Raw genomic sequence first — 126,049 nt, forward strand, 5'->3', positions numbered from 1 at the left:
TTGGCGATTTGGCATGATCTTGGATTGTTTGGTTCTTCGAAGCTCATCCTGGACTTGCTGTCATAGCAACAGGTGCGCAAGCTTAAACCTGCTCGGGAGCTTATTTCATGTTAACAGGATAGACTGCGGCTCATAAGCGGAGCTGATACGGGAAGTCCAGCGCAGCGCGATAGTGCACTTTCTGAGATATATATTTTTTCTCGTGACTCGTGAGATTGTCGTTTACATTATTAAATTGTTGGAAACGCACATTTATTTTCGACTTGTCGGAGTCAGGCTTTAACTACAGCACAAACTGTTTGCATTGCCCTAAGATTATTTGCGAGTGGCTCTTTCCTTTACACTATTGGAGATGCGGAGAACTTGATGGAAAGTGCTGTCTGTCGTGTCATTCGGAGTTTACCTGGCGCTTTTAGGTTTAAAAAACAGTTTTAGGTTTTTTTGTGGCATTTCCAAGCCACTGAAGACCCAATGTTGTAAAGCAGTTTTTTAAAGCATTTTTTTTTTTTTTTTTTTTTTTTGGCTATCATAATTTTTTATGAAGATCATGCAATCATGACCATGCCGATTACAGTATATGTCACTCAGGCTTATAGGCTAGACCATAGACTGCCATCAAGGCCTCAATGAAAGGGATTATGTGAACAGAAAGGGGGTTCACAATGTAAATGTGCAGCCCAGTTATTGTGATTCTTAATATTCCAGATTAGTAATATTATATCAAATAAAAAAAAGCCAGCTGACTAAAATCTTCCATATCACAAATGTGAAAGCAAAATGGCCAGGATCTTTGCATGACTTGAGCATTTTCAGAGATTCACATTTATGCACATTATTTGAAAGTGGTAAGGAAAGTTCCACAATTAAATATCAAGCTCACTGTATTACATACACTTAAGCTGATCCTAACAGAACTGCATTTTTTCATACACTGCATGAAAATTGGGATTTCCGACCCCGTAAACGGCCGTAAATCTCCCTAATTTTCGGCAGTTAACGACAATTTACAGCCTGTGAACGTCGCGTTCGTCTGTGCCGAATATTGTCGGAAACGAACCATGACGTATGCAGAGCGCTCGCGCCGGAGGTGTGAATGGCTCTAATTACCATATGAATAGCAGCTCCCGCCAGAGAAAGGCTTGAATTTCCTCACTCACTATTGGTTGAACCCACGTGGTTTAAACCAGAGCCATATAGAGAAAAGAGTTGCGACACTTCCATAGACCTTCGTTGTAATCAATGGCGGCGCTCGTAACCGCCTACTTCCGGGATTTGAAGATCGGAATAGTTCTAAACACTGTCATTTGGCCGTTGGACCCCATTCACTTACATTGCTCCGCGTCGAGTTGTTCCAGAGGTAAAGTTGCTGAAATATCGACCTCTTTTGAATTGTCAACTGTCTAAATTGTATCAGAGGCCCTTTGTGATGCTTATACTGGTCTTTATTTGTATATGCACAGCGTAATTATTTATATTTTATCTTGGTTGTTTCAACCAATTTTCAAGCACTGCATGCTAACTAGTTAGCTAGCGCAACTTCGTCAGCTGTGACAGTAACAGTTAAGAGTTCGGTAATGAATCGCTACCACCTTTATACCACCTTTATACCACCTTTATAGCAACTTTGATTTTATTTTTTTATTTTTTTAGGATTTAACTTTTCATTATGTGACGTGATGTTGACTGAGTTTGAGTGGTGAATGCTGCAGGTCGACTTGTTCCAGAGGTAACGTTTCTGAAATATCTCTTTTGAATTGTCAACTGCCTAACGTTATGTATCACATGCTCTTTGTGATGCTTATACTGGTCTTCATTTGTAGTTTGTAGCGTAGTTTATTTATATTTTATGTTGGTTGTTTCAACCAATTTTCAAGCACTTCCTGCTAGCAAGTTAGCTAGCTTGACTTCGTCAGCTGTGACAGTAACAGTTCGGTAATGAATCGCTACCACCTTTATAGCAACTTTGATTTGGTTGAATTTTTGGGATATAACGTTACTAACTTTTCATTATTTATGTGACCTGTTGACTGTACATAATTTGTATCAGAGCCCGTCTCAGATAACGTTACTCATTTACTGTGAGGAAACTTTTTATTGTAATATCCAATAGTTTAATGATTGTTCTTTAAAATTATTAGTAGTCTTATAACAAACAGTAGACTACTAGACAGCCTACTCTACAGCAGTGAATATAGAATGAGCCTAAAACATGGTCATGCATTCAAAATATAAAAAAAAAAAATTAAAACAAGAATTTTTTTAACAAAATAAACACTTTTTTTCAGCCTCATGTTAACAAAGGCTGCTGTGGTGGTGGTAGCTGACGATGGTGACAGCGGCTCCTGTTGGAGGTGAACGGCAGCTGGCGATGGTGGCTAATTATGTCTGCTGCTAGCAGTTGGTGCTGGTTGCTGCTGCTGCTGCTTGTCGGAGTGACAGCTGGCGGCAGCTGTTGAAATAAGTGGAGGCTGCTGCTGCTGGTGACTGGTACTGGCAACGGCTGCAGGTGATGACTGCTGAAAGAATAGGAGGTTGGAGGCTGCTGATGGTGGACTGGGAATGGACATGCCAATTACATCCATGGCAACGAGTAAGGTACTTGGCAGTTGCCTAGTTGTTATGACCTTCGGTGAAGAAATCTGTTTGGTCTTCTTTGCTTTCTTACTCTGACTCTTGCTGCCAAGATAACCTTTATATTTTTCCTTCCTCTCAGCCCTGATCCACTTTGATGCAATCCTTAACCTCAGCCTGATGTATGTGGAGATGATTTTTTTCTTCAGGTCATGGCATGAGGGAAGGTTGCTGTCCAGTAACATGGCCTCCTGTTCCAGTTGTGCCACTGCATTTGAAGACTCCATGAGGGAGTCACTCGTCTTCACTCGGAACAGCTGCTCCACGTTCTGAATGAGAGTAAAAACTTCCTCAGATGGACGGTAAAGTGCACCCCTTTTAAATTCTTTCAATTCCAGCAGAACAGCGCTTTCATTTTCACCACTGATGACATTTTGTACTAGTGTACACTGACATTTGTCACAAAGTGAGAAGCTGATGACTCTTTTCACAATGTATCCAGCCAGGTGGTATAGCACACAGGACTCTGTTTTGGTGATGTCAGGTGGTGTTGTCAGGTCCACCAGCTGCTCCACTCTTAGAACATCAGGAGGACAGCAGCTGCTATTCTGCGTGTCCAGGAAGTCGGCCAAGTGGTCCGAACCATCCTCCAGATAACTGCCAGTATGTACTGGTGATAGGAACTGGCCCACGGTGACAGCGCGCAGTGCATATTGGAACTCTACAGGTGTTGGGACAGAGTTCCTCACACGAATGGATGAAAACGTGTTTTCCAGGCAATCCTGGGTGAAGCGGCTTGTGAGCACAAATTTGTGCCCTTTACTCAACATGTCATGTTGGACCTCCAGGATTGTGGTTGTGGCCATCACCAGTCCTGTCTGAACTGGTTTCCAGCTGCCCTTGGGACCGATCTTCAGGCCCCGAAACAGATGAATGGAGTCGCGGAGGAAGCTGATGGCCTTATTATACTCCTCCATCTTAAAATGACTTAGGGCAGTAACAGCATTGCGTGATGACATGAGGTCAAACCAGTGGTCCACCTTCTCCAAAAACCATGAAGTGGTAAGGTAGGATTTTGGTCTATGCTCCTCTGCCACCATATACCTTAGAGCAGCACTAGTTGACTTGCTAAACACATGCATTGCTGAACTGACCTTCATCTTTTCAAAATGGCTAGGCTCCAGGATACCTCTAGACAACTTGGGTGCCAGCTTTAGGGCCATGCCCTCTTGGTACGATACCAGATCTTTCAGAGGGCCAACAGACACCTGACTGGACGGCAGCTTCTCCTTGTCCACCACATCTTGTGGTATGGTGATGACGTGACCATTGACTAAGGCACTCTTCAAGTTCTTTACCACGTGTGGCACGTCAGGCATGAAGTAGAGGCGCTGGTGTGGCTCCACAGGATGTACTATCCACGGCTTGGTATAGGTCACCCCAAAAGACTTCCACATTGCCCTATTGGGGCTCCCCATGTCAGTGGTGATGTTTACCACATGAAGCCCTATTGACGCCGCTGCTTCCAAGATGCTGAGTATTATGGGCTTGTACACTGCGCCATCAGTAGAATTACCGCTGTAATGGTAAGCCACAACCTGTTTCCACCGTGTGGTTGCACCAGCCAGCATGAACACTAAGGCATGAGTGGCCTGGCCTTTGTGGCCAGGTAATGTTGTGTTCCCAAACAGCCTCCCTGTTCCCAGATGCAGCTCAACGCTAGGGGTGATGGTCATTTCATCCAGGGTGAGCACACATTTCTTCTCCATTTCGTTCATGCCGTCTGCCTTCAGCCTCAGCATATCAAACACCTCCCGCAACACTCCTGGCTCCAGTTTAACATGCTGCATCCTCCTCTGAATGGTCCTGATGTCAGGCAGAGGCATATTCATGCCTTGGAGGGTTTTATATCCTGTAGTGCCACAGCAGAACCTAATTCTGATTGCTTTTTTCACAGTTTCTTTCCCCCACCTTATTCCCTGTTTTTTTGAATGCCCAAGTGCTCTAATTTGGTCTGTGTTGAAGATCGTTTTAAACTTTTGATTGATCAAATTTTGTTTTGTTTTTAATGCCAAATTAATCCGTTTCTGTTTTACCAGAGCCCTCTCTGCTCTCCTTCTGAGTAATCTCTCCATTCTCAGTTGCCTCATTAGATCCTCCATGTGAGCCCGATCATAACTGACCCTTGGCAGTCTGGACCCTGGAGCACCTGACCCTGGCAAACTGGCCTCTTCAATGCTGACCTCTGACTGACTGGCCCCTGTAAGTATGTTGACATTGGTTTCTCTCTCTCTGTCTGTTATGTCCCTTTCATTCCCTTGGATCTCCACCTCAATTTCTCCCTCAATCTCTGTAACAATAATAAGGTATTCTTGCTGTTATATGTATATGCTGCCTTCAGATTTGCACCTAGGGATGGGACAATTACCAGTTTCACTATTAACCATGATAAAACCATCACCCATTGTTGAATAGGGGTGTCGAAATGAATAGTTTTTATGATGCATTGCGATGCAGATGACTTTTCTGACGTCATTTGACACGTACGTGCTTTCTTGCAGTAGCATACAATGGCAGAGGGAAGGGAGACGCGAGTGAGAGTGATAAAAATGCTCCAACTACTTTAAAAGCCTACATCTGGGCACATTTTGGCTTTGATGAACAACCTGGTAAGCTAAGCATGAACTGTACTCTCATGTCACGCACAAATAAAGTATGCATTAACTTGATAAGCCACGTTAGCAGTTTTCGCCACGTTAGCCGTTAAAGCCTGGCAGAGTCTGACTGCTTTAAGCGGATGAGCTCCAACGTCACCCGATCCGCAAATCATTCACCCGACCCACCCTAATAATTTTCTCTGATTTAAGTATCCGCACCCGATGGTCAAATTACAATTATTCTGTGTTGTTACACGTGATTATAAATGGATGATAGTCACCTTCCAGAGCGGACTGGATTAATCTTTAATGGTTACATAATACACTGATTAATGAGTTCTGTTTTTAAATGAAAATTTCTTTAAATTTTTTTTTATATTTGACAGATTTTCCTTTTCTTAATGGCATAAACAAGATTTACTCCCTTGAAACTTAAACTGGAATGTCACTGTTTCTGTCCCTGCAACTTCCTGAACTGGCACGCACACATCACTGTTGAAGTACAATTTATCCATTTTGTACAGCGTACAAAACAATCATCCAGACAAGAATAATTGCAGCAATATTATCAAACTATAATGCGTTGCTATTGACGACGGTCATAAGGAAGGAAATGCCACAGAATTTAATATTTCTTTAAATTAAGTGCATATTTGCTTGTTTTATTAGTTGTTTGTTGATTTTTAAATAAAAAAAACTTGCTGAAATGTTTTCAGTGTGAGCATGAACTCTTTTTACACTTTCATGTCGTTACAACAAAACCGTGATATTGATAATCATGATATTTTTGGTCACAATAATCATGATATTGATATTTTTGGTCACAATAATTATGATATTAAATTTTCATACTGTCCCATCCCTATTTGCACCTATTGTCATTTAAGGGTACACTACACTCCTATAGTGACATCATTTAAGTTAATCTATTGCCACTGGTAAAGTTTGAAAAGATCTGTAGATCATCTACTGTTTTGAAGCTGTATGTAATCTGAAGGTTGCATTATCAGTGTAGTCTATCCTTAAATTATATAACATGGGAAACATTGTTAGCTGCGTATATCATACCGATGTTTAATGTGCCATAGGTGTGGTCATTATTTCTGCCATTAACAGCTTGAGGAATACTCCTTGCTGTGGCTTTCCTCCTTTTCCCTGGAGCACCTGACCCTGGCAAACTGGCCTCTTCAATGCTGACCTCTGACTGACTGGCCCCTGTAAGTATGTTGACATTGGTTTCTCTCTCTCTGTCTGTTATGTCCCTTTCATTCCCTTGGATCTCTGCTTCAATTTCTCCCTCAATCTCTGTAACAATAACAAGGTATTATTGATGTTATATGTATATGCTGCCTTCAGATTTGCACCTATTGTCATTTAAGGGTACACTACACTCCTATAGTGACATTAATCTAAATGAATATATTGCCAATGGTAAAGTATGAAGAAATCTGTAGATTATCTATATGTGGTGTATGAATCTTCTGGAAAATCCCTGAACTGTTTTGAAGCTGTATGTACTAATCTGAAGGGTGCATTATGAGTGTAGTCTATTCTTGAATTATATAACATGGGAAACATTGTTAGCTGCATATTTCATACCAATGTTTGATGTATCATAATAGGTGTGGTCATTATTCCTGACATTAACAGCTGGAGGCATTCTTCTTGACATGGCTTTCCTCCTTTTCGGCTTAGGCCGATGTATAAATACTGTTGGCACAGCATCTGGCCTCAACCTCAAATTTCCTCCTGATTTGTTGGCAATAAATTGGTCATCTTCAAAGTGTACCTGTAGGTAGGCTTAAAAAATCAGTTTCAACTGCACACTTTAAATGTTATTGAAGAGTAATAATTTTCTGCACTCGGAAATATGATGCCCTTTAAATTGTCATGTCACCTCTGTGAACATTACTTACATGACACAGTTTTCTGCTGTTGTTGTTGTCTTGTGTCACACACAGGTTTTGTCTTTTAACCATTGCCATCCACCTCTTCCTTCGCTCTATGTCCTTAGGGAAGCCATACATATGGAATCCCTTATTGGATTGATTAGAGCATCCAAATGCTGCACATCCAACCATGGTATGACCACTGATCTATTAAAATGTCAGGTGTTACCAATAGCCATCAGAACTCAGACATCATTGAAAATCACAGAGAGCGGGTGACAACTTCTCCCCAACCACTAATGTCCCTCTGACTTGGATTAGGTAAGAGGTCAGAGTATATGATCAAACCAGGATCCTCCTCTCTTGCTCTTCATGATGTTTTGAGGTCGCTTAGCCTGTTATAATGATTGCTGTTGTAGTAATGACACATGGTACAGTATGTTTGTGATGTTTCGAATATGTTGTTGACTGGGTTGTCCCAGGTATATAGCGCTACTTACTAAGTCCTCTTTTGAGTCTGCTTTTAACTGTATTCTCTCCCCTTATTGACCATTGTCCCCATTCTTACTGCTGTATAGGGCCCAGGAAAGCAGATGAGACAGAGGATGTCCCTTTCACAAAGGAACCCTTGTTGTTGTTTTTTTGTATTGATTTTTAAATGGTTAGGTTCTGGGATGCTCTAGAGTTCTGTAAATAGTAATTTTTATTTTTTGTAAATAGTTGTACAACTTAAAATGTTTGATAAATAAATGTCTTTCTCCTGACATAAGGGGACTATTTTTATTTTATTTCATGTATTGTTTTGTTGTGTAACACCCTCACTTCACCCTATTTTCTCTCCTTTTCTGTTCTGAGTTGCTCTATTAGATCCATATGGCCCCTGGCAGTCTGATCGCTGGATCACTCACCTCCCCCTGGCAAAGTGGGCTCTTCATTTTTATTTTTGAAAAATCTGTTTTTGTTGCCCTTGTTTTCAACAGCTGTTTCTTTAAATAGTTTTAATATTCATCATTTCAGACTCCCTCTCAGAAAGTTAAATACTTTTAATAATTTGAAACTCCATGTTTGCATCTGCCTTCAGCCTCAGCATATCAAACACCTCCCGCAACACTCCTGGCTCCAGTTTAACATGCTGCATCCTCCTCTGAATGGTCCTGATGTCAGGCAGAGGCATATTCATGGCTTGGAGGGTTTTATATCATGTAGTGCCACAATAGAACTATATTTGCATTTTTCTTGTTCACTCACACAAGCACGCATTTTTGTTGTTTGTCATTGTTTAATAAAAAAAAAAAATTATTTGAAAACCTTCATTTGTATCAGCCATGCTTAATTTATGTCACAAGTGCTGTATTGTAACAGACGTTTAAATGATTTATTAGTTAATTGCTTAAGTTACTTTGAGTTACAGCTATACCCTTACTCTTAGAAAAATCTTCACTCTACACTTAGCCTACTTATAAATCCAAACATAAAGCGTAAATTTGTTTTTAATCTGTTAAAGTTTTGATAATGTGTATGGCTTAATCATAAAATTATATTCTTAGTCTTAACATGGTCATGTTTTACATTTGTGGTTCTGGGGTGGTCTCTTTCATCAGAAGAAATGAGCTAGCTTCTGTGACTTCAGAACGGACCGTCACGGCAAACCTCTGCGTGATCACGAAGGTAGGCTAATGGCTGGATCGGAATTTATATCAAAATCATGAGAATCAATAGCCTAATACAGGCCAGTTGTGCTAAATCATGAGACGTTTATTATCAGATTAATGATATGCCAAAGTTAAGTTGGAGCCGCTACAGCCAGTGCTATTACCCATGCGAACATGGACACTAAGCTTTTCCCTCCAAAAATATAACCTAAAACTTCTAAATAATGCAGTATTTTCGTTGTCACCCTGCCTCTCCAAATGCAAAACTGGCATTAAAAAAATGCAATACCAGCTGAAAAAGTACTTGGGTGTGTGTTTTATTTCATATTACCGTTCAATAATGCAGTCGCTGCTGTCTGTCCCATAGAAGAACATGACAGCCAGCGTATGTTTTAGAACTATTGGGGCTTACATGAACCACGTGACAGCCATAGCGGCGACATCAAAGAGTGTCGCAACTCTTTCTCTATATGGCTCTGGTTTAAACAAGAAAAATCACACGTGATTGGTTGGCAGATCTGTTACTATTGGTCACCCTCGCTCATTATAAATTCAAAAAATTATAATATTCATATAAATAATAATATATTAAAAAAAAAACTATATTCATAATATGCTATTCTGTGGTATATTCATGTCATTGTTAACCTATGGACTACACTATTATTACCATCAAGGACATGAATTTATAAAGGAAAGGAAATTTTGCCAGGGACATGCTGTTTATTCAAAGAAAGAGCTTTATTAGCACAAACACAAAACAATATACACCTATGTACAAAGCATAGATCATCTGCACACACAACAAATTGGAAGCTCAGTGTCTGTTTTCATCTTCGGAGCTGTAGGTGACTAGCGGCGTTCTCTCTGAATTCGATCCACTTTGAAAACGTCTGTGGTGCGTCGCCCTGTATTTAGGAGTCGCCTCTAATCTCGACTGCAGCGTAGCACAGAGCTCTGTGAGCTCCTGGCTGGTGGTTGAACTTCATCGGACATCAGATCTATGGTGGCGCACTTCCAAATGCCCACGTCATCCTCACCTAGCACACCGTCTCGCTTCTAGCAGCTGTAAAATCAACCAATACAGACAATCAGTACTGTGATGCACTGTGTATGGACACAAAACATCTATTAATGCACGTGAAAAATAGTCACATTGACTAAAAATCGTACCCTCTTTCTTCTCGCTCGACTCCGAGCTGAACTCTTCACAGCTTCGGCCTGCAATGCCAGATCTGGTTGTTTGTACCTGAAGCTCCTGCGTACTGTCTCGTAGTACGTCTTACAGGCAGCTGGAAAACAATTAAATGAGAGTGATATGAATAAAAACAACGCAAGTCACAGTAAAATGAAACAAGGAGAAAATAGAAAAAGTTACTTACAATGTCGTCATGATCAGCGTCATGAAAATCTGGACTTGCAGACATAGCTCTGAGTAAATGTGAGGTTACGCCCTCGTTATGAGGCGAGGTTACTCTATGGAAACAAAATGTATGATTAAGATCGTAAACTATAACGGATCTATTTTCTTATACAAGAGAATGAAAGCATATTCTTTGAATCTTACCTTTAAAATGTTTGTAAGTTTTTATGAAAGTAAAAAAATAAAAGTAAGTAAGATTCTTTTTTACCTTGATCCAGTTCGTAGCGCCCACAATTTGTCTCAGAGTTGTGAAGATGGCATACTGCTTCCTGTTTCCTGTAAATTACAGGATTATTTACAATTATTAAACAAATAATAGCCATCACTCCCATGACCTCTTGCTTTATGATGAAATCATGAAAAACAGAATATTCTTACATTTCACAAGGCCTGACAAAATACAAAAGTGACCGATGAGATGAATACTTACTGGGTGTCAACATCTGGTTGTTTGTACCTGAAGTTCCTGCGTACTGTCTCGTAGTACGTCTTACAGGCAGCTGGAAAAACAAATAAATGAGAGTGATATGAATAAAAACAACGCAAGTCACAGTAAAATGAAACAAGAAGAAAATAGTAAAAGTTACTTACACACAATGTTGTCATGATCAGCGTCATGAAAATCTGAACTTGCAGACATAGCTCTGAGTAAATGTGAGGTTACGCCCTCGTTATGAGGCGAGGTTACTCTGTGAAAACAAAATGTATGATTAAGATCTATAACGGATCTATTTTCTTATACAAGAGAATGAAAGCATATTCTTTGAATCTTACCTTTAAAATGTTTGTAAGTTTTTATGAAAGTAAAAAAATAAAAGAATGTAAGATTCTTTTATTTATTTTTTTTACCTTGCTCCAGTTCGTAGCGCCCACAATTTGTCTCAGAGTTGTGAAGATGGCATACTGCTTCCTGTAAATTACAGGATTATTTACAATTATTAAACAAATAATAGCCATCAATCCCATGACCTCTTGCTTTATGATGAAATCATGAAAAACTGAATATTCTTACATTTCACAAGGCCTGACAAAATACAAAAGTGACCGATGAGATGAATACTTACTGGGTGTCAACAGGTCTTTGCTCAGAGGTGCGCTAGCATCTTAAGGGCGAAAAAAACAAAGAATATTCAAAAATGTACAATTATTGAAATCAAACAAAAAGGTAAGAATTGCCACACTCTGCTCCTCTAAGCAAGACTGTTTGAAACATGTCATTAAGCCAATAAAATAAACTGTTACCAAACTTGATTCTCAAGCAGTAAGTAAAGACCAATTTATAGTTATGCGTCGACCTCCCGCTGTAGCTACAGAGTAGGCTGTGTACATAGCGTACCCTTTAGCACACCCTGACGTGCACCTCTCCCAAAATGTAACAATGCGTCAATTTTACGTGGACGGAAGCGCTGTGATTGGTCTAGAACGCCTCCCTCGGGTTTCACAGGCTTCTTTCTGCATGTGCAATTGTGCGTCAACAGGGACAACAATGCAGAAGTATAAATGAAACAGTGTAGCCTATAGCGTAGAGGCTCGGGCTTCGGTCTGACGCAAAAGTATAAATCAGCCTTAAAGGATTAGTTCACCTCAAAATGAACATTTCCTGATAATTTACTCACACTGAGTGACAAGATATCCATGTCTGTCTTTCCTCAGTGGAAAAGAAATTAAGTTTAAGGAAAACATTTCCATATTTTTAATGGCATATACTTTAATGGCAACCAAAGATCTCAATGTTCCAAGACGGTTCAAATGTCCGTCTCAATGCAGCTTCAGAGTCTCTACACAATCCCAGTCGAGAAATCAGGTTCTTATCTAGCAAAACCATCTGTCATTTTCTAAAATTATATATACACATTTATGTATTTTTTAAACAATTGTTTGTCTTGTGCTAGTCTGCTGGCATTACAGACATTTGAACCTTCTTTGAACATTGGGATTGTTGGTTGCCATTAAAGTCCAATCTCTGTAGAAAAATATTGAAATGTTATTCCTCAAACTAAATTTATTTTCCACTGAAAAAAGAAATAAAGGTTGGGGCAACAGATAAAGTGAATACTCACTGGAAATTTCCTTGCGCTGAAATCTGGCTGCACATTTCTCCGGGTCAGAGAAGGCTTCCACAAGACATTCAAAGTTTGACTTAATGTCTGAAACACATGAGTCAGCCAGTAAGTACGGTCATGTTGCCTATACTAAATTAATAATGAAATACTGGAGTCATTACTACGCTTAATTAAGAGTGAGAACCTACTCATCTTGAATGGACCAAAAAAAGCGAATGTTTTAGTTTCATCTTTCCATAGAACGTTTGAAAAGTAACTGACCCTACTGGAACTTCAAACGGGCAGAGGGACGACCAGACTCTGACCATAGAACGCTGCCCGTTTGAAGGTCCAGTAGTGTCCGTTACTTTTCAAACGTTCTATGGAAAGATGAAACTAAAACATTCGCTTTTTTTGGTCCATTCAAGATGAGTAGGTTCTTCTCACTCTTAATCTTAATTAAGCGGCTTAAATAACTCTGACCAGCACTGTATATATTTAAAATAGATTATTCACAAGCAGTAAAAAACTACTTGTCTTGAATGGAGTGTGACTTTGTGCAGAGCAATGTTTTGTGCAGGGGGAAAAGTACTTACCAGGAGTGGACATTTCACAGCCAGGACGCTCCACTTGGCTAGACATGGCACAATCTTTATTAGATAAAACACATGAATAAGCCTGTGACTTATGTTGTACACAACACAATATTATGTTTAAGTTGTCATCAGTACTCACCAGTATTGTGCAACATGCTGGTGTCCTCATGGGCTGCAGCTTCCTTCGTACATTATTGAAGGGGGTAACGTTATATCTTGACGCTTATACAGAGGTAATGTAAAATAAAATATATAAAGTTAAAGAATTTAATTTTTAAACTGCAATTATAAATTAAGAGAAAACGATTACCCCTGATATTCTCATCCGAATCCAATAATACTGCAAAATAAAAATCATTTGTATAAAATTTCAGGCCCAATTTGTATCAACCGATTTTATATTTCAAATGTATAAAATATCTGAAAATGAGAATACCATTTCTAACAGAACCCTCCGATTTTTTTTTTTTTTTTTTTGTGCTTCCTCGTAACGTTAAGTTAACGTTAGATCTAATCACCTCATCGTCCTTCTCCTCTGCCTGGTAACGTTGTTACGTTAGGTGTCACATTCACGACGCACATTTATAAATTAGACAATTCACCTTTAAACCCACCTTGCATCATCTGTGAACCCCGTAGCAAGCTGCTATATGGACAAGCTAACTTAGTTAGCAAAGAGCTAAGTTAGCCAGTCAGACTCAGAAATCTATGCCATGCTGCTATCGGTTTACGTGCAGTTTAGTATCCCAAATTTACATATTCTCTCGTGTACAGCTAAAATAACATGGAAACTGAACATGAACCATGAGCAGCAAGCTAACTTAAAAAAAAAAAAAAAGCGCCAAAAGCTAACGAGAAGTTGTTTACACAGAGAGTGCGCGCGCGCGACCGGCTCTCTCTCTCTCTGGTCGTTCTTTTAGTTAAAACATGCGCCCTGTCACAAACGCAGCCGTTCATCTACATTACTCACCGATCAAATAAGACTTTGGCAGGCGCTAAAACAAGTTCAATGCAGGAAAATTCATGCGTGAGTTTCGATAGGCTCTATGCAGCGGGGATTGTGACGTGTTTCCGACTACACTCTCTACTAGGCTAACAGTTTCCGGTTCCGTATTTACATCTGACGGTTAGCGCGATAACCTTGTGTATGGCGCGAAACTTACCAGCGACAAACATTTCTGGTTGTTCTTATATCTAGTTTTTGGCAGCTTAACCATGGAGAAAAAGGTTTTCCGATACCAAAAGCTAATGCGACCTAGATCGGAACATTGTTGTGTGCCGTTGTGCGTTGTGTCGGCAAGATACAACTCGACTGTGAGTTTCCATTCATTTCCAGTGGAAGAGGATCTCAGAAAAAAGTGGATCGCGCAGATCAGGAGAGATGACTTCCAAGTCAACAAAAACACAAAGGTGTGTAGCGTTCATTTCAGACATGATGACTTTATGGAAGGGGCTCGTCTGAAACGTCTGAAAAAAGGTGTTTTCCCTACACTGTTTGAGTGGAACCGTCAGGAGCAGCCGCCGAGGTTGAGTGTTTGGGAACGTCGAGAGAGACCGCTGACCCCTGATCCTGACTCGGACGTAGACCAAGAAGATATGGACTTTGATGTGGAGAGGACTGGACATGATTATTGTTCAGTTCCCGAAGCTGCAGCTGTGGACATGGTTCTACATGAAAACGAGGAGTTAAAAAGGGAGATAGAAGATGTACGGAAGCAGTTGGAGCAAACAAAGATCACACACCGCTTTGGTCTCAGGAGATTTGCTGGGTCCGATGAGGACATACGCTTTTATACAAGGTAAGATTATATTGCCTGTGGTAAGCATTTGTAATAGCGTTGCCACTGTCCTGAAAACACTAGTCCACGTTTCTGATAAATATGATTGGAGTTATATACGCTAGCTACACGTAGCCTAGGCAGCTTAAAAGTAGGCTACACTGACCAAAATAATAACAACAACAACGTAGACTAACATAATTATAAGTATGAACACCAGCTGGTGAAACGATTCATCGTGATTAATCACATCAAAAAAAAAAAAAGTTTGTGTGTACATACACATGCATGTATATATTTAAGAAATAATTGCTTAAATATACTGTATATATATATATATATATATATATATATATATATATATATCATTTGAATTATATATAAATATTTTATATATAAATAACACATTTTTCTTAAAAATAAACATACATGTGTGTTTTTATATATACTAAATAATTATACACAATACACACACATATATTATGTGTACACAAACATTTATTTTGGATGCGATTAATCGTTTCACAGCCCTAAACAGCAACCAGAGTTAGTTTAATCATATATACCAAATTCCATAATTGTCATGATTCAATATTGCAAGATTGTAGTTCAGCATTCCTATTTTCTAAACTTTAAACTTACTACAAAGCTATGTATAAGTATTTTATGCCATGTGAGAACCAATGCACGTTTCTTTCTTGACAGATTTGCAACATACAACCACCTGATGGCCTTCTGGGAACTGATTGAACCGGCAACTCACAGGATGATTCGTGTCACCAATTCCAAAGTCTTCAAGGAGCCTGGAAACACTCGGGCACTTCCTGCAATAGATGAGTTCTTCCTGTTCTTGATGCATCTTGCTTTGGGCCTCAAGCAAAGGGACCTTGGTCATCGGTTTCAAGTACATCAGACCACTGTAAGCCGCATCGTAACAACCTGGGCCAACTTCCTGTACTTTGTCCTGGGGTCAGTGTGCATTTGGATGCCAAAAGAGAAAGTACGAGCCCATCTGCCAGAAGAATTCCATCAATTTCGAGACACACAGGTTATCCTGGATTGTACAGAGATCCGCTGCCAAACACCTTCCTCTTTGCTACTACAAAGTGAGGTCTTTTCAAATTACAAGTCTCACTGCACCTTCAAAGCTTTAGTAGGAATGGCACCTCATGGTGCAATAACATTTGTTTCTGCACTGTATGCAGGGTCTATTAGTGACCGGGAGCTGTTCAAACAGTCAGGGATCATTAACCTTCTTACCCCTGACATGGCCATCATGGTGGATAAGGGCTTCTTAATTGATAGCCTAGTGCCATGTAAAATCCACCGGCCTGTTTTCCTGACCAATGGAAAACAAATGTCAGCTGATGAAGTGACGCACACTCAGTCTGTGGCTAGGCTCAGGGTACATGTTGAACGTCTTATCCGTCGTGTTAAAGAGCATAAGTTGTTTGACACCGTCATCCCCTTGTCCATTTCTGGTAGCATAAACCAACTGTTCACAGTGGCATGTTTGCTTGTGAACTACCAATGTGGACCACTTGTCAAGGCATGGAGCCATTGAGTCTAAAAACTCTCATCCTTTGTGATATGCTAAGGTTTGTATAAATATTGTACATATACTTTTGTAAATACTATGGATTTCACACTGTTCTGTATTCATACCTCTGATCAACAGACAAAACTAAGACAGTGTTTCCTTATACATATTTTATTATAATTTCATAATACAGAACACAAAAATAACCATAAGAATCGAGAGATATATGTATATACATGTGTAATGTAATATAATAGATAGGTATATATTGTATAAAAATAATAATATATATATATATATATATATATATAATGCTGTACAAAGATAATGTATATATACTGTAATATAATAGATAGGTATATTATATTGTATACATATAGTGTATGTGTATGTAAATATTGTTTAGTGTAAATAACTATGAATAATACAATAAATATAATGCTGTATAAAGATATGTATATATACATGTGTATTGTAATATAATAGATATAGATTGTTATATGTATTATATTGTATAAATATATGTACATGAGTGTATATATGTAAATATCATTTAAATAAGAATAATACAATAAATATAGAATACCATAAATATAATACTGTATAATAATTTCAGAGTAATTGAATGGACCACCAGTGGTATGTGGCCACACTCACACTTAACACAGTCATTAAATGAAGCAACATCTGAAATCTGAAATGACTTAAACACGCAAACACTTCAGTAGGTAGTGGTAAAAAAAAAAAAGATCTCCTCGGTCTCTAATGGTACGCATTACATCTACATTTTTGTGTATGCGTTCAACAAACATGTCCTCCTGCGCACATACCACGAAATCACACCACTCCAAACCTGTTAGGAGGATCTGACCTTGTACTTGCCAATAGTACTTGTGCTGCCTCCTAAGCTGCAGAGAGCCACCAGACATTTTCAGGTAGGGACAGTCAACATAACTCTTGATGTTGGGGCACTTAATTTCCAGCAGGCCGAATGGTGGGTTTTCAGAAGGATCAAACACGACTCCATCGGGGGAGCACCCCAGCCATGGAGCATCAGGGTGTATAATGAACCCGCAGGGTGAATAGTTGACATTTTTTAAACGGCAGTACTCTGTCACGGCAACTGGCTCCATATCGATTCCCCTCCTCATGTCCTTCGTCATGACAGTCCCCCTCAGAATTCTGTGTGCCAGATTTTCAGATGATGTATGACAGCGAACATGGCATGCCTCGTGAAAGCGTGTAGATGTAACTCGCATCTTTCTCAGCCGATGCCATTCCTGGCATGAGCTCTGCTCCCGTGTTGCAGCTTCAATCCTGTGGGCCATGTGGAATGACACCTGTAGCGATTTTATATATACATGTTCCTCCTCTGATAACACATGGGCGCATGTGGTTGGCTCAAGCCTATAGCCTTGGATGGGAAGGGAAGGTTGGGCAGGGGCATCTGGGATGTTGACGATTTCCCGCATTTCTGGTGGTTTTTGCTGAAATGACAGCACACTCCCGGCCTGGACAGCCCCAAAAGCTGACTGAACTAATGGGACTTCTGCTGACATGCCCATGGTGGTCACCAGAGGTGCAAGCAAAGGGGGAAAGTCCCTATATACTTCTGCCACTCTCAATGTGGCAAGATCTGGCATTTCCCCATCCAGTGCTTTGTAGAGAGAACTTCTGAAAATGTTGAAGTGAAAAGATGTAAAAAAACAAACAAAAAAAACTGCAGCATATTAACTGCATACATATTAACCACATCAACACAGCTTAAACTAAAGGTAATATAGTCTCACCTCACACAAACAGAGGTAGAATTTTGGGGTTTGCGGACCTCCATGTCTCCCACCGGACCTGGCCTAACACCCTGACAGCAATGACACATTTTGACATGGCATCACAATAGTTACATGGTACAATTCACATGACAGACAGATGACTTACCAAGGTCCTTGGCTTATGCCAGGTCTGCTCAGTTTCTGTGCAACTGTGCACTGGGGGTACAGCAGGGATGCCTAATTGTGAAAAGTGTGCTGTTTGATATAGTAGTGCAACCAAATGGTTGCATAAGGCACACCCCGCCACACAGGAGCAGTGGGTGCTCACCAAAATGACAGGTTTCAAGTCTTTTAACACCATCTAGGGAGAAATAGAAGCTTAGATGAGAAATACCTCTTAAGAGATAAACTGTTAACAAGAAAAATATAACTAATAAAAGCATACGGTTGTATTGACTTGGTAAAGTTGTTTTTATATTCGCACTTAAAATGTTTACCCCGCTTGGCAATTTTTTACTTTTTAGGAAAACTTGACTATGTGACATGGCGCTGTCCATGTATGTGGTACTGAAGGTCCTACCTGTAATGATCCTCCGAATGTACAAAATACATTGATCTCTATATGCGCAGGCGGCTGAGAGACGGATCCGAAGGGACCAATCAGTAAATCAAAAATACACACTATAGTGTCACTAAATTCAGTTCACACATCACTACTGTCCTGATGATTATACTACAACACTTATTTTGGGTAAAAAAAAAAATTCATTATTTTTATGATTTTTTATTATGAAAAATATTCAAAAACTTCACTGTAATTATCTGTATTGTTGCCAAATTCAGATCACACATTGTAATGCAATTATACAATTGTATTGCATTTATCCAAAACAAAGTCTTGTTATATAACCAGCAGGACAGCAGTGATGTGTCATGTGTGATCTGAATTTGGCAACAATACAGATAATTACAGTGAAGTTTTTGAATATTTTGTAGTAACACTTTTCGGGGTTTGCACTTTGCAGACGGTCCCTTCTCAGCAGCCTGCGCATAGAGATCAATGTATTTTTTCCACTGCGAAGGAAAGCTCGTTTTGAGGAAAATTAGGCTCTATGCACTTTCGGTTGTCTGCAGGTGTTATATGTATAGTTATGTGTTAGGTGTTATTTGTGTAGTAACAACTTTTAGTTCACGAGCTAATGAACGCGAAAGTCCGCGAATATGCGACTGTGCGAATATAAAACCAACTTTACCAATGTTGTATTGTAGATGAGAGCTACATAGGCCTACCCATTCACATCCATAAACAGTAGACTGAGCCATGTACATTTAGATAATGTTACTTATCAGCTGGGCAACTTATCAGCCTAACCATTACCCTAACATTGACCCTAGTCACCCTACTTTCAATTCGTGTGGCTTTTCATTTTTCCTCATGGATCTATGACAGACTGCCCTCACGCTGACCTCTCCTGTCACCTTGTTTTTCATTGACACTGTTACGGAAAAAGATGAACATACATTTCGAAACTGGATTACACGTTCTTACACTGTGCTAGTTTGTCTGTTTTAATATAGTAGAGTAGTGTGAAACAAAATAGCTAACGTTAACAAGTTCAGTCACGTCAGTTTCTTGATTAAAATATAACTGTTAGCATTATAACGTTAGCTACTTACCCTCATAGTTGTCGATATAGCTGCCGATATACATTTTAAATCCCTTTTCCCGCTTGCTGTTGGGAGCAGCACATGATGTTGTTACGAGTCGGTCTATGTCATTTACCGTGAGACGAGGTAAATCCTGAAGACAGCGACTATAAAAGAGAGCCATATCTGTCCGTGTATAAACAGGAAGTTGAACAGGAAGTTGATAGCCTAGTACACGCGAACCCGGAACTGTTACGTGCATAGAGCCTATTAGACTCGCACGGTAGCCAGGCAAATGGCGAGCTCAGCTGTTGTTGACGGTGTGTGTGCTTCAAGATTATGACGCAAGTGCTAAGATTCCGATTGGCCAAGAGAAAAAGTGCTAAGATTCCGATTGGCCCAGAGAAATGTAAATTATAAGATTTATCCAATAATGTTTCGCAATTCTAGCCTGCATGGCAGTTTACTGTGAGAAACAATACAGAAAATACAGGAATATATAATTGTTTGTGTTTTGTTAGCTTAAGTTTCAGTGTGGATTGTTTGTGTAACCTTTAGACATTAAATGAAGATAATTTAATATTTTGTCTAAATCATGCAGAAAACCATCTATCTTTGGATAAAAGCGTCTGACAAATGGATACATGTAAAATAATATATATTGCCACTGTACACTGTAAGTCCAGATGTTCCTTCATGAACAACAGCCTTTTAAAGTGGATTTTAATGTGGTTATTCAATTTGTCCCATTTTGTCTGTTTAATAATACTGCTATCACAAAAAGGGCAGTGAAAATTTCTGCAACATGTTGTGCATTGCTCCAAAAGTGGTAGCGCTATTCAAACTCCACTGGCTACCTGTCACATTCAGGATTGATTTTAAAATTTTACTATTTGTGTATAAAGCTCTTAACAAACCGGCCCCCCAATATCTGACCAATACACTCCACCACGTACTTTGAGATCCAGTGATCACTGTCTTCTTATCGTGCCCAGATCCAGACTTAAAAAACGAGGCGACTGCAGGCCCAAAACTTTGGAACAGTCTACCCCTCTATATCAGACTAGCTCCCTCAATTTCCATCTTCAAAACATCCTTGAAAACTTATTTATTTTCTCTTGCTTTTAATACCCCTTGACTATGATACAACTATTGCCTTTTTTAAATTTTTTTTTATTGTCCTGTTTCTGCCCTGCATTTTATCTATTGCCCTGTACAGCACTTTGGTCAGCCTTGGCTGTTTTTAATTGTGCGTTATAAATAAATATTGTATTGTATTGTATTTTTTTTTAGAATTAAGTTAATACCTTTTTCACCTGGGATAAAACTCCCCCTGCTACCCTCATTTGCATTTGTAAAGCTCACAGCAGTCTCATTTACATGTTAAAGCATTAGAGGGAGGGGGGTCACGGGGCAAGCAAGTCCCACGTCAATTTCCGACAATTTCCGACAGTTTGCAGTGTTGCCTGTAAATTGCCGTTTGCAGTCGTAAACCTGAACTTCCACGGCAATCTACAGCGCCGGTAACTGTCGAAAATCCCACTTTTCATGCAGTGATAGGTGATTATGACATGTTCCTGCCTGCAGACAGGTGTTTATGACCCCATTCCCTGACCCAAACCAGTTACTATGCAGCTCTAGCCAGGACAAGGGCACACAATGAAATGAACTTTGGCTAACTAAAGGGAAGATTTCAGTGTCTGATAAGTCTGAGGGTTGCACACCTGACAGGGCCTGTGACATTGTTGCATGTGCCATATTACACAACACTTTTCATTAAATGTTTAATAAAAGACAAATATGCTTAGTTCCTTGAGTTTTATTTCAATTGTTCTTTGTAAAGAAAAGCCAGTGTTCAAATGCCTGCAACAAGAGATATTAGACACATGCCTCATGCAACAAATAAAAAGGAAAAGTTGGCGATAAACATGCCCACCTGTAGGCCTATGTCTCCTCTGTCTGTGCAGACTCTTCTGTAGGCCTTTCTGTAGATGTGGAATCCTGACACTTATATTGCAGCCATAAAGCATACAAGTATAAATTAAGTAAAGTTCTTTATGCACTTGCAGGTAGGCTAGTTCCTCCATATGACCGTTATCTGAGAGGGTTTATTCACTGTCCAGTGCAATGGAAACAAATGGACATTACAAAGTCTTATACTTTCTTTCCTTTGGAAAGTTAGAAAATGTCCACTTACTGCACATATTTCAGCCACCACTTTCTTGGGAACAGATACAAGTGTTGTTGTATTATGTAAAAGTGCACAAAAGAGGAAAACACAATGTCATTACAATGAACTACACTCGGGAAAAATATTTTTACATTAACATAAGTTTATCAGTTTTCACTTTCACAAGTCAAAGCAATTCATCATTACTCAAGATTTAACAGTTGAAATGACTATACGGCCTTAATTTAATGCAGCAAAAATTATTTTACAGTGTAGGCTACTAAGATCTTTTCTTCTTTTTTTCTCAGCCTTTTTCTTGGTTGCTTTTATAAACAGACATCCATTTATTTAACAGTGCCCATAGAATCACCCCCAGGGGCTCGTTCTTCGTACGTTGCTTATTACATCCGAGATCAAATGACACATCCAAGATGATATCATCGTGCTAATCATGATCTGGCTAACTCGGTTCTTCGAACACACCCGTTGTTTATGATTAGTATCGCTGGATTGAGTTATCTGAGATAATTGCGCATTCATGCGCTGGCTTAAAAGGGGATATGTATCGATAGTAGAAACATTGATCAGCAACGCTGCTATTGGCTGTTCAGCGTGGCCAAAGAGCGCGCTCAGTTTTTCTCCTCAGCAGAGCAAGAACTAGTAGTCGAAGTTTATTCGGAATTTTAATGTTTAATCAAAACGCCAGGGAACACCTCAAAGTCTGCAAAAGCCAGGAGAGAGGGCTGGCAAAAAGTAGCAGACAATTTAAATCCGTTAGAAGTGGCCATGTTAGATGTTTTTATCACTTATTAGCCTATATTTTTGTATTTTAATAATTGCATAATTACTTTGTTCATTGTAATGTCAGAGTCACCACACTAGAACATGGGAACAAATAAAAGTGAAGTACAAAAAATATTCTATATAATGGTAATTTTTTGTTATTATAGTCTCTTCTATAAAAGGAACTGTTAAATAAATGGTTGTCTGTTTATAAAAGCAACCAAGAAAAAGGCTAGAAAAAAAGAAAAGATCTTGAGAGTAATGATGAATTGCTTTGACTTGTGAAAGTGAAAACTGAAAATATTTTGCCATGAGTTATTGATCAAATGTTTCCCGAGTGTAGTTCATTGTAATGTCATTGTGTTTTCCACTTTTACACCAACACTTGTATCTGTTCCCAAGAAAGTGGTGGCTGAAATATGTGCAGTAAGTGGACATTTTCTAACTTTCCAAAGGAAAGAAAGTATAAGACTTTGTAATGTCCATTTGTTTCCATTGCACTGGACAGTGAATAAACCCTCTCAGATAACTGTCATATGGAGGAACTAGCCTACCTGCAAGTGCATAAATAACTTTAACATAAATTACTTAATTTATACTTGTATGCTTAATGGCTGCAATATAAGTTGCAGGATTCCACATCTACAGAAAGGCCTACAGAAGAGTCTGCACAGACAGAGGAGACATAGGCCTACAGGTGGGCAGTGTATAGACAACTTTTCCTTTTTATTTGTTGCATGAGCATGTGTCTAATATCTCTTGTTGCAGGCACTTGACCACTGGCTTTTCTTTACAAAGAACATTTGAAATAAAACTCAAGGAACTAAGCATATTTGTCTTTTATTAAACATTTAATGAAAAGTGTTTTTTTTTCCGTTTTTTTTTGGCAATGTTGTGTAATATGGCACATGCAACAATGTCACAGGCCCTGTCAGGTGTGCAACCCTCAGACTTTTCAGACACTGAAATCTTCCCTTTAGTTAGCCAAAGTTCATTTCATTGTGTGCCCTTGTCCTGGCTAGAGCTGCATTGTAACTGGTTTGGGTCAGGGAATGGGGTCATAAAACACCTGTCTGCAGGCAGGAACATGTCATAATCACCTATGAAGAAATGCAGTTCTGTTAGGATCAGCATAAGTGTATGTAATACAGTGAGCTTGATATTTAATTGTGGAACTTTTCTTACCACTTTCAAATAATGTGCATAAATGTGAATCTATGAAAATTCTTAAGTCATGCACAGATCCTGCCCATTTTGCTTTCACATTTGTGATATGGACGATTTTAGTCAACTGCCTTTTTTATTTTTATATAATATTATTAATCTGGAATATTAAGAATCCCAATATTAACTGGGCTGCACATTTACATTGTGAACCCCCTTTCTGTTCACATAATCCCCTTCATTGAGGCCTTGATGACAGTCTATGGTAGCCTATAGTCTATGGTACCAATCACGTTAGTGAAGCCTGAGTGACATATACTGTAATCGGCATGGTCATGATTGCATGATCTTCATAAAAAATTATGATAGCCAAAAAAAAAAAAAAAAAAAAAAACTGCTTTAAAAAAAAACTGCTTTACAACATTGGGTCTAAAGTGGCTTGGAAATGCCACAAAAAAACTAAAACTGTTTTTTAAGCCTCAAAGCGCCAGGTAAACTCCGAATGACACGACAGATAGCACTTTCCATCAAGTTCTCCGCATCTCCAATAGTGTAAAGGAAAGAGCCACTCGCAAATAATCTTAGGGCAATGCAAACAGTTTGTCCTGTAGTTAAAGCCCGACTCCGACAAGTCGAAAATAAATGTGCGTTTCCAACAATTTAATAATGTAAACGACAATCTCACGAGTCACGAGAAAAAATATACATCTTAGAAAGTGCACTATCGCGCTGCGCTGGACTTCCCGTATCAGCTCCGCTTATGAGCCGCGATCTAATCCTGTTTACATGAAATAAGCTCTCGAGCAGGTTTAAGCTTGCGCACCTGTTGCTATGACAGCAAGTCCAGGATGAGCGTCGAAGAACCAAACAATCCAAGATCATGCCAAATCGTCAACAATCAAATCCAGCTAACTGAGTTAGCGACGTACGAAGAATGAGCCCCAGATATCCACAGCAATGACTGGGTTAATAAACAGTTTATAAAGCTTGTTTCCGCCACAGAATAAAACATTTTAAAAGATAATTGCAACTTTACATCTCGCAATTCTGACTTTATTTCTCAGAATTGTAAGATATAAGGTCAGAATTGCGTGTTATAAAGGAAATAAAAAAAATATGCATTTCTCAGAAATGCATGCATAGGCTTTATCTCGAAATTCTGATTTTATAACACACAACTGCAATTTTATGTCAATTCTGACTTTGTATCTCACAATTATATCTCATATATAAATATGCAATTGTGAGAGAAAAAAAGTCCCAAATGCTTTTTTTATTTTTTATTCTGTGGCAGAAACCAGCTTTCATAGTTAACCTTGCTTTCTGGAGACGTACTGGTCAAACATAATCCTACATAGAGTTTAATTGCTGTTAGCAACTGTTTAATGCTGGTGTTTTTTTTTTGTTATTTATTAACCCTGTAAATCCTGATATATGAAATAACGGTCAGACAAGTCTAATGTGCTTTATGTGTTGTATCACCGTTGGTATATCGGGCTTTTACAGCTCATAGAGTATTAATATATAAGAACAATATATTCAGAGGCCCAAACTGAGCTAAACATAAGCAAGTTGGTGCAGTTGCTGATATTCATCTGGCCATAAACATTTGATGAAATTCTGAGAGCTTTTTAACGTAAATCAATGAGATCTTAAATAACTGTAAAAACAAAAGAATAAACAAATAGTATAGTTTGTGAATAGAATAGGAAAATAACATCATCGCAATGATTTCATCAGATAGGATGCATTTTTTTTTTTTTCATTGAATTTTTTTTTTTTTTGTGTGTGTGATTGTTTCAAGATTCATTATTGTTGGGCTCTTGCATTGCAATTTTTTCAGATTTTGTATTATTATTATTATTATTTTATGTATTTGAGAAATAGGGAAAGCAAAGAAGAAGTTTTTTTTTTTAAGATTTAAATTTAATCATAGGCTATTTAGCAGACACTAATTTTGTCCAAAGCGACTTTCAAATGAGAACAATAAACTCAAATTAACTAAAGAGCAACATCTAAGTGCTGTGACAAGTCTCAGTTAGTCTAGCACAGTACACATAGCAAGGTTGTGTTTTGTTTTTATAGAAAAAACAGATGTATTAGTAAATGTTAGTGTTAACGGGTCAAGTGTTGACAGAAAAGATGTGTCTTCATCAGTTTCTCTGAGATGGCTCTTCTTCTTGAGTTGAGTTGAGGATCAGTCCAGGTGAAGAGATGTTGTACCTCTATGAGATGGTGACCACGAGTGACCACTTTTATATGACCACGAGGTGGCGCTCTCTCCCTCACCACAGGCTTGAGGGAGTGCAGGGGAGAGAACCTCCAACCAGTTTGAATTTAGCCTAATACATGTTGATTAATAAATAAATAAAAATAGAGATCAACTATACTTGACTTAACTTATCTCTATCAAAGTTGTAGTGAATTATTTGAATTTTGATAGATATGTTGGACCTACATATACACTTCCAGATACATATGCACGCACACACTTACACAGAGGCCCGAAGCGCAGAGGACAGAAAGGACGTATTAATGCCCATAGGCCTATATGGGAAACAAGGTTGATGTCACATGATTTATTTCCTCTGGGAAAAAAACAAGAAATTGCTGGAACAAATGTAACTGGTTTCTTATATATATATATATATATATATATATATATATGACTGCTTCTCTGATTTTGAGTTGTAGCATTTTTGATTTCGATGTCGTGTGCATCCCTGGGGAGAAATGAGTTCTCTTCTAGCTCAGTTTATTAACTGAAATTATTTTTGCTCATATTACTCTGCTGTATTATCCTAACTTGGAAACCTCAGATGAGAACACGTTATTTGTATCTATTGCTTGAACTGCATACAAGGTAAATTAGCCTGTGTAATATCCACTCAGGACTGCCCTGTTGAGATTGGATAAGCTTCAGCTTACAAAGACAGTTCTATTAGTAATAGACAGAGCATTATATTATACTTTGCAAGACCAAGGACAACGAAGGATCCAGGAAAGATTCTGCTGGAGGGAAAGCATGAATTTGATCAATGTGCCTATAGTTGTCAATGATTGTTATTGTTTCACGAGAGTGTAGGGATACTCCTAGATTTACTGGTATAGGTTAAACAAGCTAGTGAGGATTTAATCCTATTCTGACCTGACAGCAAAAGACTACCTAGCTACTTCCATACTAGGGGTTCTTCAGGAAAATGAGATAAATACCAGCAGATCTCACCACAAAGTAGAAGCCTAAATGGGATCGCACACCGGACGCGCAGCGCCGCATCTTTAAAATTCGAACACATTATTCTCTATCAGTGTACACACACCATAGACAGTATATAAACTGGACACAGCGACCCCATTGGATTCAACGGAGAAAAGCGAAGTCAATTAGAAGCTCTCACTTCCTGATGGCTGAGCGTACTGCGCAGACTCAAACTCAAACTTCAATGTTTTATGAAAGTTATGTGTAGGGTTAGGGTTTCTGGACAGGAATTGTGTTCCAAGATGACAAAATAATAATGTTGACCCAAGAATATGTCCTGCTTGAAACCACAGCAAAGATTTTTACACACAGCAACTCAAAATCACCAAATATTCAGTTACGTCAAAGAGTATAGAAGCCCAAGAGGCAAAACTCTGTTGTGTTATGGGTAACAGTCTGTAGATGGCGCTGCGGAGGCGCGTCCGCCATTATGGACTGAAAGCTGCTGAAATCGTTAGCGGTAATAGATGGTGGTGTCTGATTAATTACTGAGATCTTATGGCACCACTTCCATTTTAGTACTGTTTATAGTTCACGTGTGCACTTGCTAGATTGCACATCTTTTTTGTACCTTTCCGCCTGTAATAGGACATTCACAGATTGTTTATATTCTTGCCATTGAAACGTTCACTGTGTGCACTTTCACTGAAGATGTTGAAAAAACAATATTTTTGTGATATTCTATGTAAAAGATTAACTGTCTTTAGAAATATTCATTTATAATTTTATTTATTTATTTATTTTTCCAAATCATATATATGGTGATGTTCACTAATTTCAAAATCAACATTTGAATAAATATCTTATTACTGTGTGTCTGCCTATATATTATTTCATGAATTTCTGTTATTCATATAACAAGGAAAATGCATAATAGAACATAAATATTGATAGATTAAAGGTTTGCAGTAATTTTATAATTGTATCTTTGCAAACCGTAAGTGGTAGGCTCAGGGCCGGATTAACCATTAGGGCATCTGGTCACTTGCCCAGGGGCCCATGACATCTAGGGGGCCCTGACAGGTAGGAAATACACAGAAATGTAATAAAGTTATCAAACTCTTTACAGTCTTCACTGCATAAACTGCATCTACGCGGGTTAACGCAGACTTTCCTCCCTCCCCGCGGAACGCCAGCGATTACTAATTCGTGAAATGCACTCCCGCTGGTTGAGCGCGGTAAAGTTCGTTTCAGGTTCGATATTAGCCGGACATTTGTTCTATAGGGTCGGTAGTCTAACAAAGAGATCAATAGCAAGATTAGTTTTAACATTATGTGACCATTGTATATCGACATGATGAAATATTCGTTCAAAATCATTCATGCATTAATGCTGCATAATTATACCCGAGAATGCTTTGACGCGTTTCCACAGCGCACGATGCTTAAGGGAACGTCTGCCAATTCCACCAACTGCGTTAAACGTAGTCTATAATTTGTATTATTTAAAATTACTTTTAACATTTAAAAACAGACGTTTTCAAATCCCAAAGCTTGCAGAAGGTTCCTAATGGCAATACTGATTTAGGCTACAGCTTTCCTGGTAGCCTTGAGTAAATTAACATGTCTAAGAAAATGATTCATAAAACGTATATATCAGTTGAGCCTATGTTTATTTTCATCACTGACACAGACGAAAATGAAAAGACTATCAATCAAAGTTCAGCTTTAGGAGAGGTAGAAATAGGCCAGGATAAGAATACTGAGAGAATAAGAAATATGAAGATGAGGAGAGAGCAGGTATTGACAAATAATCTAATGACAAGGTTTTAAAGCTAGCCTATTTCTTATAATGTTTTGGCCTTCAAAAGTCCTAAATTGCACATATGTAGGTCAGAGAAATCCTAATTTTCTCGGGGGAGCATGCCCCCGAAACCCCTTAACTAGGGGGGGCCTTGAGTCTTGTTGCCCAGGGCACAGGAAATTGTTAATCCGGCCCTGGGTAGGCTAATGAAGCCGATTCGGTGGGGGACATACCCTTACGAAAATGTACTATAGGAATCTTATAGTATTTTGGGACAAAATATTATAGTAATCTTATAGGAATACTATAGTAATGTGGGACATACTATAGAAGTACAATAAGACTACTATAGAAATACTATAGCAGCTTTAAAATATTACAGAACATCACAGAAGTATGTATGGCTCGTTTCCACTGAGCGTTACGGTACCGAACGGTACGCATTTATTTGCGCTTCCACTATCAAAAGTTGTGAATGGTAGGCTACCAAAATAATACCTCTATAATATCCTAGAGCCGCTATAGTATTTCTATAGTAGTCTTATAGTCCTTCTATAGTAATATTTTGTCCCAAAATACTATTTTCCTAAGGGTAATTAGGCCATGCATAACCGACACATAGACGTAACATTTTCTGTAATTTAACGTAATTTAACGTCGGTCATCCTCATTGTGTATTTTAAATTGTTTTCATATTTAGATATGACGGCCAGAAAAAAAGAAGTTATGTTAAGTTTTTGTTATGTTAAGTTAGTGATGTATGTCTCGAGACCGGTCTTGGTCTCGAGACCGGTCTCGAGACCACTTTTACGTGGTCTCGGTCTTGTCACGGCCTTGACGGTCTTTGGTCTTGGTCTTGTCTTGGTCTCGGACCTCTCGGTCTTGTCTAGGTCTCGCTGTCTCAGACCGACATAGTGGTCGGGGAATTTAGCAATACAATACTACAATATCCACGACGACACAACGTTCGATAATGCAACATTATTATCCGCAACGGAACGGATTGAAGCGCGCGTCCGTGTGAAAGTGCGGCGTGTGCGCGAGCCACACCAGAAAACACTTTATCCGCGCCACTGATCGCAGCGGCAACGAGCACTTTGATCACTTGATTTAAAAAACACATATCAGTGACATGATGGGTTTTAACTTCATTCAGGAGATTTTGGGTAACTGCACAACTGACAGATGACTTTGAGCGCACCGTGTGTGTGTGTGTGTGTGTGTGTGTGTAACCATAGCGACAAAACGACCAACTTTCGGATCCTGCACTTAAGCCTATAATTTCGTTTAAAAAAAATTAATTATGTATTTAAAAGTTGCAGAATTGATTCATTTGGAGACTCCGAAATCGGCAGAGATAGGCAGGCATTTGCTTAGATGAATTTGTGACTTTGATATCTGTGTGTGTTAGACTAACACAGAAGATGGTGTTAGACTAAATAAATGGTCTTTTAAATATCATATGCATATCTCCGTTGTGTTGACTAAACATTAGGCCTAATCCAAGTTTACAATTGTGTATCTTTAATTTGATGTTACGATTTCATCTACACATTAAGTATAATTTCAATTGGTTACATATTTCTCATTCTTTAGACAGTTGTTGGAGGAGCAAGATGGTGTTGGAGGTGTTTGATGTTTTGTCAGATGAACCAGTCAGTACCAGTCATGTCAGTCCTCAACAGTACACAAAAGTTAAGGGAGTCTCAATCCTCTAATAGTGCAGTAACAGCCACCATGCAATTGCTACACATAGTTGATCTCACCCAGTCTGCAAAAACATTTACAGTGAGCTCAGTCACACACATGACATGGTCTGTCTCTGTATTGTTCTGCCTGTGTAGTTGAAGTAATACCGTCTAATATGTATTGAATGTAAACTGCGGCTGAACCCTAGTACTGTATGCTGCTGTTCTTGAATTCATACAAGTTGCTTAGCTTCAACACTAGTCTGGTTTTTTTCCCCTCCGGTCTCGACTTGGTCTCGGTCTTGGTCTCGACTTGGTCTTGGTCTTGACTTGGTCTGTCTTAGTCTTGGTCTTGGTCTTGTCTTGGTCTCGATACCCTCTGGTCTTGGTAGTGTCTTGGTCTCGGTTTAGGCGGTCTTGACTACAAGTCTATGTTAAGTTGGTTCAGTGCCATTGACTCCCATTATTTTTCGGCGTTTTCCTTCAGTTTTCAGTCCATAATGGCGGCCGCACGGTCACGTCATGGGGGCAACTGTTGCTATGGAGCGTTCTATTGAGTTTCGCCTCTTGGGCTTCTATACTCTTTGGTTACGTTCCAAGACCATAAAAAAATTCTCAATCAGACACTCTACCAACATGTACAACTTAAGTTAACTGACTGTAAGAGCTAGTGCACATCTGTGTTTGTGCTGCACAGTACACACACACACACACGTTGCTTACTGTGCCATAAGGCTTACACCCTGGTTAGCCAGTGCTGACTGTGCCATTCATTTGCCAAATGTTGTCCAAATTATTTCGCAATGTAATCGGGCCTTATTTGCTGTGTCATGTGTGGGCCACTTTAGGTTCACATTCAGATTCACAGTGATTATAGTCCCTCATCTTTGCCAAAACTGGCCCAGTTATGTTTTAAGATAACTGGGCCACATTTGCTGCAACATATGACCCTGGATCACAAAACCAGTCACAAGTCACACGGGTATGTGGCAATAGTCAACAATACATTGTATGGGTCAGAATGAGGGCCATATTTGGTTTACACCCAGATTAGTCATTCGGGCCATAAGAAGGCCATGAGTGCCGCATCATTGCCTGAAGTGGCCCACATCCGTCTGCTATCTGAGGAGCGAGTGAAACACACACAAATGCTGTTAACTGGTAAACATGTTTAGTCGTTCTGTAGAGGAGAAGAGACTTCATCCACAGAACAAAGACAATATACAGTAGATCTGTGCATCAGCAACACACACACATAACTAACTTCATATACAATAAAACAATAACAATAAATATATTCTGTGTATAAAATGTTAGAGAGATAACGTAAATGTTTAAAAGTTACATGTAAACTTTATATCTTTTGACACATTTATGTGCTATACTTGACAATCACGTTCATGATTAGAAATATTTAATAAGTATGGAAGAGTTCAATCCAAACATTATTATATTTGCAGGCCTGATACTGAAGATTTCTGCTGACACTCATCTGAGCTTCTTCCTCTGTTCCACCTTTAATTACAACTAAACCATCATTTGGCTGAATAATAAACCAACATGAATCATTCAATATCACATGTTTCTAATACGCATGCTAACACACACACTGCTTTATTTAATTGTGAAGTCTGAGTCTCTTCCACCTGTATGAAACACATTTACACATTTATTTCTCCTCATAGACAGTAGTGAGACTCTTCTGTGGATCACCTGATGGTTTCTGCTCCTCTCATCTCCGTTTCATAGGTTTAAACCTTGATTTATACAATCCACCGCTGACGTTTGCAGATCGATCTTTATCTACTCTGTAAAGTGGAACAGAAGAGAAAACAATCAGTGTTCAGTGGAACAAAGTGCAAATTATTATATTTCAATTACTGTTTTTTTTTGTAAGAATAAGTTAAACTGAATTCCTGTAATCAGATTAATTACTGACTTTACATGATCTTGCACAGATATTTGTGTTTTATAATATAATAGATGTAAAACCTGAATGATGTTCATATGTTTGTGTGTGTGTGTCGGTGCGACTCCTATTGAGTCTCTGTAAAGGAGAAACTAATGAGTGTACGGCGTATGGAATAAACCACAGGGAGCAAATACAAATGTTATTTTGAGTTCAAACACAAACCTTTAGTTAAAGCCGTTTGTCCTCTAGTTTAAACATGTTTGTAGGCTCTTAGTAAATCACTGAGAGTAAAGTAAGTGTAAAGTAGTGTGACGTGTTGCTTGTCACAGTAAAAACACACTAGAGACAGAGACATTTCTCATGTGAGCTGGACGCTGTGAGCTGAAGCTGGAACTGCACTGATTTTAGCAGGAGTGCAGCGTTTTCCTACAATCTGACCAAGTCTGTTTTCACACTGAAATGATTCACTTCTACTGACACAGTTAATAAAGCAGGTGTTGATGTATAAAGCTGTGACAGTGAGCTTTTGTTCTCTTTACTCCTTTGTGTTAAACATTTCAATAACTTCACATTTTGTTCTCGCACAAACCCTTTGTTGCAATAAAGCTTAATGATAATTTCCTTTCACGAATGTTTGAAAGGTTTGTTCACATATCAGAGGTAAATGAAGATCTCTTTAATATCTCAGTGATGTTTCCTCACCTCAGGACACAGTTTGAGTCTCGTTGGGTATTGGTTGGGTTTTATCCGATACCAGTACCTACTCGGTATTTTTCAAACGGTTCCGGTGCTTAAGAAAACGAAACCGCACACACTTTATCAAAAAAATAATACCTGTGTGTTTTCTGAAAAAGATTTTCTGATTTCTGATTAAATAAAAAATTGTGCCGTTTAAAAGGCTACTGATGTAGCCGAAAACACTTAAGTTAAGATCAAAATGTTGTCTTCTCATATTATTTATATATATTATATTACATATTATAGACTTTTACAAAACAGAGAAATATCTGACACTGAGCAGAAATATTTAACACACATAGTATAGCCTCATATAAATATACTTGATATACTTCATACTTGATATGCAAGATTTGCAGTTGGCATTAAAATACTAGACTTACCCGAAGAGGAACACTGCTGCTGAACTTGAACTTTAGTCAAGAGTGTCAGAGGTTTTGGGTTCTAATCCGCATTCGTAGTTTTTTTTTTTTTTTTTTTGATTATGTTCATCAGTGGTTGTATATCAAGCAGAGACACTTTGTGTGCATTATATGTTGTGATTTCACCAGAACTAATAGATATGAGGCGCCGTCTAGGACCTAAATCGAACTTCATTCACGCACACATAAAACGCTTGCATACACATATACTAAGTAGTCACACATACATGTATACTGCTGAATGCTCCAACTATATGAAATGCACAACGTCACATCTAAAGTCGCTCACGCACACACACACACACAAACTCTACACACACGAGACGCACGGAACTCATCTGAGACGCGAGCACACACACACACACACACACACACACACACACACACACACACACACACACACACACACACACACAAACTCACACACACACAAACTCGCGCACATACTCATCTGAGACGCGAGCACGCACACACAAACTCTCCGCGCACATACTCATATAGACGACGCCTCATAAATAGATCGAGTGAAGAAAGTGCGGTGTGCGCGAGCCACAAGAGAAAACGTACTCGGTTACTAACGTAACCTCGGTTCTCTCTAGAAGAGGGAACGAGTACTGCGTAAGATAACTTACGCTAGGGGAAAATCCTTTTTCCGCGAGATATTGAAGCCAAAAATTATCCTTAATTTTGTAATAATGCAAAACGCGTTGCGGCAGCATGCAGACATAGGCGAGGCAGCTCGCGCGCCTATTGGCTGCTCTGCGGCAACTGCAGCAGCCTATCGAGCGAGGCCTGGCGTGACGCCAGACCCAATCAGGGCACTTCGCGCCCGCTGCGTCACGTCCCGCCGAAATGGGCGTGGTCTAGGCCTATAAATACCGCTCGCAGGCAGCTATTATCTGGTTTTTCATCATCGAAGCAACCAGAGCGTGTGCATGCACGGCAAGATGCGCAGTACTCGTTCCCTCTTCTAGAGAGAACCGAGGTTACGTTAGTAACCGAGTACGTTCTCTTACGAGAGGTCTCTCGTACTGCGTAAGATATCTTACGCTAGGGGACCCAATGCAAAACGCCGTGCATGCTGAGATCTGACACCAAAGACCCAAGGGCGAAAGCCCGGGGTACATATAGTGCACAATCACTCAGGGAACTCACAGGGAGTCCGGGAAGAGGGAGGGGCGAAGCCGCACTCTTCCACATATGGCAGCGTCGCTTAGACGCGAATTTCATCACACAGACAGGGCGGGGTACGGCCTGAACTGATGGGGGAATGTGGGTCTTACACAGTTTGCCCAGGCACATCTCGTGCTGCTACTTTTCACTGTCGAACATTGAGCTGTGCTCAGTAGACGCAGCATTCTGAGCTGATAGCATCAGGTCAGATAATACTGGTAAACTTAGACCGACAGCAGCCTGGCCTGCAGGGCGGGAACCTCTAGGTTATAGAACCTTATAAATGTAGACGGGGAGGCCCAGCCTGCCGCCATACAAATATCTTGCAAGGCAATTCCACTTGACCAGGCCCACGAAGAGGCCATGCCTCTCGTGGAGTGCGCTCTGACACCCAACGGGCACTGCATGCCCTTGGAGGCGTATGCCAGCGCTATAGCATCAACTATCCATCTGGATAGGCTCTGTTTCGACGCGGCTAGTCCCTTAGAACGTCCGCTAAACGAAACAAAGAGCTGCTCCGTCTGTCTGAAAACAGACGAGCGAGACACATAAGCTCGTAATGCCCTGACTGGGCAAAGGAGGCTCGCGTCTCTTTCCTCATCAGGGACCGGTAGGGCTGACAGGGAGATAACCTGCGCCCTAAACGGTGTGTTGAGGGATTTTGGAACATAACCGTGCTTAGGTTTGAGTATAACTTTTGAGTCATTAGGCCCAAACTCCATGCACGCCGCGCTCACAGAGAGCGCGTGTAGGTCCCCTATGCGCTTCACTGAAGCGAGAGCCAGCAGAAACACAGTCTTGAAAGACAGGTGTTTCAAATCAATTGACTGTAAAGGCTCAAATGGCGCACCTTTCATGGCTTCCAGAACCGTAGAAAGGTCCCATACGGGGACTGAGGGAGGTCTGGGAGGATTCAGTCTCTTAGCCCCTCTAAGGAAGCGGATGACTAAATCGTTCCTTCCTATTGACTGACCAAGCGTTGTTCCTGAGAACGCTGCTATAGCCGCCACATAAACTTTGAGCGTGGAGGGGGCCCTGCCCTTATCCAACAGCTCTTGTAGGAAGGAAAGCACCTCCGTCACACCACAGACTGTGGGTGACACACCACGGGCTGTGCACCAGCCCGAAAACACTGACCATTTCGAGGAGTAGAGCCGTCTCGTAGACGGAGCTCTAGCCTGCGTGATCGTGTTTAATACTCCTTTAGGGAGTCCAACATGTACCCGTTGATGGCCCAGACATGAAGGGACCATAATTCCGGGTGAGGATGCCAGATCGAGCCGTGGGCCTGTGAGAGGAGGTCTCTCCTCACTGGTACTGGCCACGGGGCAGTACTTGCTAACTGCATCACGACTGGGAACCAAGGTTGGTTTTCCCAGAACGGTGCCACCAGCAATACTGAGCATCCTTCTTCCCTGATCCGCTCTATCACCTGAGGCAGGAGAGAGACGGGGGGAAAAGCATAGAGCGGGCGGCGGGGCCACACATGGGCCAGCGCGTCCCTGCTCTTGGAGAAAAATTCCGGACAGTGAGCGTTTTCTTGAGACGCGAACAGGTCTACTTCCGCTCTGCCGAATTTCTTCCACAGCAGTTGGACTGTCTGTGGGTGTAGAGACCATTCGCCTGCCGGAACATTGTTCCTGGACAGTCTGTCTGGTCCTATATTCAGGAGCCCTGGCACGTGCGCTGCTCTGAGCGAGCGCAGGTTGCACTGAGCCCATACCAGGAGGCGTTCTGCCAGCCTGTACAGGTTCCTGGACCTGAGGCCGCCCTGGCGATTTATGTAGGACACCACAGACATGTTGTCCGAACGGACCAGGACGTGGCGTCCTTTTATTTGGGGACAAAAACGCGTCAGCGCGTTGTCTACTGCCAGCATTTCGAGGCAGTTTATGTGCAGGAGCTTCTCCCGTTCCGACCACTGGCCGAAGAACGGTCTGCCCTCGAGCAGCGCTCCCCATCCCGAGGTGGATGCGTCCGTGGACACCACTTTCACCCTCGAGGAAGTCCCCAGGCTTACACCTGATTGGTACCAGTCGTTCGCTCTCCAAGGTTTCAGAGCTGTGACGCACTTCTGATTGACCCTGAGGCGAAGCAAACCGGATGCCCACGCTCTGCGTGGGACTCGCGCTTTCAGCCAAAACTGCAGCGGGCGCATGCGGAGCAGGCCCAGCTGGAGCACTGATGATGCTGAGGCCATGAGACCTAGCATCTTCTGAAATTTCTTGAGCGGGACAGACGCGCCGCAGCGGAACGAGTTCGCTGTGCGTTGAATGTCTACCGCGCGCTGTGGTGATAGTCGCGCTATCATGGACAGCGAGTCCAATTCTGTGCCCAGGAAAGATATCTTCTGACTGGGTGACAGAGAGCTCTTTGCCCAATTGACACTGAGACCCAAATTCTCGAGGTGATCGAGTAAAACGGTCGTGTGTTCTATGAGCACTGAGCGAGATTGCGCTAGAATCAGCCAATCGTCCAAATAGTTCAGTACTCGCATGCCTCTCATTCTGAGGGGTGCGAGTGCCGCATCCATGCACTTCGTAAATGTACGGGGTGCCAGGGATAAACCGAACGGCAGGACTGTGTACTGATATGCCTGGCCCTCGAAGGCGAATCTCAAATATCGCCTGTGACGTGACGCTATCTGTATCTGAAAATACGCGTCTTTCAGATCTATTGACACAAACCAATCTCCTTGGCGAATCTGCACAAGGATTTGTCTGGTTGTGAGCATCCTGAACTGTCGCTTCACAAGCACTCTGTTCAGTTGCCTTAGATCTAGTATGGGTCTGAGACCCCCGTCTTTTTTCGGTACCAGGAAGTATCTGCTGTATAGCCCTCCTTCGCTCTGAACTTGAGAGAGAGGCTCTATGGCCCCTTTGCTCAATAGTTTCGCCACTTCGGCTCGAAGTAAATGTGCTACTTCTGTTTTTACCGTGGTCTCGACGCGCGCCGCATAGCGGCGAGGGCATCGGCGAAACTGTAGCGAATAGCCTCTTTTTATAATGTTCAGCACCCACTTCGAAACCCCGGGCAGCTTTGCCCATGCGTCTGCATGGATAGCTAGGGGTTGAATACGAAGCGCGCTCCGCTCGCTCAGCGATGGAGAAGCTTCGGCGTGCTGCAACACAAGCGTCGCGCTCGTGACATTTGAGGCATGGGGCGCGCTGATAACAGCGGGCAGATTGCCCGCGCTCGACTCCTCTGCGGTGGTCAACCGCGAGGGGGAGGGCTGGGCGGTTCCCGTGGGAACTGTCATGTCTATGTGTGGATGTGGGCGCGGGACAGCGGGCACATTTATCACACCGAAAGCATCGTTCGCTTGAGTGAAGCGAATGCACGTTGGTTTCGTTTTTACAGAAACCGTGAGACATGCATAACGTGGTGTTAGTGGGCACTGGGTAGTGGGCACATTCACCATGTTTGAAGCGCAACCGATCTGAGTCGGTTTTATGTGCGCGAGCCCTGTGTGACAGGCTGTGCTTGTGTGTAGAGATGGGCACTGGGCAGTGGGCATTCTTACTACACATGAGACACCATCGGCCGTGGCCGGGACACCAGAAAATACACTCTTTTGGGGATTTATCTGGGTAGCCGTGAAAACGGCATTTGTGTGCAGGCAAGCGGGTGAAAGAACCGGCTTGTTGGCTGCAGAAAACACTGGAACAGTCACATTTGCTGGAACTGGACGAGCGAATAGCTTTGGTGTGAGTCCGGCCGCAGCGGGACTTGAACACCGTCGTTTTCCTAGACGTGCTAGGACGACTTCGAGGCCTCGGGCTTCACCGTAATCCTAGGTCGCGGGCCACGCACGGCGGGGCGGCGACCGGATGAGCGGGAGTGCGGTCTCGCGCTTCGGGCCTGGCGGCGCTGCGAAGTGGAGGCAGTGGACGGTGGCTGTGGCTGTGAGCTCTGAGCAGACGGTTTCGCACGGCCTGCTGCAGAGCTGGAGCGCTTCGGGAGGAAGTGCTTCATAGCCTGTGACGCTTTCTGTACCTCTGCGAATCTCTCCGCAAAATCCTTGACGGAGGATCCAAAGAGGCCTGTGGCGGAAATCGGGGCGTCGAGGAACGCGGTGCGCTCGGACTCGGCCATTTCCGAGAGCGTCAGCCAAAGATGTCTCTCGGTCACAGTGAGAGAGGCCATATTCCGTCCAATGGCCTGCGCTGCAGACTTAGTAGCACGGAGAGCGAGGTCCGTGGCACTTCTTAAGTCCGGCACGCAGATCGCGTCAGGTCCTTCCTCATCCAGCTTACGGAGGAGATCGGCCTGGAAGATCTGAAGCGTAGCCATGGTGTGCAGCGCTGACGCAGCTTGCCCGGCGGCGGAGAAAGCGCGGCGGAGCAGGCTTGACGTCGTGCGGCAAGCTTTAGAGGGTAGGGCCAACTTAGCACGCCGTCCAGCGGAGGGCGGACATAAGTGGGCCGCTATCGCCTCTTCGACCGGCGGCAGCGAAAGGTATCCTTTGTTCTTGGCATCGTCAACTGCGGAGAATGCCAAAGAAACAGCAGGACGCACTCTAGCTGAATAGGGGGCGTTCCAGGACTTAGCGACTTCTTCGTGTAACTCAGGAAGAAAGGGCGCTGGTCTGGACGCAGGCGAAGCGCGCTCCCCAGGCAGGAAAAATCCATCCAGCCGGTTGTGAGCGGGCTGCTCGGGCGAAGACCACTCGAGGCCGAGGCTCGCCGCGGCCTGTGCGAGTACTCGCATGAGCTCCGTCTTGGCGGAGCTCATGCGGAATTACCCGGAATTACCCTCACCCGGAATTATGGTCCCTTCTCCCCGTCTCAGCTTTGGCGGCTGGGGGAAGGTTCCGGGACCCGCTGGGCACGGCGCTTTTTACGGTGCGACACCGCGGCGGGCGGGGGAGCAGTCTCAGCGAAGAAGGCCAGGCGAGTCCTCAGAGTCGCCATAGTCATCAGCTCGCAGTGAGGGCAGCCGCATGTTGCATGTTCCTCACCCAGGCAGGAAACGCAAACCACGTGGCGATCCCCGTCGCTGAGTGTGGCTCTGCACGAGCCGCAGGAAGGCATCTTGAAAAAGACGCTAGCTCTTTTAGAATGTGTGTCGCAGCGGCGACACACACACACAAACAGAGTACAGTGTAAAGGAAAGGATATGAGCGCCGGAAAGCGCAGCAGGAAGGCAGGAAGGCAGGAAGGCGGCGCGGCCAGCGACTTCAGTGACTCGTCCCGCTGAAGGTGCTCTCTCTCAGACGGCACGGCTTCTTCTCCAGCTCCAGCGATGCGTGTGCTTCGCTTGAAGGATGAAAAATCAGATAATAGCTGCCTGCGAGCGGTATTTATAGGCCTAGACCACGCCCATTTCGGCGGGACGTGACGCAGCGGGCGCGAAGTGCCCTGATTGGGTCTGGCGTCACGCCAGGCCTCGCTCGATAGGCTGCTGCAGTTGCCGCAGAGCAGCCAATAGGCGCGCGAGCTGCCTCGCCTATGTCTGCATGCTGCCGCAACGCGTTTTGCATTATTACAAAATTAAGGATAATTTTTGGCTTCAATATCTCGCGGAAAAAGGATTTTCCCCTAGCGTAAGATATCTTACGCAGTACGAGAGACCTCTCGTAAGAGAACACTGTATTAGCGCCACTGATCGCAGCGGCAACGAGCACTTTGATCATTTAAAAAACACAGTTCAGCACTAGATCGTCTCTTATTTAACAAACGAACTAATGAATGCTCTGCTGGTTAACTGGAGATGATTTGTTATTGGATCATTCGTGCCGCGAGATGTTTTATAGGGGGCGGTGAAAAAAGTCAGGCACCGAAATCAGGCACCGAAAGTTGCGTTCTTATTCTCGATACGGTCTCGATACTACCGTTTACATCGGAACCGGTTCCCTATTGGAACCGGGTTTCGGTACCCAACCCTAGTCTCGTATCACGTCTCTGAGCCGCTGCATTGAGCCTCCTATCTTATTGCCTCTCAGATCAAGCTCTTTTAAAAACTGCAGAGCTTTTGAGTTAGTCGAAGACTGAGTTAGAGAAGAAACATCTGTAATGCCACAGCACTGTAAACTAGAAAATTACACAATTACTATCTAGATAAAAACACATAAAAATGTGAGCAATAGGGAAAACCCAGAAAGTGCACTGCTATAAACAATGAAACATAAGCCCTGCTGTCTTCAAATAAATAAACTTCAGCCACACTGTAATTGCTGTACAGTATAATGATACTAACTCTAGTTTCTCCAGCTTGAATTGTGGGTTCATCAGTAGATCACGGAGGTTTTTCACTGCAGAGTCTCCTAGTTTATTCCAGGTCAGGTCCAGCTCTCTCAGGTGTGACGGGTTTGATTTCAGAGCTGAAGTCAGGATGAGACTCTGTTTCTCTGTAATACTGCATCTATTCAGACTGAAGAGAGAGAAATAACAATAGTTCACATCTATGATGATCATCTTATTAAAGAGCTACAGCAGCATTTAGTTTCCAATAGTCTGTTCAGAAACCCAGTCACACTAGTTCTGTGTGCTGGAAGACACTGTTTCTTCTCTTTCATTTTCAACTATTTATTTGACGTCTCTCTTCTTTATTCTCTGTTGAAAAGGCAGATTTCTGCATGTACACAATCAGTACATTGTATCAAATGCTGGAAATTAAATAATTACTATCTAGATAAAAAACACATAAAAATGTGAGCAATAGGGAAAACCCAGAAAGTGCACTGCTATAAACAATGAAACATAAGCCCTGCTGTCTTCAAATAAATAAACTTCAGTCACACTGTAATTGCTGTACAGTATAATGATACTAACTGTAGTTTCTCCAGCTTGAATTGTGGGTTCATCAGTAGATCACTGAGGTTTTTCACTCCAGAGTCTCCTAGTTGATTCCAGCTCAGGTACAGCTCTCTCAGGTGTGACGGGTTTGATTTCAGAGCTGAAGTCACATCAGAACAACCTTCATCTGTCATATAACAGCCTCTTAAACTACATTAGCAGAGAGAGCAGAAAATAAGACAGAAGAAAAGAAAACTGGAAGAGAGATCTTCATCTTTATTTCCCCAGATCACAAAATACTAAGGTGAAAATGTTTGCAGAAATATAATGTGAACTCAGACTCACTGTGAGATATTGAGTATAAAGTGTTTTAGTTTAAACTGTTGAAGTGATTTTAAGCATTTTGATTCTTGTCTGTGAATGTGACTGACCTCAATCTCTCCAGTTTACAGTGTGAATCCTTCAGTACGTCACATAAGAGCTTCACTCCTGTGTTTCCTAGTTCATTCCAGCTCAGGTCCAGCTCTCTCAGGTGTGATGGGTTTGATTTCAGAGATGAAGTCAGGATGAGACTCTGTTTCTCTGTAATACTGCATTCACTCAGACTGAGAAAAGAAAATGAATCAGATTTATGATGATCAACTAACGTGTTTAGCTTCATCCAGCAGACTTTTGCTGACAAATAAACAGGGATATCCAGGTTCAGGTAACACAGAGAAAGACTACACATTGTTCATTTAAATATACTACCAACATTGTAACAATACAAAGGTTGTCTTGATCTATGTATGTTAGTTTACACATTCATTTCATATCATTTTTTAAGGGTCATGAAACACCCTAAAACACATTTTTGAGATGTGAACAGATATGTACAGGCTGCACATCACTGAAAATAATAAAAGCACTCATAAGTATTACCAATAAGTGGAAATTGGTTATTTTTGTGTTTTTCTGAGCAATTTGGTTCTTCCGGGCTGAAAAGTAAAGTGGAAGCGACGTCACGGTATGTGAGGTAGAAGTGTGCTTTCGGAGCGTGTGATTGGCTGCCGGGGCTGGAGAGAACAATTCTGTACGTCAGCCGGTTCTGAGCGACTCTGTTATATTTTTAAAAAGCATCAAGGTGCCTTCAGATCCATTTATTTTTTTCCCTCTGCAGTCATATATTCATGTGTCTGTATAATGAGTGTGTTGCAGGTCTGTGTTTTATTGGTTGTTGTCTCCCCTTTTCCCGCCCTCTACACTCCCACTTTTCCACAGCTTTACACGCACATTTCCTCAGACTTTCCCAGCTCTGAGATGTGAACGATCAGCTAAAACAGGGGTTTCATGACACTTTAAGGTTCTTTCGTGTCAATGTCACCTTTGGTTTGCTCACTGGGACAAATGTGGTTCATTGTGTTCAGGAGTTTCTTGTGTGCTTAATACACTGTAAACCACAATGTTGTCATTAATAAAGAAATGTGTGTTATAGCTCGAATTCCAGCGCGACGCTTCACGACACACTTCAATTAATGCTCATAAAGTGTGAGATATGATGTAAGCAGCGAAACTAAACAGCTGTTTTACAATAGAAGTTTTAAACAACCCACAGAAATAATCAATTTGCAAAGACTGTATCAATCAAAGCTCAGCTTTGGGAAGGGAAGATATACAGGTGAAGATGAGGAGACTGAGAGAAGAAGAAAGAGAGAATGTGATGGAGATGAGAGAGGAAGAGCAGGTATTGCACACTGTGCCCATTGATGCTCACACATATTGCTCATATGCCTCTGGACACAGAAGGATTGCATTGGTGTTTGATTGAAATGTAACATCTATGCAAAATAATCATTGAATCATTTCTCATTCCTGTTTGGAATAAGTGATTGTGTTTTGTCAACAATAAGCATAACCTTTCTGCATTTCAATTGTGTAGTGTGGATCATTCATTGCAACATTTATCCTGATTCTCATGTTTAAGAATCTGTTTTCTGCTTGACAAATAATTTATGCTACTGTCCACTGACATGCTTTTAAAGCTATTGATATCCAATTTTTTTGTCCTTCAAACACTATAAATTGCACATGTGTAGATCAGGAAAATCTAAATTTCCCCTGAACCCCCCTAGCAACATCAATTGTGGGACCTCAGTTTTTATAAAACCCTGCGTACGGCCCTGCCTTCATGTTACCATTGTCTTCTGTCTGGCTTTGTTCCCTGTAACTGCTGTTGGTGACCTTCATGTTTCTCACTCAAGTCTTTGTTTTTTTAGTTTTGTTCATGTTTATTTGAATAAAGCTGCACTTGCGTTCAGTAGTGATGGGAGAAACAAAGCTTTTCAAAGCTTCAAATCAATTAAACCAATTTCTTCGCAAAATGATTCACTGTTTTGAAGTGTTAGTCTAAGCGTGTAGTATTGAAACGACACACGCTGGCCAAAAACTGCATAAAAACACCTTCTACAAACCCATTACAAATGTTTTATTGAAAGTAAAATCTATAGAATGCAATTAACTAATCATCTAATATGATTAAATATCAAGTGTCTGTATAATATTTGCTCTTTTATCAATTTTCAGTGCTTGTTTGTTTATTTTATGGATGGGAGGCCAATAAGAAACTATTAACTACTATTATTCATTTTAATTATACTAATGTCTAATTAAAACCTCTACAAATGTATAAATAATCCCACAGACACTTGTTCAATCTCAGTAAATCTGCATGATTCATGGGTTCACAGAGATCATCGCCCCCCAGTGGTGAACCATTGACATTTCCAAACGTTTCGAAACAGTTATGATGTAACTAAGCCTCGTTTACTGAAATCATGTGACTTTGGCAGTTTGATACACACTCTGAACCACTGATTCAAAACAAAAGATTCGTAAAGGTTTCGTATCTTCATGAAGCGTGTTTCGAAAGCGCCCATCACTAGCGTTCAGTGGATCTTATTACAGGCAGATACTGATCACAGACTTTTAAAATGCACTTGTTCAATTTGTACAAGTTACAGTATATGCTGCACCAAAATTAGACATTTTACATTTCGGGAAATACAAACATTGAATTGAAAGCAGTTATGAACATTTCTGAAAGTAATATTATAAATAAATGAGCAATACTCACTTCAGTGTGTTGAGTTGACAGTGTTTATCCTGCAGTAGAGCAGCGATCTGATTCACTCGTGTGTCTCCTAGTTCATGTTCACTCAGATTCAGCTTTCTTTGGAGAAACGGGTTTTTACCCACAACTCTATTCACATACTGACAGGCTTCCTCTGCAGCAGGACTCAAAAACCTGCAGAAGAGTCAATTCAGTTCTCAACTAAATGTCTGTTGCATTACAAAAACAATTGATACGATATAATAATCATCATCATGACAGAACCTGCAGCATCTGATCTGATCTTGATCATTTTGGTGCAGCTAATTGTCAAGCTAAAATAATAAATTAGTTATGAATATTTAGCCTCCATATAACTAATTTAGTTAGTTATGTGATCCCGTCTCACCTCAGTGTCTTCAGTTGACAGTCTGGATCCTGTAGTAAACCATTGAGCTTCTTCACTCCTGATTGTCCAGGATCATTTCCTGTGAGATCCAGCTCTATCAGGTGTGAAGGGTTTGATCTCAGAGCTGAAGCCAGAGCTTTATAACCTTCTTCTGTCACACTGCAGTTAGAGAGTCTAGAACAGGAATGAAAGCATTCAGCTGATTAATCTGTTAAACCCCGAACAATATAAATCCTTAAAGGTCCCATTGCATGGATTATTTTATTATTTTAGAATGTTTCCTGGGGTGCCCTTATAATGTTAGTATATTTTTAGATCAAAATTTGTTATAATTTAGAAATAAAAGGCATATTTCCTAGCCTGATTTTAGCCTCTGATTTGAACACTCTGTTTGAAGGGGCGTGTCTGTGTGAGACTTCAGTGTAAATGCCCACTGCTGTGATTGGCTGCTGTGAGACTTCAGTGTAAACGCCCACTGCTGTGATTGGCTGCTGTGAGACTTCAGTGTAAACGCCCACTGCTGTGATTGGCTGCTGTGAGACTTCAGTGTAAGCTTGTTGATCGCGTGAATGAAGATCTTATCATTGCAAAGCAGTTTCACTAATGATTTCACCAAAGCAAACATGATGCACGTACAGTAAGAGCTTCGTTGTGCAGTGTAACAGCGTCATTGATTTCATAACGAGTTTTGGCAAGTGTCCAGATAAACTCGCGCTGTGTGATTGACAGCTTGGGCGACTGGAAAGAGATTGTTCTTTGATCGCTATCTGTATATTGGGATTGGGATTGGGATTGGGATTGGGATTGGGATTGGGATTGGGATTGGGATTGGGGGTGGCGCAATGGATAAGACACATCCCTTTGGTGTGAGAGACCCGGGTTCGAATCCACTGTGAGACACCAATGTGTCCCTGAGCAAGACACTTAACCCCTAGTTGCTCCAGAGGCGTGCGACCTCTGACATATATAGCAATTGTAAGTCGCTTTGGATAAAAGCGTCAGCTAAATGTAAATGTAAATGTATATTAATCACAGTTTAAGTACGATTATTTTCATCCTACTAAGAGAAACGACGTGAAGTTGATCGTTTAGGCAAGGCAAGGCAAGGCAAGGCAAGTTTATTTATATAGCACATTTCATACACAATGGCAATTCAAAGTGCTTTACATAGAAGAAATTAAAATAATAAAAAGAAATAAGAATAATTAAAACAGTTTAGAAAAATAAAATGAAATACAGTACAGTACAGTCGGACGAACAGCGGCACAGTGCTCATTCAGTAAATGCACAGCTAAACAGAAGTGTTTTGAGTCTGGATTTGAATGTGACTACAGTAGGAGCACATCTGATCTCTGGAAGCTGGTTCCAGCTGCGGCTGGCATAATAGCTAAAAGCAGACTCACCATGCTTAGAGTGAACCCTTGGTATTTCTAGCTGATATGATCCTAATGATCTGAGTGATCTGTTGGGTTTATATTCAGTGAGCATATCTGCAATGTATTGAGGTCCTAGGCCATTGAATGATTTATATACCAGTAATAATACTTTGAAATCAATCCTAAATCTAACTGGGAGCCAGTGTAAAGACCTGAGGACTGGTGTGATATGTTCATATTTTCTGGTTCTGCTCAGAATCCTGGCGGCAGCGTTCTGTATGAGCTGCAACTGTCTTATGGTCTTTTTGGGAAGGCCAGTGAGGAGTCCATTACAATAATCCACCCTGCTGGTGATGAAAGCATGCACAAGTTTCTCTAAGTCTTGTCTGGAAACAAAGCATCTAATTCTTGCAATATTTTTCAGATGATAGTATGCTGATTTAGTTATTGCTTTGACATGACTACTGAAACTAAGGTCTGACTCTAGTGTCACACCAAGATTCCTGACTTGATTTTTAGTTGTTTGACCCCTAGAGTGAAGGTATGCGTTCACCTTGAGAACTTCATCTTTGTTTCCAAACGCAATAACTTCAGTTTTGTCTTTGTTTAATTGAAGAAAGTTTTGACACATCCAACTGTTGACTTCATCAATGCATTGGCATAGGGAGTCAATGGGGCTGTAATCGTTAGGCGATAGGGCTAAGTACAGCTGTGTGTCGTCTGCATAGCTGTGGTAAGCAATTTGGTTGTTTCTCATTATTTGGCTCATTGGGAGCATATACAGGTTGAACAGGAGTGGCGCAAGAATTGAGCCTTGAGGGACTCCGCATGTCATGGATGTCCACTCAGACTTATGGTCTCCTATACTCACATAATAACCTCTCCCATCTAAGTATGACCTGAACCATTTTAGGACTATCCCAGAAAGCCCCACCCAGTTTTCCAGCCTGTCAAGAAGTATGTTGTGATCGACAGTGTCAAATGCAGCACTGAGGTCGAGTAGTACCAGCACTGATAATTTGCCTGAATCAGTATTTAAGCGAATATCGTTTATTATCTTTATGAGCGCTGTCTCTGTGCTGTGATGCGGTCGGAAACCAGATTGAAAATTATCAAAGTATCCATTCGAGCTTAAGAATTTGTTCAGCTGATTGAAGATAACTTTTTCAATGATCTTGCCTATGAAAGGAAGATTTGAGATCGGTCTATAGTTGCTTAATATGGTCTTATCCAGATTGTTCTTTTTCAGGAGGGGCTTGACAACTGCAGTTTTCAGGGAGTTTGGAAAACTCCCAGAGAGAAGTGAGGCATTTACCACTTCTAGAAGATCTGCTTCTAAACTGTTTAACACACTTTTGAAAAAAGATGTGGGAAGTGTGTCAAGAGCGCATGTTGATGTTTTAAGGTGCTGTACGGTTTCTACCAAAATTTTGCCATCAATTTTTTTGAAATCAGACAAAGTTACTACTTTTTCAGGTGGTCTGATCTGTCTGACCCCAGCACAACTCAAGGATGTGCTGATCACCTTTCTGATATTATTGATTTTGTCAGAGAAGAAAGAAGCAAACTCACTGCACTTGCTGTTTGAGAGCATTTCACTGGGAATCTGGCTTGGGGGGTTTGTCAGTCTCTCTACAGTAGCAAAAAGAGTGCGTGTGTTGTTTAAATTGCAGTTTATAATATTTGAGAAGAAAGTCTGTCTAGCTTTGCCTAGTTCCATATTGAAAGCATGAAGGCTGTCTTTGTAGATGTTATAATGGACTACAAGTTTTGTCTTCCGCCACATGCGCTCTGCTTTTCTGCATTGTCTTTTCATATTTTGCACTGCTGTTGAGTTTCTCCAAGGTGCTTTTTGTCTGCCACTCTTCTTCCTGACTTTCACAGGAGCAATATCATCAATTGCACTTTTAACTTTAGAGTTAAAAGAATCAAGGAGAAAATCAACAGAGTCAGCAGATATGCTTGGTGTTAAGGATATAGCCTTCATAAATAGTACACTAGTGTTCTCATTTAAGCATCTCTTCTTGACAGACTCAGATCTAGCTTCAGTGGCAGGAGAGATCAATATATCAAAGAAAATACAGAAATGATCAGACAGTGCTACATCCTTAATAACAATCGATGAGATGTTTAGACCCTTACTGATAAGTAAATCTAGAGTGTGTCCATGATTGTGTGTGGGTCCATGTACATGCTGAGTCAGATCAAAAGTTTTTAAAACAGTTTTGATTTCTTTTGCCATATTGTTTTCTGCATTATCTATGTGAATGTTAAAATCTCCAGCAATGGCAAAACAGTCAAACTCTGAGGTAATTGTTGATAACAGTTCTGTAAATTCCTCAGCAAAGGCTGGAGAGTATTTTGGAGGCCTGTAAATAATGATGAGTAAAATGCGTGGAGCACCTTTTAATACAATACCCAGATATTTGAAAGATGTGTAGTTCCCAAATGATATTTGCTTACATTGATAGATATCTTTAAAAAGAGCAGCTAGACCCCCACCTCTTTTAACAGCTCTGCAGACACTCATAAAAGTAAAGTTAGGAGGGGCTGTTTCATTGAGGATTGTTGCACTGCAGCTGTCTTCTAGCCAGGTTTCATTTAGAAGCATAAAATCCAGGTTGTTTGTGGTTATTAAGTCATTGACTAGAAGTGATTTATTTTTAAGTGAGCGGATGTTTAAAATTGCTAACTTAACAGTCTTACTTTTTTTCCCTACACCAATCTTAGTTAGACGTGCAATAGGCATCAGATTAGTTGAGTTTGCTGTACGGCTATTGAAGGCCTTAGACTTTCTATCTTGTAATAGAACAGCAATAGAGAAAGATACAGGCACACTGGGTTCCCGCTTGTTCTGTAAACATTTGAGAAAGTTACTGTTATCAAAGCGGGGACCCGACATACATCACTGAGAGCTGGTATCAGTTGTTTTTGGTTCACCTCGAGCAGATGGAGGAGGGTGTGGGCCCTGGCGTTGTGGCAGAGGCCGAAGAGCTCTCACAGAGGCAGGGGGAGGGCGAGCTGGGCCTGCAGGCTTTGGTGGTAGCGGTGCCCGACGTTTTTTGGTTGATATCTGGGGGCTTGCAGCAAAAGAGTGTGATAGTCTGGTTCCAGCATGCACAAGTTCTTCCATTTTCTGTGAGAAGCACAGAAGTGGAGTTGCTGGCGAGAGGGAGAATGTGTCTGGTGAAAGGGGCTGTTGCTCTGGTGTTATAGGAGGCTGTGATATGCTGTCCTGGCTTCCCTGGCTGTTTTCCAGGAAGTCGTCCTTGGGTGCTGAATCTTGGAGCAGTTCTGATGTGTCTGTCTGTGGTGAGCTCTGTGGGCATGGCTCAGCTGAGATTGTGTCCGTGAGCAGAGGTTGTTGTGGCTCAGTGGTGTTATCATTGTCCTTGTGTGATATGTCAACATCATGAAGTGAAGTCCTGTGGTCATTCATACTGTGTCCAGGTGTGTGTGTGCCGTTCTGATTGAGTGGATTGGCACACACTGCAGAAGGATGATTGAGGGAGAAGTAGATGTTGTCCTTTAACACTCTTGAACCAAGTTTGTTTGGGTGATGGCCATCCCGATGAAATAGTTGTCTCTGACTCCAGAAGAGATTGAAGTTGTCAATGAAGTTTACTCCTTTTATATTGCAGGTTTTTTGCAGCCATGTATTAATCCCAAGCAACCGTGAAAACCTGTTTGTTCCTCTTGCTGGGAGTGGTCCACTGATGAATGTTTGAACTTTCAGTTTTTTAAGTGTTTCAAAAAGTTCATTGAAATCCTTCTTAAGGAGTTCTGACTGCTCTTTATGAATGTCATTCTTCCCCACATGAATGATGAGTCGATTTGCAGTCTTATGTTTCATTAGAATGTTCTGAAGTTCCCTGTTTATATCAGAAGTTGTTGCTTGTGGAAGGCAGCATGTAGTTGTATCCCTGCAGCTAATGTTTCTGATTATGGAGTCCCCCACTATCAGAGTCCTGGGCTCGGCTGAGCTCTGAGCTGAGTGCCGCTGTCTGCTCGACCTTGAGCGCCAGTTAGCGTCAGTGTTAGCTACTGGCTGATACAGTCTGTGTTCGATCACATTCATCACGTTTGGGGATTCCTCATTTACATTCATTAGTACTTCAAATCTGTTCTCAAGATGTATAGGTGTTGGTGGGAGACCAGTGTTTGCAGTCTTTGTCAGAGCTGTATCTGGGGTAGAGGATGCTACTGCGGTAATATGTGAGGCTCGTGACAATCTGATGTCTCGAGTGCCTTTGGGTCTCGCTCCCTGTTTGTGCCATCGATTCGTAAGTCGATCGGCTTGTTTCTCTACCTGTCGAGGAGCACTAGTTTCATGGGACTCACCGGCTATATGCTGAGGGCGTCCATGACGAAGCTCTGTTGTGTGTTCCGTCTGGTTTGGTGGTCCCGTAAATAACTTTGTTTCAAGAACTGCAATCCTTTGTAAAAGTCTGTGGCAGTTAGTGCAGCAAGTAGATTCCAGAAGAGGCATTTTCTCTCTTATCCTTGTAGGCAGTTGTGTTTTCCTTTCCCCGGAATGTAAGCTGGTCGGGTAGAAGAATTCTGCGTTTTTGTAGTAATCCAAACTTTGTCGTTTGAGCACTGTGCTGATTTGCTGAAGTTAAAATTAGGTGATAAAAGGAGCTCAAATTATAAAAGTATAGAAGATAAAATATAAAAGCGATAGAGCAAAGCGCGGAGCAGTAAGCAAGAGCGTCCGAACAGTAGCTGAGCAGGAAGTCAAATATAAGGGACTTGTGAAATAAAACTGCTCTGTAAAAGCGTTTATACCTAAAGTCCTGACTGCTGGTTTATTCTATATACATGATTTACCTGTGAGCTCATTAAGTGGGCAAGGTTACACATAGACAGCACGTCACAAATAGAAAATAGAAAAAAATAGAAGTTTTTTTCACTGTTTTCTACAGGTTTCTTAATTTTAGACTAGTTGACCAGCACACATTATATGCAATGCAATATCCTCATGAATAAAAAATGGTGTTGAGCAGCATTGAAACTTTCAAAAGTAGAATTATGAAGATAGGCATGTGTTTGTGTGTGTCTTGCATTCTCAAAATAATGACTTTATATATATATATATATATATATATATATATATATATATTATGTAATACACAGATAAATAGTCTTGTAAACATATCGAAGTATGACTGAAACATGATCAGAGCTTTTTTCTTGGTTCTGTTTGTTCATTTACATGGGAATTTTGTAGCCTCCACATGTTAACAAACTCTTTTATAAACATGCCTTATAAAAAAAAAAAACATTACTAGTGTGCATCTTGAGACAAAACAATGGCACTGACATATTTTAAGATATCCCAGTGCAAGTTGCTTTCAGTTAAAACAGCTCAAACATGCATTTTAGTCTGGGACTAGACTTAAGCCTCATCTGTGAAAAGAAAACGGAAGGTTATTTATTATTTCGGTGTCAAATTTGTTATGGCTGTTGTTCATAAACTGAACATTGACTCACGTGTGATAACCTTGCACACTGATGTTTTCATCAAAGGCAGCTTCTTCCGCTTCCCATGCAGACTGTAGTGGCTCCACACATTGTTGGTTGCCACTGCCCGCATGACCCTCTTTATCACACACACACACACACACACACACACACACACACACACACACACACACACACACACACACACACACACACACACACACACTTTATAACTTCAAATATGCATTTTTTTATTTTTAAAAAAACATGCCAAGTGGGGACCTGAAACTCTGAACGATCTCTATCTATACTAGTGGGGACTTGATAGCCTGCAATGGAGCTGTGTGTGTGTGTGAACAGTGAAGTGAACTGGCAGTGAAGTCTGCCTTCATTATGTAACTATATATATATATATAGATATATACTGTATATATAACCCATCAGTTATCAAAAATTTAAAAATATGATTTTTTTTAGAAAAGACCATTTAAATCTACAACGGGGTAAAAAATACAGACAGCCCGACGGCAACAGTTCAAAAGCAGAGGCGAGAATATCCTCTTATCATTCATAATATTATTTTTCTTATTTAAAGCTCTCTCTTCATAGATACTTTCTATGCTTGGTTATGCAGTCCCTACCAATTTATTGTTACTACTTTTCTTAATAATTTCGTCTGTACCTCAGTAGCAGTTCCATACCAACAAATAATACAGAATATTATTTGATATTTTTCATTTTCTTTCATTTTCACACTTTCAATGAAAGCACTATAAAACATCAAAAGCGTTATGTTGTGGACATTACAGCAAAGTTATTGCTTTAAGAAATTCATTCTCTGTTGTGGCCTATTAATTAAAACATAATTTCTACTCTAATAAAATCAATAGACATGCCATTTTTTTTCTGTTTCCTTTTTTTTTCTAGGATGTTGATGTACAGAGAAAGTCAGTGTTTGAATTATTGCTCAATTTAAATGCAACCAAACATATGTCGTTCGTTACCATCCAACAGTGGACCCTTCTTGAAGATCTAATTCAAAACTTTTGAGGTGACTTGCTGCATCTGGTCATTTTGAAGAAACAAAAATGAAATACACAATTTTATTTTAAGGTCTTTTTTCATAATATAACTTCAAATATGCAAAAAAAAAAAAAAAAAAAAAAAATATTTATAGGCCTAGGCATCAGAGATCACAATATGCATAGTAAAAAAAAGAAAAAAAAGAAAAGAATGACGAACATCATCAGTTATCAAAAATGTAATTGCTTGAGGAAAGACCATTTAAATCTACAATGGGGTAAAAAATACAGACGGTCCGGCAGCAACAGTTCAAAAGCAGAGGCGAGAATATCCTCTTATCATTCATAATATAATTTTTTTACTTTCTATGCTTGGTTATGCAGTCCCTAACAATTTACTTGCCATTGTTATGTGTCATTGCACACACACATACATATCTATATTACTAACAGACCAATGTCGCTCTACACTGGCCTAGTGGGGACTCTCGGAACGATCTCTATCTATACAAGAGGGGACTTGGCTGCAATGGAGCTGTGTGTGTGTGTGTGTGAACAGTGAAGTGAACTGGCAGTGAAGTCTGCCTTCATTATTTAACTACATATATATAGTATATTATATATTATGCCTTTTTTCATTCATAATATAATTTTTCTTATTTAACGCTTATTTTCTCTCTTCATAGATACTTTCTATGCTTGGTTATGCAGTCCCTTTAGGGTTTATAGGATTAATCAAACAGAAATAGCTCTTTAAGGTAACGATTTCAGGTCACTATAGTGACCTATATTTAGTATAGCGTAAAGCATACTTTATACAGTGAAAAATGATTTTATTAATCAAAATGAACTTCGCGTCCCCAGTTGGATAGTAAAGAACGATACGTGTTTGCCTGCTTTGTACATTTCTTGCCATCACAAACACACTGTAAAGATTTTGGAGGTCAATCTCAAAATGTTATGTCGACTTGCTGCACTGAACATTTTTAGTTGGTTCAGTTGAAATATATGAAGTAGGGATGTTTATTTAACATTTTGTTTTCTGACTGAAAGCTGATGGTTGTTAACCAGTCATCATCAGTTAACTGACATGATTTGAAGGTTAGATTAGAATTAAATGGACTTAGAATAGAATAGTCTGTGACCGATTCAAATACCTAAAAAATGTAGATTTACATGTGCAAATAGCAGCATAAACAACAGAACATGAGGATTCACACATCAAGCACCCGCAGTGCTTCTGTGAACACAGTAAACCAGAATAAAAGTGTATATATAACTGTATATATAATAAATAGGCCAACTTAAATGAACAATTAACAAAACTAAAGTGCAATAAATAATACACGCTTTAGGGTCTGTTTACACGACATCATTTTCAACTGAAAACGTTTTGGCCGTTCATTTCAACGAAAATGCCATTTTGGGGGCCTGACAATGCAAGCTTTTGAAAACGAGTTTTTGTGAGCTCATCTAAAGTGAGGACTAGTTATGCCTTGTAAAGCATTTATAAAGGAGATTTAAAGGATGTTAATATTTCTATGTTCTCTATCACTGTGTGTGTTTGTTCCCTTTTTCTGTTTAGAAGATAACTGAGTCTTTAAATCTCCTTTATAAATTATTTACAAAGCATAACTAGTCCTCACTTTAGATGAGCTCGCAAAATAGTGAACTGACCACTACTAAATGCTTTATAACTCCCTGAATCTACTATATTTACTCACACTTTCTAAGTGATCTTATTAATCACTGTAAACACCTAAATAACTGATTTGTAAATAATGCTATACTTCATTTAGAAATGATAAATTGATAATTAATATTTAATAAAGTATGAAAATGCAATTATTAAACACATTATAGATATGCTTCTAACTCAATAATACAGCGTTTAAAGGTGTATTTATAAACTGCTTATTAATGTCTGCTTTATGAATTATGATTTATCTGTTTACCAATGCTTAACTAATGATTAATAGGATGCAGTTATTATAAAGGGTTACCATATATATTATATTATATTTCTCATAATATAACTTCAAATATGCATTTATATATATATATATATATATATATATATATATATATATATAAAAAAACATGCCAAGAGGGGATCTGCAACTCAATGTCATAATTATAATGTAATTATTATTATATTATTAAGATATTAATAATGTGACTGATAGTATTGGCTGCCTATTAATTAAAACATAATTTCTACTCTTAAAAAAAAAAACAATAGACATGTCCTTATTTTTCTGTTTCCTTTGTTTCTAGGATGTTGATGTACAGAGATATTCAGTGTTTGAAATATTGCTAAATTTAAATGCAACCAAACATATGTCGTTCGTTACCATCCAACAGTGGACCTTTCTTTAAGATCTAATTCAAAACTTTTGAGTTGACTTGCTGCATCTGGTCATTTTGAAGAAACAAAAATGAAATACACAATTTTCTTTTAAGGTCTTTTTTCATAATATAACTTCAAATATGCAAAAAATAATAATATTTTAAACATGCCAAGATGGAATATCATCTCTGAACGATTTCTTCCTATACAAGTGGGGACTCGCAATAGCCTGCAATGGAACTGTGTGTGTGTGTGTGTGTGTGTGTGTGTGTGAACAGTTAAGTCTGTCTTTATTTTGTAACTATAGTTACAAAATAAAGACAGACTTAATTGAATTGAATTGCTTGAGGAAAGACCATTTAAATCTACAACGGGGTAAAAAATACAGACAGTCCGGCAGCAACAGTTCAAAAGCAGAGGCGAGAATATCCTCTTATCATTCATAATATAATTTTTTTACTTTCTATGCTTGGTTATGCAGTCCCTAACAATTTACTTGCCATTGTTATGTGTCATTGCACACACACATACATATCTATATTACTAACAGACCAATGTCGCTCTACACTGGCCTAGTGGGGACTCTCGGAACGATCTCTATCTATACAAGAGGGGACTTGGCTGCAATGGAGCTGTGTGTGTGTGTGTGTGTGTGTGAACAGTGAAGTGAACTGGCAGTGAAGTCTGTCTTCATTATGTAACTATATATATATATAGTATATTATATATTACGCCTTTTATCATTCATAACATTATTTTTCTTATTTAACGCTTATTTTCTCTCTTCATAGATACTTTCTATGCTTGGTTATGCAGTCCCTTTAGGGTTTATAGGATTAATCAAACAGAAATAGCTCTTTAAGGTAATGATTTCAGGTCACTATAGTGACCTATATTTAGTATAGCGTAAAGCATACTTTATACAGTGAAAAATGATTTTATTAATCAAAATGAACTTCGCGTCCCCAGTTGGATGGTAAAGAACGATATGTGTTTGGCTGCTTTGTACATTTCTTGCCATCACAAACACACTGTAAAGATTTTGGAGGTCAATCTCAAAATGTTATGTCGACTTGCTGCACTGAACATTTTTAGTTGGTTCAGTTGAAATATATGAAGTAGGGATGTTCATTTAACATTTTGTGGTAACACTTTATTTTGATAGTCCGTTTGTTAAGACTATACTAGTTATTAGTAGCCATTCAGTAGCTTGTCAACAGTGCATCAGTTGACATTCAACAACACTGTTTCAACTGACAAGTAACATACGTTCAACTGACTGCCTATAGACTATAAGGTACAATTCAAGTGTTAATCTACAGATTTTACGAAAAAGTGCCTGTTGACTGTCAATGTTATTTTGCAACAGGTTATTAACCAATTGGCGACTAACTTTCAATTGTCAACTAACTTTCTGTAGATTGAGTACCAACAACTCAAGATCAATCTGTCAGTTAAATGTCAACAGTCATGTCAGCATATGAAGTATATTATACTGTATATCCTACTCAAGGGGTCTCATGTGCATCAAATTAATAATTATTTTAGCTGATTTAAAAATGTTTTAACCATTTGTAGATAATCTGTTGATAGTCAACTAAAGATTACATGTAGTTCCTTATTTGTTGCTTGTCAACAAATAAATTGTTTATGATCAGTAGACTATTAATAGACATTCTCAACTAAGCGTTAGTAGATATATTTTAGGACTATCTAACTAAAGTGAAAAAGAATTTATATCAGTAGAAAGTCTATAACCTATCAACAGATTAATATATTGTTTATGATCAGTTGACTATTAATAGACATTATCCACTAAGTGTTAGTAGATATATTTTAGGACTATCTAATTAAAGTGAAAGACAGTTGATATCAGTAGAAAGTCTATAACCTATCAACAGATTGCATACCTGACCTGACTGAAGTAGAACAAACACTATGGCCAGCACATCAGAGAGAAAAAAAATCACTTTACTTTAAACAATCACTTTACTAAAAAATTATTTAGTACACACAATTAATTATTAAAACACATCCAGCGGTCTCCATCTCCATTCTCCGCAGCGACCGTAAATGTCAAATCCCGCGCTCGTGATGAATTTAAATTCAAATATTGCGCCCTCAAGAAGCGTTACGACATGTTTTACAGCAGTGATATCAAACGCTCATTGGCTCTCGCCTGCTTCGTCACAGATTGCAGCATGCCGTGTTTCAGTTGCAACACTGAAATGCAGAAGCGCGCGCGCCGTCTTCACGCAGAGGGAAGCTGGGTTAACATTTTCATGGATTAATAACTTAAATTCTGCTCTGTCCCTAGTCCCTTATACAAAACTATTATATACTGCCAGAGAGGACTGCAACACATCGTCATTTGAGCGACTTTTGGTACCGATTTACATTTTCGCAATAAATTATTATGATTACACATCTGTTGTTTTTCTTCATAATTTTAGCCTGCATAGTTTTAAGAAATGGTTATGGGTAGGTTTAGGGGCAGGAGTAGGATTAATGTTAGTGACTCAAAATATATTTTAATGCTATTAATAAAACGTCTCGGGTTACGTATGTAACCCTTGTTCCCTGAGAAAGGGAACGAGACACTGCGTCGGTGACGACACTAGGGGAACGCCCTTCAGCGTAGCGCGTCTGAATTTATGAATGAAACCGAATCCAATCCTATTGGCGTTGCGTGATGACGTAGCGTGTGACGGCATAAGCGGATGTATACAAAAGCACGCCGGCACACAGAAATGTCAGCTTTTGCTATGAAGCAAGTGCTCCAGGCGGGGTGAGGTGTGGCGAACCGACGCAGTGTCTCGTTCCCTTTCTCAGGGAACAAGGGTTACATACGTAACCCGAGACGTTCCCTTTCGAGGGAACTCGAACTGCGTCGGTGACGACACTAGGGGAACGAGATACCCACTATACCACAACGAACCCCGCTCATCCTAGTGTGAAGCTGTCTTCAGGCACAACTTAGGACGAAAGCACTCGTGCACCGGGTGTAGAGGAAAGGTCCAGACTGTAAAACCTCATGAATGTGTGCGGAGTGGCCCAGCCAGCCGCCTCACATATGTCATGGATAGAACCCCTGAAAGGAGGGCTCTAGAGGATGCCATGCCTCTGGTGGAGTGAGCTCTCACGGCCATAGGTGAAGGCAATTTGCGCACCTGATAGGCCAGGGAAATAGTCTGAACGATCCAGTTGCTGATGGTCTGTTTAGAGGCGGGGAAGCCCCTTCTTGGGCGACCCAAAACACACTGACTTCCGCCATGAGGAGGACCTCTGAATATAACACTGCAGTGCTCTGACAGGGCAGAGCAGATGAAGTCTCTCCTCATCCGCCGTCACATGAGGTGGAGGATAAAATGCCTGCAGAACCACGGGCCGTGCCACATTAGATGGCACCTTGGGCAAATAGCCGGGCCTGGGATGTAAGATGGCCTTAATGTTGCCTGGAGCAAACTCCAAGCACCCATTGGAAATAGAGAGCGCCTGGAGATCTCCTACCCTCCTCAGAGAAGTAATGGCCAACAAAAAGGCCACCTTAAACGAAAGGTTCTTGGCCTCAGCCGACTCTAATGGTTCGAAGGGAGCCTCAGCCAGCCCCTCGAGAACCACTGCCAGGTCCCAAGAGGGAACTCTGGTGCGAGTCGCAGGTCTCGTCCTCCAGGCTCCACGTAGGAAGCGTACGACCAGGTGATGCCTCCCCAGCGGGCCATCACCCAGAGGAGCGTGGAAAGCCGCAATGGCAGCCACATAAACCTTGAGTGTGGACGGGGTAAGCCCGGCAGAAAAGCGGTCTTGGAGAAACTCCAGTACTGAAGCCACTGGGCAGTTAACTGGGTCCAAATCACGCTCTCTGCACCAAACGGAAAATACATTCCACTTAAGGCCGTACAACTTCCTCGTGGAGGGAGCTCTGGAAGATATGGTCTCGACCACTCCAGCTGACAGGCCGGCTTCTAGATACTGTGCCCCCTCAGGGGCCAAACCCACAGTTTCCACAGCTCGGGTCGAGGGTGGAGAACTGAGCCCTCCGCCTGAGACAGTAAGTCCCTCCTCAGAGGGATCTGCCATGGCGGGCCTGCCAGGAGTGAAATGATGTCCGAGAACCATACTCGGGCCGGCCAAAACGGGGCTACTAAAAGTAGACTGACTCCGTCTCGACGGACCCTTTCCAGAACTGCTGGGAGCAGAGCGATCGGGGGAAAAGCATACAGACGTAGCCTCGGCCACGTCTGTACCATGGCATCCAACCCCAGCGGGGCTGGGTGCGTGAGGGAAAACCACAGTGGACAGTGGGACGTCTCTCGAGACGCGAACAGATCCACTTCCACTGGGCCGAACCTCACGCACATGGCCTCCACCACCTCTGGGTGGAGTCGCCACTCCCCGGGCCTCAGCCCCTGCCTCGACAGTACGTCTGCTCCCTGATTCTGGTCCCCCGGGACATACATCGCCCTGAGAGACGATAGTCTCCGCTGGGACCACAGGAGGATCTGATGCGCCAGTCTGCACAGAGGGTGCGACCTCAGACCCCCCTGGCGGTTCAAATAGGACACCACCGACATGTTGTCGGTTCGCACAAGGACATGGCGACCATGGAGGTCTGGCAGGAAGCTCCTCAGAGCCCGGAACACCGCCAACATTTCTAGACAATTTATGTGCCAAGAGGAATGATGGTCCTGCCAGAGGCCTTTCGTAAAACGGCCGTCCATGACCGCGCCCCAGCCCGTGAGGGAGGCGTCTGTCGAAATAGATACTCGGCGACATAACACTCCCAAACTGGGACCCTGGGACAAGAACCAAGGCTTCTTCCAAATTGACAGGGAACGAAGGCATCTGCGCGTAACCCTTATCAAGCGGAATGGGTTTCCCCTCGGGGAAAACCCCTTGGTTCTCAACCACCACTGTAAAGCTCTCATGTGTAGCAGGCCAGAAGGTATCACGCTGGACGCTGCTGCCATGAGACCCAACACTCTCTGAAAGTGTTTGACAGTGACGGCCTGGCCTAGCTTCAACCTGGACACTGTGGTCAGGATAGACTCGATCCGAGCAGGAGACAACTGAGCCCGCATCGTGACCGAGTCCCACACCACTCCCAGGAACGTGGTTCTCTGGGCTGGTGTCAACACGCTCTTCTTCATGTTGAGTCTTAACCCCAGGCTCTGGATGCGGGCGAGGACAACATCTCGATTCCGAATCGCCAGCTCTCGCGACTGGGCCAATATTAACCAGTCGTCGATGTAATTGAGCACCCTGATGCCCTCGAGCCTCAGGGGTGCTAGAGCTGCATCCATACACTTGGTAAATGTGCGAGGGGAGAGTGCTAGGCCGAACGGAAGAACCCGATATTGGAAAGCTTCGCCCCCAAAAGCAAACCTCAGGAACTTCCTGTGAGATGGAAGGATGGAGATGTGGAAGTAGGCGTCCTTTAGATCTATCAGGACAAACCAATCCTCGGATTGGATTTGACTCACGATGATGGGAATAGTGAGCATCATGAACCTGAACCTCCTCAGAGACCGATTCAAGTGCCTCAGGTCTAAAATTGGACGCAACCCTCCATCCTTCTTGGGAACTATGAAGTACCGGCTGTAGAACCCGGACTCCCTGACTGGTGGGGGAACATGCTCTATGACCCCTTTTTCCAGCAGCGAGTAAACTTCTTGTTCTAACACCAGACCCTGCTCTGGGTGCACGGTAGTCCAGACCACCCTTTTTCGTTGATACTTACCTTGGTGGGCGGACCCGGAACTACTGTCTGTACCCAACTTCTACAGTGCGCAGGACCCATGGAGAAATATTCGCGAGGCTTGCCATGCCTCTGCAAAATTTCCCAAGGGAACACCCTCAGGGCTGGTGTCCAGTGTTATGTGCGAGTCCTTGATGGCACCCTGAAGCGGAGGACCGTCAGGGAAAGACCGACAACGACTCACGGTGTGCGAACCCAAACGCTGTCTGACTGCAAGCCCTTGGGGCAGACAGGACAGCGTGTGCTCGCTGGAAGCTAGCGTGCCCCGAAGCGACAGAGACGGCAGGGATACTGACGCTAGCTTCCTGAGGGCCCAATGAGAGAGGGGACCTCGATCGCTCTCTCTCGGGGGGGGGGCGGCCCTTTGAGGTCTCGTAAAAGCTAGGACCTCTTTCCCTTCGCCTTCCTAGACCGAAAGACGGTCCTCAGATCAGTTTTCTCGGGAGGCTGTGGGTGAGAGCGCCGCCTAGGGTCCCAAGCTTAGCTTTTGCTTTTTTTTTTTTTTTTTGCTTTTTTTTAAGGGGGACCTCTAGAAGCGACACTCTCCTTCAGATGGTATGCTGAATTAAAATATCTAACCAAGTTTTAAAGTCAGAATATTTTAATTATTTTAATTCCTCAGAATTAAATGCAGCCATAACCACTGGATAGTTCATATATTTATTTATTTATACGATCTCCTACCCGCTGCCTCGGCAACGCGAGATACGAGCAGTTACAAATTGGCTTTCATCCCTCGAGAAGAAAGTCAATATAGGCGCGAGGCTGAAACACCCGAAACGCACGACTGTGTGCGGCGAGTTATTTCACAATGAGCAGCCAGCACCCTCAGGAGCTGACTGCGAATGCCTCGCACCCACAATATTATTTTCCAGATAGCGTATGTCCCTTTTATTGCAGACCCTTAACGCGCGCTACCTCAACAAACGCGAGATTCGAGTCTTTCACAATATATTGGCTTTCATCTCTCGAGAAGAAAGTCAGCAGGCGCGGCTGAAACACCCGAAACGCACAGCGTGCGGCGAGATATTTCTCAATGAACACAGCCAGCACCCCTCAGGGACTGACTGCATGGCTCGCACCCACACAGAATTATTGCAAACTGCAAAGTACACTCGTAATCAACACGCAGCCTCAGCAAACGCGAGATCCGAGCTACTAGATTCTGTATTGCAATGCAAAGCTTAGATCTACGCGCCGCCTCGGCCAACGCGAGATCCCAGCCACAGAATCTGATTGCAGAGTAGACTTGTAATCTACACACACAGAGCGCTTGCTGAATAGCAAAAAGCTGACATTTCTGTGTGCCGGCGTGCTTTTGTATACATCCGCTTATGCCGTCACACGCTACGTCATCACGCAACGCCAATAGGATTGGATTCGGTTTCATTCATAAATTCAGACGCGCTACGCTGAAGGGCGTTCCCCTAGTGTCGTCACCGACGCAGTTCGAGTTCCCTCGAAAGGGAACTGGCATTTCCCTACACATCTCTGTCCATAAAGTGTTTTATTCTGTATAAAATTAGTAATTTATATTTAGGTTTGGGAGTAGGGTTAAGGGAACTTACATTTATCTATAAAACAGTATAAGGGAAATGATACAGATATCTTTATGATTCGTAAACGTTTTGTAGCTGTGAATTCGTAATAATTCTACGTTGCAGACATGTCTGTATCGTACGTTTCAGCATCTATCCAAACGTACAAAAAAGTATGTTTTCAATCTGTTGATAGGTTATAGACTTTCTACTGATATAAACTGTTTTTCACTTTAATTAGATAGTCCTAAAATGTATCTACTAACACTTAGTGGATAATGTCTATTAATAGTCTACTGATCATAAACAATTTATTTGTTGACAAGCAACAGATCTAATCTTTAGTTGACAATCAACAGATTATCTACAAATGGTTAACAATTTTTTTTAAAACATTTTTAAATCAGCTAAAATAATCATTAATTTGATGCATATGAGACCCCTTGAGTAGGATATACAGTATCATATACTTCATATGCTGACATGACTGTTGACATTTAACTGACAGATTGATCTTGAGTTGCTGGTACTCAATCTACAGAAAGTTAGTTGACAATTGAAAGTTAGTCGACAATTGGTTAATAACCTGTTGCAAAATAATATTGACAGTCAACAGGCACTTTTTTGTAAAAATCTGTAGATTAACACTTGAATTGTTCTTTATAGTCTATAGGCAGTCAGTTGAACGTATGTTACTTGTCTGTTGAAACAGTGTTGTTGAATGTCAACTGGTGCACTGTTGACAAGCTACTGAATGGCTACTAATAACTAGTATAGTCTTAACAAACGGACTATCATAATAAAGTGTTACCCATTTTGTTTTCTGACTGAAAGCTGATGGTTGTTAACCAGTCATCATCAGTTAACTGACATGATTTGAAGGTTAGATTAGAATTAAATGGACTTAGAATAGATAGGTGTCTGTGACCAATTCAAAACCTAAAAAATGTAGATTTACATGTGCAAATAGCAGCATAAACAACAGAACATGAGGATTCACACATCAAGCACCCGCAGTGCTTCTGTGAACACAGTAAACCAGAATAAAAGTGTATATATAACTGTATATATAGTAAATAGGCCAACTTAAATGAACAATTAACAAAACTAAAGTGCAATAAAGAATAGGGGTGTAACGATATTCAAACCGAACCGAAAAACCGCGATACAACAGCCACGGTTCGAACCGCGATACTCTCATGTCGAACCGGACGTGCCCCGCCCCCTGCTGCCCCGGCCCAATTCTCACTTCACTTTGTCACAAAACTTTTTTTCTTCCATGACATTTGATTAAATAGTAATTAGTACACGTTTAACAACTAATAAGAGCTGTAGTTTTACTAAATATTATTATACTATTATTTACTAAATAAAGTGCATGTCATACACGTGATTTGGGCGATCGATCACGCTCGGGAGTTTACATACGCACTTCAGGATGGCAACTTCGCGGCATATTGAGATTGAAGATCCTCCGGTCACATTTACGTCTCCTGTGTGGGCATATTTTGGTTTTCCAGTGGACTACAATAATGGAAATCGTGTCATAGACAAAACGCACGTCGTCTGTCGTAAGTGTTTCACAAAAGTTTCTCATACGACGGGAAACACTTCTAACATGCAAGCGCATCTCCGGAGACATCATCCCGACATTGATATCAGCAGCACACGTAAGAGACCTCAAAAACAGGAAACTCTTCCTACTGCCTTTAGAATTAAGCTACAGGCCGACTCAGACCGTGCTCAAGCAATTACCAAGGCAATTGGTGTTTTCATGGCGCTGGATATGCGCCCATTTTCAGTTGTTGAGAACGACGGATTCACGCATTTGCTACATGTGTTAGAGCCCAGATATCAACTACCGAGCCGACCACATTTTAGTCCGAATGTTTTGCCTCAACTTTACAACAAAGTGAAAGCCAAACTGGTGGAGGACCTGAGCAATGCAAAATTCATTGCTTTAACTACAGACGGATGGACCTCCCGTGCAACTCAGTCCTTCATCACGATCACGGCGCACTATATTACCGACAACTGGGTAATTGCAAATCCCGTTCTCCAGACACGCGCTGTCTATGAAAGCCATACAAGTGATCATCTGTCGGAAATACTACAGGGAGCTGTAGCTGAGTGGAAAATTGACAGAGAAAACGCGACTGTTCCCGTCACAACAGACAACGCCAAAAACATAGTGAATGCAGTTAAAGCAGCCGGATTTTCACCAAACATTCGATGTTTTGCACACACTGTTAACCTGGCTTCACAACGGGGGATGGGCGTTAACCAGATGTCACGGCTTTTAGGCAGAGTGAGAAAAGTTGTCACTTTTTTCCATCGAAGCACTACTGCTGCAGCAGTGCTCAAGGACAAACAAGAGATGCTCCAACTGCCTACACACAAGCTGATCCAGGATGTCCCCACCAGGTGGAACTCAAGCTATGACATGCTTGAGCGCTACCTGGAACAGCAGGCTGCTGTTTTCTCAGCACTTACAGACAAGAATGTTAAGAGGAACATTAAGGACATTGTTACTCTGTCTGATGAAGATGTAAAAGTAGCTGAGGAAATTGTTCAGGTTCTCAAACCACTGAAAACTGTAACAGCTCTGTTGAGCACTGAACAGCTGCCAACCGTTTCAATGATAATGCCACTGAAACACACCATCCTGGAATCTATGAACGTGAGTTACACAGATTCAGCAGTTGTGAAAGATGTCAAGTCTGCCATTGTGTCCGACTTCACCAACAGATACCCAGACTCTGACTCAACACTTGTGCAGTTTCTTCATATGAGTACTGCACTTGACCCACGTTTTAAATCTCTGCCGTTTCTGGATGACACCAGTGAATGTGATCCTCCAGCCAAAAGAGCACCAATCGCAGAACTGTTTGGAAAGTTATTTCCAGTGGAGACGAGCACACCTACATCCAAGTCTCTGTCTCAAATGGTGCAAGAGGAGGTGCAGCGTTACAAGGAAGTGCCGACTCTTCAAGTGGAGTCAAATCCACTTGCATGGTGGAAGGACAAAGAGAGCCAGTTTCCCCATTTAGCCAGGTAGGCTAAATGCTTCCTAGGAGTCCCTGCAACATCAGTCCCCAGTGAGCGGGTGTTCTCTACAGCAGGGGACATTGTTACAGCGCAGAGAGCAAGCCTCTCACCTGAGAATGTGGACATGATGGTATTTTTGAAGAAGAATTTAAAATTTTAGTATTATAAATTTTATTTTATTAGACCAGTTTATTTCTGACTAGTCAGTGGAGGCATTTATTTAATTTTAGTTGACTCAGGTGTGCAGTTTATTTCTGACTAGTCAGCAGAGGCATTTATTTCATTTTAGTTAACTCAGGTGTGCTTACTGTTCTAAAGAAAACGTGAAGCCAATGTATAAAGTTAAGTTAATAAAGATAAAGTTAATAAGTTAAATTATTGTTGTTGTTGTTGTTGTTTTTATTAAGTTAAAAGTGAATCTAGTGTTGTATTTGCTGGTGCCCTGCCATGAACCCTGCCCCCACAGCAAACAGAACCGAACCGAACCGAACCGTGGCTCCAAAACCGTGATATGAACCGAACCGTGGCATTGGTGTATCGTTACACCCCTAATAAAGAATGGACACTTCAGGGTCTGTTTACACAACATCATTTTCAATTTTCACCTGACAATGCAAGCTTTTGAAAACGAGTTTCAAAGTGCAAGGTTTTGAAAACGATGCCTTTACCATCTGCATGTAAACAACATAAACGTGAATTTGTGAAATTGGTATGTCATTCCAACCCGGTCACACTAAATGTGTCTCTATAGCACACATTGTGTTTATTGTGCAATTTATACGCGAAAAGGAGTTTCTGTGTGCATATGATACGCATGGGTGGGTTTAGGGTAGGTTTAGTAATGGTGTGTAATATGTAATATGTATTATATGTTTGGTTAGGATTAGTGTTGTAGGGTGCATGACGTGTGTATTCACCTTATTTTCCACGAGGGTGACGCCATTACGTTCGTTTTGTCATCTTACTTCCGGTTGAGAGAGACCTCAACTTCCGTCTGAAAGGACGCTAGTTTCTAGACGTAATTCTATTGTTCTAACGGTAAAATATGTCAAGTATTAAATGCTCAGTTAGGGGCTGCCATAACAATTGGATTAAGAGGATAGAACAATTTAACCAACAGTGTTACGAACACAATGTAAAGCGATCGGAATGTTGTGGTGTACTTTACGATTTACACCCGGATGTGCCGTGTCAGTTTAGCGGAAGTCGGATGACAAATTGCGGAAGCGCAAAGTATTAAAAGTGGGCGGGGCGGAATAAGGTGAATTACACGCAATAAAGTGCTATCATATGAATGTATTAAATGCATGAATAAGCCTTTCTGCATCTGACAGGGATAAAGAAGTTTGAATTCTGCCAATATTTTTAAGATGGAAAAATGCAGATTTTGAAACCATTTTGATATGGGCATCAAATGACAAATGCGGATCAAAGATAACACCTAGATTTCGCACTTGTGATGCTGGAGACAATAATTCAGAATCAGAAAACAGACTTATGTTTGTGCAAATCTGTCAGCATACCAAAAAGTAACAGTTCCATTTTTGATTTGTTAAGCTTAAGATAGTTGTCATGCATCCATACCTTTATTTCTTCCAGACATACGGTAAGAGCTGTAATTGCGAGATTTGGATCAGGGAGTGAGCTAACATAGATCTGCATGTCATCAGCATAACAAGGAAAAACCCCGTACCGTACTTTCTAATAATGTCACCAAGCGGCAACATATAGATGCAGAACAAAGTAGGTCCTAGTACTGACCCCTGCGGGACGCCCTGCTGTACTAATGTTGCCTCCGATTTGTTCTTCCCCAAATAAATATACTGCAAAGAGATGCCAGAGGTGCCTAACAAAACACGCAACCTGTCAAGGAGGATCATATGACATATAGTGTCAAAAGCAGCGCTAATGTCTAGCAGAACCAAAATGCTGCAAGCACCCATATCAGCAGAAACATTAGGCGTTTCTCAATAGCAAGTACGCACAGTTTGGACTTGCCAAGTCCAGCTCAGGAGAATGACTCCCGAGGACGTGAGTCCGGTAATTCTGCTAATGGAACAGCACGTTCTTCAAAGCGTCAGTCAGCTCGCTCTGCTACTCCGGTTATCTCTGTATGTACATTTTAGGCAACAATAAAACAAAATATGTTATAAAACACCACACTGCCTCTTTTCGTTTTCATTTAAAGAAATCTTAAACATTATAGCCACAAAAATGGTGATTGCCTGGATCTCACAACCTGGATCAAATTTTCATAAATCTTTATAAATAAACCACAGATTTGAGCTTTAAACAACTACATTCTCGCCTGAAAAACTCTTAAATTTACATTTCGTGACACAGTAACAGTAGTATTATATTTCAACTGTAAATTAAAAGATGGCGCTTCTTATGTTGTCATTCCCCTTGTAGCACGCGCAAGTGACGATTCTCTGTCAACCAATCAACGTCCTGCAGTTAGTCTAGCTCCACCCTTTAGTACCATACCACTGTGCTGGTACCCCAACGGAAGGGTACCCAAAAAGTGTTAAGGTTCGGCTTTTTGGTACCATTCACAACTTTTGACAGTGGAAACGGAAATAAATGCATACCATACCGTACCGTACCGCTCAGTGAAAACAAGCCATTAGAGTCGAATCTTCCCTAACAATTTTTAAGTCTCTTTTAAAAAGGTATTTGTTTTCTCTGGCGTATTGATTTTTTTTTTTTTAAATGTATATATTATATTATATTTTTGTGTATTAGAGTGTGTATATTTAGGATACGTATTTAGTTGTCTCGTACAGCACTTTGGCCAGTCTTGTGGCTGTTTTAAATGTACTTTATAAATTAATTAAACTTGAAACTACTGATTGTAATAATAGATCAAAATTCTTACTGTCAGTTAACCGGTTAGTCATAGTATTCTCAATGTATTTTAACACTGGCACTTTAGTTGAACCATCTGAATATTTTAAATGAACAATCAACATAAAATTGAGTATTTTTTTTACAGTGTATTTTTTAGGGCAATAAACCCAGACAGCAACATAGTGTTGGCCCAGATCCGGCCCACATCCGGGCTGTGTGGATTCCAGATGTGGGCCAGATCCGGGCCGATACTATGTAGCTGTCTGAGACTGGTGTTTTAGTGTTATTATGAACATCGCCATCACATTCAGAGATACTGCTAAATGTAAAAGCAATCAAACGTGTCATTTTGTCCACTGTTTGATAATAAAGAATAAGTAAATTTGTGTAATGAAATGAATATAACATGTGCATGCATACTGCTGCTGCTTATCTTTAGCATGTACACTAACTTGTGTGGAAATGGGCATGGAATGGTGAAAAAATGCTGACCTAAAAATTGTTACACTTAATTTAAGTGATATTACTTAACATTAATGAACCAACATACAATAAAACTACCAAAACACATCATTCATGTCTCAAATTAAGGCATTCTTTCAGAACTCTAGTGAAGGTTTCAGCCAACAAACATAAATTAAATATACAAAACAAAAAACACACAAACAACAGGCAGCAATATGCACTATTTTCTGCTGTTCAGAATTCAATGCAGTTTATGTTACATGGTTCATGTTTACATTAATGGACAAACCTTTTGTATAGATGGTGATGAAAATGAAAGACTAAGACTTGTGTATGTGTTTAGCTACATCTTAATTTTTCTGATTTAAAAAAAATAATATTTCAGAATAATATATATCAATGTGGTATACGGTAGAAATATTACACATTTCAGTCTAGCTTAGGTTTTTAAATTAAATAACACAGTCTTGGAAATAATATGTAAGCATGTGCAAATAAGCCTGTATAGTAAATCAAGTTCTGTTGGTCTTTGTGTTTAAGTGAGAAATTAATTCATTTAAATTGAAAGATCTCAATGTTTATAAGATCTTTCAATTATGTTTAACAGTTTTGAGTGTATAAAAGAGTGTATAAAAATGGGCTCTGAGTTTTGGCAGTGGTTGTGTCTAAGTGAAATATGTAGTTTGGAAGATGTAGTCACTGAATGCATTAATACAACATTGAATGACACAGACATTTGCAACACTTCTACAGTAATACCGTAGTAAAATATATTCAGAATCTAAAAAATGCAATACTATCAAAACAATTAGATGTAGCTGAACACATACAGGTATTAATCTTTCAGTTTCATCACCATCTATAAAAAGGGGAAACTTGGGGGAAATGTGTACTGTACTGTAAACAATGACCATGTGACATAAAATGCTGTGAATTCTGAACAACAGAAAACAGCAGAAATATTTTATAATGCTTCCTGTTATTTGTGTTTTTTTATTTAACGTGTGTTTTTTTGAGGTAAAACCTTTTCTAGTGTTCTGGAAGAATGAGTTGATCTGAGACATGAATGAAGTTTCAGTGCATTTTGAATGTGAAATGAACTGCTGTCAAGCTGTAAGTTGGTTTGGAGAAGATATCATGGTCTTTTAACCTGATATCATTTAAGACATCATTTAAGACTGTGGTATAAATGATTGAATGATTTAACCATAACTCATTACTATCCTTGATTTCTAAAATAGGTATTTTTCATGTGTATGTAGACTCTAGTGTGTGTGAATTGAGTTGTTGCACTTCCCCCCCACACACAATTTACATATCAATGCAGGAAGGCCTTAAAGGCCAGTGTTTTTCTTAGGTGAGAAAACTGGCCAACAACCCCCAGAGTCCTGTTACCAATATCTGTGCAACTTCTCAAATACACTAGAATAAACTAGAGAAAACGCTGGGATTTACCCTGCCAAATTTATTTTGTAAAGTTTTCTTTTGTAAAAATGTATTTAAAAAATAAATAAAACAAGAATTACACTATCTACTGTTCACTGCAGTTAATGTTACATTATCCACGTTTACAATACTGTACAAAAATATGAAACTGAGATTAACACTTGTATAGGTGTTTAGTTAAATATAATTTTTTTGTTTTTGTTTTTTTTAGATTCAGAATTTAAAACATCTGCAAATTGGCCTGTAAAGAACATAAATGTCTGTTGGTGTTTGTGTTAAGTGAGAAATAAAAAAAAAAATTTGCCAAAGCAATAATAAATGATCCACAGTTTGGCTCACATAAGCCCCATTCACACAGAGATTCCGGAAAATACACTGATAATTTGTCCCGCGATTGTTTGATTTCTGTTCATTCACACTCCCAGGGATTTTCTGAAATCAGTATTATATATTATAATATAATATTTAAATATAAAATCTTGTTTACTTGTTTAGCACTATGTTCGCAATGAAACTAAATTAATGATTATTCCAAACACAAATAAAATGTAAGTTTCTCAATACTAAAGTCACTTTTTCAAAACTCTCTTCACACAGTGATCACACCATCCGTCTATGTGAGCTAAACTGTGGATCACTGCTTTGAAAGATGTCATTGAATGCTTTTTGTTCCATTTACATTAATTATTCTTAAACACAAACACCAACAGAACTTTATGTTCTATACAGGCTAATTTACACATGTTTACATACTCTTTTTAAAACTGTTAATAATAATAGTACTGTTAAACTGTTAAAAATTAATTTCAGTAATATCACATTGAAATAGATATTCTGATTCTAAAATATAATAATATCAAAATAATTAGATGTAAGTGTTAGTCTTTCAGTTTCATCACCATCTATACAAAAGGGGAAACTTAGGAATATTTTAGTACAGTAATGTTAAAAAGTTAGTTTGTTAGTATACTTTACTTTATTGTCCTTTTTCAGGAAATTTGTCTTGGACTCAAAGCTGCATTAGTACACAACATATACATACACACACAAACCAAAAAGAGTTTAAAACTACATATATGTATAACTACATCTTGCTATTTAACATATAGATACTCTAACGGTTACTCTTACTCAGTGGGACTCTATACCGTCTCCATGATGGCAGAAGCTGATACATTGGAAATAAAACATGGCTTGAATCACTCACTATTGTCTGTGCATTTTTAAAAATCCACGATTCGTAAATTGATTGAAGTGATGAGTACTCTCTTACACCCATAACTTACATTGCAGTTTTCACAAGACATGCAAGCTGTGATTTTAATTGGACCGAAAGATTGCCATATGAAGTTTGCATCCTATAATTTAAAAGACTACCTAAAACGGCATAATGAAATAATTGCATAATTCTCTGATTTACACCAAACAGCCTAAGTCTTCTTAAAAAATACAATCGTTGCCGGAATTTTGAACAAAGATAATCAATGTTGGCTTTCTAAGTAAATGAACGATCAATGACCACACCTAGATACTTATAGGTATCCACCTGCTCAATATTATCATAGATGATAACTGGGCTGTAATCAAAAAGGATCATGTAACATCAACTGCAGTGAATTATAAACAGTAGATAGTGTCATTCTTGTTTTATGAAAGCATTTTACAAAAGAAAACATTGTGTAATGCTCCTGTTGTTTGTGTTTTTTGTTTTATGAGTGACAAAGTGTGTTTGTTGTTAAATCTTTTCTAGTGTTCTGGAAGAATGAGTTGATCTGAGACATGAAGTTTCAGTGCATTTTGAATGAGAAATGAACTGCTGTCAAGCTGTAAGTTGGTTAGGAGAACTGAGTGAAGAGTTTTGAAAATGTACCTAAATATTGAGAAATGTGTCCTAGTGATTGTAAAAACCTGTAATTTAATTTAATTTGGCAGGGTAAATCCCAGCGTTTTCTCTAGTTTATTCTAGTGTATTTGAGAAGTTGCACAGATATTGGTAACAGGACTCTGGGGGTTGTTGGCCAGTTTTCTCACCTGAGACAAACACTGGCCTTTAAGGCCTTCCTGCATTGATATGTAAATTGCGTGTGGGGGGGGAAGTGCAACAACTCAATTCACACACCCTAGTCTACATACACATGAAAAATACCTATTTTAGAATATCAAGGATAGTAATGAGTTATGGTTAAATCATTCAATCATTTATACCACAGTCTTAAATGATGTCTTAAATGATATCAGGTTAAAAGACCATGATATCTTCTCCAAACCAACTTACAGCTTGACAGCAGTTCATTTCACATTCAAAATGCACTGAAACTTCATTCTCAGATCAACTCATTCTTCCAGAACACTAGAAAAGGTTTTACCCCCCAAAAAACACACGTTAAATAAAAAAAACACACAAATAACGGGTAGAATTCTAACATATTTCTGCTGTTTTCTGTTGTTCAGAATTCACAGCATTTTATGTCACATGGTCATTGTTTACAGTACAGTACACATTTCCCCCAAGTTTCCCCTTTTTATAGATGGTGATGAAACTGAAAGATTAATACCTGTATGTGTTCAGCTACATCTAATTGTTTTGATAGTATTGCATTTTTTAGATTCTGAATATATTTTACTACGGTATTACTGTAGAAGTGTTGCAAATGTCTGTGTCATTCAATGTTGTATTAATGCATTCAGTGACTACATCTTCCAAACTACATATTTCACTTAGACACAACCACTGCCAAAACTCAGAGCCCATTTTTATACACTCTTTTATACACTCAAAACTGTTAAACATAATTGAAAGATCTTATAAACATTGAGATCTTTCAATTTAAATGAATTAATTTCTCACTTAAACACAAAGACCAACAGAACTTGATTTACTATACAGGCTTATTTGCACATGCTTACATATTATTTCCAAGACTGTGTTATTTATTTTAAAAACCTAAGCTAGACTGAAATGTGCAATATTTCTACCGTATACCACAAAGATATGTAATTTAAGTCCAAAGGGAAACTATGTTTTTATTGTATTTTTATTACTGCCAATGTCTGAGAGACCACAACCCATAAGATTGCTAAAGTAAAAAATGTGTACCGTTGGTTCATTAATGTTAAGTAATATTTTTGACTCGAACAAAATCACTTAATTGTCAATTTTTAGGTATTTGAAATGTACTATCATTAACTTTTGTAATGTTAATTTATATTATGTTATATATATGCACGGTAAAACTCTCTCCAATATGATATATACACATTATAATGCTTGATCTGTAGATAAAAGGCTGTGGATTTGCATAAAATGACTTTATTTTGTGTATTTGTATTTTATGTTTGTTGCTGTTTTAAAACGACTCGCTACCGTGTGCCTGTTCACACCACAAGGACTATGAATCAGCATCAAATGCACAATAACTGGAATTTAAAACTTCACTATGTGAAGAAACAAATGATCAATAAACTGTTGGACAGATATAGGCTACACTAGGATTTGTGCGCTCGAAATTTCTTCGCTTTGTGCCGTGAACTTTTAAATGCGCACTTGTGCAGCGCTGAACACTGTGACTCCATGTTGCTTTGAGCACATCATTCTGCACCCGCGATGCGCATACGCGCTTTGTGCGCTCTGTTTTGAAGCGTTTCATATTATCATGGTTTTTCCTATATTTTTTATACCTAGCCTGCACAATACATTTAAAATAAGCATAATTTAATTGTATATTATATTGTATGCACTAGGGATGTCCCGATCAGGTTTTTTTGCCCTCGAGTCCGAGTCATTTGATTTTGAGTATCTACCGATACCGAGTCCCGATCCGATACTTCTATAATGCATAAAAAAAGAATAAAGAAGAGCGAAAAAACAGATCCAGGATGTTCCTTATTTTTTATTTAATTCACCTTATTTTAACATTCAACAACTCTGTTAACAAACAGAGCACTTCTGTGAGGTAGCTTGAACAATCAAGTAATAAATAAGATACATTCTTCACTTTTGGACTTTAGTGCAACAGTAAATATAAAAAAGTCTAATATATAAACAAATAGCACCTCAACTTAAAATACCCGGCAGGCATGTAAACAAATAAAATATAAAAGTGCCACAGTGTTTGCAAAGCCAGTAATGTGCTTTTAGGAACTGCACTCCTAACTCTTACGCCAACGCTATCTCACGACCAATTCGTACGAATTCGTACGAATGATAAAAAGTTGGCTAATTCGTACGACCTCACTCGTACGAATTTGTACGATTTGTCTAAACCCACGTGATGGGTAGGTTTAGGGGCGGGGTCAGGGGTAGGTCATTCGTATGAATTCATACGAATTGGCAAATTCGTTAACTGCACGCGTATTTTTTTTTTTTTTGCCGCCCATGTTAACAGATTAGAGCATTCACACCGCACGCAGAGGCGGCGCGGCAGTGCGTATAGCAGAGCAGAGCAGGAGTGCCGTGATCTGACAATGCATTGATCATGGCCAAAATACACTGCAGTTTTATCCAAAAGTTGCATTGATGATATCTATTGTGTTTTAAACAGTCAATCAAATGACCAACAGCAATTTAAAAAGAAAACAAATGTCCAAAAACAAACTTGTTGCCAGAACAATAAAAACAAAGATGAACCAAAAGTTATATAAATGAAATTATTAATAAAATAAGCTTCTTGACAAGTATTTTCTCTTAAATGTATTTGAAAACGAAATAAAGCAATGCCAACTTATCCATTATAGAGTACTCTGTCTGTACACAACCCGCGGTTCAGCCGCACGTGACAAACGCTGCCAGTGTGAAAGCAAGACGTGCGTGTCCTGCTCCTGCTCACCACACGCACTGCTCCTGCGCTGCTTACGCTCTGCTCGCGTGCAGTGTGAAACCGGCGTAACTCTGTGCCACCGCATAACTATAGATGTGTTAAAAAATAATGAGAATATATATCCGAGTCCTGATCGGGAGGTAACGTCCGATTCCGATCAGTCTGAAAACACGTGATCGGGCCCGATTTCCGATCACGTGATCGGATCGGGACATCCCTAGTATGCACTAAAGCTGGTGAAAACCTATCTCAGGTCCACAATGTCAGATGACAGATTAAGCAATTTAGGTGTTCTAAGTATTGAGTCAAGGAGGGCAAAGGCCTTAAATCTAGATGAATTTGCTGATCTTTTTGCAAAAAAACACAAAAATCGTAGAATGCAGTTAATGTGACTGATTCTGAATATGTAATGCAAATTTTAAAAATATAATGGCAATGCAAATACATTGTTGAATGATTGGTAATCATGGTATTTTGCCTGTTAATGCCTATAGTGCAGTGCAGAAAATGATATGACAACAATAAGGTCTAAACTGGCCCCTCTAACAGTACAACTGGCCCCAGCTTGCCCCCAGCTTGAATGTGAGGCTATATGTAAAGCAGAAAAGCGCAATATAAATAAAATGTATCATCATCATCATGTGATTATATTTACTACTTTTGTGAATAAATCTTGCTGCAGCATTTTGGACCAGTTGAAGGCGAGCGATTTGTGACTTGGAAATACCGCAATACAATGAGTTGCTGTAGTCTAAATGGGAGGTAATAAAAGCATGAACAGCCATCTCTAGTGTTTTGTCAGTTAGGAAGTGTTTAATTTTAGACAAAAGACGGAGTTGATAGAAACTAGATCCAATTACTGAAGATATTTGTTTGTCAAATTTTAAAGGCCCATCTAAAAGCACACCCCAAACCTTTCTTACTTTTTCAAAAAAAAAAAAAAAAAAAAAAAAACTCAAATACTCATGAACATGTGAACACGTGATGATAAGTACGCATGTGACCATGTTATATACTTGTGCATGACCTGCCTGATCTCATGAAAATGCATCTCTATGGCACGCATTGTGTCTATCGTGCAATTTTTACGCGAAAATATATTTTTTTACATGCATATAATACGCACTTTATTGAGTGTAATACACACACATCCTACAAAACTAATCCTAACCAAACATATATTACATATTACATATTACACACCACTACTAAACCCACCCTAAACCCACCCATGCCTATCATATGCACGTATAAATTGCACAATAAACACAATGTGTGCTATAGAGACGCATTTAGTGTGACCGGGTTGGAATGACGTAACAATTTCACAAATTCACGTTTATGTTGTTTACATGCAGATGGTAAAGGCATCGTTTTCAAAACGAGTGATAAAAGGCATAATATATAATATACTATATAATATACTATATATACATAATGAAGACAGACTTCACTGCCAGTTCACTTCACTGTTCACACACACACACACACACACACACTGTTCAAGTCCTCTCTTGTATAGATAGATATCGTTCCGAGAGTCCTCACTTGGCCAGTGTAGAGCGACATTGGTCTGTTAGTAATATAGACATGTATGTGTGAGTGCAATGGCACATAACAATGGCAAGTAAATTGTTAGGGACTGCATAACCAAGCATAGAAAGTATCTATGAAGGCCTATATATAAATATATATAACTTATAGTTACAAAATAAAGACATACTTAACTGTTCACACACACACACACACACACACACACACACACACACACACACACACACACACACACACACACACACACACACACACACACACACACACACACACACACACACACACACACACACACACACACACACACACACACACACACAGTTCCATTGCAGGCTATTGTGAGTCCACTGTTGTATAGGTAGAGATCGTTCAGAGTTGAGATTCAATCTTGGCATGTTTAATTTTTTTAATTTTAATTTTTTTAAAGTTATATTATGAAAAAAATTATTTCATTTTTGTTTCTTCAAAATGACCAGATGCAGCAAGTCAACTCAAAAGTTTTGAATTCGATCTTAAAGAAAGGTCCACTGTTGGATGGTAACGAACGACATATGTTTGGTTGCATTTAAATTGAGCAATATTTCAAACACTGACTTTCTCTGTACATCAACATCCTAGAAACAAAGGAAACAGAAAAATAAGGACATGTCTATTGATTTTTTTTAAGAGTAGAAATTATGTTTTAATTAATAGGCAGCCAATACTATCAGTCGCATTATTAATATCTTAATATAATAATAATTACATTATAATTATAACATTTAGTTGCAGATCCCCTCTTGGCATGCTTTTTTTTAATAAAAAAAAAGCAAATTTGAAGTTATATTTTGAGAAATATAATATAATATATATGGTAACCCTTTATAATAACTGCATCCTATCATTAGTTAAGCATTGGTAAACAGATAAATCATAATTCATAAAGCAGACATTAGTAAGCAGTTTATAAATACACCTTTAAACGCTGTATTATTGAGTTAGAAGCATATCTATAATGTGTTTAATAATTGCATTTTCATACTTTATTAATTATCAATTTATCATTTCTAAATGAAGTATAGCATTATTTACAAAGAAGTTATTTAGGAGTTGTCAGTATAACCAAGTTGACTGCATAACCAAGCATAGAAAGTATCTATGAAGGCCTATATATAAATATATATAACTTATAGTTACAAAATAAAGACATACTTAACTCTTCACACACACACACACACACACACACACACACACACACACACACACACACACACACACACACACACACACACACACACACACACACACACACACACACACACACACACACACACACACACACACAGTTCCATTGCAGGCTATTGTGAGTCCACTGTTGTATAGGTAGAGATCGTTCAGAGTTGAGATTCAATCTTGGCATGTTTAATTTTTTTAATTTTTTTAATTTAATTTTTTTTTTAAAGTTATATTATGAAAAAAATGATTTCATTTTTGTTTCTTCAAAATGACCAGATGCAGCAAGTCAACTCAAAAGTTTTGAATTAGATCTTAAAGAAAGGTCCACTGTTGGATGGTAACGACCGACATATGTTTGGTTGCATTTAAATTTAGCAATATTTCAAACACTGACTTTCTCTGTACATCAACATCCTAGAAACAAAGGAAACAGAAAAATAAGGACATGTCTATTGATTTTTTGTTGTTGTTTTTTTTTGTAGAAATGATGCTTTAATTAATAGGCAGCCAATACTATCTGTCGCATTATTAATACCTTTATAATATAATAATAATTACATTATAATTATAACATTGAGTTGTAGATCCCCTCTTGGCATGTTTTTTTTATTTGATTTTTTATTAAAAAAATGCATATTTGAAGTTATATTATGAAAAATATTATATAATATATATATGGTAACCCTTTATAATAACTGCATTTAATTAATCATTAGTTAAGCATTAGTAAACAGTTAAATCATAATTCATAAAGCAGACATTAATAAGCCGTTTATAAATACAGCTTTAAATGCTGTATTATTGATTTAGAAGGATATCTATAATGTGTTTAATAATTGTATTTTCATACTTTATTAATTATCAATTTATCATTTCTAAATGAAGTATAGCATTATTTACAAAGAAGTTATTTAGGAGTTGTCAGTGATTAATAAGATCACTTACAATGTGTGAGTAAATGTAGTAGATTCAGGGAATTATAAAGCATTTAGTAGTGGTCAGTTCACTATTTTGTGAGCAAAAGTGAGGACTAGTTATGCCTAGTAAAGCATTTATAAAGGAGATTTAAAGACTCATTTATCTTCTAAACAGAAAAAGGAAACAAACACAACACAACACAGTGATAGAGAACATAGAAATATTAACAGCCTTTAAATCTCCTACATAACTAGCATAACTAGTCCTCACTTTAGATGAGCTCACAAAAAATTGTGAACTGACCTCTACTAAATGCTTTATAACTACCTGAAAACAGTAGAAATACATGTTAATAAAGCATTTATTAACACACTAAGTAACTATTACTATATGTCTGAATAATAAGTGTATGATGTATGAATGTACATTGAAATAGTTTAATCATTTACTCACACTTTCTAAGGGATCTTATGAACCACTGACAACTCCTAAATAACTGCTTTGTAAATGATGCTATACTTCATTTAGAAATGATAAATTGATCATTAATAAATACAATTATTAAACACATTATAGATATGCTTTTAAAACAGGAATAAAGCATTTATAACTGCATTTATATACTGCTTATTAGTGTATATTAATGCTTTATAAATGAATTAACTGTTTACTAATGCTTAACTAATGATTAATAGCGTGCAGTTATTATAAAGTGTTACTGAAAGCTCCTGAACTAAGCAGATAAACAGCAGCTCTACAGTCTCAGAGCCTCTCTAGGACAGCAGCCATTCAGACAATAGAGAAGTGTGAACGACGTGTGTTAATGGGCCACTGCAGTTCCTGCTCCAGCCTACAGGAGCGCTGCTGAGTATGGACTTAAACACACACACACATGTAAGTCCCCACTTGGTCAAAAATGTACAAAATTAACCAGAGCGTGTTTTGGCTGATTTAAACATGTTTTAAAGCATGACCAACAGGGGACTTGAAAAATGTCCCCACTTGGCTCGACTGTCCCCTGTTAGTGAGTGTGTAACGACACCAAGGTCCCCAGTTAGATAGATAGACGAGTACACACACACACACACACACACACACACACACACACACACACACACACACACACACACACACACACACACACACACACACACACACACACACACACACACACACACACACACACTAAGGCCCACCAGGTGTGGTATTTGGGACAACTAAGGCCCACCAGGTGTGGTATTTGACATGGCAATCACTATTGGTCAAAAGCTGAATGACAAGTTCACAAGACAATGATACATTTTTTTTTTTTTTAAGTAGGGCTGCACGATTTGGGGAAAATGTCATATTGTGATTATTGAGGTCAATATTGCGATTGCGATATAATAAACAAATGGTTTCATGAGTCAACTTGCTTGGTTCTCAAGTGAAATGCACACATAGATTAGTGATAATGCTGAAATGTGTATATCTCGACTCAAACTAGCAACAACAACTAAATGCACTGTGTTTTCAAATTAAAATAATATTTTTTACAAAATTAAATATTGACATCTTTGCAAACTTGTTATTTGTCTCAATAATACAATAGTAAAAAATAAATGTCATATTTACCAGTGCCCTTACTGTCTAACAGGTAGACCTGGGACATATATACCCGATATTGAATAAAGTTAGCAAACAGTCTGCACTGCATAAATTATAAATTAAATATAGACTAATCCTTATTAAAGCTAAAAACGTTCTTTAGTCAAGAGCAGTGAGTAATTTCTCTGTTCTTTTTGTTCTTTGATTAACTTTACTGACAGAAAAGCTTTATTGGCTGCTGTCTTTTTTCAACTATTACGTCACAGTATTTGCAGCGGAACTGCCAAATAAGGACATCGACTTCCGGCCCAACACTTCCAGCAATCCGCCAATTTTATTTCTCGCTGCAATTTTGTAGTCCAAGCTAAAGGATGCAGAAGTTACGAGAGGGTAAGTTAAAATGTTCGGTTGTTGGATGTAGTAACCCACACGCTTCATTACACCGTCTAATGCTTTCTGTACACCTAAAGACTTTGAAAAGATTTAGAAAAGACTTTATAAGATTATCAGCTCACATCTAAAGACTTGGGTTCACAGTTTTTAGTCTCAGATACCCCTTTTCCACCAACAAGAACCGGGTGCTGGTTCAGAGCTAGAGCTATTGCCAGTTCGGAGTTGGTTCGACTGACGAACCGGTTTGCGTTTCCACCGGCCAGAGAGCCACAACAGAGCTATATCTTACGTCACTGCATACGTATCATGTTGCCCAGCAACGCTAGGTTCGGCAGCGCCAAACACAAACACACCAGACTTGTTCGAGATGCATCGGCTTCTCGCAGAACGATCAGCACATGAAATCAAAGCACTGCGAAAGCGATCAAAAAGCACAAGGAGTCGTATGGTCTCCAAACACTCCCGCAGCTCTGATCGGTCCACGCTGCTCCGATGCATCTCGAACAAGGCATCAACAATAATAGACGTTGCGTTACTATGGATGCTCATGGGTTTGTGAAAATAAATCGGCATCCAAACACGGCGAATCCAACGCGTTCGTGCAGCTCGCCGTAACTTACATAGACGGATATTATAATCGAGCTGCTATTAGCTCGACTAGCTGCTATTTAAAAATGGCGGTCACAAGTTTCTCTTCAGTCTTGTTGGCCACGGTAACCCCGCCCCCAGTCTCTGACGCAAGCGGTTCTTTCTTGGCTCCGTTCTAGACCCTGCAATGATTTGGTGCTACTTAAGAACCAGTTTTACTGGTTCGGAGCTGGTGCTTTGGCGGTGGAAAAACAAAGAACCGATTTGAAACTAGGCTCTGGCTCCGAACCAGCACCAGCTCTGCCTTGGTGGAAAAGGGGTAAGACTAAAGATTTTACAAACACTGAATCTTGTAGTGACACTATTTACAAGACTACAACTAGATTATTTTAGCTTTTTATTCCCACCAAATTCCTCCTATCATGCTCAGCAGTGATTTAACAAAAATGGAGGAGAAGCAGCTACAGTTAGATATCAACATGTATCACATTATGTTGCATGATCCAAAATATTTCTGAAGGTAGGCCCACAGTGGTGGTAGATAAGATAAGATAGACCTTACATTCCCACAATGGGGAAATTCTCAGTGTTGCAGCAGCACAGTGGATAGTTAAAAAAAGAATAAATAATTATAATAATAATAATAATATATACAATAAATAAACAATATATGAACAATATTAAACTGAGTCCTTGGTGTGTGAGTGGTCTACAAGGAGCAGTGCTAGTGTGAAACAGTCTGACTGCAGCAGGAAGGAAGGACCTGCGATATCTCTCCTTCACACATTTGGGGTGAAGGAGTCTATCGCTAAAGGAGCTGCTCAGTGTAGTGATGGTGTTCTGCAGGGGGTGGGAGTCACTGTCCAAATTATGTGATTATCATCATTAAATAATAATTAAAATAATAATAATAAATTATCATTATTATTAAATTATATAAAGGCAACCATACAGTCATGTGGAAAAAATAGGAGACCATGAAAGCCTGTCTATTTTTCAACATACGGACATGTAATAACAATTTGAACAATACTGAAGGACCCAGTGATTTAACTAAACTATTTAAAAATAAGGAAGGCCTTTTTAAGACTCTCTGTGAAATGTAATTTGAAAAGAATGCAATTTTTGAGGAGGAATAAATTAAGACACCCCCATATATTTCCCCCACACTGCTTATGAGTGTGGAAAAGGATTTAAAAATATATCAAAGGACTTTGACATCAGCCATTCCACCATTTTACCTCACTGAAGTAATTTCAACAAAGGGGAGTATCACTAGTTATTAGGGGTCCTAATTTTTTCCTCCATTAAAATAGGCATTTTTATGCATATTTTTTGTTTGATGAGTAAAAATATGTTAATTTATATTGTTTAATTACAATAAATCACTTTCTTTTCCAGGAATGAAAAAAAAATCAAATTAGACATTGTTATGTGAACATTTCTTAATAAAGAGTTGACTATTTAATGGGATGACCTAACTTTTTCACATGACTGTATATGGGGGTTATGAATCTATATCATTATATGATGAGAACAATAGTTTGAACTAAATGTCTTGAAAGGGTATAATTTTAAATGTGTTGAAATTATGAACAAGTGTTTCACAGTGAATATTCGAGGGTACATAATACAAGAAAAGATACATATCTACTATAGAATACAGAGAATGGACAATACTCACAGCAAGGGTAGTCTCAGCATTGCGGGGGGTGACAAATTGTTTTAAGTCCTGTTTCCGGTTTTCTGAGAACGAATTTATTGGTTGTTGATTGTTTTACGTCACTATGACTACGCTACGACTTGCGATAATATCAAACATGTTTGATATGAAAGACTAGAGAAAGACGGGCATAAATCGGGTCGCCGACTGCAGAGTATAACCTCACATTTAACGATCGAGACGACGGGAGCGCGCCGAGACTCCAGTAAGATTCCTAAAAAATGCCGGTCTTTAGTCTGGGACTGTGAAAATCCTTTGGTGTACGCCTGGCATAATGTAGATGAACTGCTGTGCTTGTGACAGGGCGCATGTTTAACTGAAAGAACGAGCAGAGAGAGAGAGACACGGTCGCGCGCGCGCGCACTCTCTCTCTTCGGAGCCAGGCGAAAGTGTAAACAAGACTTCACCATCTCCAAACTAGGCGCTGTCTTGCTCTCTCTCCCTCGCACATATTAATCAAAATAAATCGACACGGTGGTAAAAGGTCGGAAGACCAAAGTTTCATGTGTAAATACAGTAACACACCATTGCGATACATCCATATGAAGACGTTGTTCTGCAGGTTCGTCGTCTTCATTTTCATCTCGCTCCGGCTCCGACTCTGGCTCGAACATGTAAGGCTGGCTGGACAAGTCTTCCGTTGTTGACATTTTGTTAATAACGTGTGAATAAAAAGTTTCTGTGCCGCTAGATAATCGTATCTCTGCTATCAAACTACAAAAATGGCCGAACGGGGTGGAGTTGAACCGAGTGTCACCTCTGCAACCTGGAGAGGGGGCGGGGTATGAAGTGTCTCAATTGCATTTAAAGAGACCGCACCAAAACGAGTTGCTCTCAGACGCACATCAGAAAAGGGGTAGAAAAGGGGCCTGTGGAGCTATAATAATGAGGAATTCAGACCCAAGCATTGCAGTTCCGCTTTATATAGACTACAAATGTATGATTTATATGTAAAAAGGAACGATTTAAAAGCATGATATGTCTCCTTTAAAGGGATAGTTCACTTTGAAATTAATTTGTGGTATGTTTTAGCTTACCTCAATGGCATCCAAGATGTAGGTGTCTTTTTTTCCCGCAGTAGTTTCAATTTTGATATTTTTAGGTCAAACCGTTCTTGTCTGTCAGTCATATAATGCAGGTCTATGGTCACCACCTCAAAGAGCATGCAGAGTCCAAATTAAAACAATTCCCCGTCGTCCAAATTAAATGTCCAAGTGATCTGATCTGACGTGTACGCAGACTGGTGCATAGATATATACACTAGATGTCGCCTTGTCTACGGCAGTTCATTGGAACGAATGTCTTTAAGGCGACATCTAGTGTGTATATCTATGCACCAGTCTGCGTACACGTCAGATCAGATCACTTGGACATGGCTGTGTATAAGAGGTAAAAACAATATAAATACTGTTCGTTTTCTCACTCAAACCGCTCGTTTCGTGTCTTAGGCCATCAATGTGTACTTACGATTGGGAATTGTTTAATTTGGACGACGGGGAATTGTTTTAATTTGGACTCTGTGCATGCTCTTTGAGGTGGTGACCATAGACCTGCATTATATGACTGACAGACAAGAACGGTTTGACCTAAAAATATCAAAATTGAAACTACTGTGGAAAAAAAAGACACCTATGTCACAGGCCGGGGTGGCCCTCCCTCCCCTGTTGAGCGTACCACCTCGAGGAGTTACCCAGAGACACGACAGACCAAACAAGATAATTATCAAAAACTTGTATTTTATTTAGTTAAAACAAGTCCAATCTCAACTTAAAATCCACCAACTGATCCACCTCTCTCTCTTCCACCAGGTTGCGGGGGAGGTTCACCCGACGGTTCCTCTCGACCAGAGGTAAGTAATGAAGCAGGCACTGGTAAGGTTTCGCCCCACGGTCCCTCTTCAGCCAGACATAAGTAATGGGGCGGACGCTGATAAGGATTCACACGATGACTCTTCTTCGGTTGGAGGTAAGTGATGGCACAGGCACTGGCAGGGGTTTCACACAGCAACTCCTCTTCGGTGGGAGGTAAGTAACGCACAGGGACTGGCGGGAGTTCGCACAACAGTTCCTCTTTGGCTGGAGGTAAGTAGTGGCACGGACACTGACAGGGGTTTCGCACAGCAGTTCCTCTTCAACTGGAGGTAAGTAATGACACAGGCACTGGCAGGGGCTTCACACAGCAGTTCCTCTTTGGCTGGAGGTAAGTAATGGCACGGACACTGACAGGGGTTTCGCACAGCAGTTCCTCTTCGACTGGAGGTAAGTAATGACACAGGCACTGGCAGGGGTTTCACACAGCAGTTCCTCTTCGGCTGGAAGTAAGTAATGACCCAGGCGCTGGAAAGAGTTTCGCACGGCAGCTCCTCTTCAGCCGGAACGTGAGTACTGGAGCAAGCGCTGGTAGGGAATTGACAACAAAGGAAGGGGTTACTCTTCGCACAGGACAGCATCAATTATTTGAGTGTCACCTCTCTTGGGATAGGGGGAAGGGTCAGGCAGGGAATCATCAGTAGTACTCCAATATTCCGTCACGGAGGGCCAGCAGGGAACTCTCTCATTCCTTCCACAGGCCAGTAGCAACAGTGTTCGATGACAGGGGACAATTTCTCTATGTGCACAGAACAATCACGATGAATAGAAGACTTGACAATCAGCAACTGAATCTTCTTACCACAAAGCAGCGATGGCAGTATTTAATGGCAGAGGACGGTTTCTCTATATTCACAGAACCACAGAGGCGGGTACAGGTTTCAATAGTCCTCAGCTGAGCCTTCTCCCCAACAGCAACAGCATTCAATGGCAGAGGACAGTTTCTCTATGTTCATAGAACAATCATTGGTGAATAGAAGACGTAACACTGAATCTTCTTACCACAGGGGGCGGCGGTGACGGTATTCAATGGCAGGGGGCGGTTTCTCTATGTTCACAGAACAGAAATGGTAAGTGCAGGTTTCAACAGTCCTCAGCTGAGCCTTCTCCCCAGCAGCAACAGCATCCAATGGCAGAGGACAGTTTCTCTATGTTCACAGAACAATCATTGGTGAATAGAAGACGTAACACTGAATCTTCTTACCACAGGGAGCGGCGGTGACGGTATTCAATGGCAGGGGGCGGTTTCTCTATGTCCACAGAACAATCATGGTGGGTAGAAGATTCAACACTCACAACTAGATCTTCTTACCACAGAGCAATGATGGCAGCGTTCGATGGCAGGGGGACAGTTTCTCTGTGTTCACAGAACAACAGTGGGGAGTGCAGGTTTCAACGATCCACAGCGGGCCTTCTTTCCATAGAACAGCGATGCATAGATCTCTCATAAATCCTCTTCAGTAGTGAGTACAGGGTAGACCTGCATTCCTGCACAGCATATGCTCAAGACACAACAGTTAATTAGTTTCAGTTTGACCTTCAAAACCCATGAGTAGACGACTGGGGAACGGGCAGACATAAACTTCAGTTTCCACACCAGTGCACAATTCAGTCACTTCAAATGATCACACGTGTTCACTTCACATTAAACACTGCAACTCACATCAACTCACAGTGAATAAGGTCTCTTATCGTGGTCCCAGTCGACTCCCTTCGCTCAACGGACAAACTGTACATCCAAGCTGTATAGATGGTTGACTATGGAAACGCAACTGACATTGAAAAGCTTCAGAACAGAACTCACCGGGCGCCGGGGCGGTTTCACCACATCATGGCGGGTAGCGGGCACTACAGGCATTAACTTCCTAATAGAACTGGCAGATAACACTCGTCTGTTCGATGAAATAACACAGTTCAATCATACCACTGCTTTCCAGCTTTTCCTTCTTTACTTGCAGTTGTCTCCGTCCTTTAACGATCTGCCCTCTCGTATACTGCCCGATGTGATCAGTAGATCAACAACAACAGATTTCCTCCAGTCTGCGTCCGCCCAAAAGAATTCTTGCCCCAAAACTTCGACGTCCGAACTTCTACGTACAAACTCCCAGCACAAAACTTCCTCTCTTTACTGCACATCAACCGGATCCTTTTATAATCCCCCTCGTGGCTCAATCTCTACTCCTCACCCAGCTGCCACTCATTTCCTCATCAGCGAGCTCCGTCGGACTGTTTACCCAGGAAAACCCGGAACCGTTCCGGTGTTACATCAAACTCGCTCCCCCCGAAAACAAGTATAGAGCGGGACAGTTCCACTTATTCGTCACCCCGTGACACCTACATCTTGGATGCCCTTGAGGTAAGCTAAAACATACCAAAAATTAATTTCAAAGTGAACTATCCCTTTAAGACCAGCCGCTGCTGACAGAGACGCTGATCTCACACGCGCCTCGTTCTCTCACAACTCTTCACGTTCATCATAAGACTGCTCTTATGTTACGAAGACACTCGACAAAAAACTGACATTTTGGCATAATTGTGTGTGTTATTGTAAGTTCAAGCACGAAACAGAACTATTCTGGCGTGCTGTCTGTGCGCACGATACTGGCGCGTCTTTCTCTCTGTGTGTGTGTGTGTGTGTGTCACAGACAGTCACACTTTTGTTTTGCCGCACATGAATTGTTTAAAAGCATTTGCATGAATAAGAGCGGGATCATATAATGTAATATACACTTTTTTTTATTCTGATTGGATAATTATCAAGATCGAGGCCCATATGGTAGATCCGGCCCTGCTCCTTACACACTCTCCTGGATTGGTCCCACCAATAAGGCTGAGATGGTGTGTCTGGAAGAGAATTGTTTTTTGGCATGCAGGTAACCAAAAGTAATAGTGTACTCATTATGCCGTAAAATGTCATACCAGTTTCGTTATATGAAACCTATTTAGCCATTTGCAAAATATATTTTTTTAAGAGGTAAATGTAAAATTTCATTCTAAATTGCCTAATCCTATAAATGATATTCGGCATTGATATTGATATAAAATCTGCAAAGAGAAGGTCTAATGGGGTCGCATATTTTAACATTTTATTTTTGTCCTCTGAATTAAGTTGCCACCCACCAATTTCTTTCAGAATTCATGGTCTTTAAGGCGGTTCTCGAAGTCCTCCAGTTCCTCCTTGCACTGAGCAGTCGGAAGGTCCAAGATATCGTCCTCCCTTTGACGACCCTGGTTCCTCCGCAACAGAAGTAGAATTTCCTTCTGGGAGGCTGCCAGACTATCTACTTTCTGCAGCAGCATCTGCAGTGTTTCTGGAATTAAGGTGAGGTTTTTTTTATTTAAATTTTTTTTATATACATCCTGTATATTTCAAGGATTGAAAAAAGTAATTTTTACTTGTAAAATATTCACAGAATAATTCATCCCCAAATAATTTTCATTTAACTAATGGTAAATGCAGTTGTATAATAATTTTTGATCACATTTAAATACATTTAGTCTTGTTGTATCTCTTACCTTTTAGACCTTTTGGGAGCCTCTCTGGAAGCCTTTGTCCATGATTGTCTCTCCACTGAAAAGGTAACATCACAGTTTTCTGTTATACAAGTATGCAGTTCAATAGCAGGTACTTGAATGAGCTGAAAACAATGCCCTTGATCTGTGTGTAACAAGTTATGTGTGCAATGTGCATTACATTGAACTTGCTTGTCTCATATGTTGTATATAAATATCTTGTAATACATAGAACAATCTGTTGGTTGCTCAAGTTGCTCTAAACTGAATCTTTACAAATTTCTCTATACATTTATTTACCATTTGTATCTGTAGCTGCCATTGAGGACGATCTGGGAGGCTCTTCAACATCTGCAAGCAAGATGAATGCACAGTTGTTAAGCTTAAGTTGAAGGTCACATATTAAGTTACATTGATTCAAATTCTACCTTCAGGTAAATCATGCGATGGGGGAACTGAAGAGTCACATGTGGGATGGTGAGGAGATTCTGTGAAGACTTCAGATATATCAGTTTTCAGGGTAGATCACTACAGTGTGTGCAGAATTATTCGGCACATTGATTTTCTGATCATATTTTATTCCCAGGAACATTTTGCCAATTCCAAACCATATTAATCTTAATAACTACTATTCATTTTGTATTTAATCATTTATAAGTGATATATAATTGTTCATGAAGGCTGGGAATGAAAAACGCCTTTAATTCAGGTGTGCAGAATTATTAGGTACGTTTTCTTTTACAGATAAAATAAGCCCAAAAAAAGATTTAACTCAGACTTAAAAGTCAAAAATTATGAAATGCCCATGAGAAGGATACAATACTAATGCAATACTATAAATGGCAGTTGAGGCATGACCATTGGACAGTGAAAGTCAGGATCTCAGAGACTTGGGTTCGGTAAAGAATCCTAAAAAATGACCCCCAGTTAATAAGAATCACAAGCTGAAGTGTTGTGAAATACATGAAGACTGATTTTTTTTTTTTATAGGCTTTATAGACCGACAGACTGAGAGTGACTCTTGAAGGACCAGCACCACATCCTCTTCTACCACTGTTTGAAGAATTCATCTTCCAGAATGCGTTTTAATAAGTTTTGGGAGTTCATTTTTAGTCCATCTCTGCAAAACGGACTTCAGGGTAGGAGATGGACTAAAAATAAACTCCCAAAACTTATTAAAACATATTCTGGAAGATGAATTCTTCAAATAGTAGTAGAAGAGGATGTGGTGCTGGTCCTTCAAGAGTCACTGGTCACATATTTGGCTTATTTTATCTGTGAAAGAAAACGTGCCTAATAATTCTGCACACCTGAACATAAGATGTTTTTCATTTCCAGCCTTCATGAACAATTATACATCACTTATAAATGATTAAATACAAAATTAATAGTAGTTATTACGATTAATGTGGTTTGGAATTGGTAAAATGTGCCTGGAAAAAAAAATATGACCAGAAAATCAACGTGCCTAATAATTCTGCACGCACTGTAGTGTTTGCATACAGTTAGGGGTGTGCGATTTGTGTTGTCTAATGACGCTTTTCCACTAGTACCAGCTCGCCTTGGCTCGACTCGACTGTCGACTCGCCTTTGTTTGGTTTTCCACGGTGTAAAAGTTGTACCTGTACCTGCTTCCAGGTACTTTTTTTCGTATATCACCTCCGGCGAGGTTCTGAGCGAGCTGAGGCGATACTAAAATGTGACATGAAAACACGGCAGACTGCTTATTTATGAAGGTAAAATAGTAGCAAAACTCGAGAGCACGTAGATGTGAATTTGAGAACTTGTACAATAAATATTCGTACTTGTACATGAACATTTACACTCACAGCTCCAATGTGAAAACCTGTGAAATAAAAATCTGAAGTTGAATGTTGAAATTTGCACTCGCATACAATAGTCACAACCTCTATTCTGAATCTGAAGCTGCAGACAAATAGACACAAATGTGTAAAATGCCATTCACAGAAATACAACGACAGACACAAACTTGTAATATATATTTTGCGTTTAATCTTACGTTCACATTCGCAGTACTACATCAAATAGGCACTTGCAACTTCTCAAATCTGTTACTGCAATTTCAAATTTCGCGCCTTAACTTTTGCTACTCTTTTCGCGATATATCAGGTGCAAAACTATAGCCTGACTACGTCAGACTTCGTACTTCCGCTCAATTTCATTTCGCTTCTGTACTCAGTCTGAGACAGCGTCATAGCTTTCCGTTTTCCTCCGGCCTGAAAACAGCCGGGCCAATCAACGAACAGAGGGCGGGCTGAGAGCCGTGCGCTGATTGTACCGTGGATGCGTAGATTTACTTCACATAATCTGCAAAAGTCATTCACAGCCATGTTCACTTCGGTATTTCGCTCGATGGTTTTGTTTTCGCATCATACATGTGTTTACAGTGGAAGTTAGATGCGGCTGAGCATGCGCATAACACGCGTCATAACCAAACGTTATGTGATTGGCTTACGGGAAACCAATGATTTTAAACTTCAGACAAGCGCCCCCCCCGCGAGAGAGAAAACACTTCTCTATTATGCCATTCCAGACTCTGTCTACGAAGCAAAGCGAAGTAGCAGAGTTGAGAAGGGTCTGGCTGCAGACTGTGGGCGAGTGGAGCTCCACTCTCAGACAGGAAATACGTCACCTCCACTTGGAAAATTCGCGGGGTTTTTACATTCCACATACTTCGCTCATGACTTCGCTGTGGGGAAACATCAGCGATTTTCTCCCCTTCTATTCAGGTATTAATTCTAATGATTTTTTTTAAATATAATGTTGTATAATGTTGGTAGAGTGTGCAGGTGTGAGTATTATATCGATTGCTTGTTAATTTAAATGTTTTAAAGTTCTTTAGTTAAGAGATGCACGAAAGCAAATCTCCATTTAGAGCAGTAATGGCGCGAGACCACATAAGTTATAATGTTAGATAACATTTTAGTGTTGGTGTGTTGTACGTATGTTCGTATTTATTGTTTAATTCTGTTTATTTAGTGCTGATTGTTGATTCACGGGTATTGAGAAGTGTAAATGTGAAGAGAATTTGAGGAATCTAACGTTATGCATTTTCAGTTAAAACAATTAACTAACTTTGTACGGTTTATTAATCCATGGGCACGATTTGTTAAACTGAGGGAACAGTTTTAAGAATTTGTGAGTACAGTTTATAAACTGTGGGGACGGATTGATTTTTTTCTTCTGTTTTTTTACTGTTTTCATTCACGTTTTCTCACTCACTTTCAGAGCTAGGATTAGCATGAAGGATGCAGCAATCTTTACATTTTAAAGGTATGTTGCCACCCTAAAAGTCGAAGGCTTTTTACACGTTTTTTTGTCCTTTTTTTTGTTCTATTATTCTGTTGTTTTACTTTTTTGTTTCAGGGCAAATTTCAAACAGATGCAGATTACCATGCCGTGCTGTGGGGCATTACCACTGCCCCCACTGTTCACGGACAGTTATACGAAGAGTGGACATGGAAAGGCATTTGGTCTTATGTTATAATCAGCTGACCTCACAGTCTATGCAGCCTGACCTGCATCGTGCCACTCCATCAGCCGAGCCTTACCTGCATCGTGCCACTCCATCAGCCGAGCCTTACCTGCATCGTGCCACTCCATCAGCCGAGCCTTACCTGCATCGTGCCACTCCATCAGCCGAGCCTGACCTGCATCGTGCCACTCCATCAGCCGAGCCTTACCTGCATCGTGCCACTCCATCAGCCAAACCTGACCTGCATCGTGCCACTCCATCAGCCGAGCCTGACCTGCATCGTGCCACTCCATCAGCCGAGCCTTACCTGCATCGTGCCACTCCATCAGCCGAGCCTTACCTGCATCGTGCCACTCCATCAGCCGAGCCTGACCTGCATCGTGCCACTCCATCAGCCGAGCCTGACCTGCATCGTGCCACTCCATCAGCCGAGCCTTACCTGCATCGTGCCACTCCATCAGCCGAGCCTTACCTGCATCGTGCCACTCCATCAGCCGAGCCTGACCTGCATCGTGCCACTCCATCAGCCGAGCCTTACCTGCATCGTGCCACTCCATCAGCCGAGCCTTACCTGCATCGTGCCACTCCATCAGCCGAGCCTTACCTGCATCGTGCCACTCCATCAGCCAAGCCTTACCTGCATCGTGCCACTCCATCAGCCGAGCCTGACCTGCATCGTGCCACTCCATCAGCCGAGCCTTACCTGCCTCGTGCCACTCCATCAGCCGAGCCTGGGCCATCACAAGACCACTTGTATGCACGGCAACCGGTGCAGGGTGCAGCAGAGGTTTATGGGAAGTCTGTCAGGTGTCCTCATTGCAATCTTAGTCTCCTCAAGAAGAATTATAATACACACCTCTTGAGGAGACATGCTGATTTGTCTCACGACATCACTCAGGCCTGTCATCTGCGGAGTGTTACTGTCGATGAGACAAATGGCATATTTTCTGTGCAAAAAACTGGACATGGGTTTTCTGTGCCAGTCCATGACCAGAGAAAAACATGGGGAACAATACATCAAGTTAGATGTGAGCTAGAGGAATGTGTGCAGTATCAGTTGTTTGCTCAGCGGAGTGGATTAAGCTACAGTTTGTGCTCTCACATTCGCTCTGTAGACTACTGTAGTGAGATCGCTGCAGAGACATTTCTCGGAGAAGACGTCCTGAGGGATATGATGGCAGCAACATTTTTTGGAGAGGCAAAAGCTGCTATATGTGTGAAGAGGCAAAAGGCTGCTTGTGCAGCACATGTTCCTCTTTGTGTGCCTGTGGACTTTGGTGGTTCTCCATCACAAATATGCCTGTCGATCCATGAGCCAAACATTCATAGTTTTAGCCGGCTTGGGAGGATAATGGTCACCTACAACACTCAAAGGAACACCTGGCATTGTCCCTGCACGAAGCCACGGACATCTTGTCCACACATAAACATCTCAAAGTGGCATCTTTTTCAAACCCAAAGAGACCTCTTCAAGTCAGAGGTGCCCACAACACCGAGCTCAGAGGGTTGCAGTCTCCTGGACAACACTGGTATCAAGAGAAGTGTGCAGTACATTTTCAAAGAAAAAAAAATCCCAGAAACACTGCCAAAAGAAGTTACAACACCGAGAATGAAGATTGAATACCCAAAGCAGTTCTTTCCTCTTGAGACAGCGTGCCAGTTATGCCTTGGACATCCTGCACTTGCAGAGGCTGTACTCGTTACCAAAAAAGCTAGGATTGTCAGCATGATGGGTTTGATAGAAAGTAAGTCAAAGAAGCATAACTAATGTAAAGAGCAATTGTGATCAGTGATGGCTAGTATTGTGATGGGTTGACATCAATGTGATTTGTGTTCCACAGACATTTCAACATACCATAGGATATGTCCACAGTGCAACATGGTGTATAGGTACCAGGAGTGGAAAGATGGTCTTCACAACTTTGATAACCATATTTTTCTCACCCTTGAACTTTGTGTGTTTCTCAGAGAAAATGTTACTGTGAGTATTAATCTCTTCTCCTTAAGATTACTTGACTATGGGCTATATGTACATGGAATATTACATCGTTTTTATTTATTTTTATTTTGAAGTTTCTATCCTTATGCAACAAGAACATTTGTCTCTGTCTAATCTCAGACTTATTTGTGTTTGCTCCACACTTTAGAACCATGTGTCTGTGTCAAGAGTTGTGGATTCATTGGAGGGGTTAAGAGGAGAGAAGTTTCCACCCAGGACTGTCATATTTCATGCCTATTGCCACTTTGAGGCTTTGTGCGACACAGACTACACTTACTCCTGTATCAACTGTGGATTTTACCCACCTGTGGTAGTCATGGATTTACACAGGAAAGGGGTTTTCAAGCTGGCAGGTAAGTGATATTGTGATTATTTTTTGTGTTTACAGTGCAGAAGTGTTGCTTTTGCCTAATGGTGTGATTCATTACAGTCAGTGACCTCAAAGCACCCCCTGATGACTTCAACGGTGAACATGACATTGAGAGTTTTTGGAATTCTGTTCATCTTGCGACGATAAGTCGTGGTTTTTTCCAAAGTGAGTTTTACTAAATTTCATCAGATTCTACATTGTAAACACATTGTGGATTAAAAATAATGTATCACATTTTGTAGGCAGTGCAAACAACCCTTTCACTGTCAGTCCAAGCTACGAACACTGGGCACCCTGGATTGGGAGTGAAACGCGTCGAAGTGGCACTGTTCTTAACACAGAGTTCAAAAAAGTGAGAACATGCCCCTCTTCAACTGAAGCACAGCTGAGCAGTGTTACTGAGGACCATCTGATTGATGAGTTGGCAAAACAAAAGGTGATGTTGCCATGTGATGAAGCTCTCTGGGTTTGAAGGGTAAGAAAGTGTCCAGTAAATGTTCTGTTTACAGTTTGTCATAAATATTATCAGGTTGGAGTTGTGAGAAAATTGTGCAAAGCCTGCAACATCGACACCAAGGGCTCCCGCCTTGATCTCATAACAAGACTGAAGAGACATGAAGAGCAGACAAACATATGACAAGGTCTTCCAAAGCATATGGGGTGCATCTGGTAAGTTTGTGTCGCTCTGTAAACTATGGTATTAAGTTGTTGTAAGTTACACACTTTACAGTCTTTTGAATCTTTAATTTTAGGTGGATGGTCTGTAATACTTTGCCCACATGACATTGTATACAGCATCAAATTTAATCTACGCACTGAAAGTCCCAGGGACTTTGCAGACCTGTTACTCTCCTGGAAGCACTTTCCAAATGTCTGTGTTTATGATTTCGCAAGAGGTTTGGCAACACACACCAATTTGCGGGTTCCTCATTCACTGCCTTTCCAGCCTTTTGAGGGCAGACTGTCTGAGCCCACAGAAGAGAATGTGAAGGCTGCCAGGGATGGAAAATTGCTGGTATCACTGCCATGGCTACATGAAAGTGTGCACTGTGGGGAGGATAATGCTCATCCGGTCACTGGATCATCTGAGCACTATGTCTTATATAACCGCTTCCATGAGCAGAATGCCACAGATCCAAAGGACATACTACACAGGATCCAACTTGTCCCTGAGTTGAAAGGGTGGTTGAATAGTCAAGTTGCTGAGCAGTTCTTTGCCAAAATGCGTAAAAGCAACTACTTCTTCAATAACATGACTCCATCAACCCATGCATTTCTTATGAGAAGTGTTATCCATCGTCATAACACCTCCACAAATAGAGCACTTCTGGAGAGGCAGTTAAATTCTGGATGTCGGCTTGAACTTCTAAACACCATCACCTTGTCTACTTTGGGACAAGCTGTCATAGGTGATGCATCAAAACGACGAAGCACAACTGTGGTGGCTCAGGCATCTTCAGCAACAAGTAAATTGCTTTAACATTAATAATTATACAAAGTCAGTCATGTAATTAATCTTGACCCATGTGACGTAATTGTTTGTTTTTGTCTAAAAGTTAAAAACTTCACTGAAATGCATATTCTAGTCATTTAATTGGTTCATAACATCAAATGTTGCTGTACTCAAAACCTTAAGGATCTCAACTCACTCCAGCCGAGCCGAGGTCAACTGAAAGAATAGCTGCACAACCACCCACTGATGAAGCACCAATACAAAGTGAGCACTATGATATATGAGTTGAAATAACTAATGCCTACTAACTGGGAAGAGTTTAATGTTGGGGATAGGTGAATGCTACTTTCAGATCAAATGCAGTGAGATTAATGTGTATATTAGCACTAATAAGACTAACTGTTTCATTTTTTTTGTAGATGTTGGCCCTTCGCACCATTGTGGGCAGCATTGTGCAACACTTACTGCCATCAGCAACCTCAGGCCCTGCAGAACAATGTGGGCAGCTGGAGGAGATCATCCCCTCCAGGAACAGCTGGTACATAAATGCATAGCTTATTTGACAGAATTTAATTTCTTCTTCTTCCATTGAAGTAAAGGATTTTGTTGATTGTATTATTATTATTATTATTATTATTATTATGTAATGCTACTTTTAATTTGTCTTACTTGTAGGTCAGCTATGTTCTGGATGAGGGTAGGCCTGCCAATGAAATTCTGGTTAAGGATGGCCCCACATGTTTGACCAGGGAGAACCTGTTATCTTTAGGTCTAAACAGGGACATGGACTCAGTGGTGAGTGAAAGATTTGTTGGAATGTTAAAGTACTCTGTTTTAATTATTGTGTTGTATATTGTACAGTTAAAAACATTAAATCATATGAACAGGTGGGAAATGCTTGTCTGAGGCTTGTTAAGGAGATAGTCGAGTTACAGGTACGTATACACATGTATAAACGTATATTGTAGAGGGACCTATGTGAGCTCTGTGCAGTACAACAAAGTCAGTTGTCTTTCTGTAGGGGAAAAATTTCTTTATTATGGACCTCCACATCCCCCCAACATGGCTCCCACCCTTGAGTTGTGACCCTCTAGTCAGTCTTCCTGTAAGTACCTACCCATTTGTACAGTCAGCCCTCTACGCACACCTTGGCAATAGAATCGTCATTGGCTAGTGATTTAAATTTTAAATTTTCTATTTTCTAATAGTCGCCCAGAGTGAAATTTACTTGCATATGCGAGTGATTTGCTCGCATTGTAGAGGGTTAACAGTAATAATTAAACTGATTTGAATTAACAGCATAACTTGCTTTCTTTTAAGGTCGACTCCACCGAGAAAGATGCACTTATATTCCCGCTGTGGACACAAGGCCATTTTTTGCTATGTGTAAGTAATGCATGCTTTCAAAGAAAGTTTTTCAAGCTATACTGTTGATATGGAAAAGAAGCATATGAAGATTTCTTTTACAACGCTTATTGGAATATTACACATGAAAGGTTTACTCATTGCCAAGACAATTCTCATAGGTGATGATGCCACTCAAAAGAGGAATACTGTTCCTCGATTCGCTGTTTGCACAGTGGGAACAAGGCTTTGGCTACAAGCCCTACCAAGACATATTGAGGTTACAACACGATGATATATTTCGGCAGTCACGTTCCCCTGACTTGCCCACATTAATGCAACTACAATTTTGGCAGTCGTGTTCTTCTGACTTGCCCACGTTTATATACATGTACTCTTGGCAGTCGCGTTCCTTTGACTTGTCAAGGCATAGTATAGTACCTCGCGTTCAGAGGATGCAAGCATTGTTGGCATTTCATGTTCAACCAATTTCTTAATTTTATTCTGCATTTCTGAAACGGTTTGTGTTCCCCAGCTGAATTGTACTGTGTGTATTTAAATTGTAAGTATTCTTCGTAACACTGTCTTGATTTTTATCAGGGCTGTTGCACAAAAGCTCATGCCTGGGCCATGGGAAGAACAGTCAGGCCTGGATGTTGAGGTAATAATCATTTGCAATGAAAATGCACAAGAACATTGTATAAGGTTGATAGTCATTGTAAATTCTTCATAATGGGTGTTCTTTCTTCAAACAGGGGCTACCCCTACAACATTTTGGCATTGACTGTGGAATATTTATGGTTATGGTGAGTTGCCAAGCTCATTTTCAGGATGTTTAGTGATGTCCACACAACATCCATTGTCCATTTTTATTCATCTTGGTTCATTTATGCTCATACAAATGGCATGGCAACATAACAGCCTTTCTGCCTTTACAGTATACCTGGTACATAACTATGGAGGCAGCATTTGATTTCACCACCGTAAGTGCAGTCTTGGTGTTGACAAAGATGTTTAATGTTAATTGTGGTGAATTACATTACAACTGTTCTTATCTTCAGTCTGACATGCCATATCTGAGGAGTTGGTGGTGCAAGGTTTTGCTGGAGAACCTTGAAATTGAGGGGTATGGTTTGTGAAATGAAAAGTAGTACATTAATAGATACTACTGTCAAAGTGGGAAAGCATGATGAACATATTTGGTCTATGTCAATTACAGACATGGTCGAAGATTTGCACATTTTACAGAGGAAGGCAAGAAGATGGGGGATGGGAGTCTGCTGCCTGTCTTTCGTGTCCCTAGGAAAAGGAGACACAGCACTTTGGTAATATTTCAGTAAAAAGTAGTGAAAGTAGCATGTATAAATGTGCAGCTGTTTCTTAAATGATCTGTTTTTCTGTTTTGCTTTCTGAAGGTACCTACACTCCCAGCAAAGATCAAAAGGGTTTCACAGTATGGTGCAGTGGCCACTGACATTTTGCAGGCATGTGTTCATATTCACTTTAATGTTGATGAAATGGCTTGCAATGACTCCATATTAAATCATGTTTCAAATCTACAGTTGCCCGATGACATTCTCCAGAGGATCCTTGTCTTCGTAGTTCTAGAAGACGGCTGCTCTGCAATCCTGAGGCTGGCTCTGGCATGCCAGACATTTAACAAAATTGTCAGCCAGGAGCATTTTCAGCAGGAGGCACACTTCAGATGGCTTGATAGTGAGTTCAATAAGTGTGGTTGCCCCATCTTGTTTCTTGTCTAAACAATTAGGCTAGGTTAATCTCACTCTCTTCCATTTCCCTAACTTGAAACTTTTTACAGTTAAAGATTTGTTCATTTATTGTCTGAATTGTGTGACTGTCATTGTCATTTTGATATTGGACAGGTGTAGTGAATTGGGAAAGACTTTCAAAGAGACACCGGCAAAGCTACAGAAAGCCGTACACCATCTCTAGATGCAGCCGTCTACAATGCAGCCAGCTTTACAAAGACTGTGGGTCTGGCTACCAGGGAAATGGACAACGGGGAGTGCTTGTGGGGTTTTACTCCTCAGATAACAACCCTGGCTACTGTAGCTGGGATTGTTTTTTGGACGATGGAGGTCTTGAAGAGTGAAGTGTGTGTGCGCGCAATGTGTCTGATGTAACAATTTGTCAATTCAAGTGTGAGTTCAAGTGTGTTGTCAAAAAAAAAAAAAAAAAAAAAAAAAGATATATATATATATAACATTTTTTTTAACCTTTTCTTTAAAAATCAATTAAATTAACTGGAAATTATTCTTCATTTTACTGTGGTTGATTTGTATGTTATTTTGCTTTAAATAGAAAATTCTGAAATTATTTTTACTATAATATTAAATATATAATATTATATTCTTATAATATTATAAATATATAATATATATAAGTCATAAAACGTAAAAGCTTATTTATTATTTTCCTGTAAATACAAAATTCTGATTAATTATTTCATAATATAAACAAAAAAATTACAGTATGGTCCCTTGCAGTTATTGTGTTGTCAAAATAATTTAAGATTTTTGGGGGTTTTTTTTTTTACATAAAAACAATTAAAACTTAATTTGTGGAAATTCTTCTTCATTATTTTACATTGGTTGATTTGTACATGTTATTTTGCTTTAAATAGAATATATATATATATATATATATATATATATATATATATATATATATATATATATATATATATATAATATATAATATATATATAAGTCATAAAACGTAAAAGCTTAGTATACCGCTTCGATATTTTGCGTGAAGATTAGGTCATTTATACATTTATAATCGTTTATATATCAGCTCGGGCGCAGTGGAGGTGACGTATATATCCGCTCGGGCGCAGTGGAGGTGACGTATATATGCGCTCGGGCGCAGTGGAGGTGACGTATATATGCGCTCCGGCGCAGTGGAGGTGACGTATATATGCGCTCCGGCGCAGTGGAGGTGACGTATATATGCGCTCCGGCGCAGTGGAGGTGACGTATTTCCGCTATTGAGTGGAGCTCCACTCGCCCCGTAAGTCTAAAATACTTGGGGATAATTATTACTAGAGATAGCAATCTAAGTGTCCAAGAAAATTTTGTTAAAAATCTTTCAAAAGCTAAAATTATTCTCAATAACTGGATACAAAGGGATATCTCAATATTTGGAAGAGTTTTGTTAACCAAAATGGAATTGCTCTCTAGGTTTGTTTACCCAGCCTCCTCGCTAGCTATCCCACCTCACTTACTAAAAGAGTGTAACATTGCAATATTTAACTTTATTTGGAAAAATAAGCATCACTATATTAACAAAAATGATTTAGTTCACAGTTACGAAGAAGGAGGATTAAATGTTATTGACTTAGAAATAATGAATAGTGTTTTAAAAACTCTAGTGCTTAAAATCTTTTCTTTGTAATGCAAACGGCTTATGGTTTACTGTTTCTTCTTCAATATTTCAGAAAGTAGGTGGTTTGGAATTCTTGATTAGATGTGATTTTGAGTTGAACAAATTACCTCTTAAATTGTCCGCATTCCATCAACAAGTTCTCCTTTATTGGAAGTTAGCCTTTTCCCACAATTTTAGTCCACACAAAACATGTATTTGGAACAATCGCTTTATCTTACACCATAACAAATCTTTATTTTATGAAAATTGGATTCAATATAATATTTTTTCCCTGTTGGACATGATGGACAGCAATGGAAATGTATTAAATTACAATGATTTTTGTTTGAAACATGGATTTGTATGTCATCCTAAAGAGTTTTACACAATTGTAAATGCCATACCCAAAAGCATGGTGTTACTAGTAAAGAGTATTCTTTCACACTATTCTGTAACATTCTCTCTCCCTTCTCCTTCTCTGGGTGAATTATCTATTAGAGATCATAAATGCAACAACAAATATATCAGAAGTGTTTTTATTGATAGACTTCATCCAAATAGAATTAAATGTTACTATATTTTCAAAGATTTTAGCCCGGAGGAGGTGAAGGAATTGAGAATGAATTATCTTACCTTTCCAAGTCTTCCTAAAATGAAAATTATAAATGATATATACCCATCTAAAGAATTCTTAAAATCTAAATTTGATATCGGAGAAAATTCTTGTCAATTTTGTGATACGAATATTGAAACCACTGAACATATCTTTTATCATTGTAATCACTCAAAATTGTTTTGGTCTCAATTGTACAGTAAAATGTCATGCATTATTACATGTGTAAATCCCCTTGAATACAAACAAATTAAGTTTGGTGTACTTAAGAAAGATTGTCCACAGTACTACTTAGTTAATAATCTTTTTGAATTTGCTAAATATTTCATTCATAAATGCAGATTTTTGAAAACCCCCCCATCCTTTCCTCACTTTGCTAATGAACTTAAAGATTTTGCTGCTTCACTCTGCACCCTTTCAAATGTAAAAGCTTCCACAGTAGCAAATTTCCTCAATGAGCTAAGTGCACTTTAGATCCTTACCCCTTGCAAGGACCTACCTTCGTGTAAATGTTATTCATTGGTTTATTATTTATTTATGTATTTATTATTTTGTCTTTTATTTAATTTTTTAATTTTATTTAATTTTTTATATTTTTTTATATATATATATATATATATATTTTTTTTTTTTTATATTGTCCTTCTTGATTGTATATTTGAGACTTTGTCGCTGTTGCTTATTATAATTTGTAATTGTGTCTGCCTTTGAAAATTGTTAATTAATATTGTTTGTTCAATACCTATTTTGTCTGTAAATTTGAATTCAATTAATAAAAAAAATAAATAAATAAAAAAACTCGCCCCGTAAGTCTGCAGCCAGACCCTATTGGCAGAGTTTGGTATTACCAGGCTAGCAAAACTAACTTGTGCACTTGAAACTAGTGATGGCCGGTTCGTGAACGAATCATTCTTTTGAACCGGTTCTTTTCAGTGAACCGGTTGAACCAGTACACTAAATCGGACTGAATCGTTTAAAACAGTTTGCGTCTTGCGTCAGCGCTGATCAATCAATAAATAAAAAGTTACTCACTTTTCATTCCTGACAGTCCCTCCGACTTGAAATAAACAATATCCCGGAGAAGAATATGTTACTCCAGTAACTCCAACAGTTTAATGAACTGAACTGAGACATGTTATGTTGTCCTGAGAGAGAAGTGATGAGCATTGAGGCAGCACGTGAGCACGAGCAGCTGAGCATACATAGACTAACTGAGCATGCGTAAACAACACAGAGGTGTTCGACTCAAGCGGGAAGGAAGTCGACCGGAAGTTGAAGCCGGCCGCGTGCCACCATCTTGTAGCAGAACTTCACCTGCTGTTAGCATCCCATTGACTCCCATTCATTTTGGCGTCACTTTGACAGCGAATAACTTTACATCTGAGGCGTTTGAAGACTCCATTTGTCCATTATTTATTTCTAAAGAAACACGACAATGTATAAAATGCTCCATTACCTTGTAGCTTACGTTATGGCCCCGTAAAAACAGTTTTTGTAAAAGTAGGCTAACGATTGCGTCATAACCACACGACTCTCTGTCGCACAGTAGAGAGATTACCGTATTGACGGGAGGAGAAGCTCGCGGGCAATCGGGGGGACGTGGAGGCAAAATGACAAAATAATTAATCAGAATACCTAGCAAAAGTTTCTCCTGCTCCTAGCTCATGAACACCTCCTACTCACGATCTCCGTCTCTGCAAGATTCGGAAGGGAATGATTCAGATTTCTCATGCCACAGCCACTAGAAGACAGACGGGTTGCTCACGTCACATCTACGTCGTCAAGCTCTGTTTGAGTCTGCGCGTCAGGAACGGAAGTCCTAAAAAATCGAGTTGAGTTCCAATGAGATGACTCTGTCCATTTCTTATACTGTCTATGGTTCGACTCGGTCGGTGTATGACATAAAAGTATCGCGAGAGCAATTACAGAGCAGATAGGCTCCATATGCCTTCTAAAGGTATTCACCTTCGCGGTATTTAGATGTCATAGCGCTCGGTCGGACTCGGTCTGCGAAATCGAATCACCACCACCAGTACATACACACTCACTGACTGAACCATAGGACTGAACCGAAAACTGTTTCTTTCGGACGCGTCCGACATACTGAGAACCGATGAGCTGAAACACAGTGAGCAATGAGCATGCGTGCCGGACGAAATGCATGCTACTTTATTATTCGGTTGCAAACCAAAAAGGTTTACAAAATAAAACATATTGGAAATGTTTATGACTTAATTACTTTATTATCACTGTATGAGTTTTTGAAACAACTTGTGGAGCGAAAGTATTAAATTGTTTATTTAAAAAAGAAAATATTGTCTTATATGACAATGTGCATTGTTTTAGTTGAAAATGCTGTTGAAGGCTGAATGAAGGATGTTTTTACTGTTTTATGGTCTCAGTAAGGGATTTGAACAAAAATAACTGAGTTACAATAGGCTGTTTTAACAGGAAGCAAAGATGAAATTCCTGTACTGTAATTATAGTTAATGACACATTCACAAATTTAGTTTGTATTAAATAAACTGTTTTAATAAAATTGTCAAAGTGTTTCAAACAATACACCATTCAAATATAACAAAAAGAATTGTTGAAAACTAGTGCACTTGAACATCACACTGTATTTAACTCAGGGAATGCCTGTTATTATCTTAAATTATCAACAACAAAAAAAGTGCACTTGCACACGTTTAACTCTACAGGCAATATCTTATCTTGTAGTAACAAAAAAAGTGCACTTGCATGTATTTAAGTCCTCAGGCAAGAGGCAATGGCTTATATTGCATTATATATATATATATATATATATATATATATATATATATATATATATATATATATATATATATATATATATATATATATATATATATATATAAATAAAAAGTACACCAAGTCTTGCACATTTAACTCTTCAGGTAATACCTGTTGTTACCTGTAAATGACAGATGTAATTTTGCATTATAAAATAAAGTGCAAAAACAGTTTTAAACCAAAGTGCAGCGAAAAGACAAAAAAAGATACACAAGTAACAATATGCAACTTAGTCATTTGACCCTCTCTTTGGTGGGTTTTCAGGGTAGGTTTGCGTTCAGAAAAGCAATCTGCCTAACTTTGTTCGGGCTCAGTCTGCTCCTTCTATCTGATATAATCTGCCCTGTTTTGGAGAAAATTCTTTCAGAAGGCACAGACGTAGCTACAATACATAGTCTTCTTTTCATCACGGCAGTCAATCCTTCATAAACGGCCTGCCTTGCTTTCCACCAGGCCAGTGGGTTTTCAGTTTCGGGATTAAGGTCTCTGCGAGATACCCTCTCATTGCGGTTACTGCGGCGGATGATGGGTTGCTGATGCTGACTGCATCAGCCGCTCTCTCGTCAAAATCCTCCCAGACTGAAGATGTCGGTTCAGATGGAGGATGAGGAGCTGGGAGGGTTGTGCGCTCAGCTTGAGTTTGCTCGTCACTGGACCAAACCCTTGCAGCAGCTGCAGAAATACTTTTTGCAGCTTCATCTGCAGCTGCTGGATCACGAAAGGCCCTTTGCTTAAATCTGGGGTCAAGCAGGGTAGCCTCAGAAAGCAGACGAACTTGCTCTATGTTGTGGAATCGATTTTGCATCTCCTCAGCCAGTGAGTCCATCATTGAAAGAGCTGGGGCATGTTTAGACACTGCACCCCGCAATCGCTGGACAACTTTTTGCAGGCCCCTTGCAATCAAAATGACCTTGGATGCAGTCACAAATCTGTTTCAATAAAAACAAAAAAGAACTAAGTCAGTCAGATCTAATAATTTATCATTGTTTATGAGAAAAAAAAGAGGATTGAAATATCACAAAAATTCACAAAGTAGTTATGTTAAATTAAATTATACATACCTTTCACCACTAATTTCAACAGTGACTTCTTCAAAGGGCTTCAAAATCTCACAAACATCCTTAATCATGTCCCATTCGTCAAGTGTCAGGGTTGGAAGGCTGGGGTTTACCAGTGCAATTGTAGCAATGATTGCTTCCTTCTGCAGCCAAAATCTTTTTAGCATGTAATACGTGGAGTTCCATCTAGTAATTACATCCTGCTTGAGCCTCAGCTCTTCAAGGCCCATTTGTTTTTGTGTTGCCTTTAGTCTTTCTGTTGCAACAGTGCTTCTGTTGACATACTCAACAACACTCTTGACTTTTGTCACTGTCCCTTGAATGTGTTTTAAGCTTTCCCTCACAATCAGGTTCAATGTATGGGCAAAGCATGGCAAGTGCTTCCATTCGGACAGCTGCTTTCATGTTGCTGGCATTGTCAGTTACACAAACAACCACTTTGTTTGTAATTCCCCACTCATCACATATCTTTTTAAGTTCGGCTGCCAGGTTGTCAGCAGTATGTCGGTCAGTGAATGAAAAGCAGTCAAGAAGGGGTGATGAAAGAGTAAAATCGTCATTGATAAAATGACAAGTGACTGCCATAAAACTTGTAGTTGTCCGTGACGTCCAGGTATCAGTTGTCAGACACACAGCAGAGGCATTACTGACTTTCACCTTCACCTCTTCTTTAATTTTGCTGTAGAGCTGTGGCATCAGAGTGTTTGAAATAGTCTTTCGGTTTGGTAAAATGTATGATGGATCAATTGCCTTCAAGAATCTCCTAAATCCAGTGTCACTGACGATTGAAAAAGGTTGAAAATCCATAGCAATCATTTTAACTAACTCCTCATCCAATTTGCTTTGTTTGACAGGGCCAATAGGTGTTCTCACAAAGCTTGTCATCTGACTTTGTCTTGTCCTTTGGACATTGGTGCCAGATGAGGATGCAGTGGCAGTAACAGAGGAGACAGCAGCCGTAGAAGCACTACTACCTGATTCTGATGCAGATTCTGTTCTATGGGGATAGTTCATGCCCTTTGACTTGAAGTAACCTCTGCCTTGTTGTCAGGTAACTTTGGAGTGAGGTGTGCAAAAAGAGGTGGGGCTTAAAGTACCCTAAGTTCTGTAACAGTAGGCTATACAGTAGCTGTGGGGGAGGGATAGTTCATGCCCTTTGATTTGAAGTAACACCCAGTCTCCCTTGGTAACGGGAGAGCCTTTAGTAGAATAAAAAGCCTAACCAAGAGATAATAGTTTGCTCTATATTCCTCTTAATATATCCTTTTAATATATAATTATTTATAATTTATCATTGGAAGTATTTTAGGCATTTACTGCAATACTGTTAAGAAAAAAACAAAATGCAAAATACAAAATACAAAAGAAAAGTTTATTGTGCTTTTCCAAATATACACACAAATAACATGGTAGCAAACAGAATATATAGCCTACTGTACACACACAATAAGTGTGTTAACATTAATGCATGACATTTTCAGGAACAGATTATTTCTAAATAGGCATGTGCATAAGTTCGAAAGCATTTGGAGCCGCCCGCGACCGCGAGCTCTAGCTCTCTTCCGCTCTCGCGCGAGCGGCGCCGTTTTGCTATTGCTACAGTGAGCGATTCTCAAGAAGAACTGTTGCAGTCTCGAAACACCAGTACACTGAACCGAAAACTGTTTCTTTCGGACACGTCCGACCACCTGAGAACCGATGATCATGAGTTTATCCTGACTGAGCATGCGTGTCGCGTGATGAACCTGGCTAGTACAGCAGAGTACGCAGCACAGCACGACTCACGAGGCCAGGCATGCACACACGCCACACGCCACGCCACACGCACACACGCCACACGCCACTCCACGCACACACACATAATGACAGTGGCAAAACTGCTGAACATAACTGTTCATTTTGGACAACTGAACTGATGCTGTGCTTCTGAATAACCAACTATGAGCACTGGTGATTGAGGACTTGAATGAATGAGGCGGCGAATTTGGCGAAATGTAAGTTTATTTAAACAATTAAGTCAAACATGAAAATTAATTGTACTATTGTGAATGCAGGTTATATTGTAAGTTTTTTTTTTTATGAGCTGCATCCTGGTTTCTGTAAAAAGTTGATGAAGACTATAGTTTATTAACTATATTTAAGATATGTAAAACATCCACGTTTGAACATTATAGTGCCTGTATTGGACAATTAAGTTGCTAAACTGATTATGATGATTATTATTTGATTACGTTATTTACAAATTACTTTATTTAAATGTATTTAAGTGTATGATCTGTATCGGGCTACCGGCGGGATGAAAGAATTTACGTCATTACGTCACGCTGAATGACGTCATTACGTGAAGACGTAAACGAACTGGTGAACAAGTTTTTTGAACCGGTTCATTGAAACGAACTGTCCGAAAGAACCGGTTCGCGGAAAAGAACCGGACTTCCCATCACTACTTGAAACTCAGAGGCGGCGAGAGAGAAAGGGGGGCGGGAGTGGGGGGTTCAAATGAGCCGTTTTATTGGTTGGCAGCTAGCCAATGAAATGGGACTTCGATGATGTCACGAAACCCGCGTGCACTGAAACGCTAACATGGCATTAATGCATTAGACTGATATTAAAAGAAACGATATTATCAAACTCAGTAAACACAATGCTTATAATGCATACTGCAGATGAGCACAGAATATGAACGCAACGCGTTTAATTGAGACAGTGGTATTAAAAGACCAAACTCAGGAAACACCATACAAATAAAGCATACAGTAAAGCAATTGAGCACAGAATATGAACGCAACGCATTTAATTGTACGTTTTCCTCCCATAGAAAACCAACAAAACGCTTAAAAGCTTAATGGACCAACAGTTATAAAATAAAAAATAAAAAACAATAAAAAAAACACATAATTCGTTACATTATTAATAAAACACAGGCAAGTTTATTTGCACTGAACACACATTTGCTTTCTTTCGTCATATTCTGTGCTCATCTGCTTTTCTGTAGTATGCATTATAAGCATTGTGTTTACTGAGTTTGATAATATCGTTTATTTCTTTTAATATCAGTCTAATGCATTAAGCCATGTTAGTGTTTCAGTGCACGCGGGTTTCGTGACATCATCGAAGTCCCATTTCATTGGCTAGCTGCCAACCAATAAAACGGCTCCTTTGAACCCCCCACTCCCGCCCCCCTTTCTCTCTCGCCGCCTCTGAGTTTCAAGTGCACAAGTTAGTTTTGCACCTGATATATCGCGAAAAGAGTAGCAAAAGTCAAGGCGCGAAATTTGAAATTGCAGTGACAGATTTGAGAAGTTGCAAGTGCCTATTTGAGGTAGTACTGTGAATGTGAACGTAAGATTAAACGCAAAATATATATTACAAGTTTGTGTCTGTCGTTGTATTTCTGTGAATGGCATTTTACACATTTGTGTCTATTTGTCTGCAGCTTCAGATTCAGAATACAGGTTTGTGACTATTGTATGCGAGTGCAAATTTCAACATTCAACTTCAGATTATTATTTTACAGGTTTTCACATTGGAGCTGTGAGTGTAATGTTCATGTACAAGTACGAATATTTATTGTACAAGTTCTCAAATTCACATCTACGTGCTCTCGAGTTTTGCTACTATTTTACCTTCATAATACAGGGCGCTCCGCATTTGCGTGTGATATTGAAGAGTGCGCGCCGCGAGCACACGGCTGACATGAAAGGAAAGTTTGTTTTTCTACGTTTTACTGACATATAGCCTGACAACAGCACAATGAAATAAGGCAACTTATGATTTCGGGGGTTTACATAGGCTATTGTCCGGTTTCATATTTGTCAGTCAACTTTTCAAAATACATTCGGGGCTACACTCAAAACATTCGGGGCTGAAACCCCGGCATAATCAGCTGACGCCGTGTCTGCATAAACATTGTTGTGTGAAACTGGAGACGCAGTTAAAGCAGAAGTTCGGTTGATTGCGTCATTGGACAGAGAACAGTGTTGGAGACTGGCTGAGAGCACGAGAGAGAGTTGCTGGAGCCGTGCGTTTCATTCAGAACACTCCCACCCAGCACCAGACGTCATTAAGACGTTGTTTTGGGGCTAAATCAAGTCGGCCCGTCATAGCCTTCATTTAGCCCAAAAATAGACGTTGAAAATTGGGCTTTGTTTGGTCCGTCTGATTTGGTCCAATTTTAGCCCAAAAAAATACTTTGAAAATTTGGCTTTGTTTATTTAGCCCAAGACGCGCATCTGTTTTGGACCACATTAAGCCCTAATATAGCATAAATACAATTAAAGTCTATTGTAGCAAGTGAAGAAATAGATTGTAGAAATAGTTTCAAAATTACGTGTCACTGCACATCCCAGAAATACATTACTTGTAAGCACCTATACGTTCGCAAACCATATACCTACATGATTTGGCATAAATCCAGCAAAAAGCGCTCCCTAGTGGTTTATATCTCTTTAAAACGCTTGTGCTGTATAATATTACACCTATTTCTGAACATTTGTTAACAATTAATTACTACATTAAATATGCCTATGCATCCATAAAATCACAGTAGTTTAAACACCATAGACCCCAATTTACAACAGCACTTACATAGCCTATTAATAACTGCATATTAATATATTCACATATATGTGAAGCACTGTTAAATATATTGAAATAAATGTTGTATATTTGAAATACATTTAAAAAATACTTAGAACATAAAGCTTATAAATTGTTCCTCGTGTTACATCTGTAAATTTGTGTATATGAGAAAATATGTTCATAATTATATCATGTAGTTTTTGCAATTTTATTTCTACACCACGTTTACCATTTCTAAAGGTATATATTATATTATAATGTTATAATATTATAATATATTATATTCAAACATTGTTTTACATTTTCAATGCTTTTATATTCTCATTCCATTTACAGTTTGTGATGGCCACAGGCCTACTATCCACTTAATAATGTTTCAAATTTCAGGATATTTGAGCTGATTATCAAATAATTCACTCCATCAATTCTAAATTTATGTAAATGCTGCGTGACGTGGAAACGAGGCGGCAGCTCAACTGACAATCAGCGAAACTCCATCTCTCACTGTTGTTTGAACTACTTTAAGGTAAGTTTAGTCCATATAATTACACAAATAGTACATACAAATGTTTCTGAGACTTTCTTTCATGTAAATTACTCTCTTCAGTTGAATATTTACTTTATAGAAATGGTTTAGTGTCTTCGAAAAAGTCTGTTAGCATCTCAACCGTTAGGCTAACTAGAGGTAACGTTAAGTTAGGTTAACTATAGACTTGAGCTGCAAGTTTGGGCTTTTAATCACATCTTATGTGTAGATGAGAGATTTTGATAGTTTTGTAAAGGTTTTGCTGGCAATTGGTCAATGGATGAATGGAAATAAGCTAATTTATTTAACCTAAAAGTATACACTGTATGGTTAAAGCAGCACTCAGTAGCTTCGGGACTTCTTCGCTGTATTCTCGCTTTTTGCTCGCAGGTTTCTCTCTAGAGCTCCCCCCACAGCTTCGGAATAGATATTTGACAACACTGTCGTAAAAACTCGTTGGTGATTCTCAGACACCAGAGGCTATAGATCAACGACATCAAAGCAGATGGGACGTTCTTTAAAACGTCTTCTTCATTCGGGTTCGGACAGCGTGAGGGAGCGCAATAATGACAGCATTTTAGCAGATTTCTTTTGGCCGTAAAGCAATTGTTTACATCGCGAGACCTGATATCACGCGAGACTTCCTGACGCAGCGGCCGGCGGCCCGCCGGCTCAAAGTTGCAAGTGCGTATTTTCCGCTCACGGGCACCAGGGGGGTGCGAAACGACCACCATTCAACCCGAAATAAGTAATATAACCATTCCAATGACTCCGAAGCTGTTCAGTTAAGGTAAAAAAAGTTACTTAGTTCACCTTTAATTCATAGTTATCACGTGACGTCACACCATTACGCCCACCTGGAGGGCAAAATAAGGCTTTCCTCCATTGCCCACCAGTCATTTTTATCAGGTTTGTAGTTAGTATTAATGTAGTAAAACAGTGTTATTAAAAGATCAAATTCAATACCGCTTATTCATGATGCAATCTTTGTACAGGTAAGCAGATGAAAACAGAACAAATTATTTATAACATAATAATATTGTTTGTCTTCTCCCCTTTACAGTATTGTTTGCCATCTAGTCCTGATCACAGAGTTTTAGCTCCAAACTCAATTAAGCAGACCTGAGCAGCTGATCCAGGATCACCAGAAACTCTGCAGAACTTTGGTCTGGACACCAGTGTTGTAGGTTCAGAACATATTGCAGGAGATCTCAACATTGTCTCTCAAGGTCCACTTACATGCAGAGGTTTACTCCAACCTAGTCCAGCACACCTGAACAAGCTAATCAAGGTGCTAAAATCTGGGTGCATATCACTCAGGTCTTTAGCTCAGTAGTCAGTGGTTAAGGGCCATCTTATGGCTCGTTTCCACTGAGCGGTACGGAATGGTACGGTACAGTACGGTACGGTTCGGGTCGGTAAACCATGAATCGGCTAGCGTTTCCACTGCCAACAGTACCCTTACTTGATAGGCGTGGCAGCCTATGCCGGAAAGAAGCGATCGACGTCATTTTCGTGCGAAGAAGAAAGCGACATAAACAACAATGGATGACATACAGCAGATCTGGTTCTTGCTTCTCGGCATGTTTGTCACAAGAAGCCAAGCGCCGCCGCCGACATTAGGCATTTCTCAATAGCAAGTACGCAAAGTTCGGACTTGCCAAGTCCAGCTCAGGAGAATGACTCATGAGGATGCGAGTCCGGTAATTCTGCAAATGGAACAGCGCGTTCTTCAAAGCGTCAGTCAGCTCGCTCTGCTAACGTTACTCCGGTTATCTCTGTATGTACATTTTAGGCAACAATAAAACGAAATATGTTATAAAATACCACACTGCCTCTTTACGTTTTCATTTAAAGAAATCTTAAACATTATAGCCACACAAATGTGGTTCAGGCAACGTGTATTGATTATATTCACTGCATGTATCATTAGCCTATTTATAACAAAAAAATATATGTAACACAACCCTGCCTCTTTTCGTTTAAATTTTAAAAATATTAAACTTATTAATATGGTTCAGGCAATATGTGCATTTGTACTCTGATCATCTTCACTGTAGATAAAATAAAAAATTACAAAACTAAACCCTGTCTCTTTTTGTTAAATTTCAGTTTTATCAATAATAGCCATTATAAAAGTATAAGTAAAAAGTACAAGAAGCTATACAATAAGAAATAAAGCAAACAATTCAGTCAAACATACAAAGTCAGCGCTCTAGTCTAACCATACAACAGTAAAGTTAAATAGCCTAAATATAAAGTTATGAAATTTCACTTAGCCCTCAGTTCGGCCAGGGAACAATTTATAGATTCACAAGACCAAATATCGCCCGTTAGATATACACAAGACAAATTATATCTCATGTTTAACCACTACAGAGACGTCAGAGTCAGCGGCAAACGTCAGAAAGACCAGCCGAGGAAAGGCTGTTCCAGGCGGGGTACATGAGCGCCGAGCGCCCGGTGATTGCACGGATCTCAAATTTTCATAAATCTTTATAAATAAACCACAGATTTGAGCTTTAAACAACTACATTCTCGCCTGAAAAACTCTTAAAATGACATTTCGTGACACAGTAACAGTAGTATTATATTAAACTGTATGTAGCGAAGCGCTAGTGAGAGGGCAACTCTATTATATGTGGAGTTGGGCGGAGCAACGAATTATACACACGCCCAATTCAGGTTATTATTTCCGACTACGCCACCTGGGGAATTTCACCCCAAGAATTTAACACAACCTCTAAACTACTGGCACACACAGGTTCTAATCACTGTTGGAATCAGAGACATAGGTAATGAAAAAGATTTTATTAATTGTTAAAAGACATAATGGTTATAAAAGGCGTTGACCAGCAATCACTCTCATCTATTTGTTTAATTCTATCGTTGGCAGCAGAGGAACCTGGGCTTACCCACAGGGGCAGTCTCAAGATATCACCCTTACGAAAATTACTCTATTCACAGTGCACACACACACACTAACACACACTCAACGACTCATGTCAGAGAAGACCACGACACACAGTGAAGACGCTACCACCTAATTGGTCACTCGTCTGCCCCCGGGTGCCCAGGCCCTGCCAACAAACAAAAGAAAAAAGACATTATCAAGCAGTGATATGCAAAAAACAAAATAATATAACAATATGATGAATAACTTAATAGAATTCCCAGAGGAACCCACTACTTGGTCCCGACCCGGTCGTCACAAATCAAGACAAAAAAATAACAAAAGACAAAGCAGAAACTCAAAAAAACAACAACACTATAAACAAATGATTACATAAATTCAACAGTATAGTTCGACCATAATAATGGTTCAATGAAAGCAATACCTAAATTCGCTAATACAATAATTGAATCAAAATAAACATACAAATTCAAAAATAAATCAGTTTTATAAGAAATAAACAAAAGGCAAACAAAAGAAACTCAAAGCATATCACTGAGAACAGAATTCACTGGAAACAGTACACTGGAACAGTTCACTCGAGACGGTTCACTCGAGACGGAACACTCGAGTCAGTTCACTCGAGACGGTTCACTCGAGACGATTCACTCGAAACAGTACACTCGAAACAGTACACTCGAAACAGAACAGCAGCCGATGAGACACAGAGCAAACAGCACTTTACGATGAAGCACAGGGCAGATAATTCTCATGCAGAACGCCGCGATTGTCCTTATCGCGTGCCTAAAAACAAAACAAAAAGGTGTTACACTGCGATTCCTTCTCCCTCGGCTTCACGCTCGAGCAGTATACTCACAACAAAACATGCTGTCCCGGGATTACTATCCCCAAACTATGCGGTGGATGGAGCCAGATGTCTCTGACGAAACTCGTTGGCAGAAAGCACAGATAAATCTTACACTACGTTAAGCATACAGATTAGTCAGATTACCCGCTCAGCCAAAGCAATCCATAGAAACTTCATTTACAAAACACCGTCGCATACAAATGCTTCCCTTACCTGTCTCAAATGTCCACATTCAACTCTCCAGAAAGCACACAGACCGGCACACAGCACCTGACAGTGGATAAGCAGCTTCAGCGGTCTTTTACGAGCAACAACACATTTGACACTGCACTCCAGCAAAAAGCAGCAGGGTGCGTGGATGACGTCACGGCCCCGGATAGTGACGCACCCTAAGGAACCGGTAACCCATGCTCTTATACGCACCGGATGCCAGGCCATTGGCCAAACCTTAAACCATGACAAGTAGGAGGGGTCATAACCCCTCCTGCTACAATCATATTAAAAAATGGCGCTTCTTATGTTGTCATTCCACTTGTAACACGCGCAAGTGATGATTCTCTGTCAACCAATCAACGTCCTGCAGTGAGTCTAGCTCCACCTTTTAGTACCGTTCCACTGTGCTAGGTACCACAACGGAAGGGTACCCAAAAAGTGGTACGGTACGGTTCGGCATTTTGGTACCATTCACAACTTTTGATAGTGGAAACGCAAATAAATGCGTACCGTTCCGTACCGTACCGATACTGCTCAGTGGAAACGAGCCATAAATCACAAAATCCTTACAGTGCACTGAAACATTCGTTCCCTAAAAACTCACTATGTTATCCGAAGTTCTGAAGCTCAAAATTTTAATCACACGAGACAGTTCGCTACAAAATGACATGTGATAGGTGATTTTAAAACACAAACCAATATTATATTTCAGCGTAAACATACATCGCTAGACAGGTAATGTCTAATCAAGCAAAAATTTACAATTTATATATGACTGAAATCTTGCACATATATGTTGTGAAGAGGCAGAGTCAGTGGGATCCATTTGCAGCTTTATTAAAGAATGGTCAAGACAGGCAGGGTGAACAACGGCAAAGAGGGCAATGCAGAAAAGGCAGAGACAAACCAGGTTGACAGGCAAGGGTCAAAGCAGGCAGAAAGAATCAGAGGTCAATAAACAATCCAGGTCAGGGCAGGCAGAAGGTGGTCAGCAACGATAAACAGTCCAAGGTCAAAAACAGAAATCAAACACGGGAAATAACGCTTGGAAATGATGGGCAGATCAAGACTCCGCACTGAATGGATGTGTGGAAGTGGTTTATATGTGTGTGTGTGAATGAGGTGCAGGTGTGTTGTGCAATCAGTCCCAGGTAAGAGGCATGATGGGAATTGGAGTTCATGAGTAATGTTAATATTTCGGAGACAGTTCCCTCCGGTGGTCCTTCTACGGCCTCCCCGAGGACATCGTTTCTGACCGAGGACCCTGGAGGTGAACTGGGGTCCTTGGTCAGAAACGATGTCCTCGGGGAGGCCGTAGAAGCGGAAAACCTGGTTGCAAAGAAGTTCAGCAGTTTCTAGTGCAGTTGGAAGTTTGGGAAGAGGGACTAGTCGGCAAGCTTTGGAGAAACGATCTACTATGGTGAGTATGGTGGTATGACCTTGTGAATTCGGTAAGTCTGTGATGAAATCGATGGCTATATGAGACCAGGGGCGTTGAGGTATGGGTAGAGGAGTTAAGAGTCCTGCTGGTAGTTGTCTGGAGGATTTGGAAGTGTTACAAGTTATGCAGTTCCGGATGTGTTTGATTGTATCTGACTGTAAAGTTTGCCACCAAAAGCAGTTCTGGAGTAGATGGATGGTAGCTGGGATCCCGGGATGTCCTGAACTGGGTGTGGAATGTACCTGTTCGAGTAGTCGTGAGCGTGAGGGTTCTGGAATGAATAAGAGACCTTCGGGACATTCGGATGGAGATTCTGCTTGACGATTGAACTGTTCGATTTCTGTGATTATATCCCACTGTACCGGAGCCACTAAGAGATTCTCTGGGATGCTGGTGTCATTGGAGATGAGTTGAACGGGTTCTTCTGTCTGGCGAGAGAGAGCGTTAGCTTTGATGTTCTTTGAACCTGGTCGATAGGAGACAGTAAACTGAAACCTGGTGAAAAATAAAGTCCACCTGGCCTGATGGGGATTCAGACGTTTAGCTGATCGAAGGTATTCAAGATTCTTGTGATCAGTAAGAATAATGAAAGGTTGGACAGCTCCCTCCAGCCAGTGTCGCCACTCCTCGAGAGCGAGTTTCATGGCCAACAATTTGCGGTTTCCTACGTAGTAGTTTCGTTCTGCTGAGGTCAGTTTTCTGGAAAAGAAAGCACAGGGAAACATCGTTTCTGGGTTACCTTGACGCTGAGAAAGAATGGCTCCTACCCCTGTGTTGGAGGCATCCACCTCCACGATGAATTGAAGTTCAGGATTTGGGTGTCGGAGAATGGGAGCAGAAGTGAAAAGGGTCTTGAGTTTATCAAACGCTTGATGTGCTTCAGTGGACCAGTTCAGACGGGAGGTGTGGCGTTTGGTAATGGTGGTTAGAGGAGCGGCTACGGTACTGAAATTTCTAATGAAACGTCTGTAGAAGTTGGCAAACTGTTCCAACCGTTGCAGTTCTTTGACGGTTTGGGGTAATGGCCAGTCCAACACTGCCCTGACCTTTTTCTCGTCCATGGCCACTCCCTCTTGACTGATTACATACCCCAGAAATGACGTACTTGTTTGGTGAAATTCACATTTTTTTGCTTTAGCGTAGAGTTGGTATTGTAAAAATCTTTTCAAGACCATTCTGACGTGTTGAATGTGTTCCTCTAGGGAGTTTGAGTAAACCAGGATATCGTCAATGTAAACAATCACCCAATCTGTCCAACATGTCCCGAAAAACGTTGTTCATGAAAGACTGAAACACAGAAGGACTGTTAGCCAGGCCGAACGGCATAACCAAATATTCGTAGTGCTCACTACTGGTTGAAAATGCTGTCTTCCATTCATCACCTGGATAGTGAGATCAATGTATTCATTCAGGTTTCTGCCCTCATCTCGGCAGGCTAACTCAGACTGCAGCTCGACTTTTAATTATTTTCTGAAGAGGGTTTTGAGTGTATTCTCTACCCAATTGGTCTGAGCAGCGAGAGTGTGAAAAGTATGAGCGTACTCAGCGGCGGTGTTTCGTCCTTGAGAGAGATTTAACAATTGTTCTCCCAGATTCCCTCTTGCAGTGGAGTGTTCGAAGACATTAACCCTCTGGGGTCTGAGTGGTTTTTGGGGTCCTTGAGATGTTCTGACATGCCCTGACATTTGTGCTTTTTTCAGTTGCTTATAAACATATTAATGGCAAAGGTATAATTACACTCTATTTAGCACAAACAGGGCTACCATAATATGTGAGCAACATGCATGTACATGTTTGTATTTTTGAGAGAATAATGTTTATGCATGGCTATTGAAAAAACAAAAAACTAAAGTTTCTGAAATAAGGCCACAAAACACATACTAAATACGTGACAATAAGACTTTTGACTAATGGATGTCATTGCCTAGAGTTTTTTCTTCAAAATGATGTGAAAATCATCCTGCCCTTATCATTCACATAACACAATACATTGATTTAAATCTTGTAAAACACTTTCTGTTTGTAAAGACAATATGCGCAAGGGGCGTCAACCATTCAACAGCATCATGCATATGTAGTGGTTCACACCTGAGGAGACAATGGGGCCCCGCATACTTAATGAGCCATTCATTCAGGTGTGTCACCTATAGCCACAAGAAAGAATGCAAGAGCAATATATATATATATATATATATATATATTCTACCAAATTGGTTCACAGTTGGAAGCATTTCAATAAAAAAAAAATATTTTTTTTTTTTTCACAAATTTTGCTTGCAAATTGTATAATATCCAAGGAAAACATGTCTAGTAATTGTGTAGTTAATTCTCATACTGTATTTTCAGTTTTGGAATATGTATCCTCTCCCCAAATTTGTCAATAATAAAACACAATAAAAATTATTTAAAGAAAAGGCTTATATTTACCTTTTAAAATTTGTTTACATCTACCTTGTAAATATATTTTTTTATTAAAAAGGTTACAATTACAACAACAATTGACGTGTAATCTTTCTTTGTAAAAACTAAAGTATACATTTTATCATACATATTTCAAAGTTAAGGATTCATTACTTCGAATATAGCCTACATTGGCAAAACATACTATATTTAACATATTAGCAAAAATTGGCAAACAAAAGCTTATTTGAGGTGGCAGATATTTTACAGTAAAAATGTGTAATCTATCCAAAACTAATCAACGAAATGTTGTCTTTCATTTGTCTGTAACATCGGTCTTTCGTTTTTATTATAAGGAATATAAATGTTAATTTGCAGTTTAATACGTTGCTTATACAAATACATTTTATTTCAACACATTTCAGTCGATTTTTACTCAGTATAGCAAAATAGTTTGCTAAAAGCAGATCATTCATTCACAGAACCGCGATTCCTACTAGACCGATCTAATTCCTACTAGAAACGCAATTCAAATTTAAACCGTCGTTTTGCGAGTTGTGGTAAACAGGGCATTTTTGCCGTTCATTCATTCACACAGAAACGCGATTTACTTGAGAATGAAAAAAAACTTACTACAGTATTCCATCCGTTGCTCCTCGAAATACCAGCACTTCTGAGGTACGTTTTCCATTATTATTATTCCTCACAGCGCTGCGAGACAGTGTAGACAAGTGCAATGATCTGAATAAACTTTCACGTGTTTTCTCGAGCTGATATGTGGGCGTTCACAGTTTGTATGGGATCGTCTCAGTCATTTGCGTTTGAATAGCGCGCGCTCTCCGTGGGCGGGGCCGATTAAAACGTAATGAGCTGAGATGAGCTCGACTGGAATCGCTCTCTTTTAATACAGATTTCACAAGATGAGAATATTTGTTTTTTATATAAATTACTTCATTTAAAAGAAGAGAATTCAAGCTTCATGCCTGTGTGTCTGTATGCCTGTTTGACTGAGTATTCGCTGAGTTATTGTTCATTTTCGGACGCGTTTCAGAATGGACTTCACTGGCAGAGAGAAGGCAGAACTCGCTTCGTGTTTATTTTTCTTTATTTGGCAAAAAGCACAACACTTTGTTTTTATTGTGAGTATACACAAAAATAATACACATTTAACAGAATCGATTGATGTATGAAACTCCTATGGAAAATCAAAGTCAACAGAGTATTTATGAGTTTCTTTTACACTGATAAAAAAAAAGCGAGCTGGTATCGCCGGCGATACCGCCGACCTCAGGGGGTTAAGGAATTGCTGAAGGAATGCTCCGAAAGAGGAAAATTACGAACCATCTGGTCTCCAAACTGCCGTAGCCCACTCTAGTGCCTTTCCGGTGAGTAATAAACAGACAAAAGCAATGCGCCCAGAATTGTTGGAATAGAATGAAGGTTGTTGATCGATGTAGAGTGTGCACTGTAGTAGAAAACCCTTGCATTTGGTTGGATTCCCATCAAATTTCTCCGAGAAGGCGAGATGAGGGTTGGCTGAAGCGTTGAAGAGGTGTGAAGGTGCACTTTGTGTTTGTTCATACCCCTTTTCCACCAAGGCAGAGCTGGTGCTGGTTCGGAGCCAGAGCCTAGTTTCAAATCGGTTCTTTGTTTTTCCACCGCCAAAGCACCAGCTCCGAACCAGTAAAACTGGTTCTTAAGTAGCACCAAATCATTGCAGGGTCTAGAACGGAGCCAAGAAAGAACCACTTGCGTCAGAGGCTGGGGGCGGGGTTACCGTGGCCAACAAGACTGAAGAGAAACTTTTGACCGCCATTTTTAAATAGCAGCTAGTCGAGCTAATAGCAGCTCGATTATAATATCCGTCTATGTAAGTTACGGCGAGCTGCACGAACGCGTTGGATTCGCCGTGTTTGGATGCCGATTTATTTTCGCAAACCCATGAGCAATGAGCATCCATAGTAACGCAACGTCTATTATTGTTGATGCCTTGTTCGAGATGCATCGGAGCAGCGTGGACCGATCAGAGCTGCGGGAGTGTTTGGAGATCATACGACTCCTTGTGCTTTTTGATCGCTTTCGCAGTGCTTTGATTTCATGTGCTGATCGTTCTGCGAGAAGCCGATGCATCTCGAACAAGTCTGGTGTGTTTGTGTTTGGCGCTGCCGCACTAGCGTTGCTGGGCAACGTGATACGTATGCAGTGACGTAAGATATAGCTCTGTTGTGGCTCTCTGGCCGGTGGAAACGCAAACCGGTTCTTAGTAAGCTCGTCAGTCGAACCAACTCCGAACTGGCAATAGCTCTAGCTCTGAACCAGCACTCGGTTCTTGTTGGTGGAAAAGGGGTACCAGTGGGAGCATTGATGGCTGATGTTCAGAGACTTTGCAGTGCTTGAACAAGCTCCTCAGGGAGAGTAGTGAGACGGCTCAGCTGATGGTGATGTAGAGATAACTGTGACGCTTGAGCGGATAATTCGGTGGTAATCTGCATGACTGCCGCTGGATCAGTAATTGGCGAAGTCTTCTGTTGTGAAGAGGCAGAGTCAGTGGGATCCATTTGCAGCTTTATTATAGAATGGTCAAGACAGGCAGGGTGAACAACAGCAAACAGGGCAATGCAGAAAAGGCAGAGACAAACCAGGTTGACAGGCAAGGGTCGAGGCAGGCAGAAAGAATCAGAGGTCAATAAACAATTCAGGTCAGGGCAGGCAGAAGGTGGTCAGCAACGATAAACAGTCCAAGGTCAAAAACAGAAATCAAACATGGGAAATAACGCTTAGAAATGATGGCCGGGGCAGATCAAGACTTCGCACTGAATGGAAATGTGGAAGTGGTTTATATGTGTGTGTGTGAATGAGGTGCCGATGTGTTGTGCAATCAGTCCCAGGTAAGAGGCATGATGGGAATTGGAGTTCGGTGAGTAATGTTAATATTCCCGAGACGGTTCCCTCCGGTGGTGAAGAGGAGGCGGTGCGGGAGCCTGCTCTGTTACAGTATATGTAGAGGGAAAACTCAAGTGTATACTTTATATTTTGGACAACCATTGTTTTTTTACATTTACATTTTGGTTATTCTTTCTCACTTTAGATGCTGGAGAAAAAATCAGCTCTGCCTTATTAACCCCCTGGGGTCTGCAATCACACCGGCGCGATAGGCTCGCTTTTTTTTTCTTATCAGTGCAAAAGAGACTCAAAATACTCTGTTGACTTTGATCTTACATACAAGTGTCATACACCATTCGATCCTGTTAAGTGTCTATTTTTTTGTGTATACTCACAATAAAAACAAAGTGTTGTGCTTTTTGCCAAATAAAGAAAAATAAACATGATGCGAGTTCTGCCTTCTCTCTGTCAGTTAAGTCCATCCTGAAACGCGTCCGGAAATTAAGTATAACTCAGCGAATACTCAGTCAAACAGTCACACAGGCACACAGGCATGAAGCTTGAATTATCTTCTTTTAAATGAAGTAATTTATATAAAAAACAAATAATTCTCAGTTTATGTAATATGTATGAAAAGATAGAGATGTCAGTCGTTCTCATCTCAGCTCATTAAGTTTTAATGTGACCCCGCCCACGGAGAGCGCGCGCTATTCAAACGCAAATGATCTGAGGCATCCATGCAAACCTGTGAACGCCCACATCAGCTGGATAAAACACACCGCGAGTAATCAGAGTCATGTACTTTACGACGCTGTGAGGAATAATACTATCTTAATAATAATCCTGGAAAATTTACCTCAGAAGTGCTTGAAGTTTTATTTCGAGGAGCAACGGATCCAGCTGAGGAACAGGTCAGTTCTATGTTTGCTTTGTTCTAATCGCAATAGTGTCTGATGCACAGATGTGCGCTGTTATGTAGCTACTACAGCTGGCAAAAATACTGTTTAAATATGAATCGCGTTTTTGTGTGTGAATGAATGAACAGCTTTTACCAAACTATTACTATACTGAGATGAGTAAAAATCGACTAGAAAAATCGGATAGATTATAAAGGATTGGGGGGGGGGGGCTCAGACTCTAAAATGGAGAGTGACTCACAGGGTCGCAAGACGACGTAAAGTACATGCATCTGATGAGTTTTATCGAGTTGATGTCAATAGCGCGCGCTCTCTGTAGGCATATTCATATTTTGCCACTATGTGAAAAAATCCAGCAAAATGCACCAGCGCGTTTGTCGACCCCAGAGGATTAACTTTAGCCTAACCATAAATTGTGATTAAAATACATATGATCACTCACATCAAGTGCGGTGGTGGAGTCCATGCAGGAGGAGTAGCGTTTGGCACTGCGTCGCTTTTCAGCGCGAGCTGTGTGGAGAAGCCCATTTCCACCTCTATTGCGTTGGAGAAGCAATCCCGCGTAAAATGCAGGTTGCACACTTGAGCTCTAGGCGGGAACTCATGGTCTTCCAGGCCAAGTGCATGCAACCACTGGCGCCTAAATTAGATTTTTAATTTTAAAGTCTGCTGGAAATACAATACAATACAATACAATGTTTATTTATAAAGCACAATTTAAAAACAACCGAAGTTGACCAAAGTGCTGTACACACAAAGAGAAAAAAGAAAATAATAAAAAGACTAGTAATGATAAAATGTAAGAATAAACATTTTACATTTTACAAACACCAGTTGTAGAATGGGTATAAAACATGAAAGTAAAATCATAAAACAATGAGTCAAGATATATTAAACGCCAAAGAAAAGAAATAAGTCTTAAGAGTAGACTTAAAGGTCGATAGAGTTGGGGCAATTCTGAGTGACCTTGACTGAGCATAGGGTGTAGCAGGTCTGACAAATACTGTGGTGTCTCATTATGAATGGATTTAAAAACAAACAATAGAATTTTAAAGCTATGCAGTCCAGCAGTGCTGTTGCACCGCAAACATCCAATAGGAAAATTCAACTGCAGTAGCCACCGTTCAACCTGAAGAGGGCAGCACTCAGACATTTTTACACCATATATTGTAGAATTAAAATACTTTATACACAAATGTCAAAAAAGTTACTCGAATCAATGAGCAGCACTAATAAAGCCCCATTCTTACAGATCATTAACTAAAAAAGTTGGTTTAGTTACCCTTTATTATTATTATTATTATTATTATTACTACTACTTTTATTATCAAATTAATATTACAATTAATTTGGCCGGCAATAATTTTCACCCCATAACCAACGAGCTACGAGGAAAAATAAAAAATTACTTAGATTAGCTTACTCCTCATTTAAAAAACAACTTGTTTTACATGAAATACTTCTCTTCTCATTTTTTCACTACTTATGGGCCACAAGAGAAATATTAAGAAAAGAAATGAAGACAGTTATACTGTTATCAGCCCGTTATCAATTCCGTTGAGTAGATTCAGCTCATCGTCTCTGAGAGAATATACAGTATGTACTGTTAATGCAGCGTCAGATGTTTTTACTTTCACTTTCTGTAGTGAATAATTGACTGGGGTTTGAGACTTCTTCACTGGCATAACTCTAGAGCAAAGTTTGCACTTGTGTGATATCCACTGGCTCGCCTTCATATTTTTATGATTGTATTCCTCTACTGTAAATAAGAAAATCTTGTAATGCCTGCGACAAACTGTGATTTCAGCAATCCTATAAGATCATTATAAATTACACTGTACGACATGGATCTAATAAACTTGGGTACAACATGTATGTAGACTGTACGATGATGACACTTATTGAATCGTAGGCTACGACGCAAGTTAGTATAGAAGAATAAAACATCATCACCATGTGTTAATGGTGAACAAACAGAGCAAGATGAATCACACATTGTGTTTTTTATGTGCGCTGAAAAAGAGGAGGAAGCGAAAGAGAAGAATATGGATGTGGTCATGGCTAGGGGAAAGAGGACAACTTGGCATGACAATTCTAGCAGCCAACACACTGTGAGATGATCATGCTGAATTTATGACACTGTCAGACAATTATCACAGACTTTGGTTGAAAGACCATGAGAATGACCATCTTCTCACTTTTCTATTTTCTAATTTATTGTTTTTAAATCAATAATTTTAAACATCTTTTGATGTCTTATTGTGTGCCTGATTTGCTGATGATTAAATTTTTTGACTGATGTCAACAGCACTAATGAACAGCTAAATGCACCACTGACAAACAAATCTTTTATTATACTTTTGAGACAAATGAACAACAAGCATTACTATTACTAATTACTATTGTAAAAGTAATTATTATATTATGATGATTAAAATAATTTTAGCTCTAGAACCTCGACTTGAATCATAACTTAGGCCCAAACATGGACATTTAAAGGACAAATGAGAAATCTGCGCAGAACCGATCACCGGTGATCACAGCGAGATAAATGCCGTTAGAAATGTGTCCGAGTGCGGTCCACCTTGCTCTGATGTCATGCTGACGTATGTCAAAAACTCTCGCGAGCGCAAGGCGGCCGTGTCGGATTCTGCAGTCGCGCGCAGCTGCTCTCCACCGACTGCGCTGATCAAAAGCATGATGGGAAACGACTTGCTAACGACACAGCTTAATGCTCATTGGTTTAAACAACCGTGATGTATTGCTCTCTTTTAAAATGTTTGATTTTAAAACTCTGATATCATGTTTTATGAGTATAAATTATGTGTGAATATTCCCAAACTCTCTGACAGTGCGATCTCTATATGGGTTATGTGATGTCATTTTTATTATGTATTAATAAATAATTAGTCATTAAAATATGTTCATTTAAAAACATTCAAAAAATACAGAAACACAATTATTTAAAAAAAGTAAAGATTCTGAAAGCATTGAATGAAATCCCATAATAATTTAATATAGATTTACAGTAGAAACAAATAATGGTATTTTGTTATATGATATGATTGATATCATATTTTTAAATATGATGGTTTCATTATAAATATGGTGATTATCTCTAAGGTGGACAGCCAATTTGATATAAGATATTTACCATCTGAATCTAACCATGTCATGTCAACAAATGGAAAAGTCAGCCGACTGTTTATTATCATGTAAATTATTGTGTCTTTTACCCCAAATACCATACTTTTACAGTTCTTCTTCTTCTAGACATATTTGCATCTCCCGTGGACACGCCGGAGAAAGAGAAACCCGTCAAAATAAAAGTTACATAGAGAAGAATACCTTTGTTACACACACACACACACCAGCATCTGCAGTCTCACTGTATGCCAGGTCCATGGAGGGGAACAAGAATAGGAGATGATAGCTTAACAGGTGGCGAAACAGACCGTTCAGTGGGCCGGGGCGGATCAGAACGTTCAGGGGTCCAGGGCGGAGCAGGCTGAGCATGCGTCCAGGGTGGAGCAGACCGTGCAGACGACCAGGGCGGGACCTGCTGTTCGGGCGGCCAGGGCGGAACCTGCCATTCGGGAGACCAGTGCGAAGCAGGCTGTGCAGACGGCCAAGGAGGAATCCGCCATTTGGGCGGTCAGTGCGGAACCTGACATTCAGCAGGCCAGTGAGGAGCAGGCTGTGCAGACGGCCAGTGTGGAATCTGCCGTTCGGAAGGCCAGGGACGGAGCCGGAAGCTTGAGCGGAGCAAGCAGGGCAGGCATCAGGGGCGAAGCCGGCAGGGCGAGCAGCTTGGACGGAGCCGGTAGGGCGAGCAGCTAGGACGGAGCCGGCAGGGCGAGCAGCTTGGGAACGGCCTCCGGGACGATAGCGGGCTGCTCGGGGACGGCCTCCGGGACGACAGCTTTGAGCATCATAAACAACCAAGAAAAAGGCTGAGAAAAAAAGTAGAAAAGATCTTAGTAGCCTACTGTCACGATTCATGTCTGTGTTCCCCTGTCTCATTCTTTGTTTAGCAGTTCCCCGTTATGTTGATTAGTCTTCCCAGGTGTTTTTCATTAGCCACGCCCCCTTGTTATCTTGTTTAGCTTGTCTGTCTGTGTATTTAAGCCCTGTGTCTTGTTTCAGTCTTTGTGAGTTCTTGATGTTGTATGTTGGTGGTTCCTGTTCCTGAGTTTTTGTCTGAGTTTGTTACCATTTGAGTTTGTTTAATAAAACCTGCTGCAATTGGATCCTGCTTCTGCATCTGCTTCAGCCGTCAGCGTAACAGAAGAACTCACCATTTATGGATCCAGCAGCAGCCATGCCAACCCTGTGCCCAGACATCCAAATCTTGCGTCTCTGTCAGGATGATCGATCCATTGAGGACTACGTTGCAGATTTTGTCGAACTGGCACATCTCGTGCAAATGAGCACCGAATGCCTGATG

General features: G+C 40.1%; 6 protein-coding genes and 4 long non-coding RNA genes across 12 annotated transcripts; 5 read left to right on the plus strand and 5 right to left on the minus strand.

Annotated features, from left to right (window-relative positions):
- Nucleotides 1–14,045: 14,045 nt before the first annotated feature.
- On the plus strand, nucleotides 14,046–16,439 carry LOC309501964 (uncharacterized protein; the record flags this gene model as incomplete). The annotated part of the gene is made up of 2 exons (XM_082174264.1): nucleotides 14,046–14,629; nucleotides 15,314–16,439. The coding sequence occupies 2 exons, from the start codon at nucleotides 14,046–14,048 to the stop codon at nucleotides 16,170–16,172; spliced, it is 1,443 nt and encodes a 480-aa protein (XP_082030390.1). The 3' UTR covers nucleotides 16,173–16,439.
- A 98-nt stretch (nucleotides 16,440–16,537) lies between these two features.
- On the minus strand, nucleotides 16,538–19,836 carry LOC309501976 (uncharacterized protein). 2 transcript variants are annotated; one of them, XM_082174277.1, is made up of 4 exons: nucleotides 19,598–19,836; nucleotides 18,087–18,281; nucleotides 17,939–18,001; nucleotides 16,538–17,822 (listed from the first exon to the last, which is right to left on the minus strand). In XM_082174277.1, exons 3-4 carry the CDS (start codon nucleotides 17,980–17,982, stop codon nucleotides 16,853–16,855), a joined length of 1,014 nt encoding a protein of 337 aa, XP_082030403.1. In that variant the 5' UTR covers nucleotides 17,983–18,001; nucleotides 18,087–18,281; nucleotides 19,598–19,836; the 3' UTR covers nucleotides 16,538–16,852. The 2 variants fall into 2 exon arrangements, with proteins under 2 accessions (XP_082030403.1, XP_082030402.1); XM_082174276.1 differs by having other exon boundaries at nucleotides 17,939–18,009.
- Nucleotides 19,837–22,842: 3,006 nt separating this feature from the next.
- On the plus strand, nucleotides 22,843–32,565 carry LOC309502070. The gene is made up of 2 exons (XR_014207121.1): nucleotides 22,843–27,292; nucleotides 30,976–32,565. It is a non-coding gene; the product is annotated as an uncharacterized lncRNA (long non-coding RNA).
- A 1,444-nt stretch (nucleotides 32,566–34,009) lies between these two features.
- Nucleotides 34,010–38,244, minus strand: LOC309501936 (uncharacterized protein). Its single transcript, XM_082174229.1, has 2 exons — nucleotides 36,497–38,244; nucleotides 34,010–36,418 (listed from the first exon to the last, which is right to left on the minus strand). The coding sequence occupies exons 1-2, from the start codon at nucleotides 38,135–38,137 to the stop codon at nucleotides 35,813–35,815; spliced, it is 2,247 nt and encodes a 748-aa protein (XP_082030355.1). The 5' UTR covers nucleotides 38,138–38,244; the 3' UTR covers nucleotides 34,010–35,812.
- Nucleotides 38,245–40,504: 2,260 nt separating this feature from the next.
- LOC309500518 (uncharacterized protein) lies at nucleotides 40,505–45,711 on the minus strand (the record flags this gene model as incomplete). The annotated part of the gene is made up of 7 exons (XM_082172127.1): nucleotides 40,505–40,652; nucleotides 40,819–40,992; nucleotides 41,394–41,567; nucleotides 41,789–41,962; nucleotides 44,470–44,640; nucleotides 44,855–45,053; nucleotides 45,582–45,711. The coding sequence occupies 7 exons, from the start codon at nucleotides 45,709–45,711 to the stop codon at nucleotides 40,505–40,507; spliced, it is 1,170 nt and encodes a 389-aa protein (XP_082028253.1).
- Nucleotides 45,712–58,473: 12,762 nt separating this feature from the next.
- On the minus strand, nucleotides 58,474–60,920 carry LOC309500255 (uncharacterized protein). Its single transcript, XM_082171814.1, has 2 exons — nucleotides 60,305–60,920; nucleotides 58,474–59,671 (listed from the first exon to the last, which is right to left on the minus strand). The coding sequence occupies exons 1-2, from the start codon at nucleotides 60,570–60,572 to the stop codon at nucleotides 59,031–59,033; spliced, it is 909 nt and encodes a 302-aa protein (XP_082027940.1). The 5' UTR covers nucleotides 60,573–60,920; the 3' UTR covers nucleotides 58,474–59,030.
- Nucleotides 60,921–65,433: 4,513 nt separating this feature from the next.
- Nucleotides 65,434–65,784, plus strand: LOC309501296. The gene is made up of 2 exons (XR_014206858.1): nucleotides 65,434–65,648; nucleotides 65,708–65,784. It is a non-coding gene; the product is annotated as an uncharacterized lncRNA (long non-coding RNA).
- A 1,135-nt stretch (nucleotides 65,785–66,919) lies between these two features.
- On the plus strand, nucleotides 66,920–112,046 carry LOC309502104. The gene is made up of 2 exons (XR_014207158.1): nucleotides 66,920–67,520; nucleotides 111,783–112,046. It is a non-coding gene; the product is annotated as an uncharacterized lncRNA (long non-coding RNA).
- On the plus strand, nucleotides 95,836–99,456 carry LOC309500736 (uncharacterized protein). 2 transcript variants are annotated; one of them, XM_082172449.1, is made up of 14 exons: nucleotides 95,836–95,928; nucleotides 96,084–96,202; nucleotides 96,340–96,459; nucleotides 96,552–96,599; nucleotides 96,686–96,769; nucleotides 96,985–97,050; nucleotides 97,609–97,669; nucleotides 97,764–97,814; nucleotides 97,947–97,991; nucleotides 98,070–98,134; nucleotides 98,228–98,333; nucleotides 98,424–98,492; nucleotides 98,571–98,724; nucleotides 98,892–99,456. In XM_082172449.1, the coding sequence occupies exons 6-14, from the start codon at nucleotides 97,004–97,006 to the stop codon at nucleotides 99,119–99,121; spliced, it is 828 nt and encodes a 275-aa protein (XP_082028575.1). In that variant the 5' UTR covers nucleotides 95,836–95,928; nucleotides 96,084–96,202; nucleotides 96,340–96,459; nucleotides 96,552–96,599; nucleotides 96,686–96,769; nucleotides 96,985–97,003; the 3' UTR covers nucleotides 99,122–99,456. The 2 variants fall into 2 exon arrangements, with proteins under 2 accessions (XP_082028575.1, XP_082028574.1); XM_082172448.1 differs by lacking the exon at nucleotides 96,985–97,050 and having other exon boundaries at nucleotides 98,424–98,724.
- A 737-nt stretch (nucleotides 112,047–112,783) lies between the features above and the next one.
- LOC309502081 lies at nucleotides 112,784–114,234 on the minus strand. Its single transcript, XR_014207133.1, has 2 exons — nucleotides 113,962–114,234; nucleotides 112,784–113,861 (listed from the first exon to the last, which is right to left on the minus strand). It is a non-coding gene; the product is annotated as an uncharacterized lncRNA (long non-coding RNA).
- Between the last annotated feature and the right edge of the window lie 11,815 nt (nucleotides 114,235–126,049).

Source organism: Leuciscus leuciscus (assembly GCF_965113295.1).
Source record: "Leuciscus leuciscus genome assembly, chromosome: 6".
Lineage (NCBI taxonomy): Eukaryota > Metazoa > Chordata > Actinopteri > Cypriniformes > Leuciscidae > Leuciscus > Leuciscus leuciscus.

Excerpts from the sequence above, each read along its gene's own strand:
- LOC309501976 (XM_082174276.1), bottom strand. Across the intron at positions 18,010-18,086 it reads GGCATAAGCCAAGGACCTTG|GGTGTTAGGCCAGGTCCGGT; the intron begins GTAAGTCATCTG and ends CATTGCTGTCAG. Across the intron at positions 17,823-17,938 it reads TCTACCTCTGTTTGTGTGAG|AAGTTCTCTCTACAAAGCAC; the intron begins GTGAGACTATAT and ends CAACATTTTCAG.
- LOC309501936 (XM_082174229.1), bottom strand. The coding sequence starts at position 38,137 with ATGCCCACTGCCCAGTGCCCATCTCTACACACAAGCACAGCCTGTCAC. Across the intron at positions 36,419-36,496 it reads ACATAAACTGCCTCGAAATG|TCTGTGGTGTCCTACATAAA; the intron begins CTGGCAGTAGAC and ends TCGGACAACATG.
- LOC309500255 (XM_082171814.1), bottom strand. The coding sequence starts at position 60,572 with ATGATGCTCACTATTCCCATCATCGTGAGTCAAATCCAATCCGAGGAT. Across the intron at positions 59,672-60,304 it reads GCTCAATTACATCGACGACT|ATGGTCGCCATGTCCTTGTG; the intron begins GGTTAATATTGG and ends TGCCAGACCTCC.
- LOC309500736 (XM_082172448.1), top strand. The coding sequence starts at position 97,628 with ATGCCTGGGCCATGGGAAGAACAGTCAGGCCTGGATGTTGAG. Across the intron at positions 97,670-97,763 it reads AGTCAGGCCTGGATGTTGAG|GGGCTACCCCTACAACATTT; the intron begins GTAATAATCATT and ends TTCTTCAAACAG. Across the intron at positions 98,725-98,891 it reads ACACTTCAGATGGCTTGATA|GTGTAGTGAATTGGGAAAGA; the intron begins GTGAGTTCAATA and ends GATATTGGACAG.